General features: G+C 37.7%; 7 protein-coding genes and 2 non-coding genes across 16 annotated transcripts; 5 read left to right on the top strand and 4 right to left on the bottom strand.

Moving 5' to 3' along the window:
• The first annotated feature begins 640 nt into the window (after positions 1 to 640).
• LOC132791506 (cyclin-dependent kinase inhibitor 1) lies at positions 641 to 4,726 on the top strand. The gene is made up of 3 exons (XM_060800455.1): positions 641 to 1,530; positions 1,594 to 2,012; positions 3,247 to 4,726. The coding sequence occupies exons 1-3, from the start codon at positions 1,388 to 1,390 to the stop codon at positions 3,393 to 3,395; spliced, it is 711 nt and encodes a 236-aa protein (XP_060656438.1). The 5' UTR covers positions 641 to 1,387; the 3' UTR covers positions 3,396 to 4,726.
• Positions 4,727 to 5,506: 780 nt separating this feature from the next.
• LOC132790292 (death-associated protein kinase related) lies at positions 5,507 to 33,036 on the bottom strand. Its single transcript, XM_060798778.1, has 9 exons — positions 32,279 to 33,036; positions 14,006 to 14,096; positions 13,717 to 13,920; positions 11,288 to 11,525; positions 11,121 to 11,224; positions 9,531 to 9,683; positions 9,109 to 9,424; positions 8,861 to 9,038; positions 5,507 to 6,947 (listed from the first exon to the last, which is right to left on the bottom strand). Exons 1-9 carry the CDS (start codon positions 32,310 to 32,312, stop codon positions 5,695 to 5,697), a joined length of 2,571 nt encoding a protein of 856 aa, XP_060654761.1. The 5' UTR covers positions 32,313 to 33,036; the 3' UTR covers positions 5,507 to 5,694.
• Positions 33,037 to 36,229: 3,193 nt separating this feature from the next.
• Positions 36,230 to 36,302, top strand: Trnar-acg (transfer RNA arginine (anticodon ACG)). The gene has a single exon. It is a non-coding gene; the product is annotated as a tRNA-Arg (tRNA).
• A 233-nt stretch (positions 36,303 to 36,535) lies between these two features.
• Positions 36,536 to 36,608, bottom strand: Trnak-cuu (transfer RNA lysine (anticodon CUU)). Its single transcript has one exon. It is a non-coding gene; the product is annotated as a tRNA-Lys (tRNA).
• Positions 36,609 to 41,761: 5,153 nt separating this feature from the next.
• LOC132791679 (transient-receptor-potential-like protein) lies at positions 41,762 to 54,291 on the top strand. Of its 2 annotated transcripts, XM_060800706.1 has the most exons (14): positions 41,762 to 42,076; positions 44,418 to 44,486; positions 44,922 to 45,070; positions 47,275 to 47,512; positions 48,281 to 48,423; positions 49,756 to 50,128; positions 50,617 to 50,851; positions 51,005 to 51,278; positions 51,376 to 51,768; positions 51,830 to 52,025; positions 52,092 to 52,256; positions 52,319 to 52,538; positions 52,596 to 52,935; positions 53,520 to 54,291. In XM_060800706.1, exons 2-14 carry the CDS (start codon positions 44,457 to 44,459, stop codon positions 54,133 to 54,135), a joined length of 3,372 nt encoding a protein of 1,123 aa, XP_060656689.1. In that variant the 5' UTR covers positions 41,762 to 42,076; positions 44,418 to 44,456; the 3' UTR covers positions 54,136 to 54,291. The 2 variants fall into 2 exon arrangements, with proteins under 2 accessions (XP_060656689.1, XP_060656690.1); XM_060800707.1 differs by lacking the exon at positions 44,418 to 44,486 and having other exon boundaries at positions 41,762 to 42,411.
• LOC132789930 (uncharacterized) lies at positions 46,050 to 46,856 on the bottom strand. Its single transcript, XM_060798276.1, has 2 exons — positions 46,654 to 46,856; positions 46,050 to 46,589 (listed from the first exon to the last, which is right to left on the bottom strand). Exons 1-2 carry the CDS (start codon positions 46,706 to 46,708, stop codon positions 46,297 to 46,299), a joined length of 348 nt encoding a protein of 115 aa, XP_060654259.1. The 5' UTR covers positions 46,709 to 46,856; the 3' UTR covers positions 46,050 to 46,296.
• A 2,248-nt stretch (positions 54,292 to 56,539) lies between the features above and the next one.
• On the bottom strand, positions 56,540 to 104,760 carry LOC132789828 (ataxin-2 homolog). 4 transcript variants are annotated; one of them, XM_060798112.1, is made up of 9 exons: positions 104,310 to 104,760; positions 89,338 to 89,513; positions 72,530 to 73,488; positions 69,598 to 69,843; positions 68,931 to 69,175; positions 64,891 to 65,020; positions 64,100 to 64,744; positions 61,202 to 61,643; positions 56,540 to 57,498 (listed from the first exon to the last, which is right to left on the bottom strand). In XM_060798112.1, the coding sequence occupies exons 3-9, from the start codon at positions 72,912 to 72,914 to the stop codon at positions 56,766 to 56,768; spliced, it is 2,826 nt and encodes a 941-aa protein (XP_060654095.1). In that variant the 5' UTR covers positions 72,915 to 73,488; positions 89,338 to 89,513; positions 104,310 to 104,760; the 3' UTR covers positions 56,540 to 56,765. The 4 variants fall into 4 exon arrangements, with proteins under 4 accessions (XP_060654095.1, XP_060654097.1, XP_060654098.1 ...); XM_060798114.1 differs by having other exon boundaries at positions 89,338 to 89,510; XM_060798115.1 differs by lacking the exon at positions 89,338 to 89,513.
• On the top strand, positions 57,921 to 58,574 carry LOC132789831 (programmed cell death protein 6-like). Its single transcript, XM_060798121.1, has one exon. It carries the CDS (start codon positions 57,985 to 57,987, stop codon positions 58,510 to 58,512), a length of 528 nt encoding a protein of 175 aa, XP_060654104.1. The 5' UTR covers positions 57,921 to 57,984; the 3' UTR covers positions 58,513 to 58,574.
• Positions 86,015 to 94,551, top strand: LOC132789829 (sodium-dependent nutrient amino acid transporter 1). 4 transcript variants are annotated; one of them, XM_060798116.1, is made up of 6 exons: positions 86,015 to 86,193; positions 91,707 to 92,178; positions 92,272 to 92,506; positions 92,569 to 92,943; positions 93,000 to 93,643; positions 93,710 to 94,551. In XM_060798116.1, the coding sequence occupies exons 2-6, from the start codon at positions 91,731 to 91,733 to the stop codon at positions 93,961 to 93,963; spliced, it is 1,956 nt and encodes a 651-aa protein (XP_060654099.1). In that variant the 5' UTR covers positions 86,015 to 86,193; positions 91,707 to 91,730; the 3' UTR covers positions 93,964 to 94,551. The 4 variants fall into 4 exon arrangements, with proteins under 4 accessions (XP_060654099.1, XP_060654102.1, XP_060654103.1 ...); XM_060798119.1 differs by lacking the exon at positions 86,015 to 86,193 and adding an exon at positions 89,487 to 89,532; XM_060798120.1 differs by lacking the exon at positions 86,015 to 86,193 and adding an exon at positions 89,509 to 89,527.
• Positions 104,761 to 105,894: the final 1,134 nt, after the last annotated feature.

Below are 105,894 nucleotides of genomic sequence, written 5' to 3'. Positions count from 1 at the left end.
CACTCGATCGGGTCACCTCGAATAGTGCATGTTCTTATTGGGCATTTTTTGGACAAATGGTTGGGAGTAAAGTGGTTAATAGAGCATTTATATTTCCCAATCATCTTATTGTGCTAAAAACTAGGCAGCTTGTAGTTGCTGTTATCATATTATGTCAAATTTCTTGTTTTATTTTAAGTTCTCAGCTTTAGAAAGAGTAGTTGTAAATATACAAACGGTGCAGCAGCGCTGCTCTTCGATCGTTTTCAAATCGAGGGTTGCTGCGTCGACTTCGCCTCCGTTGTATGGCAACGCTGTGGTGGTTGTTTGACATTTCATTTTGTGGTTGTTTTCTACACGTTCACTTGTGAGAGCCCGACTCTCTGAGAGAGATAGCGGGAGAGAGAGAGACCGCCAGTGGTGGTCGTTCGATGCAGTTAGAGAAAAACGGCTGTATCTACATATATTACTTTTGACTGATTTCTAGCTGTTTTCAGTCAGCGCTTTATCCTCTCACTCAGTCACTCGTTCAAAAAAAGTGCGGACTGCGCATCAGTGGAGTATCATCGAAACAGAGAGTAAAAGTATGCTCTCTCAGAGAACATATGAATATCACAATTGGTTAACAACGGTTGTTCATTCGTTTATACAATTTCAGTTTTGTTTTTCTGCTCGCTGAGTTAGGTTCGATAGTGCGTTCGAACTGAGAATATTTCTACTTCAGCAGTTAAATAAAATATTCCAAGACGTGAATTACAAGATATAAAAAAGTATTTACAACGTTTGAAGTTGTAATCGATAATTAAAAAAACAAAAAATATAAACAGTTAAAGTGCAAACCCAAAAACATATACGACTGCTCTTGGGAAGTCTCAACTCGTCAGTTTTTTTTGGATTGCGTGAGTGGCTTTTTGGGGCCATACAAAACGAAAAGTGAAAATCACATATTAAAAGTGTTGAGCACTATAATAAGCAAGACGAAGAAATTTGTTTATATTACAATTCTAAACAAATCGACTGCAAAAACAACAAAATTTCACTTGCAAAGCAAGTGCTAAAAAAAAACGACGATACTTCGACAACATCGTGAGCGTGCTCCACACCAAGCAGCAAACGTTTGTGCTCACTTGCTTCTCACACTCATCGCAACGCGTTTTGGAGACTAACGTGTTGTGTGTGTGCGTGTGAGTGTTTTGTCAGTGAGCTCGCCCCTCTTTTCGTTGGGCAGCGAAATACGTACAGGCGAGCACAGAAAAACAAAAGTTTTTGGCGCGAAAAGTTTGACATTTCACTTGGTCGTGCGATTCGCAAACAAGTGGCCAAAGCAGAGACAGCAAAACTGCGTCGCGTCGCAGCCCAAAAGGAAAATAACAAACAAATAACAAAATAACCAAGCAACAACGACAACATGGTCAGTGCACGCGTCTTCAACCCTGTGCTGAGCGAGCTCTGCAAAATGAGTGGCAGCCCAGGCGTTACTCGCAACTTGGAGCGCATCAAGCGAAATCTGTTTGGCCCAACTCCAGCGAAATTGGTGGAAACCACAAAATCGTAAGTACAAATTGCAATGGTTTTTGAACAGTACAAACTAAGTTAACCCGATCTTTACCTTAGACCTTTCAATGCGGAGCTGGAACGTCATCAGGAAATGGCCACACAAAAGTGGGGCTTTGATTTTCGTGCCGATCGTCCATTGAGCGCCAATGGCAGTTTCATCTGGGAGCGAGTCAGTTCACAGGAATCCACATTTGCGCCTCAAATGTACACACTCACCCGTGCTGCCCACGTGCGCTCCAATGCCAATGCCAGCGACTCTGCGCTGCCCAGTGATATGGATGTGCTGTTAAATGAGCGTGCTGATCGTGAGAATTTGGCCAATTCATCGCTGGATTCGAACACAGACAATGAGTACGACTCGCAAAACGAGTCGATGCAACTGGCCGCCTCTACATCTGCTGCAGCTCTACTGGCCGCCTCCTCCTCCTCATCATCAACGTCGACGCAGCAACGCAAGCGACAGCTCAAAATCACAGGTGAGCACTCTCGAAGAGGCATTTCCCATAACCAGTCCCTCGATCTATGCGACCATGCGTGTCCTTTCCCAGCGTTGCGCCTGATTGCACATCGAACGTTACCAATTTCCATAGTTCACAACTAAAGTTAGTTTGTGCTTTCTAGGGTGGGTGAATTCTTCCCACAAGATATAATATTCGGTTCGATATTGTAGTCTATAGCAGAATGAGGTCTGAAGAATTTAAACTCATGATTAATTAATATTTATCCTTACTTACTAATTACTATTCGACTCTATATTGAAACCTTCAGTACTGCGTTTCGAGCACACATTCAACATTGAGCCCTAGATGTTCACCCTTTACTTGTGTTTTGGCGGGGGCGTTGATCGCTTTCAAAACCAAAATTATAGGTTCCTCCAATCCAATATATAATTAGCTCTGTTTTTATGTGATTTCATATTGTAGTATGGGGTTGGGTTATAGACAAGCCAGATCTGAGTATTGTTGCCTGCAGCTGTTTTGTTGCGCTCCCCCCTCGAAGTCAATGCACGCAACATCCCTGCGCCTGCGTCGCGGGGGTTGATTTCCCAAATGTGATCATTGCATGCGGGCTTGCTGTAAATGTTAACAGATGTGCCAAGCGCAGCTCTGCCATCGGTTGACCTCATTAGAGGCAGATACAAAGACAAAAGCCGAGCCGAGCCAAGCCGAGCAACTGCATCATACACACACAATGTGCCGCTATCGGCAATTGCTGCCGCTGATTGCTTTTGTAGGTTCTTTAGTCACTTTGAATATTGCGATTAACATAATAAAAAAGTGTCAGCTCTGTTCTGGTCAGCCCGCATTGCAAGCGGGTTGGCTTGGTCAGGGCTTGCATCGAGCTGTACTTTTGTGCAGCCTGCCCAAAAAATGCTGCGGCGCCGGGGCGTGTAATTTATGCAGCTATGCAACATTCACTGCTGCTCTCACTTGGCATGCGGTGATCACAGCGTGCTACCTGAAACCGTCTGGCTGCCGTCTGTTTGTCTACCGTCTACAGTCTGCTACCCTTGTGTGTTGCACCAACCCTTGGCAGTGCCCCTGCCACGTGCCACAATTCAAAATCAAAATGTGCAAAAACAGGCGGCGCCTGCTGTTCATTCATCATCATCGTATAGGGATAGTTGACCCTGCTCAGTTTGCCAGCTGACTTTAATCCCAATTCACAATAACCAACGTTAACATTTTTTCGTTTTCTCTTCCTTTGCAGAGTTCATGAAGGAACGCAAGCGTCTGGCCCAGGCGCCAAAGAAAATCTCACCCGCCAAACGTATGCGTACAAGCTCCGGCTCCAGCAGTAGTAGCGCCAGCATTGGATCACAATTTGGTAGCCTGTTAAAGCGTCAGCGCAACAATTGAATAGTTAGTTGCAATGTACCAAATAATATTATGAAATGCCAAGAGTTAGTTGCAGCTATATTCGATCTATCAATTCAACTCACTTGCAATTTGTAATTTTATTTTTTAAGCCACTGCGAAAATTCGATTTTTTACATTCAATTCAATATAGAATTCTAAGTAAATATTTTAAATTAAGCAAAACGAAAAAATAACTGTGCAGTGCAAGGGCGAAAGTTGCGAATATTAACATTACTAGATTAATGCTAGCTACTATTAACCAGTACTAGTGATAGAACAAAATAGATATTAATTAAATAACATGCGCTAAGTACGAGCTATATGAAACTTTTTAGATTTCTCTAGTGAGAAATGCCATAAACTAAGTGATTAGTTCTTAACACAACAACCACCAACTATACAAACCTAGACACACGTTTTTTGAAAAATCCATGAAATTTCAATTCCTATAAATTATGTAAATTCCCTTTTTGTAAATTTTACTCTCAACTGTTTTGTGGTTGTGCGTAAAATTTGTTATCAAACAAAACTTGACGTCACTCTGCTTATTTCCCCAATTTCCCAACTCTCCCTCTTATATATATTTAATTGTTAATATATATGAAACTATTTGTAAGCAGAGTTACGTTGAATTTTGTCACGCAGGCCCTAAAACCATTTATAATAAGCTTTATTTAAATTGTTGAGCTTATTGTGTTCATTGTTTTCGTGGCTTTGCCAAAACAAATGTCCTTAATTCGACCAGTGGAACACCCTTTGTATAAAAAGTTAAAACCCAAACTTTGGCTAATTTGTGCGCTTTTGGAAATTGATTTTGTATATATTCCCAATAGTTCATAAATTTGCTTATATCTTACATCTCAACTGGAAAATTGCTCTTTATGGCTTGCCAAAGAATTTGGCAATAAATTTAGAGCTATTTTGCTCAACTATCATGTACAAATGCTATAAATAATATTCATTATATAATTATAAATATTATATATACGTAGGCAGAGCCTATATTATTGAATAACATTTACAAGATCATCCTATTTGTAAGCTTAGCATAAGAACAAATCCAAAGTATTCACTTAATATTTATATATAGAATTCATATTGTGTGCATAATTATACAACTCATACTCTTCAATAAACAAACAAACAAAACACAAATACAAACATTAAATTAACTACTCCAAAATATTTGTTCCACCCAAAAATTCATTTGATTCAACTAGCCAACGAATTGGCCAACTTATACACATACATACATACATACATATATCATACGATTACATTTATATATTGTTGCTATTTTGTAGACGTATTTGTTTATACGTAGCTTAAATATGTAATTTTATAAAGTTGATTTTTGTTTTCAATAAATTTGTTTTTCATTTTGTAGCAGCTTAATTTCTTATTTTAATTTACTTACGCACTATTAATAACTTCCAAATTAATAATAGCCTAGCTAAATAATTAACACAACTGTTATTTGACGAAAAGACAAACATTTTAACGATAACATGTCGAGGCTGAAATGTTTAAATATTATACAAAATCTTATTTATGAATTAAGATGAATCCGAGTCCAAAAATTGATATATTCTTTATGCTAGCAAATACCACTACTGTATTGTTTGAAGATGTCAGATCTTACTTCATACAGTATTTATGTCCTTATACATATTGACCAATGATGAACGGACGATGCAGTCTTGCCTGATAGTTGTCACTATAAGACATAGGGCACGCATGAACTGCTGCGGCGCAAAACCTTTGGTTGCTCATGTAATCACATCTAATAGTATAAAATTATACTATCAAGTTAAAGATATACCGTATCGATGGTATATTTGGACAATATTGCAAATATTGACCGTCTCGATATAATGTAATATAATATCAAATTGACTTTATTTGTACTTTATGATTGGTATATTTCCAGTATATACTCGGTATTCGGTATACTCGCATTTCTCATCTATCCTTCCATATATCATATTTGTTTGTTTTCTTGGAAATACAAGTATTGTAGACAATCCTTTCAATCCCAATGACATAGACTCAATAATTATATTTTCAATGTAAATTTTATTTCAATAATTTATTACCATAATTACTTACGATAAATACATAAATAATTTTATTGATTTGCAAACAGAAATTTACAAAATTTATCAGCGATCGACTATTCGTTTAGTTGAGTTTTTGAATTAGTTTGATCGAATTCATTGCTTCATCATATATTACATAAATTATATTGAATTTATATACATATGTATATCAACTGATTGGAGTAGTAATTAGGCAACAATTACTTCCCCGTTGCCTTCTCCTCCAGCTGTGCCTGAATGTGCTTTACATTCTGGCCGCCGCTGGTGTTGCTGTGACGCTGGAAGAAGGCATTAATGGAGCTCATCGATCGGTACTCGAGGTTGTCACTGACATGCCAATCGACACTGATGCTCTGATGTCGACCTACAGGATTGCGGATTTTCGTCTCGTTGTATTTCTCCAACAGGTGCAGCAGACAGTCCTTGGTAGTGTTGGCGGCCTCCTCGAGATTCACCGTCTGATGTGTGTCCGGCAGACCAATGGGCACATCCCGGCTCATCTGATTGATGCGGAACTTGGCACGACGACTGCTCGCCGACTCTGAAAGAAGATGATTGCTGCTGCTATTGGCGGAGGTGTTATTAATGTTGTTGTTGATGGTGCTGCTGCTGCTGGAACTGATTTTTGAGCTGCTCGACACAGTGGTTTGGACATGTGTGCTGCTGCTGCTCTTCACATTGGACGTGCTCATGGTGCTCACTGCGGATTTGCTGCGCAGCGAATTCTGTGACCAGCGTTGCTCGCTGTTGCCATTACTCAGCTTTGGAGTCTCCTCAATGGACTGCTGCAGGCGCACGGAAAGCGAGCTAATCTTCTGCTTTTGCCCATCCTTGCTGTGCGTCTGACTTTGGCTGCTGCTGCTGCTGCTGGCGCTGTTCAAGACGCCTCGAGGCGTTGCTCTGCTGGTTGTGCTGTTGGTGCGCGTTGTGCTCGTCCACTTGTTGCCCTCCTGGCTGACACTGTTCACCGTGCTGCTCGATTCAGTGGCCTTTGGTTCTGTGCTATTGTTATCGCCGAGCTTGGTATTGATCTCGGCCAGCATTAGCAGATGATCGGAGAGTTTGCGTATCTCATCCGCCAGATTTACACGCTCGCCGGAGCTGCGACGTCCTAGGAGATAAGTGGTATCAGAATTGCGGCGATCGAACGTGTGCAGATAGCTCTTCATGCTGCGCTGTTGTTGGGCACTCGATTCACTGCCGGAGAACTCGTCAAAGTTCTCGTTGAAGAGATGCTGCGGCGTGGGCGTGGCACATCCTGAGGTGCTGGCGGCATTCGCGGAGCCAACGGGGAATAGCTTCTCGCGGGACTCATTGATTGGCGTCGTGGCCGCAGAAGCTGGACTATCGGCACTGCGAGACTCTTCGTCGGCATCTCTCACTGCCTGCAGTTCATCGGATGGTTCGTCATCTATTAGCGTGGCTATCGATTCACAGGGCGAGGGCGAACAAACTGTAAATGCATTGCAATGAATCTTAATGTGGTGTTCAACATAATCGAAGTGTACATACAGATTAATAATGGATAAGTGTTGTTAGCGCCACTTCAGCACAATGACGAAAAGTATCAAATTGTTTTCCAAACGATTTGTCATTTTGACACACACACACGCACGCATACATTCATGAACGATACATCTATGTATGGGTAACATGCTTATGACACATCTGCTCAGTTAGTTAGGCCCACAGAGAAGTTAGTCATGGATCAAAGTAGTAGCTAGCCCTGTCAGACAACACACTGTGCATAAATATCACTCTATAACTATTGAGCTTAAATATGTTCAAGTAGTTATTGTATTAACTACAAAATTTATTGCGTTCAAAGTTTAAGTATACAGAAAGAAAAACTACATTTTAAAAACTAGATGGATTAGTACAAAAACCTTTTTAATCTTAAAACAATATTTCAGTATTGAATCATTGTTTTCAGTTTCAAAAGTTCTTGTTTTATTTAGTGGACCATAAAATAAAAATATCATGCACAAAATCAAAATTACAATTTTTAAATAAAAGAATTATTAATCTGGGCAGAACGAATGTTGTAATTATCTTTTCTTTAACTTTCTGTAGAACTTAGTGTTCTCTCTGTTTAGCAATTCAGTAATATTTCAGTATCAATCATTTCTGAATGTGATCCATAGATCAAGAATTTATCTTCTTCAATTTTGATATGGTTTCTTCTTGATTTCAGACTGGAATCTTTCTATATACATATAATTTCATTGAGATTATGTTTGTGTACAATAGTTTGTTATTTTTTAGTTTTTATTTCTTACTTTAGTAAATAAACACTTGGAAATAGAAAATGTAGAAAAAATAGTTGTTGAAATTTTAAAGGGTTTTTTTGTCATTAACTTTGGTCTTGCAGTATTAAAAGAGCATTTAAATGTGTGTGTACTTTTACAACAACTGTTATATACCTTTTACTTGAATAATCCAAAATATAAAATGCAATTGAGTTTACATAAGTGAGCTCAATAGTTAAAGTATGACTCTTTTGAAATGGGATGATCTCTCAAGTGATTCTCGAATTTGGCAGCAACTTTGAAAATTTTGTTTTCGTGTTTTTTTTTGTTTTGGTTGGTTGTTGTTGTTGTTTAATAATGGGTCTTACCTTGTCCGGCATTTCAGAAACTGTGGCTAGGTGTTGAGCTAAACTTGAACTAGGTTAGGATAGAGTCTGTGTGTTTGCTTTGTTGTTTTTTTTGAGGGTAGATTGGAATAGTATTTGGAATGTTTGGATTGAGTTCTGGACGAGTAATGGTATTTAAACGAAGGTTTGTTTTGCAGTATTTCAAATTGAAGTAAGTATATTTTGGTATTACTCTTGTCTGTCTTTATCACAGTGTCAAAACGCTAAGCGACTTACTAAACTAATCAAATCGGGTTAATATTGTATAGTAGTGTTTAACATCCGATAGTTGGATGCGCTTAAAGTTACGGTTATGCTTAAATTGTAAACAACTTTGTAAGAAGTAATTGTTGTTGTTGTTGTTGTAGTTGTTGCTGTTGCTGACATGCCTTTGTTTTTCTCTCACATACATACAACACAAGTACAATTGCAATAGATTAACATTTTATGTTAAAACACAACATTAATAGATTGAGAGAGAATGAGAACGAACGAAAGAAGAGAGAAACAGAGTGTGAGAGAGAGAGGGAAACAGCGAGAAGAGGAATGCCCTTCTCTGCGCTTCTCATTCAAGTTAAGAGAACAACAATTAGTTATCAAGTTAATTATGTAATTTACAAATTGGTTGTGATTGCACTGCCCCCCGTCTCGACCCCTCCGCCTCACTTGCCATGGATGAGGGCGTGGCGGTCGCGCTGCCGCTGGGAGCCGCCCCCCGCGGCAGTACTCACCTCGGGATGAGGAGATGCTGTCGGTGCCATGGGGTCGTCGTGGATGCGGATAACTGGTCTCGTTTAATGGCGCTATCACATTGCCCTCGACGTCGAATACGTACGGACTGTTCGGATGCGTCTCCCAGCGCACTATGAAATTCTTTAAATTATCCTTGGTGGCATCCAGCTCTTTGTTCTATGCAAGGAGGTATGCGTATGCGTAGTACTAGTTGATTAATTTGCTATCTCTTTGCTTGCTTGCTTACCTCCAGGTCGTGTGTGCTGCATAACTGTGCCAGCTCCTCGCTGTCCTCATCCTGCTCAGTCACATCCTCCTCCTCGTCTTCGTCCGCGTCCGCGTCATCGTCATCTAGATCGGCTTCCTCGATTGTTTCCGTTGAATCCTCTGAAGACTCGGAGGCCAACGGTGTGGGCGACTCTGACTTCAGGCGCGTCTTCGCACTAGCCGAGGCTGTCTTGGCTATTGTTGTTCCTGACGCTGTTGTCGTGGGCGTGGGCGTGGCAGCGGGGCGTTGTTGCAGCCATTTGTGCTTAACACAGTCGGCGGCTGTCATGCGGGTGCTAGACGATGGAGGTAGGGAAGGACATTTGGTTGATTAAAAGCTGCTAGTTGTTGGTTGTTGGCTGCTGGCCTGGTTATGGCTAGACACTAATTAAGGAAACGCACCTCAAGTCCTTTACCAGTAGCTTGGCTATGAAATCCAGGCACTCCGGGGATATGCCATTAAAGCATTCATCCTCGAAATCGTATTTTGCAATGGTTACATTTGACATTGTTTCAATGTCGTTCTCGCCCATGAATGGTGACAGACCAGAGATGCTGTTATTGCCATCGTCGTTGTAGTTGTTGTTGTTGCACATGTGTAGTTGTGTGTGTGTGTGTGATAGGTGTGTGTGTGTGTGTGCGTGGGTGCGGCAAAGTCAATAAACATGAAATGTAAAAGCAACGCACACAAAATAAATAAACACATAAAAAAACACACAGCAGCAGTGTTTAATTAACTAAATTAAATTGACGCTCTGCAGTCACAGCTCATGAGGGTTTGTCGAGTGTGAAAAGATGGTCGGAACGGGGCGGGGTTGGGGTATGGCATCCCCTTGGGGTTGTGCGGTTTGCCAGAAAACACCTTCAATGGCATTTCTAAGACTTTGATTATTTAATTCTTATCCGCCGCAATATTCACAGATTTTTAATTAGTTCACTTGGCGTAAAGAACTCCTGAACCCAAACTCTGATTGGAGGGCGCACTGATTAAATTTTCAAGTACCATGTCAAGTAATAAGAAGTGCTCTCTTTTGGCAACAAGATTAAAATAAAAGCGTACTCTTTTCATTTTATTTTCATTTTTGTAAAAACTGCTTAAAGTTTAAAGCTAACTGAATAAATTCTAAACAATACGCAGAGAATGAAAACAAACTACGATAAAATTCTGAAAATTTAAAATAGAATGATTTAATATAATAACTGAGTTTTTAATGGTTACCAAATATTTTATTCAGATTCAGATTTAGATACATATTTACATATCTTATATCTGCCCATTCGACATTTCGGACGTCACTTTGTGCCAAAAGAACACGGAGAGTAATCGTAAGGGTAATGACTAAATTTTACTTGGAAAATAACTAAAGTCTTTAAGATTCCTGATTCGCAATGTAGTTGCGATTACATAAAAAATTCAGAATTTATTCAGGAAATAGTTTGAATGAAGCAAAACCCGAGCTATTGGGTTTAAATAGCTTTGGTTGACAATCTGGTATATTTATTTTCTATCTATGGTATTTGTCAGTATATAAATAGGGCTTTAACTAACGCTTTCCTATTGTTTTGCTCTTATTGAGCATAGGTCTCAAGTATGTCGCAGTCGAGAACACTCAACTGTAGTTTTTATACGCAATACTTTTAGAAGGGTCTCATAACTTTGTGCCGCAAGATATTGAATTAACATGCAAAGGAGGCTCCTCCGACCCTATGAAGTATTATATATTATTAAAGAAATAATTTTGTATGGCAAAATTGCCAATGTCATTGCTTAGTCGGTCATTAATAGTATTTTGATATACTAAACAAGGACTTCGGGTTTTTTTAAAAGTATTTCAATTTTTTTTCTGAATAATCCACTCTGTTTTCCTATTATTGAGCGTGGGTAGAGGGTGCCTAACAGTGGATCACACTCGACGGGAGTTTTCTTATTTTTGTTTTAAATATTTCTATAAAAGTTTCAACATACTTTATGTATTTATTTGAAGTACTTACAGCACATAGCAGATAACGCCAACACTCCACATATCTGTGCCATATGAGATGCAGTCAAAGTTCACAACTTCTGGTGCAACGAACTCGGGTGTGCCGAAGAGAACCTTGAAAATGAAAAAGATTGATAAGAAAATATGTAGATATAGAGAAGTGTTTTATCAACCTACTCTCAGGCGCTTATCAGGATCAAACTTGCGTGCCAGTCCAAAGTCAATGATCTTGATGCGATTGCCCTTTTGAGTCAGAACCAAAATGTTCTCAGGCTTAAGATCCAGGTGGATAATACCATTGCCGTGTATAAAGGCCATCGCCTCGCACACCTGACGTATAAATACTCGGCACACACGTTCTGTAAGTACGAATTCATCGTCCACAACGCGATCAAATAGTTCACCACCTTCAATGCTTTATGGAAAGTACAAAAGAAATATAAAGACACATGTTAATGGAATGAAGAAAGTATTTACATGTGGTAGAATATCGAAATAAATAAAAATATATAACACATGCAAGCAATGGCCAAGACAAAAAAAGTTAAGGCAACTATTTGGTTATTCCCAACTTAGTGCTAGATTTTAAGCTCATTTTAGTTGCCTTACCTGACCGCCTAAAATATTTATGTTATTTACAAGAGCTACATACGTATCCAAAACACGAAAATCAGATAATACATGAACATCTAGCCAAGTGGAGTGAGTAATGCCTCTCAACTGACCTATAAAGTTACTCAGCAAAGCACAATATAAATGTATATATGCAATTTTAGCCAGTTGAAGCGCTTTACTCAGAAGAAGAACATATAACAATACATTTTTAAGATTCACAGTTTGAAGTAGTCAAGAACTGTAAAAGTTCGAAATGAACAACAAATGGCCAACTATTTTATCATCAACAAATCGATCCCAGATTAACTTAGTGCTGCGTAATAAAGCAATTCAATTGTCAGCTTCAGCGTCAAATCAATTTGTGATTTCACTTTTGTTTATTCATCTCATTCGATTGATGCTAAATTGCACTAAGTCGCATCGCATCACAATCGGCTTATCTGCGAGAATATGTGTACAAACTACATATAGAGCTTATATCAGCATCGATTTTCAACTTATAATTGATATGACTTATACGCTTAACGCAGTTTGGAAATATTTGCCTTTGCTCATAGAATATTTACAAGCCACCCAACAATGACAAATACCACTTTAGTGCGGCAATCTAAATAAATATTATTGTTATTGCTATTCTCGTATTGTTATTTATTTGCTTTGTGGATTTTAGCACAGCAGTCACAGAAGTAAACTGCAATTTTCATTAGGGACAAACTACACGAAAATTTCATTTTTGTGCAATTTGACAAAGAATTCTGGACTTGACCACAAAAAGCGAGTATGTTTGCTACATTTTATGAATATGCAAAGCGAGACAAGTTGCCAAGTAAATAATTAAGTTCTCTCGCAGACTAGAGAGGTAACAAGTGTAACATCAGCAACAATAGTTCGACGTTGAACGTTAAACTCGACTAATAGATACCCTAAACAAAAAATATATAAAATATTTAACTAATTTTGCTTTGCTTTTGTTATATAGAAAACGAAAGTACTTCTAATTTAGTATTGTGATCTGAACTGAAACATAATAATCCGTAAAGGAGTACTATATAATAAAAATATACTAAATACAATGATATTAAATATTTTACTATATTAAATACTGAATCTATGGAGAGATTTCTTTTAGTTCCAGGATATGTGAATCTGCCTCTATGTTGTTTTTGTCAGATTCCAAATATGCATTCTATTTCGCATTCTGGTGACTGCACATTGTTGTTAAGAAATTTTTACATAACACACTTCAGGCATGAATATTAATTTAACAGGACAAGCCAAGAGACTAGACAATAAGTTGTACAAAGGCAATGGGACTTTATTGTTTTTCAGTTTGTTGTTCTCGTTTTGTTATTGTGCTAGTTCTTGTCGTTGTTTCGTTTTTATTATTGCGGCAACCAAAGTGGGTCAAGGTCATGGCATAATCAGTGCGTCGTTACCTGCCTCGAATTCTTTTTATGGCCCATTGAGTTTGGTCCGAAAACTAAACCCTTGTCTGTTTTCATTAATACTGGGAGAGAAAAAAAAAACAAGTGATAAAAAAATAAGCAGCTGCTTTGCCAAGAAGTGCGAACCTGTTGCTTAAGGTTTTTTCTTTCCCTCACCCACCAAAAAAAATATAGTGAAACTTTTATAGTTGTGCATGTGTGTGTGTGTGTGTGTGTGGGTGGGTGTAAGTGGGGTTGGATGGGCAGAAGTTTACTACTTTACGATAATGTGCGTACGTGTAAATCGTATTTTATGCACATTTCCACTGATTGCAAGATATTGTGTCCTACAACAATGTAACAACAACAATAGGAAAAGTAGCAAAAGGCATTCACAAAAGACCAACAAAGTTATGAAGTTGCTGTTGTTGTTGTTGATGTTTGTTACACAAAGAAGAAGAAGAAGAAGAAGAAGAACACACACAGAACACAGCACTCAACACACATATAAATGTATACATAAGTAGTGTAGAAAAAAAGGAGCATTCACTGCCTTCAAATCCTTACAGTTCCAGGACGACGCACATCATTTTCTGATATTCGTATGCAGCATACAATTGTATAATGAGATGATGTTGCAATGAATTCATTATCTCCACTTCTCTCTCCACATTCCGCTTGTCCTCACGCTTCGGTATCGGCACAAATTTGGCTGCCAACTGGATTCCGCTTGTCTTCTCCTTGCACTTGTACACAGTGCCGAATTTACCTCTGAGAATTGTATCCACAATATCCAATATGATTAGCATTGCATTTGGAAGTGCGATTCTCTCTCAATCGATTCTCGACTACTCACCGTCCCACCTCACCAAGCACGTCGTACAATTTATGGGCATCCACGTTACGGTTTATGGTCACATCGCGCATTGGAAAAGCCGGTTCCAAAGCTGCAGAGAAAAACAAAAATATATAATAGTACATTAGTTACTTAACATATAATAGTTTGTTCAGGTCGACTTATGTTTACCGTCACATTGTGCAAAAAATGAAAAACAATGCTATTCTCTAAATTGTTATTCTAGTTTTTAATCTGCAATATCAATAAGTAAAATTGCTTTATCTTTAACAAATTCGAGTTAAACCTTTTAATGCTGAATGCCCAATTTTTGAAAATGAAACTCATCATTCAACTTAAGATTGTTTGCTACAAATCATATTTACGTGTTCTATTATATATACTCAAGTAGAGCACTCTATGCGAGTACTTTTCTTCTTGATAAATCAATTTCTTTCAGGAAAATCTACTTGAAATTCAACAAGTACACATGTTTCTTTTCTTGTTGACCTTTCTTTTGGGTTTTCTTGCATCTGCCCAAGAAGCCAAGAGCAGATCAAAAAAAAAAAATAAATAAATAAAAAAATATATATATGAACAACTTGCAAACATGCACAGCAAATCGAGTACTTATAATGACTCTTGAAATATTGCATTTAATCATTTTCATTGTCCGATAAAAGGAAATGCATTTAATATCGGTTATTATGGTCATATGTTGCCTCGATTTCATTCCGCTCTCGTGCCTACTTGTCACATATTACTCAAGCATATTGCACACAATTTGATGTTATTTTTTTGCTCATTTTCTTTTTCATTTTTTTGTTGCTGTTATGATTATTTTCGCTTTTCAAAGGGCTACCCTTTTCATAGTACGTATCCTCGTTGCTTGGTGGCAAATGTTGTTGTCGATATATCTACGAGTTGCCAAACAAATAAAAATGACTTCATTGAATTGAGTTTTGCAGCAGAGGGAACGACAAGGACAAACTAGTCGAAGGAAAATGACGACAACGATGACTAACTGAAAATTCTTTACGCACACCCAAGCACACACACATTGCACACTTTATATGTAGGTAAGTTGTTTGCGGTCAGAAAACTATGTGCCTTCAATATCCTGCAACAATAACAATGGTCAATCAAAAGTTTTATGAATGCGAAGCACTCTTTAAGGTTGGAGAATTCTTCGATTCGCATAGCATTTTATGTATATTTATTAAATATTTAAAATTCAGTTGAAAGTGTTCAGTTGCTGCTGCTATCTGCATTTCTATATTATTATTTCAATATTTTTCTATTAATCAATCAGCAGCCAAAATTGATGTTGGCGGCAGATATCCACAGAGATTTCGCAGCAAGTCAAAAAAGGAATCGATTTGAATCTGAATTTGCAATTTAAATTATTGATAAACTGGCAGCACGTGGCTTGTTTTAAGCAATTGGAATGCACTCATAAACGCCATCATCTGGAAGACTGGAAAGCGTCTGCTCTATTAATATGCAAATGGCGCATATAAGTATGCTACGAAATGCACGATAAATCTTTAAAATCAAAGGCGGGCCCAAAATCTCAGTCTATGTGTGTGTGTTTGTGTGTGCGAGAATCGAACCGTAAGCGGGGGGCTGAGGAAGGGGGGAGGTGGCATCTCGTGTGCAAAAACTTGGCAAATTCAAAGTGAAAGTTGAATAGATGCATCTGCAGCATATGCGCGTGTGTGTGTGTGTGTGTGTGTGGGTGTGTTTGTGAGTGCTTTGCTATTTGTGTGCAGTCAAGAACTTGTGCGTGTGCAGCGATTGCTTCAACTTGACATTATCTCTCTTTCCAACTCTCTCACCATCTCTGTCTAGCAAAACGGCTTTTGGCATCAAATTTGTGCCTGTCTGCTGCAAATTTTTGAGAACGTGTGTGTGTGTGTGTGTGTGTGGAGACCTTTGAGTGCACTCTGCCAATAATGCGCACAATTTAAATTTGAGCAAACACGCTCTTTTGAATTAGTACTCATTCGCATCGAGCTTAGATCAACGACATATTCAATTGAACCATTGCAAAACTTTTCCCGTGCAGGTGCAACAAACTTTTTGCAATCATAATTTATGGCCAGACAAAGCCAAATCAAATATTTTCACGCATGTCGTTCAGACCGATGCAGACAGACACTCATATTTTATACACAGAATCCCCCCCAGTCCTAAACACACATGGAGTAAAGAGAAGTCATCGTTGCACAGGTAGCACATTTATTTCCGGTTTTCAGCTCATGAATAAATGAATTTATATCGACTCTCTTTGGCAGTTGAACTGCATTGCATACTTTCCTGCGCTTATCCCCTCGCTATCTTCCACTTACACATGTGTTTTTCTATAGCTCCATCTGCTTCACTTTTGTCCCTGACTTAGCTCCAACTTGTTTGTCTCAAACCCTCACGTGCAGCATTGAATTGCATTGGATATTTGGGCACTCGCTTGGGGGATTCACTAGCTATCTGGAGCTCGCAAATTTGCGTATAAACGCAGCCAAATTGAGTCATGCTGAGCCATATTAAGCATGTGAGATTCATGGAATTGACCTGGCTAAGTAGCCTGAAGTCCATGCATTTCCGATTAACTTGGACTAGACCTGGCTCATAGCTAGTTAGGAGTTTTTTTTGCCATTGCAAATTATCGCCAAAGTCTTAACCATAAAGTGTTTTCTGAATTAAGACTTTATATTTCTAGGTTCTTTTAAAACAAATAAATTAGCTTGCTATATTTAGTATAGTCAAAGCAGAGTGGTATTATTCTTAAAATATACCAAATTAATATACCAACAAAACATTATAATTTATTGAAGGCTATTTCTGGTATAATAATATACTATTACATTCTTTTGTTTCACAAATAATTTAATTCTCACTTTTGTGCATTTGAATTTAAATTTTGTATATTTTATAACAACTTTAATTCTTTGTTTAGACATTTATAGAATAACATCAATGGATCCAAAAAATTAAGTATTAAGCACATGATTTTTAGATTCTTGATCCATAAATTTATGTTTTCAATTTGTATATTTCATAATAAGTTAATAGTTTATTCTAAATCTATAAACATATGTAAATTTACATTAAACATTTATATATTTTACTATAATTTAATACATTGCTCGAAATCTACATATGTAAATCTAAATTTAATTTTGTATATTCTGTTATATTTTAATACTTTGATTTACATCTATTAACCGATGCCTACAATTTGGAACAAATTTATAATTAAACACACGATTTTTAATTTCTATTTCTGTAAATTTATATTTTATATTTGAATATTTCATAATAATAAAAGTATGTTTTCCTTAATGCATTTGCATCTTTATAAGCTATATATTTTGAATGTTTACTTTTGTAAATTTACATTTACAATTAAATATAGAATTTGTGTATTTCATAATATAATTTAATAGTTTTTTCTCAATTTATAAAAATATGTCAAGTCTCGTTCAAAAGCATCTGCAACATTATATGTTATGTAATTCACCGAAGAATAGTAAATTTACAATTTAAATTTCTATATTTCTTAATTATAATTTAATAGATTGCCCTACATCTAGAAAAACATGTCAAATTTCTTTCAAAGTTCCCCCAATGCATCCGCAACATTAAGAGCTAACTAATTTGATTGAACTCGAGTTCAAGGAGAAACATCGCAGACAGTACTTGACAAGTGTTGCTATAATCATTAAATATAATTTGCCACACCTCAGCACGGACAGGCAAAAGCACGCCCCCTTTACGATGGGCGGGCGTGAGCCATTGATAAAATCTCATTCGATGCAATTTCAATCAGCAAAAACTTTGTAAAGTTAATTTATGCACAATATCAAAAGAGCAATTCTGTGTAAGAGAGAGGTACATTAATCGGGGATATGCACGCTACATATACATATATATAGTATATCTAAATGCTGAGTATATATGTATGTATGTGGGTAAGTATTTGCAAGCACTCTCAATTCAATTGAGTGCTGTCTGTGGATAGTAAAGCGATTTTTTGTGCCAACGCCGGCAATTTTTCTGATATGAAAATCAGCAGTTTTTCTTTGATTTGCCGAGAGCATTCACAGTTTTCCCTATCATCCGTTCACTCACACACACAAACACATACACATACACATAAGCGCACAATTTCCTCTTACTCAATTTGTGCATTTTGGCAACTGTTGACAGTTCGGCCAAGAAGCAGCTCGCTGACTTTATCGCTATTTGCGTTCTCAACACAAACGCCAAGAACACGCGATGAGTAATTTTAAATGTTTAAAAAGTTTTATTCAGTGAAATGTCACAATTCATACCTTTGAACAGAATGGAAATGGAGCCCAGAGTATTTTCCAGTCTAGCACTCGCAACTGTTTTTTTGATGTCGCTGATTTGTTGTTAATTTAATGAAATTTTTAATGCCTGCCATTTAAGAGCTTTAAAATTGTACGGCAAATTGCTCAACAATTGTAAACTGTTGCACATCAAAATGATAACGGCAATAACACGCACACACACAGCAAATACAAATACCCACACACACACACACACACTCACAAAAAACATTGTTAACGTGTCGCATTATGCATACGCCGCGTGGGCCCCAAACACATTCTTTTTTAAACAGACGCTTTGGCATTTTTATATGAATTGTGCAGGAATAACGAAATGGGTGGTCTTTATTGGGTTTATAGGTTTTTAATAACACTTTTTATACGTCTGGCAGCGGTATAACAAATGCCCAACTTCAACAAATAAATGTATGCTCCTGGCCGCAGGCTCAAAAGAATAAACAAAAGTATGTCAAGAATTTAACGACAAACATATAAATCAACAACATGTTTTGCACAAAGATTAAGCAAGTTTTGTACTCATATTAAAGTTAATATCACAATAACTTAACTGTATAAGTTTGAGCAGATCAACAAAATATTTTCATTGGAATTTCGTTTGTTTTTTGTTGGAGCTTTTAATATGGCATTCCATACTTAAAACATGTTTTAAGTGTAAGAAGAAATTATGTCACTCAAATATTTCCTTGTGTTTCTTAGTGGTTTAACAAATGAGAATTTAACAAATATTAAGTAAGTTTTTATTAAAGTTGAGCAGATCCTCAAAATTATTTTTTTTCGGAATTTCGTTTGTTTTCGGTTGGCACTTATTATATTGCATTCCGTATTTAAAACATTTTTCCCAATTTCTTCCGAAATGGCGATTAATGATGTAAGTGTCAGAAGCAATTATGTCACTCAAATATAGTCACATATTCTCGAGTGTCCGAGTAGATAACTGTGGTTTAACCTTTAGCTAAGATTCTTCACAAATATTAAGTATAATTTTGTCAGCAATTATATTAAAGTTGGAATAAATTTGAGCAGATTCAAAAAATATTTTTATTGGAATTTTCTTTTTTTTAGGTTTACACTTGTAATATTGAATTTCTTATTTGAAACATTTCGAATCAACACACTTTGATTTACATAATATTTAGGAAATTTAGAAAATGATTTTTATTCCCGCCAATCTTAGCTTTCTTAATTGTTATTTTTGGTGTTTATTATAAGATTCAAATTTAATTATTGTTTTTAATAATAATAATAATAATAAGTGATGTGTTTTAAGTATGTTCAATATTCTCGTGATTCTGAGTGGTTTAATCTCTAGTATTTATCCTGGCGGATTTAAGAAGCACCAAGTTTTAGCTGGCGACAAGAATATTTTGGTAATTTACAAGTTTTCTGCCATTATCTCTTATCCAGACAAGAATATATAGCTGCCAGTGTTGGGAACTAATGGCGAATCGCATATGACAGACTGCTGCAAATATTTGTGCCATGGTAGTTGTTGCAAGAGTTGTTCTTGTTATTGTTTTGGTTGTCTGGTCTGTGCACTTTAATCAGCCTAAGTGCTGGCAAAGGAAAAAAAAATGTGTAGCTACCCCTGCGAACTGGCGAAATTAAAAATGGTAAAACTTTGCTCGTTTGCTGCTCCGTTGGCTGCTGGCTGCATAACTGTGTAACTGTGTGGTGCCATTTCAAATTGGTTATTACACACAAACTTGCCACACACACATATAGATACAAACACATACACTTATACAAGTAAACTAGCATATGCAGCACTCTCTGAGGTTGTCGACAGTTTGTTTGTATCCGCACCTTTTGTTTGCCTGTCCATGTTGCGAGAATGAAAATGAGAATGAGAGTTGCATTAGTTTTTTAAAGTCGGCTTTCCGACCCACGCCATGCTCACATAAACAGTTAATATTTCATGTTTTATGCACATGTTGATTTCAGCTATTATGTCGGCCAAAATAAACATGCTGAAAGTAAAACTTTTAACTATTAAAATAATAATGCGAAATTTTGAATTAGTCTGCTAATTGCAAGTTTTGCGGCTTATGCTGTTAGACAGTTTAACCATTTATTTATGTCAAGTCCGCTTTTTAAATAATTCACTCGATTACGGTAAAATAATATTGCTTTTCAATTATGCAAAATAATATTGTCCTTGCGATGAGCGCATTTAAATAAAGATGAATATTTTATTTTTGAAATATTGTCGCTTTAAATGCATCTGTTTTCTCTCTCGTTTAAATATTTATTGGCCATTTAAAGCAAGCATTCCAGTGTGTCAAATTACTGAATTCTAAATAGGAATACCTGAACACAATTAATAATCAAATGGCGACATCAATTTATTTCTTACGAGCGAATGCATTTGCGTGTTGCCCTCCAATGTTGACGAAAATCAATTGAACAAATGATAAATGACAAAGCACAAATTACTAAGCCCAAGATATGATTTTATTTTCATTTTCGTTACCGTTACCGTTCTTGTTTTCTTTTTCTTTTTGCTTTAAACAAATGCTTTCGGTTCAGCGAACAGGCAACAAATCAATATCAACAATGTCACCTAAAATAGATAAATACATATGCATATGTATCTACCGGGTGTGCATATATAGATAGATACAGATGTATCTGCAGCGACATGACAGCGGCGGTAATTCATCTTCATCATTTTTGCATGCCATGCGTAAATCCGTTGCTACGCCCATGAATATTCGAGCATGCCCCAAACCGCGGCATAGCAAAGATGAAAAAAGGAAAAAATGTATATGAAAATCGTTATGACAAAATGAAAAGTAATAATCAGAAAGAAAGGAGGAACCTTGGCTGCCAGAGAAAAACCTCTCAACCAACCAACAACCCCGCAACGGGAAGCAGCACAGAAAAATGAGACTAGCTGGAGGTCTGTGTATGTGTGTGTGTGTGTGTGTGTGAGTGTATGGGGATTGTGGTGTGTAGGGTGTGTTAAGCTGTTCTAATGCACTGTCAAGTGTTCCAACTACCGACTGTTCCAAAGTGTGGCTGTGACCCACGCGCGCACTTTCAAGTTTATGTTGCATACTTTTGTGGGCCACTTTAATTGCCCATTGACATTTAAATTTATGCCGAGCACAAGCCGCTCGCGAGCGTGCAGCGAAAAAAAGTGCCACCTAACCGAGGGCCGGTCCCATAAGATTTTATGATTCTAATGTCGCTTGCCAATTTGATGCTTGCGCAACTTGATTATTTCCAGCCAGCAGAGGGAGAAATGTAGAGTATCAAGTAGCTGTCATTTAAAGTTTTTTTTAGAAACTATTACTTTCGCTTCAGTTGAAAATATTTGTTTACGGAATTTATAATAAACTTTAAATAAATTGTATTAGTTGGTAATTAGAATTAACATAAAAGAGCATTTTCATAAGTGTATTCAAGTGTCTGCTTTGTCACTTTTTTTTATTGTTTCGTTGGCAGCAGCAAATAAAATTAGCATTAGTAATTTGTATGCATGTGTGGTGAGTGAGCGCACAAATTGAATGCTGCCTGTTAACATTTTCATTCTCATTTTCATTTTCATTTTACGTTTATTTCATTATTCCGCATTTGCATTGCTGTCGTTTTCATCAAGTGCGAAATTTCATTCATTGACTTAGCAAGTTATTTCTATGCATTTCAATTATTTTATTCTTCTCTTCACTTTTTGGAATTTCTTAGACGTACAGTTCATTAAGCTGTTTAATTTAGATGTGGAAGCGCATAAAACACGCATACGCCATGTGGTTTGATGACAAACAAAAAAACAAAAAAAAAGTCTTGTTGCTCTAAAAGCATTTCTGGCGCGTACATTTCTTAAATTGTTTTTTACCAAACACTTTGTGGTTGTCCCTGGTCGGGCATCCAAACACCATCCCCCTCGCTTCTCTGGCATCTTAGTCCATGCATTCTTACGCTCTCACACTCTGTCGCTTTGGCTAACCCTTTACACATTCATTACGCTGGCTTTTGTGGGTGTGTGCGCAGTCTGTGCGTGTCTGTGTGAGCGAACATTTCGCGCTTATACTATATAACATATAATCAGCGCTGCTATTCGAGCTGCGTCTGTATGAGTTTCCTGTTTTGCTTTTGCTTTCGGTCTTGCCTTTACTTGCTTTCAAATTTATGTGTTTTTTCTTTGGATTCCTCATGCTTTTTTTGTTTTTGGCAAAGCTCTCAAGCGCTTTAAGTCAAATGCCATAAAATTTAAATCAGCTGAAAAGTGCTGTCTACATGACAACAAACAGGCCACAGCACAGCACAGCACAGCTGAAGAGAGAGCTGAGCAACAGCACTAGCAACGGGCATGGGCAACGCTAATTGATTGATGTGAGCACAGCAATTTCAAGGCAATTTCAAAGTTCAACAATGGCTCAACAATGGCACAGGCACAGGATGGCTGGCGACAGACCCAGACGCAAGCCACACAAGATGAATGCAAAGGGCCAGCTGACAGCTGCAAAAGATAAACACAAGAGACTTCACTCACTCTCGTTCCCTCACTCATACCCACATTCCCATGCTTATTCTCGTATCTCGCTCTAACTCTGGGTCTCCAGCAATCCTGACGCAATCACTGCATTTTTTTTTCTATTTCTTTTGCCATGTCAGCAACAGCAACAGCAACAGGAGCAGCAGCAGCAAAAGTCCTTAGCTAAACGTGGCACTCGCATTCAAAATGCACAACGATTTTTAAGGCTGTCTAACGATGTGCGACGTATAGTTGCCACTAACACGTTGCCAAAGATGGGCCGCAGTGAACTCATTAAAAGTTTTTAGCTAAGTTGCAACAAAACGGCAACTGCAACCAAATGTCTGCAACTGCGCTGCAAATGCTTAACGTTGCAAATAAAAATGCGCAATAGCTAAATAATAAACAGGCCGCAATTCGTCGACGTTTAATTAATTTAATGAGCTGCCTTGCAACCCAGTCAATGTCTGACTACGTGTGCTAATGACTTTGACTTATGAGACTGCCTGTCTGGCTGGCTGGCTGGCTGTTTGGTTGCAGCTCGTTAGCATAAAACTCCAAACTGATTGCAGTGAGCTGCTGCAATATCCGGCAGTATTTTGTCATCGAACCTGGCTGGATGCCTGGCTGGTGCTTAGTTAATTATTGGCTCTTGTGGTGACCAGCGTGCAACGTAAAATGTATTAATTTATAACACGCATACGCCGCGTTGCTCACTAACGGTTATGATGCTGTCAACAACAGCAGCAAGCACGACCGCTTAATGATCCGACATTATTCCGCAGATTACCTGCTACCTGTGGGAACTTTGGCATTGTTGCCCAGCATAATGGAAGAGGGCCAGACGGGTCACAGTATCGATTAAAATTATATTGTTGTAGTCGTAGTAATTGAAGCAATTTTTCTGCAACATAAAAGTTCGATAGATATGCTATAGTTTATTCGATATGCGTTGAAAAGCGAGAAGTTGTGTTGTCGAAAGTTCGAAAAGTTCTACGAGTATTTGATTTGACTTGGCCAGACCAACATTTGCTGTTTCTAATTAGACACGTGCCATGGCAACGCATTCACTCACGGCGCTCTCTCTCTGGTCAGCCACGAAACGGAAAACCACTTTAAAGCAAAAGCAAATGCGACCAATGCCACCAGACGCTAACTACGCACAAGCAAGAAGCCATCAGCCTACCGGACGAGCAAGAACATGAACCACAACAAGCCAGAGGATGCCCAGAGAGTGGGCCAAAGGCAAACCAACGTTGCCACAGACGCCAGTAGTTGGTGGGATTTGTGGGTTGGTTGGCCACGTTTGCTTTAAGAGTGGCGGGCAACATTAGCGAACACATATTTGCACTCAAATTGAATTGAATTTTAGCCATAATCTAATAACAACTGCGAAATGTGAATTGCAAACTGCGAACTGCGAACTATTCGAATATTTCGATGCGGAGCGGAGCGGAAATGCATGTTAACGTTGCTTCAAATGGGGTCGGTTTTTGGTGTCGGCAAATGTATTTTGGCATAAATAATTAGGGCTCTTTCTGTCTGTTGGAATTTTGTTTCGGCGGATCAGCGAAAAATAAATCAATTAACGTGCACAAACAAAACAATTAATCAAGATGCAGGTTTTTAGTTACCATGCGCAGCCGGAAATGAGGTAATTGAATAGCCATCGATTCCACTGGCAGTTTATTGAGTAGCTGCTCTGTAGCACCATCCACGTCCGCATCCGCATCCACATCCACTTTCACAGCAGCAGCTGCTACATGTTCACACGCGCAGCTGACAACAATTTGTTAAAATTTAACGCTTTATTTACTGTTGACTCGCTGAATGTCTGCCCCATTGAGGGGCAAGGCATGAGGAACACTTCTCAGTGCAATTCTCCTGCATTTCAGCTCGCTTCCCCGGTACATTGTCCTGGACAGTGTAACGTGTCCACGTTGAACGACAGTTTGACATCTCTAAATAAAGTTTGCAGTCTAGCTACGTGTTCAAACACACACACGACACTCAGATACACACACACACACACTCACATCACACAGGGGTTGCTTGACAATTTAATGGTGTTGAGGTTATTTATACAATACGCTCGCTGAATTCGTTAAATATTCAGGACATTGCAGCAATTGACATGGCCAGAACCTAGTAGCATCGAACTATGTTACATCTTAAAGCCAGCACTATCAGTTTAATATAGAGTAATACCAAAAATTGCTAATGAACTAAGTCCAAGGTAATCTATAGTTTGGTCTCACATTAATTGAACTTAAAGTAAGAGATAAATCACTTCTTGAAGTGATGAATTCGGTAGCGGTAAAATTACTAAATTAAATAAAGAAATAAAATAATAAATGAACATTTTATTTTCTATACTGCTATCACATAAAATAAAGCTATTTTTAAAGCAAATGAAACAAAATGTTGTTTTATCCTTTGAATTTTTAAAATTTGTACATCCAAGTTATTTTTTTTCATATAATTTTTCTTTGACTTGATGGTCTATCTGTCGTGTATGTTTGTAATATGGGCGTTTCACCTATTTTTAAGTAATAGGGTATAAAGGGTATACCATTTTCGTGCCCCCACCAAATGTACATTAGTTTGTAACAGGCGGCGCATATATTTTTTATTTAGCATATAGCATATATCTATAAACTAAATATTATCTTGATCAGCGTTAACAGCCGAGACGATATAGCCATATCTGTGTGTTTGTCTTTCTATTCGTATGAAACACTGTACTTAAACATTTTTTTTCGACATCACTTTATGTGCACGCAAATAAAGTTTGTTTTCGATGTTTGCCACATCCACCCCCGTAAATCCGACAAAATCGAATAGCAAGACTAATTTATATACGAGTGTTGCGATTTTAGATACTTATAATAAACAATATTTATCATTCCCAAAAATTTTGGATATTTAAGAAATAATTTAATTCGGAAAACACGACTGCTGCTTTCGGGTCTTGGTTGATTTGGTTGAATTTCTGGTGTATTTTTAATACAATACTATACGATATAACAAATATAAACTTCGGTATATTTCGGTATTCATTTAGTATATTTGTAAAATAATACTGCAGTGTTTTGCTAGTATTGAAAATGGGTAGAAGATAATTCACAGTCGAGCATACTCAATTGCGGTTTTCTCACTTGTTTATTTTTATAGTAAGTGTTACAGTAATTTTTGATTTATTAAAAGTTCAGCTATTCGTTTAATAGTATTGTTCTTATAAATTTGTTGTTCCAAAAATTGGACTCTAGGTGATAATGATTTTATGTTCTGTGTATTATAATAATTTTCTTTAAACTTAATAATGTTTTAGTTATTATTTTTTTAAATTATTTATTTGTTTCCTGGCCTTAGAAACTATAGCTCATAAATTATGGTGCTAGTCATTTTACATGGAACGTGTTAAAAGAGCTAGACAGCAAAATACGCCATAAGCAGTTCAAGGTAGGACAAATTTCATATTAAAGCTTTTGTGAAACCATCAAGTTGAGCTGTCCGAGAATGTGCCGTAAAGAGTCATAACTCAGTGTTGAATCGGTTTTATTCGAGGGAGCTGGGCTACTCACTTAATGGTCAGCTGGCTGGCATCGCATTTAATTTGAACAAGCACTCGAAAATAATGAGCAGTTTGTTGGTTACATAAAAAGCGTTTAATATGTGAAATTAACAGCAACAATAACAGTAAGAACAACAAACAACACTTATCGTCTTATTGCATTTAAATTGTAATTGCGCAACAGCAACAATTAAATATCGCACACACAACATGCTATATTTCGGTAATAATTAACCGAAGCAAATGAGAAATTGTGTGTGTGAATGCAGGCAGCACTTGGGGCATCAAACGTTGCGTATACGCAATGTAAAGTGTATAAGCTGATTAGGAGAGAGAGAACAATAGATGAAAAGTGCAATTGTGATGTACCGAAGGTTACCTGAGGCTCATAAATTACACGAGAGAGAAATGAGTGAATGAGTGAAAATGTGGATAATGGGAAATGGAAGAGTAAATGGCAAAAAGGGAAATGGGAAATGTGAAATGCGAATTGGGGACATTGCTGTTGTTGATGCAAATGAAATTGGCTGATGATGACCCATGTGCGGCTGTTGACGCTGCTATGGCTAATAAATAAAACAAATGACGAGCACCATCTGATGGCATTTACATAATTTCGATTATTTTTGCAACTGACGCGAAGGCAGCAGCGTCTAAGCAAGCAACAACAAGACCACGATAATGTTTGCAATATGGAAATTACAGTTTGTACATTTTGGCGCGAAAGGTCTACATGCAGAATTGAGTTGCGTGTGTGTTTGGTTTGTTGAGTTTGCATTTGGCAAATGCAATCTTAACAAGACTCTGACTGCTGCTCAGTCTGCAATGCATTAAATTGCAATTTTAATTTGTTTAGCATCCGCTGCTCTTATTCTGCACCTCCTCTTCTTGTCCCTTCTTTCTCTCTCTGTCTGTCTCTTTTGCATTGTTTCGCTCATTTGTTAGTTTCCTGCGGACCACATGGCGTATGCGTTATAGCCTTACGGGCATACATACATATTTACATACGTATATGCAAGCACTCACGCTTTGTCTGCAATTTTAATGCTGCTGTTGTTGCTATTGTTATTGGTGTTGCGACTGCTGAATTTCCACCTGCAGCTGCGGCTCAGACAACCGCCAGATACTTGCACATTAAAAATTTAAATAAAATTGCAGAGGAAACAGCATGAAAATGGGAATGAAAATGGCATTGGATATGCCATATATGCCAGTTATATATAAAAATGGGTATTTGATTCCGCTCTACGTGCTCAGTGCTCTTATTCTCTATATCGCATGTTATTCCAAAGAATATTTTGATTGCCTTAAACAATAAGTATTTCAATGTAAAGTAAGAGGTATGCGGTTGCATAGCTAAGTATACATTATTATACCCTATGCCCATAGGGTAGAACGGTATTATAGCTTTGTATCGGCACGAAATATTCTTGGTCAACGTCAACAAAAATGATAGAAGTTATTTAAAAAATCATTTTATATAGCAAAAAACCACCGATGTAATTTGGGTTTCATTGATTTAGTTGGCAATAAGATCTATTTTGTACTCTTTGGTATATTTTTTACATAATAGTGGTATATCGATATTCCAAAGACATCTCTCAGTATGTTTCAGAATTTATGGTATATTTATTTGGTATCTATAATGATGGGTTTTTATTGATTTGGTTGACAATCAGATCTATTTTGTACTCTTTGGTATATTTTTTATTAGTATATCGATATTTCAAGTACATCCCTCAGTATTTTTCAGCATTTGTGTCATATTTATTTGCTTTATTTTATGAATACATTTGCAGTTGGCGTTTCATTGATTTGGTTGATAATCTGGTATATTTTTAAATATATTTGGGACGCAATAGTATATCAATATTCCTAATACCGCCATTAGCATATTTTAGTATTTTTTGGTGTATACTTTTGGTATATTTTATTAAAAATACAGTCGAGTCTCCTCAATGGAGATTTCTTATTAATTTTTAGCAACATTGTTAGTCGTTATTCTTAAAAATGTTTTAGTCTATTTAGTTTGCTGAAATATATGAATCAGGAAATAGAAAACATTTGTTGTAAACATAAATCATACAGCCTTTATGATAACATGTTTGATTTTTCTCTGACTTTCATAATAAGTAGAGTGTATTTTTATAATTAAATAAAAACAACTTTTAACATATAGTTTTATATTCATATTTTAATTCAATAATTACTTAAGCAACCGCTTTTATATGTTTATTTTGTGATTAACGTGTTCGTCTTAGTCTTAATTCTTTTTTAATCAGATTGATTATGAATTGCAAGAGCTGTTCTGATTAGCTTTACTTCCATTTAATTAATATACCAATATCATAGAAATACTATCGAATACGGGAATGTATCGCTGTTGTCGTACATTCGAACAAAATGGTTTTTCATTAGATTTTGGTTGCTTGCCAATATTGAAGAACATAACCGCAGACATATAATCATTATATTTGGCAGCTAGTAGAAATGAAACAAAAAGAAACCAACCGAAAATACACTGAAATACAATTGAGGGAAGTGAATTCGAAGCAGGAAGGACGAGTGCTTAAAATATGCACATAATTGACTGATAATGCTTACTTACTGTCTGATATAATAATGTTGTGCTCTTCACGTACAATATATAAGCACATTGTGTAAATCAATTTGTCGATCATTAGTGCAACTACCCGCAACAACAGCAGCAGCAGCAGCAGCAACTACAACTACAAAAATCCCCCAAATGAAACACTGCATGAGACAGTCGCAAGGAATTCGCAACGTCAAATGAAGTGAATATCAACGAACGACCTTCAACATGAAATGCGACGTAAAATAAAATTTATCTCAATTATATACACACATATATATATACATACGTACGTATTTATATATAAATACATATGTTTATTTGTGTGGGTGTGTTCTTAGCTGTATACTTTGCTTTTCATATTCGCTCATTTGCGCCACCCGCTGTTCCTCCGTGTTGCGGGTTGCGGGGTTGGGGGCGTAACTCTGAGACGCGATGTGAGAAATTGTTGTACTTTTTTCTGTATTCGTATGCGTGTGTGTGTTTGCTTTACATTCACCTTGGCATCGCACAAAAATTAAAAGCAAAATAAAAATTATTTTTATATTTGTGCGCCAAACGCGTTAAAAAAGAATGAAATATCTTTTTAAATATAGTGGATGCTCTACCTTTAATAAATCGCTATAGATACTTAAAGCATATTGATAATTTGGTAGTATCAGGGAGTGAAAGAAAAAAGTATTTCTATAAAGTTTCTCAATTCTAAAAATGCCAATAAGTTGCACTCTGTATTCCACTGTGCGCAGCATTTTCTTAGTGAAATATACACGAAATATTTGCGCATTTAATGACGCCAACATGAAGCGATGGTCAGCATTTTTATGCATTTCACTGCTCGGCGAATGTTTATAGAAAATGTTTATAAAATGATATATGTTTATATGCAGATATTTAATTTAGCCATTGCTCTTGCTGCTGATAAAGTAATTGAATTCATTGAGAATTTGTGTGTATATCTATGAGTTTGAAAATATATACAAATTCCAAGTGTTAAAATGTGTTTTTTATACGCAAGTAAAAAAACAACAAGTAAATACATATATTTTGAAATTTTATTAACGAGTATTTTTAATTTCTCTGCGGTTTGGCAATTTCCGTGCAACTGCTGTTAAAACTTTTCATTTCCGCTGACCATTAAAGCTTTTGGAAGCCACATTGGTGCTGGAATTTAAGGTATGCTCGAATAGCTAGCTCAGTATCTGTCTCCACTTAGATCAGGACCCAAAACGGAAATTGAGAAATCAGCTTTCGCACCATTAGCACATAATTCAGCTGTGACAACACACACACACACATACTTTATAGACGCAAGCAAAAGGTGACAAAATTCACGGCAAACATAAAGCCACAACAAGAGAGATAGAAAAGGGCAAAGGGTCCCCCAACACCTGTAGACAAGTATTTCCGTTTGTTGTTATTTGCCAATTTGAGAAAACAGCCTGGGAAATCGAGCCACCACACCAAAAACCCTTTTCTCTTTTTTTTCTGTTTTTTCTGTTTTTTCGACTTGTGGGCGTGATGTCTACGATGTGAGGTTGGCTGCCCGACACTAAATCACAACGCCTCTGCGGCGGCCACACACAGAAAATACACGCAGTGTTTCAACCAGTCTGTTTACGACTTGGAGAACTTTTGCTTAGTTATAGAGAGTAAAACAAGGAACAACACTTAAAAAAAATAACAGCTATCTCTAAATTTAACTTATGTTCTTTCACATCAAAATTAAATTCAAACTTCACATTCTTACTTATCTGATCATTTATTAAGGCCACTTTACAGGGTATATTTTGGCTTGTCCTATTTATTCTTCAATGTATAACATTTGCTTTGCCGTTTTTTTCCTGCGTTTACCCCTTTCATTTTTCAAATTGCTTCGCGCTTGCCATTTTTCATGCTACATTCATTCCACTTTTTATTTTGTTCTTCTCTTCCTATCGTCTTTGTTTTTTTAGCTTCCTTTCTTTCACATGCCGTTCGTACGACTACTTGACACTTCCGTTTCCGTTTGAGTTGACCTGATATTGTCTTGGATTTCTAAGCCAGTGCAAATTTTCAAAGCAAAAGCTCTGTAGTTACAGTTACGCATACGCCCTGTCATCCCCTCCTTTCCTCTTTCCTCCCTCCGAGACTTTTATACAAATTTAGTTTCATCTTGTGTGACGTTTATCTCTCAACGCCTTTCCGTACTCTGGTCCCCAAAAAAACTTTAATATAGGAAAAAAAGAAGAACACACTTGCTCTTAGTGTTTTATGCGTAAAATTTATTGTTTCTGACAATGAAAATGGCGACACAAACGTTTCCTGATCACAGCCCGTCTTATCTATAGACCCTTTTGTTTTCCCCCTGCCCCTCCCCCCTCACAGTTTTTTGTTGGCCTTTTTCCGTTGTCGTATTTTATTGAAAATCATGTATTTTTAAAAGCCTTGGCCATTTGTGTAGCTGCGCAGCATTGGCTCTAAATCGTTTAAGCATTTGTGTTTTTTTCGCTTGATTTTTAGAGATATTTTGTTGGCATTTGGTTGGTTTGGATTGGCTTTTATCTGTGCATAAAAGTTAATGCTTTGCATCATAGGCCCCCAAAATGTTTATGTGACGGCTCAATTGTCCCTTTATTAAAGCGTAGTTTAAAGCGATAACTAAATCGTCAAAGGCCCAAATGAAACAGCTGCTAATCTATAGATTTGTCTTGATTTGATTTGTCTGTTTGTCAGTTGTTATTTTCCAGCTTTATTTCTAATGCTAAATGTTAAATTGCTTTAGGAGCATGTGAGAAGTGCACTTTCAAATAGTCGACTGGCGCATATCCTATAGACACATATAATCTTAATAAATCAATACGTATTTATAGCACCTTTAAAATGATTGGAACTTATTCTTTTTGGACATATTTTTCATAAATCACACTCTTCAACTCACAAATTGTTTTCTATAAATATTCATAGTATCTCTCGTAATTCACAAAATTCATAAAACATGTTCACTTAGTAACCGTAATTAACAATTCAAAACTGATGCTACGGTCTTTTAGTTCACAATTCACAACTCGTATCAATTTTATATTATTTTACGGCATTTATCAGGTAATTTACAACTACATACAAGTAGATATTGACATAATGAAACAGCGAACATTGTTCTCTTTTCTTTTATCACTTGGCGCGCTGATAAAGGTATATAAATTCGTTTTCGTATCATTTCTCAGTCCATTTATATATAGTCAGCTATCAGTAGTGTCATATAAGTAATTGCGATTACCATTTAGTTGCTTGAACTTACCACCTTCCGGCTCTGAATCATCTATGTAGATCATTTTTCTCTGGCTGCCTCGCTTAGCGCTGGGTTGACGTAGACGAGTTCCCGTTTTGGTTGTTAAATTTCACAAAGAGTATATATATGAAAACTGATTTTTACTTTTTGTTGGTTTTATTTCAAATTGAATATTTGGTTATTTATGTTAACACAACATTCTTTTTTTAACACAAAACATTTTCTTTTCTGCGTTGTTGGCAAAAATTGATATATATATTTTTCTTTTTTCAAATTGAACTGAACTTTTCTTCACAGTGAGATTTCGTTTTATATTTTTGCCTTTTTTATGCTGCGCACTTAAAAAATGAAATGGAATTATTCGGCGTTGTGATGAATTTTATTTATAGCCTTGGCTTGTTGCACGTTACGTATGCGTAATATTAGTTAAATTTGTTGTTACTGTGTGTTTGTTGATTTGACGTTTCTTTTGAGCTGCAGCTGACTGGTATTCCTTTTTTTTCTTTTGTTCTATTTGCTTTGATTGCGTGCTATTGTGCCATCATCAGAGTCAGAGTCAGAGGCAGCGTCAGCGTCAGCGTCGTCGCGAGCGAGCGTTTTGCATCAAACTGTTTTTGGCCTGCGCCACATTATTTGATTTGGGCCGCTTTCGACTTGCGTTGCCAATATTTTTCTTTGTGCTTTGCGCTCTTGGCGCTCAATTATAAATGTGTTTTGCCTGATAGCAGGCAGGCAGGCAGGCAGTCAGCCAGTCAGTCAGCCAGCCAGCCTGGCTGAGAGGGAGGAATGGAGACTAGGGCTGGGTGGCTAGCTGGCAGCCGGTAAGGCACGACTTGTCGCCGATCTGCTCTCATCAGGCTAGCCCAGTGCCAGCCAGCTAGCACACGCATACAGTGAAGCGCAGTGCTCACGAGCGTTTCTATTCTAGCTAAAAATAAATGAAAAGATACAAACACATGCTGTATCTATAGCTTCGCCTCTGTCTCTGACTCTGTGTCTGTGTCTGTGTGTGTGTTTGTGCCTGTTTCTGTTGTTGTTGTTAGTTATAAAAATAAATTGCAAAACAATTTGTATGTTGCGCTTTCTCTCGCTCTCGCTCTTGCTCACTCTCTCTCTCTCTCTCTTCCCCCACTCATTTGCTCTCTTGTGTGTTAGCTCATTTTTGCGGCAAATGAAAATCATTTTCACTGTTGTCGTTTAGCAGATTTTTGTAGTGTGATTTTTCTTCTATTTTTTTTTGGCAACATTGCCCCATCTTCTCACAGTGCATACACACACACTCGAGTGTCTATATATGCCACAGCAAACAGTACGATGTACTATATTTGCATGGCTTCCTCTGTTGCCACATTCTCAGCTCCCCTCATGCACCTGCTGCCTCTTATCTGGCTCGTACAACTTGTTGCCTTTGTCAGGCGCATTTTTTCGGTGTGATGCATGTGTCACGTTTTAGTTAAAAGCTGTATCTATCTGTTGCCTCATAATATCGCTGACCTTCGATGAGATTTGCCTTATCAAAGTGTAGTAAATAACTGCTAAGCTCATTTTTATACCACAATTCGAAGAGAATAGAAATATTCGCTATTTTTCACCGTGTGCTGCATTTTCACTTCCTGGTGTAATTAAATGTGCTGTGATCACTAACATATACTATTATCTATCTAGAGCAAAAATAGCCAAATAGCTAAATAAAAAGTTCATTTATAAGAATTATAAACGACACTTGTTAAACGCTTTAGCTTCACAGGTATTTTATGGACTATGACAAACATTTTAAATCGTTTTTGGTGGCAACAAAAAGCTGAACAAATAGTGAGAGTTTTAGATATCTTTGTATAATCTTCACATATTTTTGTCGTACGTAAACTCTGATCCCGCATAAGTCTGGCGCGAAGTGTAAATATTGTGTGAGCTTAAATCGCATAGAAATATGTGCGCGAATAATTTTTGCTTTATCTCTGGGGAACATTATTAAATTACGCTTTTCTATTTTTATATGGGTTAACATCACAGTCACACCCGATAGCAGTCACACCACCCCCCCCCCCTCAATAAACACAACTCACCAATCAGACGCTATCTTATCGATCGGACATATGCCTAGTGGCCGGACAGACAGGGGAAACAAACGCAGTGCAATAAATGCGTCACTCTCGAAGCATGAAAGAGTGACAAAGAGCATGGGAGAGAGTGGTGAAGTCGAAGTGAAGGCAAAAAACGAGAGAGACGGAGAGAGCAAGAGAGAGACAGATAGAAATGTAGACATGAGCAAGTGTTTCTGTCTAATTGGTCGCGTTTTGTAGGAGCCAACTTAAATTGCTTTAAAATGCAGCACAAAAGTAAACAAGAATGGGGCTAAGCCAAAAAGCAAAACACAGGCGCCAGCACGAAGCCTTGGCAATAAAATTACGTATACGCGCCATGGGCCGCTGGCAGTGGACAGCTACAGCTACAGCTACAGCTGCGGCTGCCATTGGCCAGCAAGGCAAATAAACAAAACGTTGCCCGTCCACTTGATGCGAACGTGTTCAGACACGCTGCGGTTTGCTTTGGTTTAGTGTCTGGCCTCTTGCCCTCTGCCTGGAATAGCGTGGAACGGCCAGACTCCATATAGATAGCTTCTTTAAAGTTTTGGGCCAGGCTTTGTTGCTGTGTTTTAGCTGCTCGTGGCAAAAGGTGGGGCAAATGCACTCGGCTTTTGATGCAGTGTATAGTGTGCACGTAAAGTGACTATGGCTACGGCCACGGTGGTTTTAGTCCGACTTTGTTTTAAATAATGCAAATCCCTTAAATGCGCTAAACGCAGCGGGTGGGAGCTCTGCTCCTTCATTTTTATTTTTTTGTTCCCTTGAAAATCGAACATCGCACAAACAGCACGTTTTTGTTTTCACATTTTCCGTTCACTCTCTCTCTCTCTCTATCTCTATCTCTCTCTCGCTCTGCCTGCCTATTTTGTTATTGTTGTGTTGATTTTGCATCCGGCTGAGCACCTTGCTGTTGCCTAAAATGCTTTTTAACCGAAAAAACTTCTGTTTGTTATTTAGTGTGCACGAAATCATTTAGCGACCGGCTATGTCTGCATATTCAATTGTTTCGTGTGGTATTTTTTTCACATTGTTGTTCTTGTTGGTTTTTGCACTTTTATTTCGTAAAAGTTTACATATCAACGTATACTATATGTATATTGTTTTTGCACATATTTTTGACAATTTTCTTTCATTTCATTCACGGATTTTGTTGCACGTCGTGCTCCACACGCCAGCTCATTGCACATTCAACTGTTTGAGGCAAACTAGCGGCAAAATGTTTAATTTCAATCAAGTTCCGAAAATTTTTTCGGGCTGCTAACACGCCTCGTGGCGCTATTTTCGTATTGTTCGTGTACAATTTTCGAAACAATTTTCTCCTCTGTATCTGAATGCCCTGCAACTCTCATTTAAGGGGTATATATGTAGGCTTATATGTTCTTTTGACTTACGTTTATCTTTGAAATGTATTGTACACTGCTCATAAGGTATCATTTAGTTCAGCATGCTCTTCCTGAATGCCCACTTGTTTGTAATGTTCGGGCTGCATGTTTTCGGCGCAATATAAAGCAAATGTGTTTATCTCGCTAAACTTCTTTGGAGCTAATAATAAAACCCGAGACTCTCGACGTCGTCGCGTCGGTTGCAGGCAACACAACATAGCGATGGTCCATTTGCCCCAATTCTGTGTGGGCGTGGGACTAGACTTTGACTACTCAATGCTGTATACGTGCATGGAAACAGGAAGACCAATCTATGGCAACTTTAAAGTTTTGTGGAGTCTACAAAACGTTATGTGATATTAATAATATTAATAATATTTGTTTTATTTTTTTTTTTTTTTAAATAAATAATTATTTCTTTACTTAGTATAATTTGGCAATCGTAGAAGTTGTATCTTCTATCATTATTCTATGAAAGCAAATTTAACATCGGTCCTGTGGCGCAATGGATAACGCGTCTGACTACGGATCAGAAGATTCCAGGTTCGACTCCTGGCAGGATCGAAATTATCTTTTTTTTATTTTTTGTGTTGCGTTATTTATGAATTTATTGAATTAGTACAAAAATATTCAGGAGTGATACAGAAACCCTTATTTATCATTCTCCTGATTCTTGTTATCACTTTTACTACTGAATGCACGATTTTCTTCATGCTGTTACTGCCTCAAACCATCTAATTATTTTTAAAAATGTTAATTTTCATTAAAAACGTGAACACACAAAAAAGTTTGCATTGCGCCCAACGTGGGGCTCGAACCCACGACCCTGAGATTAAGAGTCTCATGCTCTACCGACTGAGCTAGCCGGGCCTGTTAGACAACAGCTGTCAAAAGTTCTTCACATTTTACTAGTTTATAAATACTATATGGATAAAATGAATTTATTTCTCCTTCGTAGGTCTAACTTGCAAATAGCATGATAATTCGAACTGAACTTGTTTATTGTTTAATTATGTTTTGTCTTAATGCCATTTCGCATTAAACGCACATTGCGACCTTGCGCAGATCTGCACATCCCCAAAACACGCACTTACACACTCGAATGCACATTCTCATTCATTCACACTCGCATATAGTACTCGGAATTTTTTGTAGTGCGGTCAAAACCGCATGGCGTCTTCTGTTTAGCCATCTATCCAAGTCAATTTGCGCGTCTTTCATCTCAGCATGTGCTATGTATGTATGTGTGAGATTCTCTAGTTGCTTAGCCGCAATTATTTTTCTGGGTCATTAATGGAAAATATGCAGAGTATGTAGACAAATGGCAATATAAATTATTTAATTTCCACAAACATATTTCGCCTTAATTTTATGCTAGATGGAAAATATTTCATACTCAGGCAGGCAGGCAGGCAGGCATTTCTTTAAGGTCGTCGCCAAGTCGTTGACTGCAGATGCGGTCGAATTCTTCATATGTCTCATGCCGTTGTTGCTGTTGTTGTTGTTATTCATGGCGCCGCATTTTATGACATTTCAGATACATAAGTGGCTTGCCTCTCTGTAAGTATTTATATATAGAAATATATCTGCCACCTCAGACTTTATTATTAAATTTAGTGGCATTTGGCCTTTTGCAGCGCGTTGACAGTCAGAAATCAATGTTAACGTGGCCCGAAGCGCTTTAAATTTATATGCCTCGTGGACCTTGTCGCTTGAACTTGTGTCAAAGTGGCGCAATGACAAAAAAACAGAAACTATACGCAATACAGCACGCTATCTTCAGCACTCACAGATGTGGCAAACTGACCAAAAGTCTGTTGAATCACTCATACCCTATAGCGTGTTCAAATTTTTAGGGTATATACATAGAAGCTTTTGTGAAAGTTGTTTGAAAAATTGTATTTTTTTATAATTGGTTAAATTTGATGGCAAAAATAAATTGACAATATAAATTGATTAAAAAGAATTGTGAAAACTTATTCATTTGAGTGGAAAAAATCACAAAGATGAAGTTTACTGAAAACTTGAATCTCTCAACAGCAACTAAATAGTTACGAGGTGCAATCCTTTTATAATAATTGTGCGTATACTCGACTAGATAATTAATTAAGATGATTGAACTGTTTGAAGCATATTTGTGCCTCTCTCATGCTCCACATCTTGTTGGCTGTTTGATTTGATTTGCTGCTGATGTTGCTGCTATTTCTACTGATGCGGTCGATGTGGTTGTTGTTTATGTGGCCTACTTCCGGCGGTTCTTGTTTACGTCTAATTGGCTGGCCACGTAAACAAATTTACATGCAGGTGAGTATTTATAGGAGCTCTGAGGTATTTGGTTGGATCGCACTGTAGCTGCGTCAATAACCCAAGAATTTCGCTTGATTTTGCGTTGCATATAAATAAATTTAATTGACACTTTTGTCAACCAGCTGAGCAAACATTTATCATATGAATATTAAGTATGCACACAAAAAAAAATACAAATTATTGTGAGGGCATAACATTTTAAATATATGCTCAACTTTTGCGGCTAACCGCAACAACAATTTAATTTGATTGCCTTTTAAATCCTTTGAGCATTTTGTTTGAGGGTGGCTATGAACGTTCTTGTGCTCTCTAATCCTTTTCTGCCAAAGTTTCGTGTCTCGGCACGTACTTGTGAGAGCGCCCACTCCTCATCTCAAATGTTGGTGCTGCTGTCATGAATTGCAGAAAATTTATTTTACCGCAAGGACTGTTGTTCGATGGTGTGGATTGTGTTGGGTTGAGTTTTTGGCCAACACGGATTTATGCGAAACAAACAAGTTTTGTTTATTTATTTAGATTAAACTTTTAAAGTCGGCCAGAAATTCATTGATAAATTCTCGCATTCTTTAAGGTCGACCCAACGGATGGATTGACATCCCATTGCACTATACAGACTCTTGAAATTCGTATACAACTGCTAAAAATAAATATTTATGAATTGCGCACATGCCAACACAAATGGCCAGTTCCAGTTGATGACGTTACTTCTACACCCACATAGCAACGCATAGAAATAGCAACAAATATGTACATAGTGAGAGCAAATTCGATGTGAAGAAAAAACGGAAACGTGGACGGTAAATTAATTTTCAACAGCACTCGAAAGTATGCAACGGATTTGGCAAAGGAGTATGAACGAACTTGAGATGAAAACATTGCATACTTTTAGGTGCCACTTGAAATATCAGAAATCTTACGTTGAGGCAGCTAAACCATTTGTATGTTTTCCATTGCATCTCATTTCCAATTACAAATTGAATTAATAAATCCTATAGTTTATTTTTTAAGGGACAATCTTTCAATTTATGTATCTAAGCAAATTATTAATCCGAGGAACAAATCTGTTGCTTTAATCTCACAGCATTATAAAGTCATTGCATACTTTTACATGTACATCGAAATATGCTTTCTAGAAATCTCACAATGAGTGAGCCAAATCATTTATTGCTTTAATAAATTTCATTGTTTCTTTCTCAAATCTGCAGACGAGGATCAAACTTTAATTTGTTATATCTAAAATCTTTATTAATGTGTAGATCATAGTTGTTACTTGAATCTCACAGCATGTTTATGCAGATTTAATATTTAGCATATTTTGAGTTGATAATTTGAACTGGTTCATAAAACACACCCCTAGATTTATATAGTACTTATGCTCCCAGCACCACACAGGTAAATCAATGTCCTTAATTATGCACGTGTGTGCTCAACATTATGCAGGAAAAACGACTAAAAAAATGCAATTTATGGCAAATGCAACGCAGCAGCAATAAATTGAATGCAAGACAAACAAAAGGCCCGGGCATGTGGCAAGAAGCTGCAGTCAGGTTGTAAAAAATCTCATCAAAAACGCAAAACCAAGGAAAATATTGAATGCAATTTTATTTACCACACACGCAGCAACAACAGGAGAAGAAGCAGAAGCAGCTAGCTGCAGCAACTGCAGCTGCAACCACAAAACGTTTTACGCTTTTTTGAAGCAACACAAAATGGAGGACAACTGAGGTTATAGAAATATATCATATTGTGTGTCTGATGTCTGGCTTGCGTGCTTCTGTGTGTGCGTACGTGTGTCTGAGTGTGCGTGTAACTATGCTACTTAGTGTCTGTTTCTGTTTGCATAAGAGAGATACTGCTTATAAGTTGGCTGTCACACATACACACACACACACACAGGCATAACGCATATTTTGCTATCCAACAAAAATCTTATTTCCAGCTGCGCACAATGAGGCATAGCGTCGGGCGCAGCTCCTTGTTGCACATTGTCATTGGGAGAAGAGTTGTTGCTGCTGTGGCTTCTGGCGCTGCTCATACTTCATCTTCATTCTGCTCCAGCCAGCTCTGCTTTTGTGGTTGTTGTCAATTCATTGCCCGCTGAAAATCGCTGCCTGAGAAAAAGACACATACGCAGTCATGGTAACCCACCTGCCAGATTCTGCCACCCGCATCTACCGCCTACTTCATCCACTTCACGTTGGCATTCGTTTGGCATGTGCTCGTCGTGTGTGCGTTTAAATGAGTTTACGTGCGGTTCTTGTTGTGTGTGCGTTGCCAAGCTCCTGTCTTCAGCAACTCCTCGTATACTCGTACTGATTCTTATGCTATTTGTTTGTTTGGCTCTGACAATGTTGGAATTCGGATGAGGATGAGTGGATGGCTACCTCGATTGTTGCCTGCTTGGTTTAGTCTCTCGTGGTGTGTGCGCTCTTTCATCAAAATCCAGTTTAATATTTTTGATTTAATTTGTTGCTTTCCTGATGCACGTACCTTGTCATCTGATTCACTTTGGCAGTTGCTCTAACAACTGACTTAACTCAAGTTGCCAGTCGAATTTAGATGTGGCAGTCAAAAGACTCTTTTGAGTGAATCACTCTTGTGCACACTTGCTGCTTTAGAATCAAGTTTAAATATGCAAAGCTAATCTAGGATTAACTTAGGTTTTCTCTTCGTTGTTTATGTATACAAGTTTATTAATTACAGACCAGAATATTGATATAGTTTCTCAAACTAATAATAATCACGTGTTTCTTAAAAGAAATTGTCTAGCTCATTAAAGATACAACATTTGGTTTAGAAGACTTAATTATACCCTTATCTGATCTAAAATGTGACAAATGTGTATTTCAGTGGTAAATAATCATGAGTTTTTTTTTAAATAAAAGTTGTATAAACAGAATTCATTATTCGCAATGAAATTAAAATTAAAGGCTGTGACTATTTATAAATACTTAAATAGTTGAAAAATAAATTTAAAATATCAATAATTTGGATATCATCTCGAATATTGTCATATTGAAAATTGTATTGTTTCAAATGATAACCGCAAGGTAGATAAATCCAATCTAGTTCATGAATTTAAAATAAATAAATCACCATTGAGTTCATTGAAATCCTTTCAATGCCTGTCAAATGTCCCCGATAGACATGCGAACGAATGCAATTCTCGCTTATTTTGAAAACAAATTAAACACGCTGCATTTGACAACTGTAACAAATACGCAAAGAGGTGTGAAAAAACTAGCAGCCGCCACAAAAGGAAAAGCAATAGTAACAGCGAAAAAAAAACACACACACACAGCAGCAACTGTGAAATGAAATCACAGAAAATTAGTTGTAATTGAATTGTTGGCTACTTTGCATGCGTTTTGCTCTAATCGCCTTAAAGCACCAAGAGCATGGCCGGAACTTGTTGATAAGTGGCGACCCGAGAGCGACGCGACAGGTGATCAACACATTGACATCGACATCGACTCGACATCGACAGCGACATCGACAGCGACTTCGACATCGACGAGTTCAAGGAACATGGACGAGGCTTGTCTGGTCTGGGGCGGTTCTCTTCTATCACATCGTACTGCTCGTATTGCCGCGATGACAAATAAACAAACAAATATTTGACGTTTTAGTCTAATTAAATTAGCCAGAACGTCGCGGCGGCGTTCTGCCCTCGGGAAATGGTATAAATTTCTGTGTTGCTGCCTCGCCGCAACCGCAAAGCGTGCAAAATTCGCAAGTGGCGCGCGCGGAACTCGGACATTGTATAAAAGTGCGGCAAGCGTAACGCTTCGGTGTATTTACACACTTGGCATATAAATAATAGTTGTGTAAATAATGAAATAATGAAACAATATAGCAAAATAAAATATGCATTTATAAATTGTGAACAAAACTCGGGTGCGCCTTAGCGTATGCAATACAAAAGTTACCAACCACAATAATTTTTAGCACTGAGCCACATGAAATTTCGACGTCCATTGTGTGGCCAAGCTGAACAATTGCACACGTTTTTATGTGCCAGAATGCAAGAAGTAAGTGGCTTAAAAGTCCATGCAACCAAGTGAATTATGTAGCCCCTACATGTGGTAGAGAGAGAGAGAGAGAGAGAGAGCGAAAGAGAAAAAGGAATTAAAAGAGCTGCCAACAAAGCTGCTGCCGGTCATTGTACTCAAGCATTGAATGTGTCTTTAGTTCTGTCTATGAGCGTGTATGTGTATTCGCATCTTGTGGCATTCAGACGACTGCTGCGATTGTGCCGCGTATATCCACTGACTACCAACTAAGCTGTGTGTGTTGTGCCAAAGGTGTCATAGAAGAACTACATTAATTCGACGGCGACAAAATGTTTTTGAGTTCTTTAACTAAGGTATTTTAAATATCGGAATTACCTTCTAATTATGATGTACAATTCTATTACAATACTCATCATTACCTCTAGCTATTTGCTAAGCAAATGCTACAAACTTAATTCTCCCTAATACCATAGTTCCATTGTTGATGACTAATTACTTAACAAGGCAGCTTGACAACCTGTCCTGACAATAAAATTGAACCCTTAGCCGTCCACTTTCAACGACCATAAAACCATATATACATCACCTTTAAGCTTTTATCGGTTGCACTTCCAGATAAATCCAAATTTATAGTCGCATTTTGTGTGTTCAGAAAAAGAAACAAATGAAAAGCTAGTGTGAAATAAAAGTATAACACTTATAGACACCCCTTAGTGAGCGGTGCATATTAAGAGTTAACAATTATTTATAAGGCATATCATGAGCAAATTAATATAAAACTCAAACTCTATAGTTTACTTATAGAATTGCTCTAAATAATTTAATAATTCGAAGATACCATCGACACTTTATTGGCTACAGAGTATTCATAAGTTGTATGAAAAACTCGTAAAAGTCGCACTTATAATTCTATTAACTTGATTAAACAATACAGTTGTTGGCTTTTGTCTGTTGTACACAATGCAAAGCGTCCTCGCTGTTGGTTCATGCGGAAGTTCAGTTTTTTATAAGCTTGCAAAATATGCATATGCATTTTTTTATGAAACTGCAAACTGTGAAAAACGCAAAAGCAAATTCCAGACCCATAAAAAATATATATAAATTCGTCTTTTTTGCTACTGCGTATATTTAAACATTAATTGGCTGCAATTGGAAAAATCAACAAGTAGTTTAATTGATAGAAATTTGGGATATATTATATACATATTTATTCAAAATGTGTGTGTTTTAAAGTCTGAAATAATAGAAATGATATATTTTAAGATAATGAACAAAACACTCTAATAATATCAAACACTATCGATGAGCGCTTAATACATTATTATTCAATTAATAAACAAACAATCAATCAGCTGAAATGAAATTACAAAAGCTAAAGGAAAATATCTGTGAATAGATTGAAAGTGCAAAAAGCAAAAATGAAAAAATTTGTAAACAAAAGCAAATTCATGTATTTCAAGATTTTACAAATTCGCTTATTAGTTTTTGTACGCTGGTGAATGCAAAAAGCATTGTGAAAACATACCTGAATATAACAATGAATATATAATACTCGAGTTTGTTATTTCAAATTAAAGAAAATGTAGAATTAAACAAAAAATACAGCCATGGATAGTGATTGTCAAATTACATTTTATATAAAATCAAAATAATATTTTTAATAACTAAAAAATATAAAAATATTATATTTTCGGTTGATTGTGAACAATGAAAATCATGAACACTTTGCAGAAACGACAAAATATTCATGAAATAATAACTTAATGTACTTGCAGCTTAAAGTTGAGGGAAATTAATACGTATAATGTTTTTGCGCTCAAAAGAGCTAAAGTGCAAAAGGAATGGATGAAATAAAAATAAATTAAAATTATAAACAGCTTAAGGGACAACTTTGAACAGACGCTAACCACAAAACCCCAAAAACCATAAACCAAGACAAAAACCAAACTGAACACATGCGAGTGTTATGCTAGAAGCGGCAATAACAACAAAAGAGCAGTTACAACAACAAAGACTCGTATGAAGAGCATCAACAAAGCATAATAGTGTCCAACAAAAAAGGCGAATTACTTCAAAGTAGCATTCACAGGGGCTTAGAGTTTTGAGTTTCTGGTTTAGCTTTCGAGTCCATATACTCATATCTGAGTGAATGTGTGTGTGTGTGTGAATGCATGTGGCAGTGTGTGTGTGTGTGTGTGTGGCCTAAGCTGGCACGTTGACAAGCAGCTGCAAAAAGAAGTTGCAATAAATGAACTGTAGTGTTAAGCGAGCTTTAAAACTTTGCCGACAACACAGACACAGACACACACGAAATTACAAGTAGCTTTTTGTTAAGTGAATTGCACACTCACACTTACAGACATAGAGGACACACAACTACACTCAGAAAATAATAAACATGGGTCGCAAGAAAAGGCAGCCAATGGGCGTAAGTACTGAACACAAGTTGATAAACTACACTCATACGAAAGTAGATACAAGCTACAAGCCATAAGATACAAGATACAAGTATCTGCCAGTTTTGCATTTGCACCAAATTGAAAATAACGCATACGCTGCGATGCGATGCGATGCGTTGCGTTGCGTTGAATTAGCTGCTTATACTACAGACAATTGGCTTAAACACTCCAAGAGGCACATTTCATTTCCATGCCATTTAAGTGTTGCTGATAAAGCAACCGCTCAGCCAGCCAAGCATCCAACACTTTGCACTTAATTTTCCCCTATATGTTTATGTTTATTTTCTTATTTTGTTGTTGTTGTTGTTTTTTTTTTTTATTTATTTGTTAACCACCTGCGTGTATTTGCACAAACTGACACTCGTTTTTTTTTTGTGTTCCTCAATGAACGTGTCGTGGCACAGTTGCCGCCTGGTGGCACCAATGCCGCTGGTGGTGTTCCTAAAACTGTGGGCGGCTGTTGTGTGCCGCTGGGATTACCTCAACCATTGCTGCTCGAGGAGAAGAAATTTCTGCTGGCTGTGGAGCGTGGCGATATACCGAATGTGCGCAGGTGAGTCCTATGCCAGCCATGACGTTGTGTTTTCGTTTTTTGCCTGCCAAATTTGCGCCTTTTTTTATACTTTAAATGGTGCGTCAAGGGACACGCAGGTGTCGATGGCCCGTAACCGTATCCGTATCCGTGTCCGTATGCATATTCGTATCCCTCTTCTGCGATACGAGTATGTGTGTTGTTGTTTGTTGCCCGCTCAGGAAACGCATAAATCCCATCAACACGCTTACGGTGCTCGGCGTGAGTGTTTGCTTTGGGTGGTTTCAATTATTTGCATAGCCGTCAGAATGGGTGTCTTAGGGATGAGGATTGTGGAGACGGACGAACGGACGAACGGACGGATGGGCGGGGATATTTTATATGCCGCTTAATAAGCAATATGCGGCAACGAGTTCCTTTCGCAAGTTTAACGCCATTTTCAAGCACATTTTAATAAATTTACAATTAATGTAACATGAATTTTTGATTACATTTGGAAGTTGAGCAAAATACTTACATAATATTCATTCGAAATTCGTAGACTACCTAAAAAGTTATTGCAATCAATTTGCTGGCTTAATATAAATTTACAAATAATTCTAAAGTACTTAAAATTGTAAATAAGCCGAATTAAATTACAGCTTTATATCTAAATAATCACAGATTTTCTTAAGCCAAGATTGAAAACACTTATTTTTTTTTTTTTTAGATTTTTATTATTGAAATACAAAATTACATTCTTTAGATTTAAGAAGCGAAATTAACTTATTCGTAATTCTTTTCTTACGTCTCGAATTGAACATCATTTTAATCTACAACCTCGAACCAAGTTAAGGTGATAATTGAGATACGAGCAAAAAAGCTTGTTAGTTGGAATTTAATTGTACAGGTTTTGATTGATATATGAATTTATATACCTCGTCTAACCAACTATTTTGATCATACATTTATTTGTAGCTTCAAGAGGTGTACTAGATGTTATTCAAAATAAAACAATCTGTTTTTAACAATCATCAATTGTATTGAACATTTAATAGTATTCTTAATTGTCTGCGTACGAGTAGTATTACATTTGAAAATCTGTCTTTGACACTCTTGGAAAATGTGAAAGCAGTAAAAAGTGTAAAAATAATTAAGCCTCTGAGGGGGAAACACCCAGATAATTCTGTACAGGGGCTTCACTTCTGTGTCTCTGTAGATGTGTACTCGCTGCTTTTGCTGTTGCCTAATTGATAGTTTGTGTTTCTTTAGATTTTTAAATTGATGAAACGATAGGGATTATAGCTTTTCATCTCATCCAATGTGTAACGATAATGCGGCTTTATTGGTTCTTCTTCTGAACCAAACGAGTCTTCTTCCTCCTCCTCGCGTCGCACACGAATGCCCTTTAAATGGCAGGCACGCCGATAAAGCTCTTCCTCGCGATCCTTGTAGAACTGCCAGGAGATGCGGCTATATGCCGGCATCCGATTGTATCCGGCGCCTGCAGCATGCGGGGCCCCAAACCAATTGCCACTACCCAGCTTGACTGTTTGAGTTTCTTTAAGGAAAATACATATACATATATGTATATAAGTGGAATCTGCTTAAAAAAGCCCACTTACCCTTGTTCTTTTGTGCTAGTTTGATGACCAAGCCTTGATCTTTAGTAGCGTCCATATTTTAAAGTTTTGGAAATGATTTACGAATAATTTTATTGCCAAATGGGTAGTTTTATTCGGCGTTATCTTCAATATATATTTGTTCTTTTTATTAGAATTTTTTACAACAATTTATGTTGACGAACAATTGTAAAATGATGTGTTCACTTCTTGTTGTCAGCCAACTAAAATGATTTTATGACAGCGTCAGTCAAAAGGCGACTTGATGTCACTCAGTGTCACATTGAAGAAGAAGTGTTGCAAAATGCGCTTAAGCTCTTTACTTGCTCAACACTAGTTCTATATTTTAAATCTTGAATTTCAGTTAAATATTATTTTCCTTCAATTAAATTATTTATGTAATTTTTGTATTCGATTGATTGGGAAACTTTTTTTTCGGGTTCCGCTCCCCAAAACGCATCTAATTAAAAACTTCGAACAGAAGTTTTCATTGAAAGCGAATAAAAGAAAAGCAAAAGTTCAATAATTTGATGAATTTTCCTTTAATTACATTGCCAAGCCTAGTTCAACAAAGTGTGTGTGTGTGTGTGTGTGTGTGTGTGTATGTGTGTGGGTGTTTTTCAGAATACTGCAAAAGGCGTTGCGACAGCAGCACATCAATATCAATTGCATGGATCCATTGGGTCGACGTGCTCTCACTGTGGCCATTGACAACGAGAATCTGGAGATGGTCGAACTGTTGGTTATCATGGGCGTCGAGACAAAGGATGCCCTACTGCATGCCATCAATGCGGAGTTTGTCGAGGCCGTTGAGCTGCTTCTCGAACACGAGGAACTCATCTTCAAGGAGGGCGAGCCCTACGTAAGTAATTCCCACCAACATCCCCAACTATTTGTACTTATGTTGCACTCAGCTAATTTGTGGCACACATCGAGTGGTTGGACTTTAAGCACATCTCCAGCTTCATAGCTTCAGCTTCAGCCTCGACTGAAGCTAACACGATTTTAATCAGTTTTGTGTGGCCTCGTTAGGCACGTACATGACAGACGCTCGAGTGATTGGGAGTGTGCGATAAGCGGACAACGCTTCCGTCTTCCCAATTTTATACCCTATTCCATATAAGGCTTTCTATTGAGGTCGATAAACAAAAACAATACCCTTTATAAATCGGAATTAATAATATCACATCAGATAATAAAAATAATTAATTTAATTCTTCAGTGTTGACTCAACTTCATTACCTCGTGTATTGTTTTCAGTGCTTACCTTAGTTATTAAATAAAACAAAAGGAATAAGAATGAAGCTTCATTTACTTAATTCTGAACAGGAATACTTTAGGGTATTCCTTCTATGCGCTTTGCTGTTGCCTTCTTAAGGCAAATAAAGTTGTATGAGCTGGTGCCAATGGCACCTCCGGTTGCTGTCTCATATTTATGCACACGAGCACGCTTCATTAGGCAGCCATTGGACTCAATTGAAGCGTGAAAATTACAATTGTAACGCATATGCAATAAAACGCTTAACGCTCGACAAAAATAGCATCTAGACATAGTGCGAATAGAGCCAACCAAGTAGTTGATAGTCTATACGATACACTTGACTTAACCTTAACTTGATCCTATGCACAGAGTTGGCAGACTGTGGACATAAACACAGCCATGTTTGCACCGGACGTAACGCCGCTAATGCTGGCTGCGCACAAGAACAACTTTGAGATACTGCGCATTCTTCTCGACCGAGGTGCCGCAGTGCCTGTGCCACACGATATACGGTAAGTTCAAGAAGATGACTTTAATCTGGAACGTATTTTTTTAGCTAAAGGGAAATGTATGTAATAACATTAACTGCCAAGATGATACTGCCGTGCTCATCTTTCTGTTCGTCTGCGGGTTGAATCCCTAGATCTCAAAGACAATAAAATAAAGAGCTACAATTTTTTTTTTAACAATACTTCTTATTGTCTATCAAATCGAAAAAAAATTAATGAAAGGCGTAATGTTAAAACTTCAGACTCAATTTATAGTATACCTTCATGCCAAATATACATAGCTTTTGGTTTATTTGAGTATTATGGGTATATTAATTCGGTATATTTAATCGAAATTATCGTTTTCACATCGTTTTTGTATGTAACAGGTAGAAGGAGGCATCTCCGACCCTATGAAGTATATATATTCTTGATCAGCGTCAACAGCCGAGACGATATAGCCATGTCTGTCTGTCCGTCTGTGTGTCTGTCCGTCTGTCCGAATGAAACACTGGATCTCAGGGACTATAAGAGATAGAGCTATAATTTTTTGACAGCATTTGTTATGTTTGCACGCAGATCAAGTTTGTTTCAAATTTTTGATACGCCCACTTCCGCTCCCGCAAATCAAAAAAATCGAATAACGAGTGTAATTTTAAAGATAGAGCTACGATTTTTGGTATATACAATAATTACTGTAGTAGCTATGATTTGTAAAAATTGTGGAAGTTATTAAAGAAATACTTTTGTATGGGCAAAAACGCCTACTTACTAGGGGTCTGAGTTGCTTTGGCCGACAATCTGGTACATTGTGCCGTTTATGGTATATTTTGAATGGTGTACTATATCTATATACCAAACATACCATTTGGTATATTTTTAGTATTTTGTTTTTAGTATTTTCAGTATATTTTGAAAATGATACCGCAATATTTTGCCTTTATTAAAAATGGGTAGCGGGTATCTCACAGTCGAGCACACTCGACTGTAACTTTCTTACTTGTTTTATCTAGAGCAAAGTGTAACATTAACTGCCGAGACGATACCGCCGTGCTCATCTTTCTGTTAATCTGCCTAAATGTTCGTCTGCGGGATGAACACCTAGATCTCAAAGACAATAAAATATATATAAATATATTGGCAATACTTGTTACTGTCTATCAAATCGAAAACAAAATAAATGGAAAGCGTAATGTTAAAACTTCAGACTCAATTTATAGTATAAGTACCTTCATGCCAAATATACATAGCTTTTGGTTTATTTGAGTATTATGGGTATATTAATTCAGATTATTTAAGCGAAATTATCGTTTTCGCATCGTTTTTATTTGATAACTTATTGCTTATCCATCTCAGCTGCGGTTGCGAAGAATGCGTGCGTCTTATGGCGGAGGATTCACTGCGCCATTCTCTCTCGCGCGTTAATATTTATCGAGCATTATGCAGTCCCTCGCTCATTTGCCTCACCTCTAACGATCCCATTCTTACGGCGTTCCAATTGTCATGGGATTTGCGCAATCTGGCACTCACCGAACAGGAATGCAAGTCAGAGTACATGGAATTGAGGCGACAATGCCAGAAGTTTGCATGCTCCCTGTTGGATCAAACGCGCTCCTCCAATGAGCTGGCCATCATCTTGAACTACGATCCAACAATATCGACCTATGAGCCAGGGGATCGCATGAGTTTGACACGTCTTGTTCAGGCCATATCATACAAGCAAAAGACGGTAAGTTGGCAGATATTCTACAAATTTAATTTTGTTTATAAACACAACTGAATCTCGGTGAACGAAATCAACTGAAATCAAGAAAACAGACTATAGAGGGGAAAAATGAAAGGGGCATTCTTAAACCTTAGATAACATTATTATCCTCTACACCAATTGAATAAGTAGTTGCAAAACAATATTATTATTTCAAGTTACTTTGTGATCTCAAAGATAAATCATCATACAAATATTACGTGTACGTAACTGGTATTTCCACAAGGTACTGAGGTAAGCATTCGCCTACGTTTAGTAAAAATAAGGAAAAGCGACCCATTAAGCTTGGTTGAGTGTAAGTGAAACGCGTTAACAAGTATTTTATTATTAATAAAGAAATACCGGTAAAATTGCTTTCACTTTTGCGGAATTGTTGAGCAATATAAAACAATGAATCAGAGAATTCTTCATTTCGTTTGTGTTCTGACTTCGTTTTCACTGTTGTGTTTCAGTTTGTGGCCCACTCGAATATTCAACAATTGCTGTCATCGATTTGGTATGAAGGACTGCCAGGATTCCGGCGGAAAGGCATCGTGGACAGATTCATTTGCATAGCTCAGGTGGCGCTGATGTTTCCACTCTACTGTTTCATCTACATGTTTGCGCCAAATTGTCGGACGGGCCAATTGATGCGAAAACCATTTATGAAATTCCTCATACATGCCTCTTCCTATGTGTTCTTTTTGTGTAAGTAGAGGGAGAGAACTGTGCAGACTGTGTGGACTAACAGCAAACAGTTTAAGTTAGAATAACAACTCGCAAAGATGCAGTGTCCTCTCTGCCTCTGTCTATGTGTATGTGTCCTGTTATGAGTTCATATCCTTTGCGTTTACATTGCAGTTATCCTCATATTGGTCTCCCAGCGTGCGGATGATGATTTTGTTCGCCTGTTGGGCACAGACAGCATGAAGGCTGAGCTGGTGGAGCAGGAGCAGCGTCAGCGTGGCCAGACGCCAAGCAAACTGGAGCTGCTCGTCGTCCTCTATGTCATTGGGTTCATGTGGGAGGAGGTGCAGGAGATATTTGCTGTTGGGCTGCGAAGTTACTTGCGTAACATGTGGAACTTTATCGATTTTTTGCGCAACAGTCTCTACGTGAGTGTCATGTGTTTGCGGTAAGTTCAGGTTCAGCTGCAAACAGCGCAATCACTCGCTTGCATCTCACTTTCTCTCCTCCCACCTCCCGCCTCCCATCCTCTTTCCGCTCGGCAGTGCATTTGCCTACATACAGCAGGCAACGGAAATAGCCAGGGATCCACAGATGGCCTACATACCGCGAGAGAAGTGGAACGACTTTGACCCCCAGCTCATTGCCGAGGGCCTCTTTGCGGCGGCGAATGTCTTCTCTGCCCTCAAGCTGGTGCATTTGTTCAGCATTAATCCGCATCTGGGTCCATTACAAATCTCTCTTGGCCGCATGGTCATTGACATTGTCAAATTCTTCTTTATCTATACGTTGGTGCTCTTTGCCTTTGCCTGCGGTCTCAACCAGCTCCTCTGGTATTTTGCGGCGCTCGAGAAGAGCAAATGCTATTCCCTGGCCGGAGGTGAGGCGGATTGGGCTGGCCACGGTGATTCCTGCATGAAATGGCGACGCTTTGGCAAGTAAGTCCAATCATCCAACTAATTATCGAAGTCAGTCTGTCTGTATTCAGTTTGCTTGTAGTTTATTTGAGTCCTCACAATCGCTGTTTTGGGCCAGCTTTGGCATGATTGACCTGGAGGACTTTGAGCTGACCGGCATCAAGTCGTATACTCGTTTTTGGGGCTTACTCATGTTTGGCTCGTACAGCGTCATCAATGTGATTGTTTTGCTGAATCTTCTGATAGCCATGATGTCCAATTCCTATGCCATGATTGATGTAAGTCATTTACTCATTGGTAGCCCACACACAAGTAAATGATTTTTGGCTTTTGTCAATTACCAGGAGCACTCGGATACCGAGTGGAAGTTTGCCAGAACTAAACTCTGGATGAGTTTCTTTGAGGATAGCTCAACCCTGCCACCGCCTTTCAATGTGCTGCCGTCGGTCAAGTGGGTGATTCGAATGTTCCGAAAGTCTAGCAAATCCATTGATCGACAGCGCTCTAAGGTAAGTTAAATCATCGGTCTATTGCTCATATTAAAACTTTATTTTTATCTCGTGTTCAACAGAAACGGCAGGAGCAGGAGCAGTACAACAAATATGACAACATTATGCGCTCCCTAGTCTGGCGCTATGTGGCTGCCATGCACCGTAAGTTTGAGCACAATCCCGTCACCGAGGACGACATCAATGAGGTGAAGAGCGAGATCAGCACAATGCGCTATGAGATGCTTGAAATCTTTGAAAACAGTGGCTTGGATGTGTCCTCAGCCAACAAGAAGGAGAAACGTAAGCTGTGGAACGTGAGTTTAAAAATGGTTTTTCATCCAAATATATTTTCGGTAGATCCTCGACCAAGACGCATGAAAGTTTGGGAGCGACGTTTAATGAAGGGCTTCCAGGTGGCACCAGTACAAACCAGCAGTGAAACGGATCTCTTGAGCAATGTTAATGGAGATGGAGAAATGCACGAAGTCAAAGTGGAAGCGATTCCCTCAAAGCCGGCGAAGGAAACCGCTCGCGAACGTTTCCAGCGTGTGGCACGAACTGTTCTGCTGCAGTCGAGCACCCACAAGTGGAATATGGTGCTGCAGGGGGCAATGCCCAACTCACAGATTGGGCGCAGCACCAAAACCCAGCGCAAGAGTCTCCAGAATCTGGGCAAAGCAATTGAAGAAGCCAAGAAGTATGTAAAGCTTTTGAATTAGACAAGACCGACTATATTATTATTTATCATTTTTGAAAAAAATACTGCAGCTGTTAAGTTTTACTTGGTTTGGTTGATAATGTGGTATATTTTGTTATCCATGGTATATTTTTAATGCAGTATACCGAATACAGCTTTGTATTTTTTTTTAGTATTTTAGGTATATTTACATGATCTATTTTAACGATAATATCGCCATTTCAATGTTTTGCTTTTATTACAAATTGATACTAGATATTAAATAGATTGTAGCTTTTTTACTTGTTTTTTTTTTGTTTAGGTAAAAGTATCATATGTCGATTTCAGTGCAGAGATTTTATCGTTGAAATAGACTACATTAATATACCAAAAATACCGAAATATACAGAAATCTATTTTTGATATATTAACATAATACTTTTTATATTTAAAATATACGATAGACCAAGCAAAACAATTAAGACCCGAAAGCTGCAGCTGAATTTTTCCATATGATATAAATTATGAACTTTTATGTTTTTTTCTTATCTAATATCAATGAAATCACTCTAACATTAATGCGCTTGCAATTTCTATACTTTTAGGCTTATATTACTGAATCCCGGTTGTGCCTCGGGCCGTGAGTCGCCCATACGGATTGAGTTTGAGGACGAGAAGACCAGCACGCTGCTGGATCTGCTCAATCAGATCAGCGAGGAAATCAACGTTTGTGAGAAGCCCCGCAACAAAACGCATTGGCGTCCACCATTGAAGTCGATGCCTGGCCGCGCCATGGCGGCCAACAACGAATGGTCCCGATCGAACACTGCCCCCGAGTTGCAGCTGGCCAGGAAGTTGACGCCGGCGCCAAGGCCCGCAAATAGTCGCACACGCGAGCTTCCACTATGCCCCAGCAAACTGGTCACGGCGGCTGCAACATCCATCAGAAAGACGGCGCCGGTCGCGCCCCAACCACCAGCCATAGCTTACAACTCGAATAAGAAAACCACAACGACACCATTTTCCGTAGAGCTGGCGTTGGCCAGACGCCAAGGCGCCGTTAACGCTTCGCATGGCATGCCGAGCGGCAATTCAAATGCTTTCGATATACATGTTGTGGATCTGGACGAGAGAAACCAAAGTGGCCAGCCCTTGGATAAGGATAACATATCAGATGTTAGCTCCATTCTTAGCATGAGTCCCAAGCGGCCAAATCATTAAATGCGCTTCTGGCGTGGACTCTTGTGATAAGCCTTAACAGGTTTTGCCTTACTTATTGTACTTCCACTCATCGTGTTGCCATTGGCTAAAGTGCGTATTCTTGCAAATACCTATTATGCATGGAAATACAATAAAATTATACATCAACAAATTGAACTCGAAATTGTTTTTTTCTGCCTATATTCATTTAATACTGTTATTATTTATTCACACGTAATTCCCAGACACAGAATGAATACTTCAAAATTGATTGGATAATTGACTTTTCAATTTGTCAAGACTTATGTCAGATACTCTTACAAAAAGGAATTTAAATAGCTAAGCAAAATATGTAATTTAATATGGTGGATAATTCTCTGGTAAATCTCGCGTGCTAAGAGCTTTACAGTGACAAAAAAAAACATAAACTAAAAAAATTTTAAAAATAAGTGAAGGTTATTCTTAAAGCTTTGGCTTAGCACTATTTTTAGAGCTAAGATTGATTTTAGGAACTTGTTATCAGAACAGAAAACAAAACAGAAAAAAAATTCCAAAACCATTCTTAGCTCTAATTAAAGTACTAATCTAGAGCTATAAAAATAACCTTTTCTTATTTTTCAAATTGTTTCAGAATATCCCTTAGAGAATTACCTATATTTATTTGCGAGAATAAAGCTAAATTTTAATAAAACTAGAAAAATGATTTTTAAATCTTTAACATTGCTGAGCATAACAATTTTGTTTATCACCTTAATAGAAGTGAATTGAAGTGTCAATGATAAAAATCGACTTTGTGTAATATTACACATTATATATTAAGTACGTCGTTTCCCTAAGAAAGAAAATCACATCTTATTTTTTAAATCATGAAGTCATCTATATAATCTCCAAGTGATTAGTCAGTGGGTTCATATTGATCAGATTGTAACTACTCTGTAGATTCGGAAGTAATTCAAAGTATAATTCGTCAGGATTATAAAAGGATTTTGCAATCCGCTTTGTTATTTGCAATCAATTTTAGAGTTAGCTAACTTTTCTATGACTTTCCGAGCAATTGTAACACATTCAATGGATAACATAATGTATCAAATTGAATTTCTCAGTTAATATACTCTCTTCGGGCACAATACTTGTGGCTAATAGGCCTAGAAATATAGCCATTTACATAGAGTCAAAATATCGCGTGGTGAGGAGACCTGGGGGGAAGTTGTAGACGACAGAGGAAACGCATGTCGAGCATGGTGACCCTTCCGGCTGGTTGGTTTTATGCGTCTGCCAGCTGGAGACGCAAACGTGCGTAAATTCTTAAGCTGGAAGCATTAAAAGCAATAAAGACACAAACATAAACAAGTCGCCATCGACGTTTGTTAGCTAAACGCTGTTCTTAGCGGGAGCCTGCCATGTCCTCGGGCTATTGGCGAATAAAGTTCAAGTAAAAAGAAAATTACAAATTCAATTTGATATCATATCAATTGATTTTGTGATACATCTTCTTTGTATGTGTGTCGTTGTCGCTGTCGTTGTTGCCGCTGACAAGTTGCTGATGTCTTAGCTTCGGTTGGATTTGGGTTTCGTTTGGCTTTCTTCTTCTCGCTTTTTTGTTGGCCCCATCCTCGAGAGGTTCCATGGGATTTGCTGCGCCTGGCATTTGATTTTGATGACGCGTGGCACTTTTGAAATTTATGCGCTACTCTAAACATACTTTGTATGCGCCCAATGCGACGGAGAACATGATGAACGGCTCCATGAAGCCGTGCTACGTGTGTGTACTCACTCTACTAGTATGGCTGAAATTTGAGGCTTTTAGCTGATTCGGACTGTCATAAGAGGATAAGCAAAGGTATTTTGAGCACGCACCACAAAAACAGGAAGGCAACAACCAACAACAACAAAAAAAAGGTATATTCTTAGTATAAATTGAGACGAAAATGAACCCAGCATATAATAAGTATGTTAATATGATTTGATTACTCGCAATAGATAACAACGAGAATTTGGTAATGAGCTTTAAACAGAATCAAAGATTAAAGAGAACTCTCTAAGCAATTTTGAGGGGCTATTTTGGCTGTCGTCAAATCGCGTGACAAATCTTGCTGTCAGCTCGCAGCTTCAATGCGAATCGGCTAGGCAGACAGAAGGCCCATAAATACTTGTGTATACTACACAAAGTGTCATAAACTATTAGCACCACTGTCGGCTTGCCAGAACAGAACACTGTGTCCTCAACAGTTGCCACATGCGGCAGTAACACAGCATGACACTTATTGCCAGACATCACAGGGGAGAGAGGACAGAGGCTGAGCGAGATGTCTGGTATGCCAAGCACGTCGTTGAAACATCTATCAAATTTCCCCAATATAATAATGATGTTAGCGCTGTTAGCTGTTAACTGTTAGCATAGAAAAGTGTAGACAGGAATTTGCAAAAATTCGATTTATTTACATTTTCCATTTGCCATTTAGGAGTAGAGAGTAGACAACAGGATTACCAGATAAATTTACATTATGCGTGTTGTCTGTTTACTATTTAGTGTTAGTTAATATTACGTTTATCATACACATGGTTAAGCATTTTAATTTTATTTGGTTTACGGCTCTAGAATAAACTCTAATAGGAGTGTCCTTCATATACATATACGGCAAGGAGTCGAATCAATCGCTGGCCAACTTCAGTCGCACCGCAATCCGTTTGCATTTCCACATCAGCTGCGTCTCCAGTATGCTAAAGGACATGGCCACAAGGACGAGGCCGAGCAACAGATAGGCACAGCATGCGTACAGCTGAAGTTCAGGGCCATTAAAGCTGCGAGACGGCACGAAATCACCATAGCCAATTGTCGAAAGTGTGACAAAGCAAAAGTAGGCGCCATCCACAAGTGACCAGTTCTCCCAGAGGGCAAATACAACTGTGCCCACACAGATGTAGCACATCAGAAGGAGCAGCACCAGACTGATGGGCACCTGACGCTGTAACTCATACTCATCGTCCTCATCATCCAGCTCGTGATGGTCGAGACACTCCTGTGAGTCAGCCACGCTGCTTCTGCTTCTACTGTGCTTCAGCTTCTTCAGCACAAACTGCTCGCTGCCGTGCTGCATATACTCTTCATCGTCCGAAGTCTCCGTGTTGGCTGTGGCATCGTACAGCTCCGTGGCGTGCTTCTGGCATCGACGAGTCAGCAGCATTGTCTTGCGGTTGAGCGGCTGGAGAGTGTGGCGATGAAATGAGGCAGCCGTCGCATTAAGCAGACCGCGTGCCGGATTACTGGCCCCAGATCCAGAGTTCGACTTCTCGGCCAGAGGCAGCTCGTGGGGCAGACTTAATGGGCTGCAACCGGAGCTGGCTATCAATGGGACACGCGAGGGCGTGCCATGTGGGCAGTTGCTGTTAAAGATACAAGAAAAGCGAGAAGAAGAGTTGTGGAATCGTTTAATAAATATTTACACAGTGGTTGCCCATAAAACTGAATCAATTAAATATATATAAGAAGCCAGTCCCCAAACCCCAAAACCTCAAAGCAAACAGCCACAAGCCGTAAAAAAAAAAGAGCAATACCCAGGCACGTGTGCCTGCGGCACTGGCCAATCAATAAGACATCAAAATGGTATGTGCTCGTCATGCATGACGTATGCGTTATGTTATTGCGTATACGTTGGTCGTCTGGCTTTTGTTTCCACTAGACAGCAACTTAGCTGGGAAATACGACTAAGAATGATAGCTGTGAGACAAATAACTTAAACGATGATGAGAAGGTGATTGCCATTGGGAGTTAATGCTTTAATTTTCAGCATAAAGTCAGCTTTGATATGCTTGCCTTTTTTTCAATATTTATACTTTGAAATTTGAACTTTCGGCCCTTCGATCTAAATTATGGCAACTGACATGCCCGATGAGAAATTTCTATGGAACGTTTTTCAGAGTGTCGATAAGGACAAAAGTGGTTATATTTCAGCTAACGAGCTTCAAGAGGCTCTCTCCAATGGTACTTGGTCAGCTTTCAATTCAGAGACAATTCGATTGATCATCGGAATGTTTGATCGAGAAAATAGAGGAAGTGTTTCATTTCGTGATTTTGGAGCTTTATGGAAATACATAACTGAGTGGCGAAATTGTTTTTGTACTTTTGATAAAAACAATTCTGGCAATATTGACAATAATGAACTGAAATCGGCCCTTTCGGCATTTGGTTATCGCCTGTCTGATCAATTAATTCAAATATTACTGCACAAATTCGATCGATTTGGGCAAGGAAATATTCTTTTCGATGACTTCATACAATGTTGTATTGTTCTGCAGACATTGACTTCTGCGTTCAAGTTTTACGATACCGATATGAAAGGCATCATCACAATTGACTACGAACAGTTCTTAAGAATGGTATTTTCTTTAAAAATATAACTAAAAATTATAATATTATTATAATTATAATAATAATTATATATTAAACATTGAAAAATCTATTTATATTGATGGTTTTCGCATTGAAGTTATAACTTAAAATTTATACAAAAAATTATATACACTGCACTCCAATATGTACTAATAAAAATTGTATTTTCACTAAAGATATAACTCAAAAATAATAAGAAATAAATAAAATTAAAATAATCAAGTTATACCCTCAAGAAATTTGGTAAAGGACGGTATTTCCACTAGAGATATAACTCAAATTTGAAATATATATTAAATGAACCAATTGTAAATTACAAAATTTATTTATAAGGATAGTATTTTCACTAAGATAAAATTTATGCTTGACACAAGATAAAGAGGATTACAAAAATGTATTTACAAGACTTGTATTTTCGCTTAAGGTATATTTAAAATTGACCTCTTATTGTATAAGAATTATAATAATAAAGATATTAGAAAGAGTATTAAAATAAAATAGTGTACTCATATGATATATTTTTTCGAAAAAGTTGAAAGTGAACTTGCTATGAAAATATCTAAATGTTGTTACACTCATCCCAAGCATTCAAAAAGGTTGTGAAGCCAATGCTAATGCATGTTGCTGCCGGTCAGTGGAAAAGCCACTTGAGTTGCGCTCGACAGTGGCTCTCAAGAGTACTCGGTCAAATCAATTTGCGGTACGTTTATTGAACTTGCCTGTGCTGTGCTGATGACCTGCAGGCAGCAGCAACGAGCTGTCTGTAGTCGCCTCGACCCGGGCTGCTACGACTTCGACTCGGCTCTGTTCTGACCGTCGACCGTCGACCATCGAATGGCAGCCACTTCGACTTGCACTTAATGTGCGATTGGCCGGCAGCTCAGTAAACTACAAGGAACAGCATACTTGAGAGGCTCTCTAGAGGCCTTGCGGCAGTCAACAGTTTTGATTTGGAGGGCACGTTGGCAACTTTGGACGAGGGCAATGCTTAAAGGCGCTCACATTTAAGTTAACTTTAAGAAGGCACTAAACCAGAGTAGAGTAAGGAAAACAGATACGAAGAACGCAGGGCGAGTGAAACACAATTCGTATGAAATTAATTGACCTGATTCAGTTTGCAGCTCAGCTTACAATTAATTACATGCTGTGGGTGTACTTGTACTATGTGGTTGGCGAGGCGCTGAAATTGAAGAAGCTTCCCTGTCGTGCCAGGCAGACGCCAGAGGGCGCCACAAGCGCGTGCACAGGTTCACTGTCAAAATTAATTACCAGCTGCTGGATTTTATTAAATAAAATGCGCAAAATGTATAAAAACACCACACACACAAACACAGAGACTCGTGGAAAAAAAACCGAAAAATCAGAAACGAAGCCTCGGGCTGAAAATGCCACTTGCCACAGACGCGGCCGCAAATGTTTGGCTACGACTGTTGGGGCATGAGGCATAGAGGGATTGAGAGCGCGAGAAGTAAAAGAGAGATGAGAGAGAAATATACACGTAGAGGGAGAGAGAAAGAACGAGCGAGCAAGAGTCAGTTGCAATATGCAAGCAAATTCTGAAGTGTTGATTTAAAGTACGGTCGACGTGCAGAAAGTTTGTTTATGAAATGAAATTAACAATTTGGCTTTTTTGGTTTTACTATAAAGGCCACTTCGTGAGAAGAGTTTGCTCCCCCTACTTGCCATGACTGGATTAAAATAAAATTACTCGCATGTTGATCTAAAACAAATACCAATAGCAAAAATATTTTTTCCTCAAAATCAAATGTAAAAACCCTAAAAAAAGCTTTTTACGGGAGTTAATAATAAAATTGTGCATTTGCAACGATATAACATGCAATGTGTTATGTGCATGAAATATGTAATGGTTGTGAAATTTATAGAGGGAGCATAAAATATTCAGTGAGTGTTTTAATTATTAAAAACATAAAAAATGAGTACAGGGTGACATTCTCACTTATTTCTTCTTGTTATATTTAGTTTTTAAAAATTGCATTAATTTACATTCATATTTCAAAAAGTCACTTCTAGTGTCGATCACACAGAAGTAGCTCTTTTTTTTGATCGATTTTTGATTTATTTCATAATGACTTTTTAGTTTATGTTTTGATTATTGCATAATGATATAAATAAAGCACATCTACAATTTATTTATTTAAGAAAATAAACAATAATTACCAAATATTTGTTTATGAAATTTAAACTACAAATTGGTTATTTTTAAATCGTTTGGCTGTCCCTCTTTGCATAACAATAACTTAGATTATGTGTTGGATAGTGTTTACAAATTAAATAACTCTATAAATTAAATTAATTTATTACAAAATATAGAAATTTAAGGATTTAAAAAGAGACATTTGTTTAAAGAATTAAAACTAAGAATTGGGTTTCTTTAGATTGCTTCTCTCTTTGACTCAAACATTTTCCAATTCATTTTTGAATTATCGATTTTTTAATAGGAGAATACAAAATGTAGTTCGTTGTACGAGTAGTTGGCCAACCAACTGCATATCCAAATGTGGCTGCAGCTCGACCGCAACAAAAACTGCTGACTTAATGCTCATGTAACGAGACCAATTCAGCCTCTTCCCTCTTGGCTGTGCAACTGTGCTCTTTAACAAAATGTACGCACTCACACAATCAGATGCTGAAGTACACACTAAACACACACTCACAGAATGTATACAGTTTACATACCTTGAGCGTTCACGCTCCTGTTCGTCCTCATCCTCCATGATGTCCACATTGCCACTCGAGCTGAGCAGCGCCGACAATGTTGCTGCTGTTGATGTTGTTGTTGTTGTTGGGACTGTTTTTGCCATTGCCGCTGTTGCTGTGGCACGGACACCAAAGCCAACGTCACAGACACCTGCGGCTATAAAACTGTTATCGGGCATTGTTGCTGTTGTTTTAATGCCTGCTGACAGTTGCATGATGCTAGTTGTTGCAGTTGTGCCTGTTGCTGTTATGGCTGCCGCTGCTGATGCCGCTGCTGATGCTGTTGTTGATAATGCATGCGGCAATAAATCATGCCTGCAGGATAAATCACTCGACCCTGCTGCCGTTGTTCCACCCACATTCAGCAGCGGATTGATCTCGTGGGCCAATGGCTGGGTCACGAATTTGGCTCGCCTCACTGCTGCGAAAAAGGAAGCAAAAAATACACAACATGTTGATTAAATAATACATGCTATTGAAATAAATTTAAATTAAGTTTCATTTTCGTATTCGGCATAAACTAAGTAAAACAATCCAAAACTTTGTTCTGTTTCACAAATTGGCAAAGCAACTTCCGGCAACTGCTGCACGCCGTTAGAAGTGGGTGTTGCATGTGCCCCAAGGTGGAAATGTACTTGTGTGTGTATATGGATGTATGTATATATATAGCCACTAACAGTATTTGTTTTTGCATTTGCAAAGTTTTGCCACGGCGTAATGCAACAATGTCGTTGTCGTTGTTTTTTCTACAAAAGGTTTGTTGCGAATTTGCGAGCAAAAGTTTGGCGACTGCTGTCAGAGGGCAAATGTAACAGCTGCCAACAGAGTGGGTATGATTTTGTAGCTTTTGTTCTAGGCAAAAAGGTCTCGCACAGGATGTTGCGGTGCCAAATGACAAACAAACTAAATCAACATATTGTGATTATATATATTCTATTTAAGAAGCTTTTAAAATTCTCTGCATCAACGTCTTCAAAATTGATTGATATCAAAAAGTGTTAAATTTTCATACGCATGGCACAAAGTCGAGCTGAAAATGCTGTCGAAATTTGCCAGAAAGTTGAAATGCCCGTTTGGCACATCGACTAACTGACCAACTAAAAGAACGGAAGGAAAAGGAAAACCTCGGAAGGAAGCGACTGTAATGGCATCTTTCACTTAAAGTTGCAGCTGCTGACAAAACGCGAGGAGAGTGTTGAATTCTGGCCACTCCAGGACATGGTCAATTTGAAAATATTTACTTAAACTTGGACAGAGTACAAGCACAGACAAATACACATACAGATACATGGACACTCCCACACATTCATTAGACTGTGTTGAATGCATTTTGTAGTTGGCTGCGTGCTATGTCGTGGTTGCCAGCGTGTTGCAACTTTTTGTAGCACGCTAATGGCGTGGTCTACCACAGGGACTGGCACAGAGAGACTGCAGCAGGGACAAGGACTGACTCCGAGTGACTGCCAAGCGGGATAATGGGTTGCTTTTTTGTGTCGCAGCTGAAATAATTAACGTGCATATTGAAATTGGAATCGATGCAACTTTATTGACTGCAATTTACAGCACTTTTCATGTGACACAAAGGGAACGGAGTCGTAAGGCAACAACTTCCACGGCAGTTGCCACTTGTGTAAATCTGTCACGTGCTTTTTGCGGAGCGACAACAGAAGAAGAACAAAGTTTAATGAGTTTTGCATGCAGCTGACGCGACACAAAGTACCAGCTTGTGGACATCCTGCTGACGTCTTCTGAGGAAACTCACAACTGGCAACTGGCAAGCGCCAAGTGTGAACTGCCAAGTCATCATTATCGTCAATAAAACTGTCGCACATGTCTCGACTCGCATCAAGTGCATGTTGTCCTTGGCATGTCCTTGCCGCGACGACATCGTTGAAAGCTTTTAATGTCCCTCCTCCCCTCTCTTCTTCTTCAAGCCATAAAGTACAGGCCAAAGTCGCTAAGTATGCCTGCTTAACTCTGACATTTTAACACGCAGCGCCTATTTATGCCAGCTGATAATGATGCTTATAATGATAATGATAATAATGACTATGTCATTCACTACAAATTGTTACATAATTGTATGCACACACAAGCTGACAGGCGACCAAAGAGCAAAGGTGCGAATGATTGATTAATATCGATGACACATTTGAGTTGTTGGTGCATACATTTTTGTGGTCGTTAAGTTGTTCTAAAAATAAATATTAGTGCCAATTTGTATAATTTTATTTTAAAATACCTATAAAAGATCATCCTATTATCAGACACCAAATATAAAAAACAACTAAGAAAGCTGCAGTTGAATAAAAGCAAAATATTGGATTATTCTCAAAATATACAAAAATAATATACCATATAGTACTAAAAAGATATACAATACGGTATATTTGGTATGTTTATATGGCACTACATTCAAGATATACTATAGAATGCAAAATATACCTGATTGTCAGGCGAAGCAACTAAGACCCTTAGTAACATAAGTAGATGCTTTTGGCCATACAAAAGTATTTCTTTAATAACTTCGGCAATTTTTTTCTGATCGCAACTACATTTTCAGGAGTCACAAAGACTATAATTAATATACAATATTAACTAAATAGCTAAATAAAACAGAGAAACTTCCTTTGTATGTGGTGTGTTTTGTAGTAATAATTGAGCTAAAAACCTGATATTCCTAATTCCACATGTTGTTGCTGATTTTCTGCTCGCCTAAAGCTAGAATAATTAAATGTAATTAAAATAGAATTCTAGCACTAGTTCCACAAATTACTGACACACTGCCTTATTCAATTAAATAATTACGCATTATCAGAAATTGTAAATTAACACTAATTGCATTTCACACCTTTGACTAAGAGCTTTCTTACTTACCATGCGTATTGGCGGTTTGATATGCTGGCGGCGGTGGCAATGTGATGGATTCCAGCGTGGAAGTTGTTGCCACCATGTCGTCGCTTTGTGCTGTTGCATCGATTGTAGTGAGCAGCCGATGCTGATGCTTGGCAGATGGTTGTAAGTGTATCGTATGATACTTTACCAATGGCTGGTGACAGTTCGTGGCAGCAGCATGAACTGGACTGGATGTTGCTGGCGCGAATGGGAAGTAAATCGTTGCTGTTGCTGGAGCATAGCAATTCGGTGGTCCAGCTGCAGCTGCAGCTGTGAGTGGCAAGGTAGATGGGCCGCTGAAACGCAGCATGCTGCTCGGCACGGCGACAAAATTCTGTGGTTGCTGCTGTTGTCGCGGCAAAGTTGCTGTCGATAATTGCTGCTGCTGTTGCTGCGATGCTGCGTTTATGTAATGCAAGGACTGCTGCTGCTGTTGCTGTTGCTGTTGATTATGTTGATGTTGTTGTGGCAACGGTGCATATTTCAGCAATGTATTGCCATTCGTTGTTGTTGTCATTAGCATGACATCCGGTTGGTGCTGCTGCTGGTAAAACTGCTGCTGCTGCTGCTTTTGTTGCTGGTGATTCAACTTACTTGGCATCGCATTGTGTAACAATTGACAGGCATCTGCTGACCGCAGGACATTGGAAAGAAGAGCAAAATGGACATGTGAAAGTTGATTAACGACTTACAACGATTGTTGTAATGCTGACTATTCAATTTATAGCCATTCTCGCACTCTTCAAAAATAAATATTTTCTTTTGTCACCCACCTTCTGCGTGTTCCAGCGACAACTTGCGTTTCATGCTCGACGATGTTGTGGTCTTCTGGCCATATTCGTAGCACTCATTCAGGCTCGTTTCGCTGTTGGCCACATCGTATTTGCAGCCCTTACAATTTGCCTGTGAATGAATTATTTATTTTTGTTTAAGATAAGCAAATGGAGCATTTAATGGACATGCATAATTAGGAAATATTGACTTTAAATGAATTTTAATAAATGCGAATAACTCGTTTACACTTGATTAAAGTGATTCAATTTTTGTTAATTAGCCTTCAACTGTTAATGGTAATTAATCAAAAGCATAATTAAGCAGCTTTATTGAAAACGTCATTATCGAAGAGCAACCGTCAAAGATTCGAGAATTGTCTTAAAATGTCAATGAAATTGTCATTTGCACATTTAAGTGATGGCAATTCGAATGACACGACTAAGTTTTGTGTCCTCGTTCTTGTCTTGTCCTTGTCGTGGTTTATAACCAACAACGTATGTGCTTGTGTGTGTGTGTTCCTATGTGTGTGTGTGTGGCTGCTGCGCTGCGATGCGAAACGTTGTCATGTTGCCATCATGTTAGTTGCGGTTCTGTGGCATCATGATGAGATGCTGAGGCAATCACACACACTAACACAGCAGCACACCAACACACGCACACTCTTAACTCACACAAATGATATGCCACTGTGACTTTGTGGTTGCCCAAAAACCATTCACAGTGCGTGTCATGATAATTGCAAACGGCAACGGCAACGGCAACGACGATGACGATGACAATGGCAAAAGGCGAAACGCCAACGGACAACATGCTGATAATAATTCAAGCAATGAACGCATGTCCCCAGAGTCAACCGCAGGGCTTATCAATTGCCAGTGTCCTGGGGACATTCGAGCAATATGCGGTTGGTCAAAACGAGGAAGAGACTAAAGCCAAAAATTCTTGGTTGTGTCGTCAACATGCTGCAAACTGTGATTTGCCTGGATTGAATTAAGCCCTAATGATTCGATAAATGCATGCAAATATCAGCACAAGACTTTGATTCATTTTAGCAGACTTTAAAAATTTGAAACGTAACTTTGCATTTATCCCTAGGAAAAGTTGTCTCAAAGCTAGCAACTTTCCTATTTAGTAACAGCAAGGACTTTGTTCATAATAATGAGTACTACGATTCTGCTTAAAGCCTCAAACTCAACTCAGGCTTCAAATAACTAAATAGTAAAAAGCATTCAGAACCTATTTTAAAGTGTAAGTTGAATAATTATAAATCAGTAAAAATAATAATAAATTTGATAGCGAATAGGTAAATATAAAAACATTTATATAAATTAAAAAATGCTGCCCAAATAAATGAATAAACTTTGACATATTTGTTAAATTTAAAATTGAGAAACATTGTTAATCAACTTAATACACAACCGAATTAATCGCGTAATCAATAAAACAGAAAATTCCATCAATCTTGCAATTTCCTACTTTTTACATACAAAGTTTTTACAATTTTCCATCGTGGCTCGTAAAAAAATCAATTACATTTCTCAGTACGCCACTAAGCAGGAGGAAATGAAAAGTTATGGCATGCTTTTAGCTCTGACCATTTCGCAAGCAACCGTTTTGCTGTCGAGTCCGAGCATATAATTTTTAAAGTGGAACACTCGTTTAATTCATTTAAATTGGCGCACTCTCGACTTGCGAGTTTCTGAACTAATTTTGACCTGCATCTGGCAAAGCAAAGTTTTTTTGGGCCACGCTTAAAGTGTCAACCTTGAAGGTTGCGCCGCTGTGTGTCTAAACTTTTCGCGATGACAGTCAAAGTTTCCCTTCATTAAAATCAGCGTCCTGTCGGCAACGTCGAGGAGATTCACTGCAAAGTGCAGCGCAGGTCCATTAAGCAAATTTGCTTTCAAAATGAAGTAAAATAAATGTTAATGAATTGCAACAAAGCGAAATTAAACAGCGCTTTTTATGCATCCATCGAGTTTCTGGACACTGCGAAGTGCAACCACCAATCCCAATTACAGGACACTTGTTTACATTCGCCAGTGGTCAGATGCATATTTAACAGAAAACTTTATTGAAAAATTGCCAATTAAACAGAAATTTTAAAAACCAAAACAAACAATTGCGCGAATGACGAGTGACACAAAAATGGACTTCAACTTTGGTGACCATTCAAGAACAAATATTTTTCAATGTGAATATCCTATTAACTTGATTGAATTGATGAATTCTGTAATACCCTTTTTAATGTCATTTTATTAATTTTTTGCCGACAATTTAAATAGAATATATTTTCAGTGAAATTGTAAAAAGTGGATAACAATAAAACAGCTTAAAAGAAAAGAGAAATCTTGCCAGAGTAAAGTGTAAAGATAATGAATAAAATATGATCCCTCATTTTGGTTAGCTTTATTCTGCGACTATGAATGAAAATGCCGCTGTCAAATCACCGGAACTCATAGCTCATAGCTTTAATAAAAATGTCAGTAGTACTCGTGGATAGTAAACAAATGAGTTACAAAACTTATGCACGAATGCACAAAACATGCAAACAAGCAAAGGGATTGGCTCTAGCTCCTGGTTTCGGTTGGGACTACAAATTATATATGTATATGGCGTGCGACAGGCAACTTTCTGTTATCTCAGTAAATAAAAAAAAAGTACAAAAAAAAGTTACTTGATTTGGAAAAGCAAAGTATAAAAAAATGAAACATTTTGGACAGCCCGCAATCTGTAGCACGATCCCAAAAACAAACATAAAAAATTTCTTTCCGTTTTTTGCTCAAATCAATTACAAACTTTCAGTTGCCGCTCAAATACCAAAACAATCGCCCATCAGGCACCCAGCATTTCTCAAAATGGGTTTGTAAACTTAAAAGGTTTCTGTTGTCTTAATTAAAACTCGTTTTGCCCTATCGAAATACAAAATCAATGTGGAGTGTAAGTACATATTTCTAAGGTTGCTCTCAGCCTCAGTAGCAGTTCACAAAACCAAACCCCAAAAACCCAAACTAAATGCGTTTGAAATGAGCTGGCTAAATCAGAGATGGTAAATGGAAGGCTTCAGGCTCTGGTCAAATTTCAGCAAGCCAGTCAAAGAACTAATTAACAATGAAAACTGATGGCAAGGTTCAATATTGTTGGAAATTGGCAAGAAAAGTCGGCTTATTATCCCACAGCAATTATTTCACATTTCGTAGTAAGAAAGTACATTGAAAACTTATGGGAAGATTCAATACTTTTGGAAGAAAAGTTGAGCTTATTTCCCTGAGCAATCATTTTACATTTTGTAGTTCTTAAAGTAGCTCTTACAATATTTTTCCCTCCTTTCTATATTTTTAAAATTATTAAACAACAAAATATATTTCTTATCATACAAATAGTTTTCAAACAAATATAAATATTTGGATAAATTTAAAGTAACAATTTCATAAAAAGATTGAACAACTTAAATTGTTGAACTTGGTGTATCAGTAAAGTAACTCTCCCATTTTAACAACTGACTGTGAAAAACTTGGTAAAAGGAGCAATAAAAACTACTGGCAGGAAAAATAACACGTTGCTTTTGTAAGAACGAAAAGTTTGAGCGCAAAAATACCAACAGCTAGTGAAAGTTTTTTGGTTTTTAGGCAACATCAGCCTCAGGACTACGCCCAGCATGGTTCTCACTCAGTCCAGTCTAGTCTATGGCAAGTGACCGACCGAAACTGTGGCCATGAACAGGATACATCAGAGTGCTGTAACTTTGTCCTAGGGCTTGGGTTGCGAAGGCATAGTAAATAGTTTGGCCAAGATTTCAAGAACAGTTAACTATTATACGAGCTGAGTGAGATGTCTGACAGTGAACAATGCTTGCCTTGCCTTCCCTTGCCGGTGAACAAGTTTGCCGTGCCAGCTTTCTAGGCAGGCAATCGAATTAAAATCCATAAAAAGTGAACACGATAAAGTTTGAGTAAGTTGAGCTGCTTATAGCTCAAATACTCATTTACAATGCGCAGCTGTTGCATCAATCATACGCACTGTTGACTATTTGACTTACCCCATTGCTAGCTGAATGACGTCGCTTTGTCATCGCTCCCGTCGCTGACGTCTTCTTCTCACTCCCGCTGTCGCCTGACGTTCGCTGCAACTGACAGCAAAGCCGAATGTACGTGCATTGCAACGCCTCAGCAAGCAACGCACCAAGGCTAGACAGGCACATCAGCATCAAGGGCACGCCGAAGAGTGCGTAGAATATCGTTGCTAGTTTACCAGCTGCTGTGCGTGGCGTTAGGCTGCCATGGCCTGGAATGCAAATAAGCGTAAGATAAGATATGAATCGAGTTCATTGTCTGGCATAAACCAATTGGCTTTAATCTGCTCTTCATCTCCCGACGACCACCAAATACAGAACTCAGCTGAAAAGCACTCTATAATATATGGAGTAAAGACTTTAACCATATGCAAATATTTTGTCTGTGGCAACTGGCAATGGGGCGTATACGTAATACGCCTGATGCTTGTCTTCGTTCGTTGTGGCAAGCATTGAAGCAACCGGAGGCAAATGTCAATATTTACAGTTATTACAGGCCCACGCCATAAATTTTAATGCCCCGAAAACATAATAAGCAGTTGGCCATGATACTCAGTGAAATGCAAATGATAAACAGTAAACAGCGAAAGCGGCTCAAAATGAAAACTTGCGGAGCTTGATCTGAAAAACTCACCAATGGTCGTTATCACAGTCACCGAATAGAGTAGAGCCTCGCTGAATGTCCAGCTGTGTGTGTCGCCGGTGAAAGTGTCGTAGCCAAAATGGCCCAGAGCACTGGCACCGCCAGCAGCAAGTTGAGCCGATGTTGCACCACCTCCGCCACCTGGCCGCGTTGCAGCAACAATGGAGCCCTCGAAGCGTCGCAGCTGCTCGTGCACCAGCATCGTCCAATTGCGCTCATACAGAACGTTTAGTTTCTCTGCAAATAATGGCACAATTAGGTCAACATAATTGGATAGGGTTAAGTGTTTTGGCCAATTGCCAGTTGCCAACCAAGAAACAAAACGAAAATCGAAAACCTGAAAACTGAAAATGGAATACGAAACGAAACGAAGAGAAAATAATCGTAATAATTATGCAATTTTGTGTAAAATGCAATGACAACCTTTTGTCGTCTGTCTAACACAGACTCGGCTTACGACCTTTGGCCAAGTGGCGCACTCTTGGCAATCTCATGGCTAGACCCTCCACAACCCTGCTGCTCCCCTCCATCCATTGATGGCTTGCTAAATGTCTTGAGGCGATGCTCGCATTTGATTTTGCCTTGCCTTTCCAGCAAATTGTAGAGATAGATGCCGCATCTTGTTAACAACATCAGTAACAAACAGCAAGAGGAGAATCAAGAATCGTTACTTGCCATTGCCAACGCCCACTTGACGCCATTTGGCCTTTCTGGGCCACAACAGTCTGAAGCTTCGGGCCCCATGGGCACAATTTTCCTTCTAACCCCCCTAGCAAACACAGCCACCCCTTTTCTACATTGAACATTGAACATGAAATGAAACACTCGATACTCAACGCATACGCATAGGTCATATATTGGTGATGTGAAGATGCTTGGGAGCTGTAAGTAAATACCAAAGTACATGAGTTTAAGTGTTCAAGACGTTCTAGACGAACACTGCTCACATACTGAATACACTCTGTAGTCATTTTAATAGCAAATTAGTTAGAAAGTGCTCGGTGCTGTATAGCAGCATTTAAAGCAGCTTCTTTAGTGAAATCTAACTTGATTGCTTTAATTTACAAACAGTAACTAGACACACAATTTATTGTCTTTAAATTTTAAACAAACTTATGTAACTAATGCATATTTTCCTATTTCAAGATATATCGAGATATATCGATATTTCATTTTGTGGAAGTTCGTCTGATTATTAAAAGTTTGAGTTTCTCAAATTAAATTTTGTTCTTAATTTTCCTTTTATTTATCCTATGATTGGGCATATCTCGTGTTGACTGTTGTCATATGTTATCGCATTAATTATCTTAATTAAATGTTGCTATCATGAACTTAATCTGGGAAATTCGTCATTCTATACTTTAGAACACATGCGAGGTGAAAGTCACGAATTTGTCAAATAAATTAACTGGCTAATTTCGAAACTTTATCTAAGGCTTATGCTGTGGCGGAGGCCGACATCATTAAATGAATAGTCTATGATATTAATCATACGCCAGGTGCGTCAATTTCAAATACAAACACCGTGTAAATTAATTAGCTTATTTATGATGTGAAATTTTCATTAAATCAACATAAGCTCTTGCGCACACACACACAGAGAGACAGCGACAGTCACACACATACACACACACACTGAATTAATATGCTTTTGTGTTAAGTGCCAACGGCAGCTGTAATGGAAGTGCCAAAGTAATTAATATAAAATAGATCAAAATTCACTGCTATTAGTTCGACGACAAGTTATATGCAAGTGCCGCGAAAATTCACGAAATTTGTTTTCCTGTGGTTACCTAAATATTTGGCTATGCAAATATTTTGTTATTATTCAATTTATGCATTGGAAATTGCATTCCATTGACTGCGTTTCTCTTTCTGCTTCTATCTCCGTCTCTGGCACTGTCTCTGTCTGCGACTGTTTTGGTTGTGTCTGCGTAAATTTAGGTGTGAGTTTATTTCAATTAAAATATTGATATTTGCTTGGCATTAATTTCCATTAATGAGACTTAATGTGGGTTGCCCATTATGAAATCATGCGTAAAATACTGAAATTTATGTTCACTGCGGGTAATATTTGCCGCATAAATTCTATGCCCGTTACCCATTGGATACCCATGGGGTAGATTTTGGTTGCTACCTGAAATATATTTTGCAAACAGAGTAAAGTATTCCAAAATTTAACTACATAATAAATGTATCTATAAATAAATAAAATTTTCAAAATTGTTGCAGTCATTCTTTGGCAAATACTCCTTCTCGTGAATTCCCTATTGCATGCGGAGCTAAAATAATAGCATCAAATTGCACCTCATAGCAATCGATACAAATGACAATAAATCATGTTTAACAAACAAGAAAAACACGGCCTTGGACTCTGCTGCTGCTCTGAGGAAATTAAACGTAATACAAAATTTACTATGGCCTTACTAAGAAATACATTGATAGCCTTTTGAATTGAGTTTATTAATTGATTTCATTTATACTCAGAAATCATATACTACAACAATCATGACGGGTATAAAAGGTCTCATTTTTATGTTTAATATTTATTACAGAAATTAAAATAAATTTGTATTTTCATAAAATTCGTAAATTTATTGTAAAAGTCAAATTTAATTTTAAATTCCAAATTTTGACTATAAAAATAACATAATAATATTATATTATATTATTTAATATTTAAATTGAATTTAATAATTAATAATAGTTTTTCATAAACAGTAACATAAAAGATTCTTATCTCATAAGTTTCTTCTAAATAATATATAAGAAATTAAGAGGTCGCAATAATATATTTGAAATTATCATGACCCTTATTAAAGTTATTCCTTATTGTAAGCAGCCAACAGAAAGTCTTGAAATTTATATTCAAATTAGACTACAAAATTCTAATTTCTTTCTTAACCGAGCTGTGTTCACTCACCCGTTATGATCCAGAGTTCACGAAGGCAATCCTCACGGCTTTTGGCAATGACTGCCGATTTGCTCAGGTCCTGCGGTGCTTCGAGCAGAGGAAAGATCAGAGCACCGAGCACAGAGTAACCAGTGACTAGAATTACAAGACCTGGCGATGATAGCAATATCTTCAGAAGCTGTCCCAAGCATCGCTTGGTGCCATTATTATTGGACGATGTGGCCAAAGCCGTTGACTTCACGTCTGTGGCATCATTGAGATGCAGCTGCTCCTCGTCGTCGTCGTCCTCGTGTTGATGGTGAGGATGTTTTTGCTGTTGTTGTTCTCGATCGTCCTGATCATCGTCGTTGTCTTCGCTTTGATTGCTCCTAATCGCCTTCTCAACGTCGCACATGATCGCAAACTGTTTAGCATTTGTGGCTGTTGCTGCAATCGCTTCTGCCGCGGTCGACGAAACATTTAGTCTGTTTTATTGGGCCTGCACAAACGTTTCCGCTTTCGCTTCCTCTTCCGCTTCCGCTTTAGCCCAGCTTAACATTTGATTCATAGTCACAGTGCAGTTTGTCAGCCATCCGCTTACTAATTACAGCAAAGATTTCTCATCATTCTGCTGACGCTTTGTTCTAACTTTTCCACAGCCCTCTGTTCTGTTCTGTTCTGTTCTGTTCCCCTCTTTCCAATGCAACTCGGTGACTTCTTCTTCTGGATACCGCCTCCTACTTTGCCATGAGCGTATTATGTTTTAAGCTGTTGTTGACTCGCTTTTACTGTCGTTGTCGTTGCTTCTGCTGCTGCTGCTTCTGTTGCTGTTGCTGACATCGCATTTTGCATTGTTGCTCGGTCTGTGCTCTTCAATTCTGCACTTGGTTTGTACTTTTAAAGTTGTTGTGCCAGTTTATTCCCCTTCACACAGCCAGCTTTTGCATGCCTCGCTCGCCTCGCTCGTCTCCTACACCTTCGTCTGACTCCTGTAATAGAAAACAAATGCGAGTATTGTAATAGTTGTTGTTGCTGTCGCTGCAGTTGTTGGCTGCGTTGCTTGTGCTTAAGTGCACTTGAGGGCAGGTTAAGCGCACACAACTTGCTGGCAAAGTGAAAACACACTAAAATTTGACACTTCACTTAATCTAATTAGCAACTCTTAAATACTCACAATATTGTGAGCCAGCAGCCAACACACATAATTGTAACCACATGTGAACATATGCTCGCAAAATAAATTATAGTTATATTAATAAAGTCGTTCTCATTCAACTTTTCGAGTCAACTTGTGATTATAATTAAAAGCACTTATGCAGGACTTGACTTATTTACCCAATTAAAGTACCCTCAACAACTCTTATGCGTTGTTATTAGAGATGCTAAGTTTATATGGTCATTCCGGATAGATATTAGATATTTTATATTTCAAAAATAATTGTATTCATTTCATATTATCGATGTCAATTGATGAGATTTTGCACGTTTTAAAGTCGGCGTTTTCTTCTTTGAAAAATTAACGATAACATCAATAACTTGAGAATCAGTTCTATTCGGCTATTGTTCTGTTCATTTAATACGCTCTCGAACCTGAAACAACAATAAATTCCGTAATTTCAGTAGTGTATCACGTTTAAATAGATTATGAAGTAGTCAATTTGTCTAATAACATTGTTGGTGTCTGTTCCAGTCTTTATGAACTGCAACATTGCAAATCCAATTTGAATGCATAGTTTGAAGCAGTGTTGGATTAGTTTACGAACGATGGAAAAAAATACCTTCATCGTTCATTTTTGTTCTATAGTTCAATTTTGTCCATTAGTTTGTTGTTGTTCACTTTTGATCTTTAGTTCACTCTTCTTCACATGTTTCGTTTTTGATGAGTCGTTTTTTTGCGGTCTGTTGTCTTCTATCGTCCAGTCACTTAAACTCATGTGTGATACTTTTGTGCTTTCAGTAAATTGAACGACTAACCATAATGATTGAACGATGTTCACACAATAATATTGTTGTGCACACATATCTTGCGATTTGTTAGAATCGAACATAGTTTGTGTATGTTACAAAGACAAGAAAGTAAAAAATGGTTTAAAGACGTAAATAAAGGCAAAGTATCGAACCTTAATGTCATGTTACTCAGAGATTTTGTGATAATAAAAAGAAGTTCATAAAAAATAGAATAATGATGTAATGATGTAATTTAACTGAGCACCATTTGAACCGATTTCACCAACATAGCCTAAATATTTTTATGAATAAGTGTTAATCAGAAAGTATCAGTAAAACCATTACGATTGTTAAACTCTCTATTGAATATCTAACATACTTGAGAGATCCAGTTCCGCAATCAAACTATGAGCATAGTGTGCTTAAGAAATAATCTACTCTCACTCTAAGTCGCACTCGCTAAGCGCTATCGTTGAGCATATATTTCAATAGTCGCATAGTCGTATTACCATATAAAGCGTTGACATATCTCATTTAGCTCATTTAACTAGGGTCGTTAAGATTACCAGGCGTTTACAATGGGCCCCATTATCGATTAAGGCCATTAAAGGGCGTCATACTCGTAAGGCATTAAAACGATAACAATGGGAGGTCGTGTAATACAAATTGAATGTTGGCAGACCGAAAGGAAAGGAACCGCACTCGTAATGGCAATTGTGTCTGGCTCACACATCAAAGAACTAATCATTATGGCATAGAAGTTGAGGCTCGTCTAATAACACGCTTAGACTGCTTCCCCCGGAATCAATTAAAGCCAGACACAAGTATCGAACAAGTGCGATGGAGGTGTCTCCCAATTAAATACGATGATAGAAGCCACATGCACAAAACAGCGATTAGGGCTTGTTTATTTTATTGATTTGACACGGCGCCCCGTTATCAATGGACAAAAAACATTTGGCTAGCCTGATCCGATGTGATTTATATAATAAAGGAGCAGCCTAGCTGCAGCTGGCTTAAGCAATTTACTTAATTGGAAAATAAAAAAAGAGACTGGCGACTGGTAGGTCAACTACTTGGCTCTTTAACAAAAGGCGCTTGTTATTTGTATATGGTCTCGATTCTTTTCTCTTCTTTTTTTTTTTATTGCCAAGCGTGCATAATTAAATTTGTGGCTAACGTGGCGTATGAGCAACTTGACTTAGGGTTGGCTAATGCAAAATTAATGTCAATCGCTTCGTTCAGCGTGTCAGCATCGACGTCGCAAGCAATGGGCAATGCCCTTTTAATTGTGCTTGGATAACATTTGAGCTTGGCTGGCAGGCAACCAAGCACGCACGACCCGGACAACGAGTTGAAGCATGAGGAGCTGAAGGAGACAAGGAGGAGGCAAAAGAAGTTGCAACCCTTGAGGCGACAGCAAAAGGCAAAATGTCTGCCGGAAGTTATCCCTTTTAGTCAGATTGAAATCAGCTTAGTCCGGGACTTAATTGAAATGTTTGCATTTCACTTTAATTAAAGTGTTTGGCCCAAGCCAAAAACCTTTTAACACGCAGCAAAAAGAGGTCTGCTTTATAAACTCGGAAGAGAAAAGGGAGTTCTCCTGTTAGTTGATTTCAATGGCATTTTTCTTTCATTTCATTGCGCGCTGTTTTTCGCACGTCATTTTATGAAGTTGCTGCAAAAGTTTTAATAGTTAAACGAAACAACTTTGCTCTGCCATTGCCAACAACTGCAGCGCTATAGCTCAAGCCCCTCCCTGCATGCCTCACTCCTGACTGAGCCCTTGCCCATCGTGCCATTCATTTCCATTCATTTCCTTTTGAGCGCTTTTCTTTGGCTGGAGCCAACCGTCTGGAGGGGGTCTGCCTTATTATGCAATATTTATTATTATTATTTATAAATGCAATGACAACAAACGCAGTTTAATTACAATTTTTAAACTCATCAAATGCAGCAGCCACAGCACAGCGCTCTGTAAACGACATCCAAGCGACGCTAATGGCTATCCCATTTCTCCAAGCTTTTTTTAAATCCAATTTTTGCTTCATAATTTTATAACACGCCAAGCGCCAAGGGCTATCCTCCGGACACCAAGTCAACCTTCACCCTCTTCACCCCCAACTCCAACTCCAACTCCAACTCCAACTACGACTGCAACGTCACTCCTTTCGCTTCGCTCTGCCTTTCTCCCAATTGTCGTCGTTCTCTTTCTCGTTCTCATTGTCTCTGGTTCTGTCGTTGTAGTTGTCGTTGTCGTTGTCATCGTTGTCGCCTATTCCCAATTTAATTGCTGCGCTGACATTTAGCACCAGCGTATAAAACGTACAAGACAAGACAAAACGACTAAATAACATAAATGGAAAAGGACAAAGCAGCTGAAGCTTAAATATTTTTGGAATTTTCGTTTGGTTTTCATTTTATTTTTTTGGTTTTTTTGTTTGGGATTCTTTCTTAAAACAGAGTTTAACTAATCAACATAGAATTATAAATTGTAGCACAGTATTACTTTCAAGGCTTCACCAATTCAAAGTTAGACCCTAATCCCATTTAAGCGAAAGGATTAAGTAGCATTTAAAATGCTTTATGGATTTATTTTTACTTAACTGACAATTGTAATGTTTATGCTTTCTGATGTAACAGTATTTTACACACAATTTTAAATTGAAAATCCACTAATAAATGATTACATACTTTTAATAACAATTAAGTAATCATCATTGCAGATTAACAAATATAATTTTTATACCCGCTATCTATAAAGTATAAGGGTGTAATTAATTTTGAGCCTGCAGATCATCGAATAAGATTTGTCTAACACTTTGCTAACATGGTATGAGATGAGAACTTAGTTAGTAGACCAAGTAAAGAGCACAACTCTTTGCATTTCAGACAAAATTGGCTTCGATATTCATTGACCACAAATTATATGCAATTAAGAATGTTGTGTGCTGTATCTGCAAATCCGTCAATCAGCCAAGACGAAGTACTAAAGTAACTTTTAAAACTTGTTAATAAAAGAGGAATTTCAAAAAGTTGATGAGACTTGGAAAGCTAAATTCATCAAGCATTTAAACTTAAATTAAATGTAAAATTCATGTTAGGATACTTTTGTTGGGACGTGAGTGCAAAAGATGCTCAGGTTATTTGAGCAAAGCAATGAAAGCAATACGAATAAGTTGAATTTATTTATAGTACTTATATCGCGCCATCTCTCCTGCATTCAACTGATGGCATAATTTTGTGTGCAGTCAAGTGACTATAATGAAAATTAAATGCGTCAGGCGGTGGGGACAGACACGCAACAGGATTTTCCAGGATATACACTTGCGGGCAGGAAGGCAACGAAGCGTGCACGGAACTTTTAACACATTTGCCCAGTGAATAAAAGTGCAGAGGTGTGAGAGAGGCAAAAGCACACAACAGATACAAGCAGCAACAAGAACAGCAACGTGAGAAAACAACAGCAATAACAATAGCTAATAACTATGCTATTGAGCGCGGCGGAAGGAAAACACTTGAGAGGGCCAGATCCTGGACATAATTTAAAATAAAAACAGCACCAAAGCTCGGAAAGTGCCTAGAACATTAGCAAGCAAGAGCAAAAGCTGCAAAAGGATAACACAGGATAATGACGATGTTAATGCAATACAAAAGTGCACTGAAAGGAAATGAGCAAGATAAGTAACGAGACCCGTGACAAGTCCAAAACTGACCGAAAATGTTGCAGTTACCCCCAAAAAACTTTCGCAAAACACAAACGATGTTCTTTCTGGCCAGGCCTGGTTAAAGTCGGGCTGGCGTGCTCATTAAATACGCTCAACTTGGCTAAACTGCAACAGACTTAATTATGTTCTAAAGTCTCGGGTCAGCCAACAAAAGCGAAGCAAGAAAGTTAATACCCTTTAGGCCAAATAGCTAAGGTGTATGCGTACCCTTAAGCGGGTAATATTACAATAACAAAAGCCATTGAACTAAAGAAAGGTTTTAATTAGGCTATAATATTGTGTTTTGAAATTCGTTACACATTTAACCAGCACATTAACAGACCCTATTTATACCCTCGAACTAAGACAACACAATCAACGTAAAACTTGCGGGGCACTCAGCGCACTTTTGCCGACGCTGATTAGTTTTTCGAGTGCCTCAAGTGCGAGTCAAGCAGTCAAGTTGCCAACCATCCAAAGAGTCAGTCAACCAGCTACGAACGAGTCCGTCAGCAAGTAGCCGCTGGTCAAGCGTGTAAACTTTGGCGAAACAACAACATTTTCTTGCAACAAAAACTCATTAAAAACGGCACAAATGCAGCTGCCACAAAAATATGAGGAAAATAGCAAAAAGGAAAAAATCCCTGGCAACGCTAACTAAATGGAAAATTCACAATAATTAGATGCAAATTTCATAAGACGCTTATAAAGGCAGACTTTACGCCATGTAAAGGGCAAATTAATCACAAAGACGAGCACAAATTAGCTAAAATACGGTGTAGTAAACGAAAACAAAATATTTAAAAACAAAACAGAAATGTAAAATTTGACATTTTAATTGGCTGACAAAATTACAAATTAATATTTAAATAGTCACAAAAATATACTTTAATATAACGTTCTGAAATATTAAAAGTATTCTTCAACTTTAAGCAGATTTAATTTGCAAATTTTATGTTTTAATGTAATATATTTATGCAACGTTTGAGTCTTCTCCACTCACCATTTCACTTTGAAAGTCACTCGACATTTTTATCTCGGCAGAAGCAAAACGAGGTCAAAATGTCTGTCGAAATATTATAAATGTATACAGCCTTTGGCATATTTTGCCTAACACCTTCCGTTTTGGACAATTGAATTGTCGAGACACAGCCGACAGGCAGCTGCTTGCTACTGGTCACCTTCCAGTTGCCAGTTACCAGTTGCCGGTTGCCGGTTGCCCGTTGGTAGTTGGCAGTTCAACTTAAACTTGTTAACTTTCGTAATTAAATTGTTAAACATCAGTTAGACTTTAATTGACTACCGGTGTAGCCAGTGTAGAGCTAACAACAGTCAGGCAGGCAGACAGACGGAGCACGGTAAAACGAGGACATTCTGTTTGCCAGCTTAACAAAATTCCTTAAGTGCCAATTTAGCAGCAATTTGCTTTTGTCTTAACACTTTTTTGAAAGACCAAGCAACTTACAAATTTAATGTTAATTAAGCCAAACTGTAAGCCATTGCAATTTCCCATAACAAACAAATGTTTTCTCTGAATTCGCCAGACGCCAAAGACAAAAGCCAATAAGTTTTCAACTCATAAAAGCGTCAAGAAAAATGTAATCGAATAAAATCAAAGTGTTCGCCAATTGAAGCCTGAAACCATTTAATAGTCGCATAAAATGCACAACTAACAGGTAAAAAAAACATTTGCATAAAAGCCCCTCAACTTTACGTATGTATGTATGTGTGAATCGTTGATAATGTCATTTTAAATGCACTTTATGCTCGCTTTGCCTCAGCCCAATGTCATTGAAAACATGCAGATTTCTCCCCAAGCTAATCCTTTGATATATAAACTGCAGCGATTTGCATAGCTATATGTGTGAATAAGCGACAATCCACTGGATCTTAAACACTTTGATTGCTAAGCTTAAAACCACGTTACGTATACGCAATGTACGTATATTACGTTGGGACAATTGTTAGCTTAAAGCTGCAGGAGAGCATTACAACGTAACTAAACTTCTTCATTACATACTAAATTCAAAGTATCTTTAAATAAACTAGTTACATTTAATAGTATGTGTTTATTACCACGTTACGTATACGCAATGTATATTGGGAAAAGTTTTAGATTAAAGCTGCGGGAGAGCATCACAAAGTAACTAAAATAATTTATCAAATTAAATAGACTAGACACATTTAATAATTTTTATTAAAAACCTATTTACGTATACGTAATATATTACGCTCAATCTAACATGCAATTGGAAGCAAGTTTCAGCTTTAAGCTAATCATTACAAAATAACTTAACTATTTCATTACACTAAATTTTATGTGTGTTTTATAGACTAAAACCATGTTACTTATGCGCAATATATTATATATGACCCAATATTATGTTGAAGGTTAGTTTGAACATACAACTGAAGCAAAAGCATTACAAACATTCATTGCGTTCAATCCAATAATCAGTTTTTAGCTTAAAGCTGCAGAAAACCACCATAAAATAAATAAACTATTTCACACTAAATTTTACGTATGCTTAACACTTATTTCAACCAATGTTACGTATACGTAACATATAACACGTTAAAACCAATATTCAATTGGTGGCAAGTTTCAACATAAAATTGATGCAAAGCATTACAAAGTAAATAACTAACATTTTATGTATGTTCAATTATTTTTACGCAAAATATATTATGTTCAATACAATATTCAGTTGGGGACTAGTTTCAGCAATAAGCATCGCAGTGTACCTAAATATTTCAATACACACTAAATTCTAGCCTGCACACATTTAATAGTTTTTCTTTTGGAGAAAAAAATGTTTAAAGGTGTTTTTATCGCAGACATAAAGTAATCAACTCGTCTGTGGACGTAATTGGTTTGTTTAGTCTGTTCTAATTGTTTGTCGCCAGCATAGCAAGGCAATAATTGGTCACGTTGACCTAAGACGTGTCGCCCAGTAGCTGAGTAGCTAGCTATCCATCGCATGGTATTTGTCGCGTTTGTTATTGATGATATTTCCGTTAGCGTTTAATTTGATGCACGAGTGCCTGTAATAGCAGCTAATGATTGAGTGTTAATGGAGCGAACGTGGCCCGCAAGGAATCAAAGCGAAATGAAGAAAACGTGTCTACACACACACATACACACACTATACATGTGTAATAATATAACAGCTGACCTCATTGGTGTCTGAAGAGAACGATGGTGGATAAAGATGACAAGCTGGAGGGGAGAGGCATCTCATAGTCAGGGTGTCCAGTCAGTGCAAACAAAATGCGTTTCAATGCGTTGCTGCCGTTAAGCAAAAACCAACAGCAACAACAACAAAAAGAAGCGGAGCCAACATGTTTGCAGATTGGGGCAAAGCCTGGTCGCAGATGCAAACATTGAGATATGCACCGAAAAGCACACACACACACACACGCTCACATGCGTTGGCAAGTGTGTCATGGACATGCTCGGTTTGTATGTATTTGTGTGTGTGAACAACACAGATACACGTGTAGTAACACAACGACAACTGTGGGCTGGCAGTTGATGCTTTACTGTTGGTATGAAAAAAGGCGCATACTAAAATGGCGATTCGAAGGACAAACAAACACACTAAATACACACAAACACCACACACCACACTCCACATGCTCACAAACAGTAATTGTGCCTGAAAACTCTGGCATACGCATTTATGCAAGATTGCAATTATGATATAAAATACTTGTTGGGCTCGATAAAGCGAAAAACAAAAAAAGGCACAGAGCCCCGCTGAATAAAATGTGACCAGATAACGTAAGATTCTTCACACAGAGTGTGTGTACACACATACTTGTATGTGGGCGAATTGAATGGCCAAAGCCTGACCGCCAACAGCATTAAAGTTGAGTTTTGCACACATGAATATTTGAGTCAATGTGTCAGGTGCTAATCACCAAGGTCATAAAGAATAAGGGATTGCAGCATATGAAATATGACAGGATTCCACATAATCTTTGACCTACAACAAAAATCAATAACGGGTTTTTAGCTGTGAAAGAGAAATTGATGAGATGCAAATAAATTTGATTAAGCTAATATACAAAATTGTAATTCAATACTCATGAATCAATTTATTTTCCATTACATTCTTTGTATTAACTCAATGGAGTCAACGAATTGGCTTTAAGCTGCCATCCATCAAAGAAATACAAATAAATTTAATAAAGTTTTTATACTAATTGTTATAATTGTACTAATTAAACACTTTTTTAGAAATGGGAAAATTACAAGAGTAAAGAGAAGAAAATAATGAAACCAAGACATTTTCCCTATGTATTCTTAAACAGATTAATAGATTTTTAGAATTCTTAATTGCAAACAAGAAAATTGTTGCTTAGTTGAGTCATAATACTTTGTGAAATGCCTGTCAGATTAATTGACGAGTTTCAAATAAATTTGATTAGGCCAATATAAAAAATTGTAACTAAATATGAAAATTCCTTCTCTTTGTTTTAATGTCAGTCGAACTACAAATGTAAAAAAGGTCAAGAGAAAAAGGAGAACAGACCTCCTTCCTACTTAAGCAGATTATGTAGCTTAACGAAAAAATAAAAAAAAGTAAGGAATAAAATACACTAAGGGACAACAAGGGACAACAATTTGATTATTGAAAAAAATTGTAATTTTGACAAAATTCTCAAATATTCATTTCTTATTTTAATAATAGTTGAATAATAATTCTTAACATTTTTGAAATCGAAATGCAGCAAATAAAATTGATATAAAAAAATTATAACTCAAATCTGAAAATCCATACTCTTTGTTTTAATGCCATTTGAATTATAATACAAATGCTTTAAATGCTTGTCAGGCCAATTAACGAATTGAATTTTGCCAGACCATTCGAGTAAGCTGACACTTTGAGGAAGTAGAGGCAAGCGGACAAAAGGGCAAGTTGGTTAGCGACTGCAGCGCATGCAAAACTGTCACAGCGTTAATTGAGTTTGACACTAATGAGCGTGCAATCGTTGGATAATTGATTTATAAATGTCCCTATCTCCCCGTTCCTCTCCTCCTTTGCTCTCCACTGCCCAATTGAGCTGTGCACTTGAGTTTATGACGTTGTTGCAGTTTTGTGCTAATTGGGTCAGGCAAACAATGAGGAACGAACAGTGACGACGGGGACGAGGACGAGGACGAGGGCAACATGTTAAAATACGCCAAATTATTTGAAGGCTGCTGCAGTTGCAGTGCCAGCACATAATTCAAGTACTTAGGCTGTCACACGAAATTTGCATTTTCCTAAAATACATACAACTTAAAGAGAGAGGATGAACGGGGGTGAACGGACGTGGCTAATGAACATACCTAAACATGTGCCCATAAAAATCTCTCTTGAAATATGTGTGTTTGCGGGCAACATTGGCATAGACAACAACAACAATGTCATTATGATCATCATCATTGTTTGTGGGCGGCTCGCCGCAAGCGCTAATTCCATACAAATTGTAATTAATTTGAATTAATTATGTTCTACTTTCCACATGCCAAAAACAAACACTCGCTGCTTTGCTCAAGCCGAACACACAAGCACAAGCACAAGGCACACAACACAGCACATGTGAGTGTGTGCGCGTGTGATGTACCGAATGAGACATATATTTTTTTGTTTCCAGCTTACTAAAGCAAAATCCAACACAGACACTGAAACACACATAGATAAAACCACAAATGTGCCGCAGAACGGAAGGATAAAGAGAACTGCGCTTGGCTCGGCTTGTCGGCATTTGGCAAAGCTTCCACAGCTCATGATTTTCATTGCCTACTTCTCTGCGCAACATAAATGAACTGAACGAAACGGAACGGAACAAAAGCGCAATGTGTCTTAAAGCAGCGACAAAAGCAAATGTTCATAATTAGCAATTAAGCTTTAACTTAAGAGGCGACGGCAGAACGAGTTTCCATTGAAAGAACTTTAAACTATGAATTAAACTTCTATAGTTTTATGCTGTAAATTCAGTTCAGAAGTTCATAATAACATACAACCTTCATGTACTAGTAAGTTAAGTTTGACAAAAGTGTGTTCCTTAAACATTAGAAAACAACATTTTAGTTTGATACCACATTTTTGGAACAAATACTGAAGTTAAAATTTCATTAAACAGATATAAATTAAAATACTTTCTTGGACGGAGTTGAATTTTTTAAGAAGCCATAAACAATTTATTAAACATGAAATTTTAAACGTAATTTTGAATAAAAGCAAAAGATCGATAGCTCTTATCTGATCGTAAAAATCGACTCTAGTTTCAAAATTTCGCTTGTTATTCGATTATTATCGATTTGAGGAGGTGGATTTGAGATCTAGGTGTCCATACGGACATTCGGACATGGCTATAGCGCCTTGCAGAGGATCTAGGTTCAGACGGACTGATGGACTGTCAGACAGGCGGGCGCAGACTGAGAATATATGTGTAAACTTTACATGGTCGGAGATGACATATATTTTCTGGAGATACAAAGTTATAGTTTTATATACATATATGTATATAGGGTATTGGATGCTTCTCTTGAATATGTGTCTGGCCAAGATGGTTTTACTTGTTGAAAAATTAATTATCCTAACATACTTTTCAAGAACATAAACACTTAAAACGAATTTCCTTTTACCATAGAGGTAAGTGTTAAAGGTAAAGAAGGTCAGAAAAACCTACACTATGCATATATACAATTACAAGTAGCTTCATAAAAATATCATTTATTTCGTTATTTTAAATTTAACTGGTAACTGTCACCCCTAACTTTTTACCAAATCAAGAAGCAAATTGTGTGTAATTTTTACTGAAATTATTATTTATTTCAATAAACCAAAGAATTATAACAAATGTAGAACACGCAGCGCGAGTTTGCATTTACTTGCGACAACATATCACACACTTTATGTTATATGTGTCAAAAATCTGTTGAAGTAGTCTAGCTGGATAGATTTACTCTGTCAGAATATTTTTACACTTCCTCAAACTCAAACCAAATTCGAGTTATTCCACTTCCAAATTCAAAGTTTCAAAATTGCCAATAATTACAAAATAATAATTTTAGCTCTTTATGATCAAATTACGTTTTCGGCTTGCTTAACATTTAATCTGCACAACTTCAAGGAGAATATAATGCATATTTACATTATTACACCAGCTGGCAAGACAGTTAAGGTCGACGTTGGCGATGAGTCGGACTCCAAGGATGTGATAAACGACAAAATAATACCACAAGAAGAATCTAAGGTGCTCGACCAATATCCATCGACTTCAGCCCAAGCACAGTTGCAGCCACAAATACAGGAAATGAGCAATCCGGATATGGAAAAGCCACAGAAAATACCTCGAGAGTCTGTTAAATTCACAATTTAGTTATGCAATTTTTACGGCTGGTCAGCTACGTCAGTTCTGCATAGTTGTTGTAAAAGACAATCACCTATATCTTTTTGTTGAACTACTAAACCCGAGTCAAGTGAATGCATATAAGTTCTTAACTGTTTTGTTACGAATATCAAGAGGTCAGTATAATATTCCGCAATCTATTTACATACAGTTTTATTTCTTATACTTATAAAACCTCAGTTTTTCAATTGAAATATTTTCACCCTGGAGAAGCAAGAGTGGATTCAAAGTGCTCCATTCCATTCAACATATACTTAAATCTTTATATTTGATGACGTAATATGTTACTACCTTGTTAAGACCCGTTCTCGCTTATCAATAAATTGTGAACCACTTTGAAATTGATGTAGTACCAAATCACTCGATTCACAACTGAATACGTTGAATCTATTATCTTGACTTTGGAGCAAATATCACGCGTTCTCTAATCTCTTAAAGTAAAAACATTACTCCTTTAAAGAAACACGTGCCAAGCGAATTTATTGTGGATGCTGAGCAAAACCTAACCACAGGCGAAGACACACAGTGCCAAGTGAATGACATTGTCTGGCACTAGACGAATTGTTGACAGCAAAAATTTAACGCTTAAAATGCCAAACACAAATATTTTGACATTCAAGGCACAGAAAGAAAGTGAGTAAGCACACTCGCACTCACACATGCACATACACACACACACATATTTATTGCTTTGCCAACAATCAACTCACACAACACATGTGCGCCTGTTGTTTTGTGCTTTCTTTTTGCGTGGCAAATTTTCCATGAAAATTGCATGAATTGCAGATTTTTATACGCACGAAATGCGCTGCGCTTACCATGCGACTCGAGTCAAGTTGAGTTCGAGTTGTCGTAGTCGTTGTTGTTATTGCGGTTACCACTGTTGTTGTTGTTGTTGCGTGTACTCTAGTCGTTTTTATGGCAGCGCCGACGGCACCTTGGTGCACAAATGTGTATGTATAGAAAACAAAAAAACAATACAAAGACGAATACAAATACAAATACAAAACGAATTTGAAATGTAATAGAATTTGACTTTAACAAGCGTCAAACATAAGACTTAATTTATTGCGATTGCGATTTGGAGGCAATGGGACGTATGCAGGATATGTATGACCACCAAATACTGCAGCAGCTGTCCAGCAAAGAGGCGTATGATTAATATACTCCATATTTGGAATTTTTGCCCAAAAGTATGCAACAAGAAATCAGTCAGCTTTTGTCACACATAAAATGGAAAAGCAAAGTGCTGTTAAACTTTATTTTCCTTGACGATTTGATCACACTAAGGTGCTCTTTTATGGTTATTAATTAAGTAGTATTATATCTGGTACTTGTTTATCTCTTATGCTCACAATTTTATATTCATTGAATTCCTATTACAATTTTTTATCACAAGAACGATCTTCACAAAGCCTGCAAAAACATTCCTGTCTCTTTTTTAACAACACCCCAAAGACACATTAATTATGCGATGTGCCACAAAGAAAACTAAACAAAATCAGCGAAGCTCTAAATTTAAATCATCAATTCTTAATGTTGTTTAACAGCATAAATCAAGAGCGACAAACAAGCTGCCATCCAACCATCCTGGCATTCCGCCACTTTTCCCTGTGACATTTACGTTAGCCACCGCTTTGACCAACAACCTTTTCCTGTAGCTGTAGCCCGCCATCTGTTTGGACTGTGTGACATTTGTGTCTTTTGTTTTTAATGTCGAACAGGTAAATGCTATAAAATTTAATGCCTTGGCCAAGCACAAAAAAAGAAAACAAAAACAATGCAAAGCAACCCAAGAATTGCGTGACGAAGGACAACGATTGTGGCGGCAGCCTGTGAGTTTGCCCTTAGAATTTGTTAGCTTTTGGCTTGTTTTTAGCTCCTGCGACAGGCAAACAGGCAAACAGGCATTCAGTGCCAGTTAAACAGTTGTCACTGCGATTTGCTTAGCCAATAGATTTATGTGCTGCTGGCACTTGATAAATGACTGAGAAAATTTGCGAGTGGCTTTTGTGGGCCATAAATTCGCAGTTGGCTAAATGCCCAAGATAGAATAGAGTTAATTGTTGATATTTGCGTGTATTTCCATTTAAAAAAGTACAACAATTACAGTAAACTAATTAAACAGGAAAAGTAATTTGGCTGCACTTAAATATAAATGTTTCCCAAGTCATAATCAAGGCAATTCATGAATTAACTAACAATTTTATTTAATTATTTATATGACTGTACAAAGTCGTCTTTATTGGCTTTAAAAGTCATGCGTTGGCTTATAGAAAAACTCATTTATTTACGTTTCCCGTTAGCCAACACTAATTAAGTTATCAATTTACTGAACTGCATATGTAAACTGTGTCAGATGATAATAAATCCTTTGGCTCATTGCCAGTGCATTTTTATTAATGTTTATAGAAAGTCAGAATTTCGCGATTAAGCAGACGCAACTTGCATCTACTCTATAGGTAGATAATAAGTGGAATATCCCGATTGAGGAAATGAAACATAAAAAGTCCCGATACTGCTTCCGTGTTCTGTTGTTTACAGGGTATACAAAGACAACAACAATACAAAGAGATTAACCAATTGAAGCGAATTATTACAAATTAATTACAGATTAAATGTGGCAAAGCTATTTCGTAAAAAATGTAACACAAGTACTTATGTTTATTCTATCACAGCGTATAATTACAATTAATAAAAAATTAAATATTAATTGTCATTGCAATAATTTATTTATGCAGGTGCCATAAATGCGTTTTTGTGCGCTCTTAAAGTACCGTTGATAATTTTAATTGAATTGCTTTAATCAATGCATAGCGCATCGTTGCTCAAATTAAATAATTTTATTGCGGTCAATTTTCGTGTTAATGCCCCAAAAACCGAACTGTGAGATAAAAACACGGGTTTTTGCTACAGTTCGACCGCAGCCCATAAATGGGTGCTCTAACTTAGGTGTTTCCCAATTTGCATCCAATTAAAATGTTGCTCTGTGCCACATTGAAACACATGCATTCGCATATGCATTTACCACTTCCATTATTGAGGTGACTCTGTCATGTGTTTAGCCACATTTAGCACACAAATTGGAATTACGCAGTTGCACTTCTTGTTTTGCAACACATAACATATTTATATCGAGTGTATATCACTTAAAATGTTTGCTTTATGAATGACATTTTCGAGGAACTTATCAGTCTAAACGCAATCTAATTATTGTACAGCCAAACTCATTTCGAACATCTCATTCTTATCACTACAATTGCGATCGTAAAACCTGTTTCTCTTCAGCGAAAAATGTACAATTATAAACATCATATTAATCAGGCAAGAGTTTGTTTTGTGAAGAACCAAAATATCCAAATCCCAGCTGAGGAAATACCTGTTTGTAAACAGAGTTGAATAACCCAGAGATACAAGCTAAGGTAAATAATTTGTTAACTCGTAATAAGGGTTACTCATAATTTGAATCGAGCTATTCATAGAACAACAAGCTGTCAAGGTTATTTAAATTATTATTATTATTCCCATGAGACGGAAATTACATTGCTATTAGTGTATTAATCATACAAATTATAGTTCTCAATTATTATAATTTAAGCAGTCTATAATTCTATTATTTTTTATATAAAAATATTGAATTAAAAACTGCTTTGGGAATTGTTTGATTGACCTGGAAATGTCCCCCAAAATATAATATTACTCAACTGCATTAATTAAGTTTATATGGTAATAATATGACCCATTTACAGTCCCAATGTAAATACCTGTCTTACTTACTCTAGGTCAGAGTGTGAGCGCCTTTTACCGTTAAGCTCTCCCTCTCCCGACGAGACGTTGCGACGCTGTCGAACAACAATTTGCACCGATCCGCGACGATCCGCTCAGTTATTGTTTGGCATTCGACGTGAACAGTTCGGTTGAAATTCAGTAAAGCCTTATATAATTTAAGGCTGCTGAAAAGAGTGAAGTAAAGTAAACGACAAAAAAATACATAATTATTTATGCTGTTGAAATAAGAAAACAAATTGAAATACAAAACTTTGGTGATGAATTGTTTTGCATGTGATTAAGGCAATTTTGACAACAAACAAACGAGAAAAATAACGTGAAAGAAAACGAATTCGCGGTTAACCTAAGTATCATAAAAGTGAGTGTACTGTTGAGCGGCGCGTCAACAGGTTGTTCTTTAACTGGAAACAACTGCACAAATTTTATTTTATAGTTTTTATCGCAATAAACTAACAAACACATCATAATTATAAACAACTATGGTCGCGTGCAAATCGTAATAAAAACAAACATAAGCAAATTGATAAAAAATTTTAACTGACTATTCATGTGGGGTTAAAGCCAGCTGTTAAAACAAGGCTGTTTGCAGGAACATGCTTCAAATGCAATAAAAATATTAAAATCAAGTAGTTTGCGTTATGTGACGAAGAGTAAAAGAGATGATAAAACTAAGTTTGTTTAAAGCCAACTCAGTCATCTCATGATTGGTACTTAGATTAAAACTCATAAAATTCTTTCAAGGTAAAGATTGAATAAATATTTAATGGGTCAAGGTACTCAAGAGATGGTTGCTGGTAAATATGTATAATATATGGCTAGACACCTCTCTGATAACTGTCGGCATATCGCCTAATTGGCATTGCAGTACTAACCCGAAAGGTTCAGTTTATGGCGATGTTTATGGCGAGCGATGGTTAACTTTATTTGTTCGCATGATTGTTATCTTGTAGTGGTTTTATCTTATTTCTAAACTGTCTATCAAGGCCTCCACTTGCATATAATATTTATTATGACTCAAGCGTGTCCAAATAAAAGAAAGAATAGCATCACAGCTATCACGCTTTTATTTCATATTTATGCGATGAAACAGCAATAATTGATTCATAACTATTCAATGCAATGCACACTTCGCATTTCCAAAACTAAAACATCAAACGTGCTTCAACTTGCCAATTCTAAAGCTAAATTTCGATTGATAATTACACGTTCCTCTTTCCGCTGACATTTCCACAGCGAGGGCAACAGCTTTGTGCACCTTCACTTTCCATTAATTGCGAGAACAATCAACAAGCAGCAGCGGCAACAACAACAATGCAGCTGCAACGTGCTGTGCATAGCGCATGCGCAAATGCAACACTGTGGCAACAGCAAAAGCAACGATCACAAAAGCAAAAGTAAACAACCTCAAATTGCAACAGAGCTAACGAACTGTGAATGCTCTTTCTAATAATTGCACAACTTTTGAGAATGTCACACACTTTATAGAGTGTAGCACAACTCATGATTTGAAGGCAACATCGAAATATATTATTGTAAATGTGTGCATACAATATGACTGTATTCTAGAATGTATTATATTATTCGGGAACACTCAACCATGTTGTATGGTCACATTTTTAATCTTACTCCTCGCTGTTCCTCATACAAATATGAAGTAAAAGGATTATGACTAGATTAATAAATTATTAAATATAGTGAAATCTAAATCAATATTGTGTTCTTATTTAACAAACGGAACTAAGCAAACACTATATATTTATTTATGTAAATTTATAAATGTCAATTGAATCGCCTTAAATTCGGTGTTAACTTGTGCAATTACGCAATTTCATTTAACGAAATATCTATATGTGTGTGATATACTATCCACAGCACTCTCTTGAAACTCAAGATGTGCGCATCCTTCACTTTCCACACTTGAAATGAGTGTGAAGCACTTTCTTCTCCCATTACAAGATGAACGGCAAACGACAAATACCGGAACGACGAAAGAGAAACGTAAACAAAGAGCTAAAAAACGCAAATACCTTTCGTGCTAGACAATTCGAGACATTGCCGAGAAACTTGTTTTGAGCCCTATAGTTGTATTTAGTTGGCAACAGACGAGTTCCCCCATTCCCCAGACCCTGCGCCCCCCTCAATCGATGCAGCCACGGGGCTTGCAGTTTAGTGAATGAATGCCGCAAACTGTTATATAATCGGTGTTGCTGTCAGTAGGTCACTGACTTGTTTTATTGTTAGTTTTTTGTTGAAGTATATAACCAGTTTGTGGCGTAGTGAAATAATTGCAGCTTGTAATTAGCTATTGAACCACACAACTTGACCACCAACTAATGTTAACCTTGATTGATTTACAGCTAAGCCAAGCCATAGCAGCTGCAATGGAGCAAAGCAATAACAATGGATACCTCAATCCAGCTTATGTGGGTTCACTAAATGCCACCACGATCTCCATACCGGGAGCGTACAAAACCAATGCAGAGACCACAGCCAAGGAAGCATCGAATGGTCATAAGCCCAGCGAAACAACAACCCCGCAAAAGCAGACGGAGGAGGAGACTGAAGCAAACGTGGGAGAGGGCATCAAACGCGATGGCTGGAACAATGATATTGAGTTTCTAATGTCCTGCATTGCTCTGAGCGTCGGGCTCGGCAATGTGTGGCGCTTTCCCTTTATTGCACTCGAGAATGGCGGCGGTGCATTTCTCATACCCTATCTGATAGTGCTCATATTGGTGGGCAAGCCAGTCTACTATCTGGAAATGCTGCTGGGACAGTTTTCGAGTCGTGGCAGCGTTAAAGTCTACGATTTTGCGCCCATCATGCGAGGTACGTGGCTGTGATTGTGATTGCGATTGTGATTGTGATTCTCTGATTGCAATTGTGCTGGGTATATTTAATGATATATCCATTTCGCCACAGGCATTGGCTACGGTCAGGTGCTGGCCACGGGCATTGTGACAACCTATTATGCCACATTAATGGCCATCACGCTGCGCTATTTTGTGGAATCATTCTACCCCACACTGCCATGGAGCTACTGTCGCTCCGAGTGGGGATCCAGCTGCTTGGACTCCGCACCACAGACGCTGCCAATGAGCGAAGCTAATGGCAACGCATCCGAAGTCCGAACCACCTCAGCAGAGTTCTACTTTACGTAAGTGAATCCCCCCAAAAGCAACGTCCGAAAGCTATCAATGTATTCGTTTCTCTGAACAGCAACATCATACTGAGAGAGAAGACGAGTATTGATGATGGCATTGGCTATCCCAGCTGGACTCTGGCAGTTTCATTGGCTGCTGCTTGGCTCATTATTGCGGGGATTATGTTCAGGGGTGTTAAGAGCTCCGGCAAGGCGTCCTATTTCCTGGCTCTCTTCCCATACGTTGTCATGGTCATCTTACTCATTCGGGCTCTCACGCTCCCCGGCGCTGTTGATGGTGTGCTGTACTTCTTGAAGCCACAGTGGCACAAGCTATTGGAACCCCAGGTTTGGTATGCGGCCGTCACTCAGGTCTTCTTCTCTCTGGCCATTTGTTTTGGCAACATTGTGATGTATGCATCCTACAATCGCTTTGGTCAGAATATCTATAGGTGAGTCCGCTCTCCCTATCAATTCTCAGCTCTAATTAATGCCATTGCTGCTTCAGAGATGCCAATATCGTTACCACGCTGGACACATTCACATCTATGCTCTCAGGCGTCATCATCTTCGGCATATTGGGCAACTTGGCGTATGAGAACAATACAACGGATATATCGAAAGTGGTTAATGGCGGACCTGGCCTGGCATTCATATCCTATCCAGATGCCATTGCCAAGTTCAAGGTGCTGCCGCAGCTCTTCTCGGTGCTATTCTTCCTCATGCTCTTCGTGCTGGGCATTGGCAGCAATGTGGGCATGGTCTCCTGCCTAACAACGGTGCTCAAGGATGAGTTTGTCAGAATCAAGCAGTGGCGCATCGTGGTCTTCATCGCCATCATTGGCTACCTATTGGGTCTGCTGTACATTACTCCAGGTGGACAGTTTGTTCTCAACCTGTTGGACTTCTTTGGCGCCACCTTCGTGGCCCTCGTGCTGGCCATCTTTGAGCTGCTTGCCATTGGCTGGGTGTATGGAGTGAAGCGAGTGTGTCGCGATGTTGAATTTATGCTGGGCATCAAGACGTCCAAGTATTATCGTATCTGTTGGGGATTCATTACGCCGCTCCTCATGATTACCATCCTGGTCTACATGCTCGCCCGATACGAGCCCCTTAAATACAAGGACTACACCTATCTGCCAGGCGTTTATGGTAAGTCCCCAAGTCCGAATCAAGCCAATTTTGTGCGCTTATTAATTCAATAATATTCCGAAACAGTTTTCGGCTGGTGCCTCAGCGCCTTTGGTGTGGGTCAAGTTCTGTTCTGGGCGATATCCGCAGTGAGAAGTCAACCCGCCGAGCTAAGCCTTTGCCAGCGCATACGAAAAGCCTTTGAGCCACTGCCCAGCTGGGGACCCGCTGATCCACACACCCTCAAACGATACCAGCTCCACATGGAGCAGGCCAATGTGAGCGCAATGTTCCAGCGCAGCGGTATCTGGCACAAAATCTATGACAATATCTTTGGTTAGCAATAAAAATCTGTAGCATTTAATGCTCGTTGCATGAACTGCTGCTCCGGCTACTGCTGCCAGCCTGCCCCTGTTTTCGCAACACTAAACTGAGTACAGCGCAACCCTTTTATAATAAAAATTCAACACAAAAATCCAGGCTTAAGTGCCAAATGTAGTCGCAGCGATAGTTCGCCCAAAGCGACCATAATGTCAATGCAATCCATTCGAGATGTGCACGTGATCAAGTCTGAAATCGAAAACTGACAACTATACTGGAAACCAATACTACTCGTAAACTCCAACAAATGTAAATGAATTTCAGAGTTAAGTAATTATTTATTTAATGTTAGCAAATAAATGAGTGCGAGTACATAAAAAATTGTGTCACGACGAGTGATGGCACGATTAGTCATAAGATAGACAATAATCGATAATTTTGTTTCTATTATTAATCAAATAATATGTTAAAAGAAGTAATTGTGCACCTCAAATTTAGGAAGAGCTCAGTAACTTTTTCAATACTGCTGTTTTTTAAGCTTAAAAGTAAAGCCCTTAATTCCTGTAACGTGATGTGAAATGATAAGGAACACAGGCATCTATCCAAGCTCTTATTCTTATTTTCAATATTGTATATCAAGTAATATTTAAATATTGAAAAATCTTCTATAGAATTATTTGATTAGTCGGTTTTGTCATATTCTTTTGTTTAATAACGATTCACAATTTACGGTCACATCATATCGATCATAAAAAAAAATAATCGATTAAGGAAATCTGTTTGTCATCACTAGTCGTGCTCACTCACGCGCTCCGCGCTAACCATGCAAAAGCAAAGCAACTGGCACAACTATAAAAGACAAGACAATTGCAGCCAACGGCGCTTTACGCTCTACTCATACACACTCCCACACACTCAATTCAAACCCACACACACACACATGCACTGATTATGCTGTAAAGGGTAAAAAGTTCTGATTTTATGATTGAAGCAAAAAGTTGCAAGCAGAAATCTGTGTATAAATACATATATGTGTGTGTGGGTGTTGTAAAATACTTCCACTTCCGTTTCCGTGTAACAGCAGGCGCAAAGTATTCAAGTAATTTGTAAGTAAAAAGACAGCCTGCCTCCTCAGTCCTTCTACTTACTCGCCCTGAAGCCTGCTTGCCTGCTTGCCTGCTGTGCAGATAAGCACAAATGGCGCCTCGGCATTGTTTGTTTGTTGTTCGCTGGCAGCGAAATGACAAACGAGCTGCCTATAAGCATGCAATATAAAACGCTCCACATATACCCAAGACAAAAAAGCAAACACAATACAAATAGAACACTAATAAATCACGCGGTTTCTTTTTCGTTTTTTTTTTTTGGTGAAAGCGACAGGCAAGCATCAGGAAATCTGTGCTCATTAGTCCACAAATCGGCAGGTTGACAAGTACTAAGGTGAAACAGAAGTTGTTTTTGTTTTATAATCATTACTCAGCAAACAAACGGGTATTCCTGGTATTAAAGCAAAAGCATTTCAACAGATATTATCTGAATTTATATTGTATTTACTAAAAGTAAGCCAACCAATTATTCAAACTGATATTTTAAAAGTTTGAAATAAACCGATTAAACATGATATTTTATTGTTAAGCTAACATAACATCGCTGCTGCGAAATGCTGTTGATTTCCTTTAGCTTTCAGCTTTTTGGCTGTCAAATTAATGGTATTGTCATTGGCTGACTACCAGGTTGAGTGCATTTGTCAGCAGCTTGTATTCTTAATTGCAATGATAAAATGCATTTAAAAGTGCATAAAACTCCACTCACAGTCGCTGTCATGATCACTACTGCGTATACGTAATGTCTGCTTCCATCTTGTGTGTGCGTGTGTGACTGTCAGAGCGGAAGCGAATGCATTTCGAGTTATTTGTCAAGCCATTGTGCCTTGTTAATGAGTTTTTAATGGGCAAATGTTGAAAACACAACTCTTTGTGCATTTCATTCAAGTGGCCGCCAGAGTGTTTCCCTTTTAGCTTCATGCCTACCAATCTTTCAGCCTAAAGCTTTGCTGTTGGCTCTTCAGAATCTGTTTGCGCTTAATTTCATTGTGTATCAAACATAATGCGATATTTTGACCACGCCACCATTGCGTATACTTAATTAAAATATATATTAAATAACCAATGACCGAAACACACTGAACACGCTCAGACGCACTCTCAAAAGCCATTATTGAATCAAAGCGAATAAAATTAACACTCATATGAAAAATATATCAGTCGGTTTAGTGGTCTACAAGCACTAGTATTGTCTGTGAATTTGTCAATAATGCCGAATTCGAATTCATACAAATTGCCAATAAATAAATCTATAACAATACAGGTCCGTCATAAACAGCTTAAAGTGTTTCCAATGGCGACTAAATTCCGAAATTGTACATTAGAAATATTCAATACATATTATCTCTACAACATTTACATATATATTTAAAATAATCCGAAAATTTCGTAATAAAATATAATTACTCATACTCATTTTGCTCAACGCTTATCTGCTTTAGATTGTTTTAAGCTGCTGTCAATTGTAGGCTTAGACAAACATTTGCTTGATTATGATTTACGGGAATCTAGCGCTTTACTGAATAAATGATGTATGAGCCAAGTAGTAATAGTAAGTAAAAATCGAGTCTATCGGTGTATTGCATAGAAAATCAAAGACGACAGGAAGCGCTACATGCCATTTGGGGGAGAACCCTCGAAAGGCGAGCATATAAATCAGTCGCCAGTCATTGGCATTGGCATTCGCAAGGCTGAATAGCAGCACGAGGCACGAGGCTAGAAGCCAGCAAAACGGCAGACAAAACAGCAAAGGAGCCAAACAGAGAACATAAAACGACAGGACAGGTACGCGCCGTTACCTTTCACGCACATTTCCCCAAAGTAATCAACGCACTCGCCGCAAACAAAAGCAGCAGCCTGGGCAAGACACAAGGCGGCTGCGGGCAAAGACGACAGAGGACAGGCGACAAACGACAGACGACAGACGGTAGACGGTAGACGACGAAAGACGCACGACGAACGGACGACAGTCGACAGTTGGCGGATGTGGCAACGGAAGGCGCCCAAAAAGCAGTTGGCCAAACAAAATGGGGGCATCTTTAATGGCCAAATAGTAGAAGTGTGTGTGTGTATGTGGTGTGTGTGTGTGTATTTGTGTATGCGTGTATGGGGTCGACCTGACTGCTACTTAGGCACACATTAACTTTTGGCCTTTTGTTAGGCAAAACGCTTTGTTTGAAGGCCTTCTTCACCTGCTGCTGATGCCTCTGCTGCTGTTGATGCTGCTGCTCAATTGTTATCTTAAGGCAACAACTTGACTAGACGCAGCTGCTATTTGTTTTCTTTGTTCGTGGGGTTTTGAGAAATTTTTAAATTATTTAAATAAATTAGCACGCATTTTTTTCACGAAGTCCACACAGATTGCCGGTGATTTAATTTGAATGCCATTTAGCTGAATTTCCTTTTTTATTTCGCAGCCACGAAAACAAACAAAAAATTGGAATCCTGGGATGCATCCCGAAAGGTAAACCAAAACGCATTGTTGTAAAAATTTACTGGCCAAGTTTATAGGCCACAACTGTCTACCCATTGACAATAACCATATAAAAGCACATTTGCCGAACAATTGCCACAAAAGTGCTATAAATGACTTCTAAAGATACTTTACAATTTAATGCTAATAGCCAAAGTACAAAAATTTACATTAAACTTTTAAAACAGAAAGAAACAATTGCTTGGATAAATAAAAAATAATGCACATATTTTAAAGTATGCAATCAAAACAAGAAATGGCAAAATTTAGATAAATAAAAAACAATTAAAAAAGCTTAAGTGTTCAATTAGTATTGTAAAATATAACGAAAGCCATATTTGATATATTGAAATTACGTTCAAAATATACAATAGATTACCAAATATTGATTGGGAACAAAAGCAAGTAAGACTTGATAGCCACAACTGTCTTAGCAATTTAAAACTATTTCTTAAATAACTACTAGAATATATGTATATACTTTATAGGATCGAAGATGACTCTTTCTGTCTGTTACTTATATATTTTGGAGGCATAAAGTTATAAAACCCATCTATCAGCGGCTATAAAAATAATTACGTAATCTCTGTCAAGTGTGCTCGACTGTGAGATACGTGCTACTCATTTTCAATTAAAGTAAGACATTGCGGTATTGTCCTAAAAATATATCAAAAAAATATAAACCAAATACCTAACGGATAATATTTTATATATCAATATTATAATGGTCAAAATACCATATATTATCAAATATACCAGCTTGAGAAAAAAAAGCATCTCAGACTCGACAGAAGCAACCGTATTTGCCATTTCGGAGATGACTCCTCCTCTGTGTTTTGCTGGAGGCAAAAAAAGAATTAGAAATATTTTTAGAGTTGCGTTTAGGAATTTTAGCTTGCGAAATTTAAGCAAATATTATTTGAAAATAATTCTTATTAAAATCAACAATGGGATGTAGATAATATAAAATATATATGTATGAGTACTCATTTATCTTAGTTTTGCCATGTTATATTTTGTTTTAATAATTCGATTACATTTGTTAGAAATGTGTAAGGCTAGCAATTAAACTTAAATCTGAACAATTAAATGTAATACATAAAACTGAAATTTACATTGGAGTCTCACAATTTAAATTAATTAAACAAATTTAAGATGTAGACAAGTCCGTGCGCATTTTACACGCTTGAGCGAAGCAGTGAAGTTAAGGCTGAGAACGTAGACAGACCGAAATTGTCGACATTTCAGACATTCCATCAAACGTTGCCCTGGCAAAGGACAATCAGAAAAACAGATCCTGCTGTTTGTTATGTCGATGGGCGATGGGCGATGGACGATGGCGGATGTGGAGTGGGCAACAAAAGAAAAAAGGGCGTTGGGTGTTGGAGTTGTCGTCATTGGCATATGTAGTACATAGTTTTTGCTGGCTTTTTATGTCTTTCCATATTTATGACTGTCTGTCAATGGCAGACAAACAAACTGACAAACAGACAAACAGACAAACAGACAGAGACGAACCAGGGAGACAGTGTCTGTAGATTGCCACACTCGAGCGATTATTATTGTTGCCTCAAGTGGGCCGAACGTCGCCGCTCTTGAGCTATCGATTGCTCTCTTTCTCTCTATGTACTATCTATAGAAGTATTTTCATGGCTTGCTTATAGTGCCAATTAAAGCATAAAAAATTATATCGCAATTCGCGTGCATTGCCATAGAATATCATTTTGGCTCTAAAAATGGGGATTTGTTTATTGGTTTTATATTTCAGCGGTGGCTGGTGTTCTTTATAGTATTTGAATTATTTCTTTTTCTTTTGCCGCATATTTGACTCCTGCCACTATTTTGCTTTTAAGTTATAAATAATTATTTTTGCTGGGCGCTGCAAATGACGAATAGGACAAACTGGCAAAAACCTTGACAACTTTTGCAAAAACTTTTATGATAAGTTTTTCCACAAGGCTTGCCGTGCCACGAAACCAAACAGACATTAGGCAGCCCTAGCAAATGGGGCAGGAAGGAAGAAAGGACGCGAGGCAACCACTGCAAAAGCTGACAACACAATGCTTCGCTGTCAGTCAGTCAGGCAGTCAGTCAGGTAGGTGCACAGTAGTTCGAGTTGGTAGAAAATACAACAATGGTGCTTTGTGCTTAATGTGAGTTTGTTTTCTTGGAACTAATTTCAATACACTTTGATTTGAATTTGATTTGATATATTTGAGTTTCAATCAAATATTGTAGCTACAAGTGCATTAAGGTTTCGTTGAGTTAAAGCACTTCAAATATTATTCGAAATTGAATAACAATATTTATATATAAATTCCTTCTTTTTTATTGCTTTTATTTATTGATACGCAAGGATACAATTTCCATCATGGCTTACAAGTACAAATATAGCTCACATAAAAGCTGTTACAATTTAAGCAGCTTAATCGCTTCAATAATGTTCGACGTTGAATTCAATAAGCATGGAAATATTGATAAATAGGGCTGTAAAAAATCACTTTTGACTATTTAAATTGTAGATGCTGACATGCCCATAGTGCCACAAAAAATGGCAGCCGACATAGTGTGCAAGAGACAGAGAGTACAAAAATATATCTACTACTATTGCTTGAAGAAATGTCTCCGAATGTTTTTTTGAAATCCCATGAAAAGCGCAACTGGCTGTTGGTAGCTGCATAACTCACTTACAAGTTGATGTTCATGAACTTGTTTAACACGTGTAGTTCTGCATGGAAATCGTTGAACAGAGCATGGAAAGAGGGAGGAAATTGTAAAACATTGTGGGGAAAACTTTAAATGTAACTGGCTAATTAGAAACGAAATCAAATTACATGCTCTGCTATCAAGTGGTTAGTTTGCCTGTGGCTTGATTTTATGACTGCAACCCGAACAGATAGCCAACGGCTTATTACCCTTTTCAACTATGGGCATGTCAAATATTTTTGCTAGTTTCAAGTTTTAGATCTTTCAATCTAAATGGCTAAACTTGAAGTCAACTCGAGTTAAATTTATCGTCAGTGCATCTTTCTGGCTGCCAGCGCACATAAACTTTGCCAAAATTGTTGCCTCTGCCGCTAACTATAAAAGCCAAATAGGCAGACAGCAATAGAAGCAACAACAACCCTTAACTGTGCCTAGTTATATGTACTATAAACAAGCAACAAGCTGCGACGAGCACTAGATTTGTCAGCCTTTGTGTGTTTAAGTATGTTCTGCCTGATGGTTGTGTCTTTGGGGTTTTTCTGGCATAATTTCTACTACATAACGCACCAGCAACGTCACAAGGAGGGAAGGAGGAAAGCAAAGCACTGAGGCGTTGAGTCTTCAAAACTGTTTGCCTCGGGTAGAAAAGTTACAAGAATCACCGCAACAAAGCATGAGTTCATGAAACCGGAAATGCTTATTAGATTTAACCCCAATATGACCATCACTACGTATACGCAATATGCTAGGTAGTGTGTTCTGTTGTTATTAATCGGTTCGACTCGCATTCAACATCCCAAATTAACAGAAAGATACTTTAAATTAAACATATTTCCAAATTGGATTGAAGCCAGCTTACAGCTTGGAGCAGAAAGAGGACAAGCCGAAGGCGAAGAAGAAGATCTGAGTTTCGTTCTGTTTTATTTATACATTTAAGCACAACCTTTGACCCTGAAGTGCTGTCAGTCACAACCACAATAACCGAAAAGCATACACCTTTTACCACCAAATTATAGCAATGTCTTAGTAAATTATCTAAGGAATTGATTGATGGCTTCCTATCGCCTCGTGGTCTCCCAGGACGTATACAAATGAAAATGGAAACCATCTGCGTGGGAGCAAGATGAAGTCGAAGACATTTGCCAAGCAAAATCAACAAAATGATTTGCTTTAGCTCTTACAGCCAGAGCCAGAGCCAGAACCGTCAGAGCCAATGAGAACTGTTTTCTTTAGCCCAGGTACGTCAACATGGCAAAGGACGCAAGACACACAGCTCACCTACAGCATTGTTGGCTAAGGCATTTGGGACTCAGCACACAACTGAGAGAAGGATCTCAGACGGTTGCTAAAAATAAAGAAAACTAAATCTGTAAAATGCAAAATTAAATTTCTAGAGCCAATATTCTACATCCGTGTTGTTACTAAAATTAAATTGATGAAAGCGAAAAAGAAGAGAATACAATTCGGGGACAAGTGTTGGGCTGGAACAATACATCAAAATTTAAATGAAATGAAAACAATGTTTTTGCATTTGATTGGAAACCCAATAAGGATAACTCGACAAATCTAACCCAAACATAGACAAATAACAGTAGGATGTGGTGACAGCCAACAACAGGCCCAAGAACTTAGACAAAAGGCAAACAACCGCAGCAAACAATTTATTATTTTGCCATTTCCCAGTTTCTCTGCTGCTCCCAGTTCTCGACTCGGTTCAGTTCTCTAGTTCATGTTCTCATTTCTCATTTCACAGTTGATTCCAATATGCAAGTTTGCTTTTACGAACTTAAATAAATAATGAAATCGGTAAGCAAGTGGGCCAAACACGAAACGTCTTGGATGCCAAAAATGAAGGGCTTTTGTGGTCTCCAGTTACATATTGCACATAAGTGTCTGTACATGTAAACTAACCCATACACACAGAATATACATATGTATTTACAAGTATGCAGATGAAATAGGTTTGGCATTATTGTCTAGAATGCGGTGCAAAACCAACCAAATCCATCTGAGTGTCTTGGGCATTCATCAGTCATTTCGACTGACCAAAGGGTCAACAGTTAAGCTGCAAATCTAACGTAGCTTGTAAATTTCTCAATCATATTTATGCACACTCTCTCTCTCTCTCTCAAAGAGTGTCGAAAGATGTGAGAGTCCAGCTCGAACTCCATTAAAACTAAGGCCGCTTAGGTTGACTTGCCCCGTCGACCTTTTTATGGCGTGAACTTAATAAAATATGAAAAACCTTACAAAACAGAAGCAGCTAACAGAAAAGAAAAAAAAACAGAAAAACAGGAAGAAATCATATAGCAGCACCAGAGCACTTGGGAAGTTTATGGAAGAGCTTAACAAACAAAATTATATTCAATTTCCTTTAATGGCCACCATAAAGTAGCAGTCAGCAAAAGTAAAGCCAGAAAAATCCTCCCAAAAGACCAAACCGAAGGCGTCGCTCCGCGAACTTGCGAGAAATGCCAGACTTGCGACTCCTCCACTTATATTTGCTGCTATTTTTTCGCCTTTTTTTTTTGGGTAGGTAAGCAAATTGTTTGAAGTATTGTTAGTACTTGGCATTTGGCTTATGTTTAGATATATGTTTATAGAGCCGTGCCCCATTAGAGCTGAGCTCAATTAACCAAAGAGGACTATTCTATGCGAATAGGACAAGGACTAATTGGATATTGAGCGTGTTGAAGGACGAGCGAGATTTGCATATTACTTACGTCAACTTAACTCCACATAAGTAGCATTTCCGGCTATTCAAACAGGTAATATCATAAATTAATATGCCATTCGCTAGACATTTGCCTGCCACTTGTCGACTGTGTGTGTGCTCGAGTGCATGCCTGAGTTGTATCAGATTATTGTTAATTAATAGTCATTGAACACAACTGGCAAGCTGTCTGCATTAGCAGTGCTTCAAATATTCCTAAATGATTACACTTCTATTCTATTTAAACCAAACGTGATTTTGACAGCATCAGCAAACTAATTCAGCTTTCATTTTAGAATGATAATTGGAGCTGTCTATCTATGCAATACGAAATGAAAAAAAAAGTCAAATTAAACTCTCAACTAACTAAATTCTCCACAGCGGTATTCGCCATAGTCTTGGAATGAAACAATACACAAAAAATATACTTTTGAAGCGACTCTTCTTTGAATTAAGCAAAATCAGCTCCCAGAACAAAATCTGGACATTACCTGTCTAATAGCAATCAATCCGCCTCGAAAAATGAAGTCACATTTGCACCAGACGCTATCATCATTCCATAGCCATCCCATAAAAACAGTCTCTATCAGTTGGATCAGTACTTAACGTGACACTGCTGTGGGAAGTGTCTAATTCAACGGCATGAATTTATGCGTCTAGAGGTGCCACAATCATGTCCAACAAAAGCACTTGTCCTATTCACAAAATTTCGCGGCGACATCTTTCGTATGCTAAGCAGCAGCAGCGGCACAATTCGAGTAAGTACCAAAGGCAAACAGTTAATACATCAACTTCAAACGTCTTGACAGCCATGTTCTTTTTTGGTTTTGTTGGCTTTGTTCAGAGTTGGGGCTTGATGATTGTGGGGGAAGGCGAGAGAGGAACCATAAAAGCGACACTGAATTCTGCAAAAACCAAAAGCAGAACCATTGACAAGCCGTTTGACATGAAATGAATTGTGAAATTAAACAGACGGCACAATGACAGCGACAAGAGTTGTGGAAAGGATGTCAAAGCCACACTGTCAGTACTAGAAAGAACTGCCAGGCTGAATCGAGTGCTGTGGCTACAAATTGCTAAGTGATTTCGAATGTGTGCGTGGCCAAGTTGGGTCTCTGTGAGAGTCAAAGGAAGCAAACATGTGTCTACAGTGCCACTTAAAAGTCAACTGCCACTGGCAACAAATCTCATAAAAAACTCGGGTACTTAATTCTTGTATTTGGCTTTATCAGTGCTCCTTTTGAGTCGTTGCTTGCTTGTTTGGTATTGTGATTGATGTGAACACTTAAATAGCAACATTTATTTGCCCGATACTCGAATGGGACTAACATGTTGTTTTTTTGACTTATCACTGGGAGTCAATTCGCTTACCAGCTTTGGGCAATTAGTTGCAGACTTGCTTGTGTGAGCCAAAAGAGTTGGCCCTCAATTTGCTGATTGCACACAAAAAAGTATTCACCAAACTATTCACGCGCGCACTTTAATCAAAAAAGCATTCGAACTAGCAGCACTCACACACACACACACGCACACAAGCACACATCGACTGCAAATATCAATTAACAATTGTGCTGCCTAAAAGCATGCAACAATTTCTTTTATTCTTTTCCGTTTTATTTACTTTTTTGCGTTTGCTTTTTTCGTTTTGACTTTTGTTGCTTTGTAGCCTTCAAAGGCAATTTGGCGCTCGTTCAGTTTTAGTTTTCTCAAAAAGTGTTTTTGACGCGCTTTTCAATTATTTAAAATACCGTTAAACAGAGCAACGAACGAAAAACGAACTCGTGGCACGTCAGCGTTGCGATGTTGGCGACGATGCGTCTGATTTGCCAGCCGACGTCGTACTGAAGCGACACCAACTGAAGGCAATGCTTAAGAATGGCCAATATGAATGCGTTCCACATGAATCTGCGCAGGCGCCGTGTGTTTGCTGTGTGCTTTGTACTGCGTGTGGATGCTATTTGAAAAACGTTAGTTTTTCAATGGGTGAAAAAAACAACTTTGTTGCCTGAATAACATTTGATTCGGTCGCTTAACCAGAATTCGGTATTTCAATTATGCACACAGCTGTGACAAGTGGCGCCCCCAAATGGGGCATGCAGCATCCGTCGATTGCCATTGTTGCACACTTCCTCCCTAGGTCTTAAGCACAAGCTGAACTTCAAGCAGTCAATGCAGTTGCAATAGCTCTTAGTTTACCTGTGCTCCATGCTGTGCACAGTTCATGTGTCCATTTTCATGTCAGGGATTTAGATGCGAGTAAATAAAGCAAGCAAAGTGCTATTAGATGCAGGCTACTCGATTGTGTCTGCCACACAAAAATCAATGCGAAACGTGGGAGGTAGGCAAACAGAGACAAATTGAGAATGCTTCTGCTTAGCTTAATGCAATTAACCAAGCCTTTGCTTTGTATAACTCTTGTATTAATTATAATTGTGTTTCTTGGCTCTTTATTGAACTCAGTATTATACTACTTGGAGTTAAATGGTATATCTTAATAATATAATTTTGCGTTTTTAATTTGTATTTCGATGCAACTCCTTCAACGATTTAATGATGCTATTTACAATTCAATCTAACTGAATGTTAATAATCGCAGATGGGTATGTGAGAATCAACAAAAACTCTTAAAGAATCATATTAACATGTATTAATTGGACAACAAATTGAAGCAGTAGAGACATTGACCAATACAATTACAGTTGAAATTGCGTTTATTTTTAAATTTGTATTCCAAATTTAATTATATTTTTAATTAGGACAGCTTATGATAAATTATAAAAATAATTGTTGTTATATAATTCTTGTCAAACAACTTTTAAATTGTTTCTCTATCACCAAATTACAGTGCTTATATATTATATATATATTAAATTCTTAATACATGGTAATAATGTTTCCTTGCAAGAACATACTTATTGGTAATCTTTATAGTTATTACAATTTCCAAATGTTAAAA

The sequence above is a fragment of the Drosophila nasuta genome, chromosome 3 (assembly GCF_023558535.2).
Source record: "Drosophila nasuta strain 15112-1781.00 chromosome 3, ASM2355853v1, whole genome shotgun sequence".
In the NCBI taxonomy this organism is placed as follows: Eukaryota; Metazoa; Arthropoda; class Insecta; order Diptera; family Drosophilidae; genus Drosophila; species Drosophila nasuta.
This window is presented reverse-complemented; position numbering and strand designations above follow the sequence as displayed.

Bases quoted from the DNA above. Each gene is read 5' to 3' on its own strand.
- LOC132789930 (XM_060798276.1), bottom strand. From the start codon at position 46,708: ATGGACGCTACTAAAGATCAAGGCTTGGTCATCAAACTAGCACAAAAG. The intron at 46,590-46,653 runs GTAAGTGGGCTT...TTTTCCTTAAAG, and splicing joins ACTAGCACAAAAGAACAAGG to AAACTCAAACAGTCAAGCTG.
- LOC132789828 (XM_060798112.1), bottom strand. From the start codon at position 72,914: ATGTGCGACGTTGAGAAGGCGATTAGGAGCAATCAAAGCGAAGACAAC. The intron at 69,176-69,597 runs GTGAGTTTTTCA...TTTGCATTCCAG, and splicing joins GACTGTGATAACGACCATTG to GCCATGGCAGCCTAACGCCA. The intron at 65,021-68,930 runs GTAAGTCAAATA...ATTCATTCACAG, and splicing joins GTCATTCAGCTAGCAATGGG to GCAAATTGTAAGGGCTGCAA.
- LOC132790292 (XM_060798778.1), bottom strand. From the start codon at position 32,312: ATGATCTACATAGATGATTCAGAGCCGGAAGGTG. The intron at 9,684-11,120 runs GTAAGTACTTCA...TGGCAATAACAG, and splicing joins GGCGTTATCTGCTATGTGCT to CATCTCTGGTCTGTCACCAT. The intron at 6,948-8,860 runs GTGAGTACTGCC...ATGCATTTACAG, and splicing joins CAGCATCTCCTCATCCCGAG to TTTGTTCGCCCTCGCCCTGT.
- LOC132791506 (XM_060800455.1), top strand. From the start codon at position 1,388: ATGGTCAGTGCACGCGTCTTCAACCCTGTGCTGAGCGAGCTCTGCAAA. The intron at 1,531-1,593 runs GTAAGTACAAAT...TCTTTACCTTAG, and splicing joins TTGGTGGAAACCACAAAATC to ACCTTTCAATGCGGAGCTGG. The intron at 2,013-3,246 runs GTGAGCACTCTC...CTTCCTTTGCAG, and splicing joins GCGACAGCTCAAAATCACAG to AGTTCATGAAGGAACGCAAG.
- LOC132789829 (XM_060798116.1), top strand. From the start codon at position 91,731: ATGGAGCAAAGCAATAACAATGGATACCTCAATCCAGCTTATGTGGGT. The intron at 92,179-92,271 runs GTACGTGGCTGT...ATTTCGCCACAG, and splicing joins TTTTGCGCCCATCATGCGAG to GCATTGGCTACGGTCAGGTG. The intron at 92,944-92,999 runs GTGAGTCCGCTC...TTGCTGCTTCAG, and splicing joins TTTGGTCAGAATATCTATAG to AGATGCCAATATCGTTACCA.
- LOC132789831 (XM_060798121.1), top strand. From the start codon at position 57,985: ATGGCAACTGACATGCCCGATGAGAAATTTCTATGGAACGTTTTTCAG.
- LOC132791679 (XM_060800706.1), top strand. From the start codon at position 44,457: ATGGGTCGCAAGAAAAGGCAGCCAATGGGC. The intron at 48,424-49,755 runs GTAAGTTCAAGA...TATCCATCTCAG, and splicing joins CCTGTGCCACACGATATACG to CTGCGGTTGCGAAGAATGCG. The intron at 51,279-51,375 runs GTAAGTTCAGGT...TCCGCTCGGCAG, and splicing joins GTGAGTGTCATGTGTTTGCG to TGCATTTGCCTACATACAGC.